The 125649-nt window shown below is 36.3% G+C and overlaps 2 protein-coding genes across 5 annotated transcripts; one reads left to right on the top strand and one right to left on the bottom strand.

Moving 5' to 3' along the window:
• Nucleotides 1-23092: 23092 nt before the first annotated feature.
• Nucleotides 23093-25641, bottom strand: Stlk (Ste20-like kinase). The gene has a single exon (XM_090407272.1). It carries the CDS (start codon nt 25225-25227, stop codon nt 23887-23889), a length of 1341 nt encoding a protein of 446 aa, XP_090263398.1. The 5' UTR covers nt 25228-25641; the 3' UTR covers nt 23093-23886.
• Nucleotides 25642-25715: 74 nt separating this feature from the next.
• LOC150097169 (Golgi apparatus membrane protein TVP23 homolog A-like) lies at nt 25716-121573 on the top strand. Of its 4 annotated transcripts, none has more exons than XM_090407084.1 (7): nt 25716-25773; nt 32909-33002; nt 55679-55913; nt 69609-69734; nt 85511-85636; nt 111979-112046; nt 121068-121573. In XM_090407084.1, the coding sequence occupies exons 2-7, from the start codon at nt 32938-32940 to the stop codon at nt 121108-121110; spliced, it is 663 nt and encodes a 220-aa protein (XP_090263210.1). In that variant the 5' UTR covers nt 25716-25773; nt 32909-32937; the 3' UTR covers nt 121111-121573. The 4 variants fall into 4 exon arrangements, with proteins under 4 accessions (XP_090263210.1, XP_090263212.1, XP_090263213.1 ...); XM_090407086.1 differs by having other exon boundaries at nt 111979-112059; XM_090407085.1 differs by lacking the exon at nt 25716-25773 and adding an exon at nt 26156-26253.
• Nucleotides 121574-125649: the final 4076 nt, after the last annotated feature.

The raw sequence follows: 125649 nt of genomic DNA, 5'->3' as shown, positions 1-125649 counted from the left end.
CGTTTTATTCCCCTCCCCCCCAGCAAACCCCAAATTTCTGGGAGAATAAACCCACTTGCCCGCGCCAGAGATCGACGAATTCGTGAACCAATCGAAAAAGATTACAAATTTTTTTTTTTTTTTTAAGCTAGCGACTAGAATCAAACTCACGACACTTTTTTTGGGGGGGGGGCGGTTAAGCGCTTTAGAATGCAACCATGATTTCCACTGAGCTACACAGGCTCTTTAACCTTGTGGATATTGCAATATTTCCAAGTTATGGGAATTTAATTATGGGGAGATAGAGGGAAGTGAAAGAATGCAAGAGAGAAAGATGATTTATAGAAGTCTGGGGGGAACTTTCTTATGCTGAACGTTAGAGATGGGAATTGTAGTGCAAGAATATTAGATCTGGTAATAACATCCGAGAATATAACCATAAAAGACGTAACTATTATGAAACGTTCATGCAAATCGAAGCAACCGCAGGGAAATGACGTCGAGTGTGCAGGTCATGAAACATTATAAATAACACCTGGTACTGAGCTCTGTTAATCAGTGTTGTTCTTGCTCCTCAGAAGGGAAAAGCAGTGGATTTAAGCGAGGTTGACAAACACCGAATTATGCTGGTCAGAGCATTTTCATGGCAAGTCTTGTTAAGGTACTCGTGGTCAGCCGTGACGAGTAGCTTCAAAAAGTAGTCCGAGGAGGGAAAAAACTATGAACCGCCTGCAAAGTGTCGACCAACCACGCTCATCAATGCTCGAGGTGAGAGGGGGGAGGGAAGCTATCCCGGATGGTACGAGCGAACATAAGGTATAATTTGTATACTGGTAACTGTGATGTGTCACAGAGAGTACATGGAACCCTGCTGAAAATGGGGCTGCATAGCTAGCTGCAATCAGCTCCGAGTACACATGCTAACCTCTATTCACCGTTGAAAGTGCCTCAGATGGGTACGCGAGCATCAAAACTGAACTTTGTATGAATGGAAGAAGGTAGTCAGGTCCGCTAAATCTCTTTTCTTGTTGGACCATATGGACGGCTGGATTCGTGTGCGTCTTTTACCTGGGAAAAAGTTCGTACCAAGATGCACTGTTGGACAAAAACAAGCCAGTGGAGGAAAACGTTTCCTGCACATAATTTCATGTGCAGGAAACTATGGCATCTACCCCTAACTAACCATCTCTTGCAGACCGGGTATATCCGTTCATGACAACATTATTTCCCTCTGGTTGTGCATTCTTCCAGCAGGACAATGCCCCAGGCTACTGCCTCAAAGTGTGTGCGAGAATAGTTTGTGGAACATGAGGAAGACTTCGTAGTATTGCCCTGGGCTTCAAATTCTCCAGACGTTGATCCAATCGAGCATCTGTGGTTTGTGTTGGAATAGGACTTTCGCTCTATGACAGCTCAACCATGTAACTTACAAGAGTTAAAAGATTTGCTGGTTACCTGTTGGTACTAGATACCAAAAGAAATCTTCAGAAATCTTGCAGAGGACCAAAGTGGAGGACCAACATCGTATTAGGTAGGTGGTCATAATGTTTTGTCTCTTGGGTGTACGTCTCATTCATGGCTCATACAAGAATAAAAAGGAAAATCATTTCCTTTTTATACTTGTAAACTTCATAGACAAACATTAATAGTAAAATAGACTGCATTGAATACTCACTGACTTTTTGATGTAGCACACTCTCATAGGATGCCACCATTGCAACAACTGTTGGGGAAATTTCTGTTTATTGCACCTTCCCTGATCAACTGTAAATAATATTACTGTGAAGTGTAAATGCCAGTAATAACAACAGCACATTCGTGATCTAGTAGGTATAGCCGGCAAAGGTTGGTCTATTGGTAGAGCCTCTGCTACTAATGGCTCAGTTAAGTAAGTTGGAGTGTGGTTAGTAGTTACAAGGGAACCAATCGTTCGATGCTGTTGGCACACTCTCCCTCGATGAGTCTTTGGACTCCCTGGAGGTGTCAAATAATAATAATCATAATAATAATAATAATAATAATAATTATTATTATTATTATAAAGCGTTGACAGAGTTCATTCGCCCAAAACTTGTTAGTATAAGTGAGACATGGTTGAAGGAGGATAACGTAATGACAGGAATAGAGATGGAAGGATGTGTAGTCTTTCGTGAAGACAGACAAAGCAAAAGAGAGGTGGAATGATATCGATGATGGCAGAGGAGTTGGCCCACCTGTGGACAAATTTAAATGTTTAGTAGAATGTTGCTGTAGATCTGGTAATATGAAAGGCAGTGAGAAAGAAATGTTTACACAAAGTGGTCTGACTAATAAGAAAAGTGTGATCATTATGTGCGATTTCCATTATGGTAATATAGACTGGAATGAAGAGAGCATTAGGAACAAAAGAGGATGAATTTCTCGAGTTTTTAAGGGATAACTATCTAATTCGATGTAACACAAGCCACATTTGAATCGATGGTCTTGGATTTGATTATCTCATTAGAAGATGTGGTAAATGAAGTGTTACATCGTGCATCAGTTAGTGAACGTGCTCAAGTCCCTTTTCACCAACTGCCACCCAAGTAATCACTTGGATGATACCAACCATATCACTACTTTTGTGAGCAAGGGTTATATGTGAAATTTTAGGGCAGGTGATTATGGCAAGCTCAGAAGGTGGCTTGCAGCGATATCATGAAATGAATACCTACATCGTAAAGAAATCAATGCTGTGTCTCTATTCAGGAAGTATCTGGCAGAGGCAATGACTGAGTGTGTTTCAAAGATCAGGAGGTTAAATAAGGCAGGTGTAGATTGAATGACTAAAAAGGTGAAAACCATGCAATCTGGAAGAAAAAGGCATTTTGGAGGCGGCATTAAATGAGTGAGGATAATCAACTGCATGCGAGGTACAAAGAGCAAGCAAGAAAGGTGACTCACTAAGTAAGGGTAGCAAAAGTGTGGGATGAGCAGAGTTAGCAAATGACACTAAAAGAAATCCTAGGGAGTTTTTTCAATTTGATCAGTAGAACGAAGAATGATAATGGGAGGATGTTCATTAGTGATAATGATAAACACACTGAGGATGATATAGATTTTTAATGAGTAGTTCATTAAAATGTCCCATCCTTGTGATTGTAATCATAATGCAGAACTTGAGACCAGTGGGATTAGGAGTGTTAGCAGGAGGTGTGTAGGTAATTGAGTAAACGTGATGTCACCAATGCCATGAGACTTGACGATATATCACTGCGTGTCTTGAGGGAATTTTGCAGGAAGGTAACAAGAGCTTTAACTTTCATTTTTAACATGAGTTTTAGATTAGTCTAGGTTCCAAAGGAGTAGAAATATGGCAAAATTAAATTGTTCTTCTTTATAAAGGAGGTGATAAGACTAAGGCTTCGAATTATAGGCTAATCTGCTTGTCTGCAGTTGTGGTCAAGGTGTTGGAGAAGCTGGTGAGGACAAGGATTCAGAATTGCATTGACAGCAGTAAAATTCTCTTTGATAGGCAGCATTGGTTTGCTAAAAGATTGTGTTTTAGCAATCTGCTTATTTATTATAACAAAGTGACGAATATTCTGGACAAGTGGGATTCATATACAGTAGTATATTTAGATTTTGCAAAGGCTTTCAATAGATTGCCACATGACAAACTAGTAAGTAGATTAAAATAGATGAGTAGATCAGTGGATTAGATTGGAGATTGGCTGTCTGATAGGTTTCAACAGATTATGTATGGGGAGTGATATCTCAGAAAAGAAAATTGGCATGTCCCCAGGAATTTGTTTGGGGTCATTGTTGTTTAATCTGTATTTAATGACATTGCAAAGTGCTTAAATGGTGATATATAGTTGTTTGCAGATGATGCAAAGTTGAGGAGTGTTATGAGAATTGGAGAAGATGTTTTAGTTTGCAAGAGGACCTAAATAGACTGTCCGAATAGGGAAGGGAAGTGTGTGTGTGTGTGTGTGTGTGTGTGTGTGTGTGTGTGTGTGTGTGTGTGTGTGTGTGTGTGTGTGTGTGTGTGTGTGTGTGTGTGTGTGTGTGTGTGTGTGTGTGTGTGTGTGTGTGTGTGTGTGTGTGTGATATCAGTTTAATGTTACACTTTGTAACGTTTTAAAATTTGGGAAGCAAAAATGTGATGCAGAGTATAGAATTGGTGGAGATATTTTGGAGGTGAGGAATATGAAGAACTTGGAGGTTGTCGTGGATAGAGACTTGAAATTTCGTGGACATTTTGCTATAATTGTGGGGATAGCACAGCAGATTATAGGAATGATGCAGAAACACTGATGTGTAGAAATCAATTTCATTATACAAGGCTTTAACCGGGCCACATATGGAGAACCGGGCCACAATGTGGAATATGAAGACAGATTGAAAGAATGCAAATTACAGTCTAGTGGATAGAAGGAAAAAGGGGAGACATGAGTTTTTTTTGGTTACAGAATATCTGAAGACAGGGAGAGATCATGAGGCCATCCTTGAAAGCTATATATGGGAGATGTGAGCAACTGCTTAATGAGTAGATTTTCTGTGTGGAGAGTGGTAGGCGATTTGAATGCATTGCCTGAGAGTCTAGTGAGTATACAGGGACAGTGAATGTATTTAAGTTCAGATATGATAAGATGTGCATCAGAAAGTGGGACCTCCCATGATGAGTCTCCTGACTTGATGGAGGTCTGCTGATAACAATAATAATATCATAGAGCAAGTCTGCCAAGTGCTTGTACGAAAAAACTATCATCGGTTGAAACGTTTGCCATTGACTTCTGAAATGCTGTTGCAAGCACCACTAGCACAAAAGTAGTACGCGGCCATGGAAACCGATATTCATAGAGAGCTGAAGAATACAAGTTTCCTTGGCAGCATACAAACCTATGATCAGCAGGGACGATGTAGAATATTGCGTGGAATGGCGTAAAACTCGCCACCATTGGACTCTGGTGTAGTGAAAATATGTTCTCTGGAGTGATGACTCATGCTTCACCATTTTGCAGTCCAATGGGAGTCTAGGTTTGACAGATACCAAGAGAATGCTAGCTTCCCAAATTTGTTTTTTCATGTTTCTGACTTATTTCCCCCCCACACACTCCTTGATAGTTCCAGTGATGTGGAATTATAACGCTGCAGCCTAATCACATTCTAGAAAATCATGCTTCCAACTATATGGCAACTTCAGTAGTAAAGGCCCTTTCCCACATTCGTCCCAATTACCCATCCACAGGGGAACTCTGTACAGAAATGGTTTGATATGATGGATGTTGATGAACTTCACTGACAGAGCCCTGATCTAGCTCCCTTCGAACACCAGTGGAAGAAATAAACGATTGCGAGATAGAATCGCCCAACATAAGTGACCAACCTCAATGCTCTTCTGAAAGAATTATCATAGGAACATACCAGTCTAGTGGAAACGTTCCTGGAAAACTGAAGGCTATTATATCAGTAAAGGATGGACCAACTCTGTATTAATGCATTTCTTATTAAATTAAGAGTTAGGATGACCATGCACCCAGATATTTTTCGCACTGAAAAATAAAAACCAATAATATTTTGTTGAAATTAATTTAGCTTTCTTTATATATTATATTTCCAAATCTCCTTGATATTATCATCATACTGTTTGTCGGTTTCTCCCTGTTGTCATTGGCTCTGATTCACAGCCACATTTGAACAGGAATTGGATGCCAGGAGTATAAATCATATTAGTTGTCATTAAATTTGTGACATTTTGAACTGTGAGGAAGCTTCTTTAATATATATGTAACATACATTGTAGAAAACTTTCTTTCTGCTTCTCTGAGCTAACAGCAACTGTATTAATATTTTTGTCTTCCACTTAGAATTTCATGGTTGTGATGAAATTTATAGAACATTTTCGACCTAGTTATGGAAGTCAATTATGTAGATTTCACTGAGATCTGCCAACACCTTTTATTCCTACTTTTTGGAGCCTCAGAGACAGTTAATCTCCAATGTAGCCAAACAGAGATAACTGATACAAAAATGTCACTAATTTTAAACATCTAGCCAAGTTTTGCAATCTCACCATCTCTAACCCTGATGCAATATATTATTGTCTGAAATAGCATTGATTCTATGGTTTATTTTCTCTAGTTTATGAGATGAAAAACCCAAATTTCAAGGAGACCAGAAATGGCTTGTCTGTGCCAGAGATGGACTAACTTAGTAACTATTTAGAGAAAGGCAATGAAACAGTTCTTCTAGTCAGTGACAAGAATCAAACTTTGAATGGTATTTTTTCAGGTGGCTTACAACTGGATGCAAATGCCATTTCAAAAGGACTACACAGGCCTTTCAATGTCATCTTCAGTTGAAATTACAGATCTCGTTCACCACTCTCACAGTCCAATAAAAGCTACTCTTGCTTCATTTTTGGGGATGAAATTAAAAAAAAAAAATCAGTTAACGAATTAGACCGTTTCAGTCCTATCTAACTTTTGGAGACTAATGGGACAGTTCAATCTCCACTGGTAGCCAATCAGAGATGGCTGGCACAAGAAATCACTAATCATAGAATGTCTGAAGAAATACAACTTACAAGTGCCGCCATCTCGCGGTCCCTAATCCTGTGTTTACTGTCTGAATGCAGTGGGTTCTACGGTCGATTTTCTTGAGTTTATGGGACAAAAAATCCGACTTTCTGGCAGGAAAAAAAGCTTCCCAGTGCCATATATCGTCTAACTCTGCAACCAGTTGATAACAGGCTTAGTAAAAGTTCCTATAGTCGGCGACTAGAATCTGACTCACGACGGTCTCTCTTCAGGTGATTTAGTGCCATGGGAGGCACTTGCCATCTCCACTGAGCTACACAGGCAGTCGAGGATGAAATATGTAAATTAATTGTTATAATAGACATTAATCCTAGAATACTAAGGTTTACCTAATTCAACCTCACACAAGTTGCAGGGTGTACAGCAAATGCTAATGAATGCCCATTTTGCAGTCATGCAACATACTGAGTGTCAAAGTTAATTGTAGTTCTGCAATGCAGACCTACTGCATAAATTAAAGATACCAAGAAATTATATACTTGGTTTAATCTTTATCCAAGAGTAAGCAAACATGTTTGCACCTGAACTATTTTCAGGTGCAAACAAACAGTAACTTAGCATCCCATAATGCAAAGCACACATCCTTATGGGTATGCATTATGTGAAGGGTCACTATTCAGACTAGTTTCAACCTTTATCGAGATCTCATCAGTGGGAGCCAGACCCAGAAATGATACCAAGGTTGAAGTAGGGCAGGAGTCATATTTTCATATATGAGTTGCCAAAAGTTGTCACACCTTATTATTAAAATATTCTGGATTAGAGATAGTTTGGAAGATTTTCCAACAACTATCTCTAATCCAACAAAATATGACTCCTGCTCTACTTCAATCTTGGTATCATCTCTGGGTCTGGCTCCCATTGACAAGACCTCAATAAAGGTCGAAACCACTCTGGATAGTGACCCTTCGCATAATGCATAGCATTATGGGATACTATATCAAGTGCAGTCATAAGCTTCTATATATGAGTTGTGCCAGTCCTGAAAATAGTTCAGGTGCAAACTTGTTTGCTTACACCTGGATAAAGGATTAAACCAAGAAGTATTTCTTGGTATCTTTAATTTATATGATATATATATACACAATGGGTATGTAATATCCCATCTAATCCCACAGCTAGGATTAGATGGTATATCAACACATAAAAAGTTAATAGTAAGTTACTGAGGCAAGGCCTACCTCTCTCACAAATAATGCTGTTCCCCCCCCCACCCCATCCAAATACTATCCCATGTCTGGATTTTTCCTTCGACCAGCTTCTCAAATACCTTGACCACCATTCCTGATATGCTGATCATTTGATATTTGTAGAAAGTTTTTCTACATGTAAGACGTATTTTCATGATTAGTCTGCTTACATTGGATAAAAATTAATACAATGTAATTTCTTGACAAGTATAATATACTTGACAAGAAATCGATTGAGAAATTAATTCTGATTTTGAGTATTTAATATTATGGTGATGTGCCATTTTACTCCTTGTATGTATATAGAAAAAATATATGACTTCTGCACTGATTTAACCTTGATATCATCCTGGGTCTAGCTCTCATCATTGAGCACAAAGTAAAAGTTAAAACTGGTCTGGGAAGTGTCCTTCCTATAATGTTTATGCACTATGGGATGCTGAGGCAATTGATACAAAGTCCACAGCCTGTATATATAAAAAGACTAGTCGTGAAGATACTTCACAAACTTTGTTTGCACATGCTTTGGTAAAGGATTAAAAACAAAATATAATTTCTTGTCAAATATAATTTGAAGTTAAACGGGTACATATGAATTGAAAGGAGATAAATTTTTTATGAGAGAGGACTTGAAAGTATTGTTAAAGGTAGTGAAAGAAACGAGTGACAGAGTTAGAATGGTGAGTCTGTTGCCATGGTATGACAGAGAGGAGTTTAGGAGGAGGGCCATAATCGCAAATGACATTATGCGCAGGTTATAAAGACGGTGTGGTGTGGAATTCGTGGACTTGTGGAATGAGTTTGATGGGCAAAAGGATTTATACAAGATGGATGGCCTGCATTTGAATGGATTTGATATGCGGAGACTGGAAAAAGTGTTGCTGAATGAAGTGAAAATGGATGTGCAGAACCAGGGAAACTAGAACTACCAAGGGGGGGGGGGGAGTGAATATGCAGCATCAGCGAGACAGTTGAGTGTAAGAATGTATATAATGTACCCGAGCCAGTACTAAGGACAAAAAATGGGAATGGGATATTAAGAATAACGCATCAAGATAGGGGTGGGACAAAGGGATCACTGCATTTCATGTATACTAATGCCAGGAGTATTAGGAACAAGAAGGAAGAATTTTTGGCCTTGATTGGCTCTTCCTGGCCACAGGTTATTGGCATTAGTGAAACATGGCTGATGGAAGATGATACAGTTAGTGGGATAGAATGTGTAGGTTATAGTATGTTTAGGAGGGACAGAGAGAATAAAATGGGGAAAGGGGTGTTATTGATGATAGCTGATGAACTGCAGCCAAGGAGAATTGAAGTTGTATTGCAGGATAGTGAAAAGAGCTCATTTGAAGCTATTTGGTGTGAGATTGAGACTGGCAGAATAAACTATACAGTTGAGTGCTGCTATAGACCAGGTGATGGAATAGATGGTGGAGATAGTATGCATAAAGAAATTGATGAAATGAGTGGAAGGAGGCTAATTATTATGGGGGATTTCAACTATGGTAACATTAATTGGAAGGAGGAGAGGACACATGTGAGGAAGGAAATGGATTTTATTCAATTATTAAGGGATAACTATCTGAGACAGCATGTAATTGAAAATATTAGGGGTGTGAGAGTGCTTGACCTGGTAATAGCATCTCAGAATTTGACTGTAATGAATATGACCATGTCGCCACCTATTGGTGACAGTGATCATAAGGTCTTGACCTGGGAGGTGGCTAAAGGTGTGGAATTTTCGATTAAGACAGGGTGTATGTGGAATTACCGTGCTGGCAAGTATGACAAGTTTAGGAGATTGCTTGGATCAGTGCCATGGCATGTGCAACTGCAAGGGCTGGATGTCAATAGAGCATGGGAAGTGGTCAAGGAGAATTTACAGGAGGTTATGACTGATTGTATACCTAGGGTCCGAATAGTAAAAAAAGTAGGGGTTAAATGGATGAATAACACCATTAAGCTTGAGCTGCAAAAAAAAAAAACAACTGTGGAGAGAATTTAAAGAAAGGGGTGACCTGCAGGCACATGAACGGTATAAGATGGAGGCCAGAAGGGTAACGAGTGTGGTAAAAAAAGCAAAAGCGGATTATGAAAGGAAACTAGCTATGCAAGTTAAAGAGAATCCCAAACAGTTCTTTCAATATGCTGCAAGCAAGAAAAAAACTGCACATGACAAAATGATTTTAAGGAATGACGATTGTAAGGAGGCAACTGAATCAGTTGATATAGTGGAGTTACTGAGCGAGCAATTTGCAAAAGTATATCATCCAGGTGGTGACATTGAAAAAAATGAAGAAACCATTAGTTTATACGGGAATTGTGATGAATGAAGTGGAGGTGAATAGTCTATTACAGAACCTTAATGTGAATACATCTGTGGGATTGGATGGTATAGCGGCATGGCTCTTGCGTGAAGCGGCTAAGGAATTATCAGTGCCCTTGACCATGTTGTTTAATCTGAGTCTCGGGTCTGGTTTAGTCCTGAAGGTGTGGAAAGAGGGGAAAATAGTTTCACTGCATAAAGGAGGATCCAAGACTACGGTTGCAAATTACCAACCGATCAGCATATCAGGAGTCATTGCAAGGTCTTGGAGAAAGTAGTCAAGGAAAAAATACAGGAATGGATTGATAAAAATGAGATACTATATGGGGGACAGCATGGCTTTGTGAAAGGTAGATCATGCCTCAGTAACTTGCTCATGTTTTATAACAAGGTGATGGCTAAACTGGATAAGGGTAATGGGTTTATAGCAATACTGCTGGAGCTGGCAAAGGCATTTGACAGGATACCACATGGAATTCTAATCCGTAAACTACAACATATGGGAATGGATATAGGATTGGTGAGATGGATAGGTGGGTGGTTGATGGAGAGATATCAGAGTAGTTTATTCAGGAGTAGAGTCCAAAAGATGGCCTGTGACTAGTGGTGTGCTGCAGGGTTCTGTTCTTAGACCACTGCTGTTTAATTTGTTCATTAATGATATAGGGAAGGATCTAAGAGGAATAGTTCATTTGTTCGCTGATGATGCAAAGTTGGGTAGGACGATAGTGAATGCAGATGATGTCAAAATCTTGCAGGACGACTTGGATAGATTGGAGTTCTGGGCTAAGGAGAATGAATGTCAATTTAATGTTACAAAATGTAAGGTTATGCATTTTGGGGTGAAAGGATTAGCAGCAGTATACTACATTGGTGGAACTGTACTCCAGGAGATTGATGAGGCCAGGGACTTGGGAGTGTTGGTGGATAGGGAGATGAAGTTTAGGGGGGCACATTGCAAAAGTAGCTGAATCAACTCATCAACTCACTTGGTTGTTGAAAAATACCTTGACGAGCAGAGACAAGCAAGTTATTGTACCTCTGTACCGAGCCTCAATAAGACCTCATCTCGACTACTGTGCCCAGATTTGGTCACCTAGGTTCCTTATTGATGGGGAGGAGGTGGAGAGGATCGAGATGCGAGTGACTAAGATAACAGTGGGTCTATGGAATGAACCATATGAGAACAGGTTGAAGATTTGTGGGTTGCAGAAATTAGTTGATAGGCGGAAGAGGGAAGATATGATTGAGACGTTCAAATTGCTAAAGGGTTTCTATAGGATTAATTCAGAGGATATTTTTGAGATCAGGACTGGTGGTGGGAGAACTAGGGGACATCTATGGAAGCTGGGCAAGAGTGTGGTTAGCAGGGGTGTTAGAGCTGGGTTCTTCCCTTTTAGAGTGGTTAATGAGTGGAATAAGCTGCCAGAGTCTGTTGTGGGTGCTATGATAGTGAGTGAGTTCAAGGCAAGGTATGATAGGTACTGTGAGAATGTCGTATAGTTGTGTGGACATGATGTTTACAGCTTCTCTCAATGAGTCTAAGAACTCCCTGGAGTCGCCGTAATAATAATAATAATAATATGGACAGTCAATAATTTGTTACCTGCTTTGGTACTTCCTTTATACAATGGAACTATTTTCCGCTCTTTTCACTCCATTGAAATCCATCAGCACCGAGACTTAAAATAAACAAACGGGTCAATGGCACTGTCACTTCTCTAGCATACGCTTGCAATACGAGTTGATACTCCCTTGACGAGTCTTGATGGACTTGTGTTTCTTAGAAAGGACTTCCCACGATGAGTCTTTTGACTCCATAGAGGCCTGAATAATAATAATAATAAATAATAATATACCATCTAATCCCATAGCTATATTCACATCAAGGTTCTGTAATATCCTATGCATCTCCGGTTCATCTACCTCCAATTCCAAGTTGGCTCCTGCCACTCTTGTTACTGAAATAACAATCCACCTGGATGACACATCCTTGCAAAACGATCAATCAGTAATTCAGGTATTTCATCTTCAGTTACATCCCTAACACCGACCTTCTTCACAATTATTTTATATTAATCATTTTTCTATTTTTTGCTTGACACATACCTAAAGAACTTTGAAATTTCTTCTGGCATGCACAGCTAATTTCTCTTGTACTCTGATTTGGCCTTCCTTCAGGTCACCCTTCTTATGTGCTTGCAGATCATCTTTCTCTTTACATTCCCTCCATAAACTCTTCCTTTTTGCTACTCCTGCTTAATGATGCTACTCATCCATTTAACTACCACTTGATTTATCCTCCTGATTCTAGGTATGCAGTTTGCTACTACCTCTTTCAAACACTTTCAGTCTCATTGGCAAAGTCTGAAGAAGATATTAATTGATTCAGTTAGGCAGGTAAGTGGTGAGGTTGTCTGCAAGGATAGAAAAATTAGAACACCATGGTGGGTGGACACAAGAAGTTGAAGCAGTTCTGGAAAAGAAGAAAGCATACCAAAAGTTTCTAGCAAATAAGTCAACAGATGCCCTAAAAGAATACAAAGAAATATGTAAGCAACCTAAGCTATGTGTAAAAGTAGCTAAACAAAAGTCATGGGAAGGCATTGGTAAGAATATAGAAAATAAATATCAAGAAGATGGCAAAATATTCTGGAGACTATTGAAGAAGCTTAGAAATGGAGGAATCACAGTGAATCAAAGATGATAAAAGTGACATGAAAATTGAAGATAAGGATATCCTAGATATCTGGAGTAATCACTTTGAACGACTGTTAAACCAAGCAGTGATGCAACCATACTAGAAACTTTTCAAGAGGAATTCAAAGAAAAGTATATAGCAATATTTGAAGTAGAAAAAAACCTTCAAAAACTTGAAATGTGGAAAGGCAGCTGGAATAGATGTTATTCGACCAGAAATGCTGAAGTATGGAGGTATAAAAGTTTTTGCAGTGGCTACACTGCATAATTCAGAAGACTTGGACAGAAGGTCGCATTCCCAATGAGTGCAGTAGAGCTCTCAGGGTACCCATCTATAAAAATGAAAATAAAACTGAACGTGAGAAGTACAGAGGAATTTCTCTACTAAGTGTTCCAGGTAAGATTTGTGCAAGCATACTTGAAAAGAGGTTGAGAAAGATTGTGGAAGAGAAACTTGGAGAAGAACATGCTGGTTCAGGCTAAATAGAAGTTGTGAAGATCAGATTTTCGTTTTAAGGCAAATAATTGAGAAATCATGGGAATATGACAAGGATCTGTAGTTAAGTTTTGTAGATATGGAAAAGGCATATGACAAGGTGCCCAGAGAACAGCTTTTCAAAAACACTTCAATTGTATGGGATGAATGGAACATTGTACAGAGCAATATAGTCTATATTTAATTTGTCTGTCAGTCAACGGTTAGATGGTGTGATGTAAAATCAGTAAGAAAAGGATGTACATTATCTCCACTCTTATTCATCATTTATATGGATCACATTATGAAAGAAAGTGGCATTAGGCCTGATATTAGAATTGCAGATGTCCAACTTAGCTCTTTGCTTTATGCAGATGATGCTGTACTCCTAAACACATCTAGTGCAAGTCTCTCTCTCTAAGCTGATTCTCTCCAGGATTCTCTCTAACTAAGCTGATTAACAGCTGTAACAAATTTGGCATGAAAATCAGCAATAAAAAGACCAAAACTATGAAAATAGGCAGGAACATAGAAAACTTCAGCTGTATTCTGAATGGAGATTCTACAGAAAAGTAAAATATTTCAGTTATATAGGCACAGCCTATATTCAGCTATATAGGCACAGTTTTTAGTGAAGATGGCCGGTTAAATCTGGAAATAGACAACAGAATATAGAAAGCTGGTGCAGTGGGTAGCCAGTTGAATAAATTTATATCGAATAAGAGAGAAATTATCCAAAACACCAAACTACCAGTGTACAAGACAGTGTTCAAAGTTTTAAGAGTTGCATCTGAGAGTTGGATTAGAAATAAAGCACTTAATCAAAGACTAAAGACAAAAGATATGAGGGTTCTGAGAACAATTAGGAAAGGGAACCGATGGCATCAATGGAAGCATCATATTAAAAATGAAGATATTCGAAAGGAACTTGATGCTATTAGTATTCAAGAATGTGTAAGCAGAGCTAATAGAAGGAGGCATGGCGACTTAAATAGAATGGGTGAGAAAAGGTTAGAACAGGTGTTTGATGCCAAGATGGCAGGAAAGAGACTGTCTAGGTGGATTGCTTCAGTCAGAAATGCCTTAGAAAAACAAAATGTTAGATATGACAATATTGGAGTGCTTACAAGTAATAGACTAATTTGGAAGAAAATTGTTGATAGGAGATGAATAATAATGTAAACTTAATCATGTAGTGCTGTTATAGTGACCTGAACACCTCTTGGGAGTGCATATCAGGAAATTGATAATGATGATTATGAAGACAAATTGAGAATTTGTACACTGCAAGCATTAGCACACATGAGAAAGAGGGGTTATATAATTATTATTACGGGCAACTCCAAGGAGTCCTTGACTCATCGAGGGAGGCTCTAAACAACTAGTCAACATCCACAGAGTATCTATCATACTTTGCCTTGAACTCATTCACAGTCATGGCACCCACAACAGACTCTGGCAACTTTTTCCACTCATTCAACAATCTCCAAGTAAAAAACCTAGTTCGAACACCTTTGCTTACCACACTCTTGCCCAGTTTCCATGGATGGCCCCTAGTCCTCCCACCACCAGTCCTGTTCTGAAAAATATCCTCTGAAATAATCTTATAGAAACCCTTCAGTAATCTGAATGTCTCAATCATATCACCCCTTTTCCGCCTATCAACCAATTTCTGCAACCCACATATCTTCAACCTGTTCTCATAAGGTTCATTCCATAGACCTGCTATCATCTTGGTCACTTGCCTCTGGATCTTCTCCACCTCCTCCCCATCAAGAAGAAGAAATCCTGGCACCCAGATCTGGGTACAGTAGTCAAGATGGGGTCTTATCAAGGCTCAATACAGAGGAACAATAACTTGCTTGTCTCTGCTCCTCAAAGCATTCTTCAGTAACCAAGTGATTTGATGAGCTGATTTAGCCACTTTTGCAATGTGCCTACTAAACTTCAACTCCCTATCCACCAACACTCCCAAATCCCTGGCCTCGTCAATCTCCTGGAGGACAGTTCCACCAATGTGATATACTGCTGCTAATCTTTTCATCCCAAAATGCATAACCTTACACTTGGCCACATTAAATTGATATCCATTCTTCTTAGCCGTCCTCCAATCTATCCAAATCATCCTGCAAAATTTTGACATCTGCATTCACTATTGCTCTACCCAACTTTGCATCATCAGCAAACAAATGAACAGTTCCTCTCAGATCCTTTCCTATATCGTTAATGCACAAATTAAATAGTAGTGGTCCAAGAACAGAACCCTGCGGCACACCACTAGTCACAGGTTGTCTTTTGGACTCTACCCCTGAATAAACTACCCTGATATCTCTCCATCAGCCACCCTCCTATCCATCTCACCAACCCTATATCCCTCCCCATATGCTGCAGTTTACTGATTAGAATTCCATGTGGTATCCTGTCAAAGGCCTTAGCAAGGTCCAGCAGTATCACTGTATATCCATTACCTTTATCCAGTTCAGCCGTCACTGTGTTATAAATAAAACATAAACAAGTTAGTGAGGCATGATCTACCCTATCACAAAACCATGCTGTTCCCCATGTAGTATCCCATTTTCATCTATCCATTCCTGTATTTTTCTCTTGTCTACTTTCTCCAAAACCTTGACGATGACTCCTGATATGCTGATCAGTCAGTAATTTGCAACAGCAGTCTTGGAACCTCCTTTATGCAGTGAAACTATTTTCCCCTCTTTCCAGCCCCTCGGGACTAACCCAGACTCAAGACTCAAATTAAACAAAATGGTCAAGGGAACTGACAATTCTTTAGCCGCTTCACGTAAGACCTGAGCTCGTATATCATCCAATCCCATAGATGTAATTCACATTAAGGTTTTGTAATATACTATTCACCTCAATTCCCATATAAGCTATTGGTTCCTTCATTCCTGCAATATCACCACCTGGATGATATACTCTTGCAAAGTGCTCACTCAGTAATTCCACTATATCAACTGTTTCAGTTACCTCCCTACCATCGGCATTCCTGAAAATCATTCTGCCGTATACATTTTTTCTTTTACTTGCAGCATATCGAAAAAACTGTTTCGGATTCTCTTTAGCTTGCATGGCTAATTTCCTTTCATAATCAGCTTTTGCTTTTCTTACCACACTTGTCACCTTTCTGGCCAGTGCTTTATACTGTTCATGGGCTTAAATTCGCTCCACAGTTTTCATTTTTTGCAGCTCAAGCTTAATGGTGTTATTCATCCATTTAACCTCTACTTGATTTACTATCAGGACTCTAGGTATACAGTCAGCCATTACCTCCTTCAAATCCTCCTTTACTGCTTCCCATGCACTATCAACCTCCAGCCCTTGCAGTTGTACATGCCATGGCACTGAACCAAGCAATCTCCTAAGTTTGTCCTACTTACCAGCCCAGTAATTCCACATGTACTCTTTCTTAATTGAAAATTCCACACATTTAGCTACCTCCTAGGTCAAGACATTATGATCACTCTCACTAATTGGTGGCAACATGGTCATATTCATTACAGTCAAATTCTCAGATGCAATTACCAAGCACTCTTGAACCCTAGTATATTCCATTACATGCTGTCTCAGGTAGTTATCCCTTAATAACTGAGACTTCCAAACTTCCAAAAGGGTCATACAGGATTTCAGTGAATGGAATTTTTCATTTTATGGTGGGGAAAGGACAAGAGAGCACACTTGAAAGCTGAAAATGAATACCTTTAAGAAGGGGGGGGGGATCTAGATTTTTCTCTCATATAGTTGTGCATGATTGAAATGAATTGCCATTCGATGTTGTGTGTGTGTGTGCAAAGCAGTGTGAATGAATTCAAGAACAAGTATGACAGCTAGTACATGAAGTATGTGGCCTCCCGTGATAAGTCCCTCACTCCCTGGAAGCCTATCTTAATAATAATAATTGTCCTTTATGACATCCATTGTTCTTTCCAAAAGCATGATAACTATGCTTGGATGATATCAGGGTTCCTTGTCTCATGCCTCCTGTTGTTCGGAACCATCTTCCTATTTTTCCAGAGTTTCTCACAGCAGTCTCTGCATTGTCATTGATGTTCTTCAAGAGACATATCAGGTTCCAGTCCACTCCTTACGATTTGAGTATAGCCCATGCCACTTTCTGATTTATAATGTTGAATGCTTTCTGAAAGTCAACAAAACATGTATAAATATTTTTATTTGGAAGATTGGAAGAACAGAGGAACGTTGTGCCCTTTGATTGGAAAAGACCTGGGTTTGATTCTTGTCGTGATGAAGGGAATACTTATGCAAGCTTTTTTTCAATTGAAGGTGAGTTAGCCAATCTCATTACGGAGGTAGCAGGATTTTTTCTCCCAGAAACTCGGGTTTTTCATCCTACCTACAAACAAATCGTCCTTCAGAACACACAATTTACAGACAAAAAATACTGTTGTTGTTGATGATGGGCAGTAGTAGTGTCGTAGTAGGAGAATTAAGTAGTAGTGGAGAGGGTGAGATGTATTTAGCGAAGTAGAGTGCCCTCCTGCAATGAACTCTTGACTCCCTGGAGGTGTCATGTAATATTAATAATTTGTATGTAGAGCATTTTCCACAATACAATCAATCTTAACATTAATATTTGGTGCACAGTACTTATGTCTCTTCTAAATCCTGCATGTTTATCTTCCAGATTTTATTCTAGTGGTTTCTTTATTCTTTCCATTAATAATCACCATAAGTACTTTTCCCACAACTCGTTAGAGCTATTGTTCTATAATTTTTAGAGTCCATTTTGCGTTTTTTTTTTTTTTTTTTTTTTTTTGTATGGGTATTAGGATTAATCTTGTCCATTTGTTTGGTGTTTTGTCTTCCTTCCATGTCATGTTACACAACTGGTACAGTTGGTCTTATCACCTAGCCACCATGTTTCAACATCTCTCCAGTAATCTCATCATTCTCAGGACACCAGGGCTTTTATGGTTTTTCAGATGTTTTACTGCCTTTACAATCTCATCCCTCAGTATATCTATTTCTCCCACTGTGTTTGGTATTATATATTTGATGATATTTCCTTCAATTCATCAATTAATTTTGGACCTCAACATCTCCCTGTGTCTTATATAACTTTGAAGAGTATCTTGTCCACCTCTCTCTTCTATTTCTTCTGTGTTCATCAATATTTCATCATTTTCATTATTTATGGTTCTCTGCTATGGACTCCATTTCTTATTTATGTTTCTGATTAGTTCTATATTCACCATAGTACTTATTGATATCCTCACACTATTCCTCTAGTTATTTTGATTTGCCTCTCCTAACTGCGTTCTTCATTGCATTTTGCTCTCTACTGTTCTTCCATTAATTAATGTTGTACAAGAACACAACACTTAAGTGTGAAATTTTGAATTTCATGTTTGGTCTCTAGAGCAAGGTTTTTGGATTATCTAAGCCTTATCTCATTGACAAAAACACAAATGAAATTTATGTTTCTGTCACTGAAAGTTGCTTACTGGTATTATAGATTCCCAACTTTTTTGGGTGGATAACAAAAAACTAAGCTAATGACACATCTTATTTAATCAAAACAAATATGTAGCCCAGAAACAATATAAACAATATGAAGAATTCCATAGTGCACCTTTTCATTTTTGTTGCAGGATGTTTTCTTTAAAATCTTTTTTTTTATCTTTCAGTATGTAAGTTCTATGAAGTATCCCCCCCCCCCAATTGTTCTGTTTCATTAACATTAAACATTTCATAAGATATAATTTTTTTTCTACAATTTCAGAAAATAGTTTCAAAAATTCTGTTGCTAAGGCAGCTGCATAGCATATAATTGGCTGATTTCATGTTATGTTGTAAAGCTTATCTCTAAAATGTATAAACCACTCAGAGTTTTCTTGGAAAGTAGTGCACGACTTGCATATTCACTGCTTTTAAGTGGTGATACCACAAATAAGTTTAAAAAAGTGATGATGAGTGACTTGCACATCTGACAAGTTCCTCTCACTGATGTATACCAATCAGTGAGCCGCAGTTCATTTATATTTGGAATATGTTTGTTATCCAACTGTATGAAATTTGTACTATTTCTTACTGTAGCTGGTTCCAGATAGTAAGTCACAATCCCCTCTCCCCCATCCTCTTCCTGGAAGCACTGTGAGATCTTGGTATAATGGCAGTTATGCCACTGATTAGTTTGAACTGAAGACCTTATGTGTTCATTACTTAAATGCTCATTAGTCAAGAGCTCACCGTAATAACAGTAATTCAAACTGAATGAAATATATGCTCCTGAAAACAACATAAAAATGATGTCTATACACAGAGTAAAATAAACATTAATGGAATGTTCGTTTTATATTGTTTATGCTGAGATTACTTCAGAAGTCTTCAAAGTATGATTAACCAGTCACTGTTATGCTATCAGCAAAGAATAATGAATGCTATATGAATTTTTTTAATATCATATCATATATTTATCATTTCAAATACTTCTGGTTAAGTTACTGCAATCACTAAATCCCATTAGGTATAATGTTAATTGTAATTTATAATTAGTGCAATATTAATAACGTCTATATAATTATTGTGAAATATTTACATATATTTATGTCTTTGCTACAAAATAATTCAATCATTAGCAGCTATTAACCACGCTGGCATTATATTCCATTTTCACCATTATGGAAGTCAGTGAAATCAATTTTTACCTTGCATGCAGATTTGATGCATAATTTTCAGGATTATCTGAATGTGATAAGCCTTAGCAAAAAATGTAGCTGCTGTTCAACTCCCAAATTATCTTGTACACTGCAGTGAAATTTCATTCTTTATGCATCAGGCTTCTGGGCTGTTAATTATGAGAATATATGAAAGGAATACAGAGCTTAGAGAAAAGGAGGTAATGCTATTAGAGATGTGTAAGCAAATGAAGGAATCACAAAATGGAAGTATGGGTTGGGGGGGGGGACTGTGTGTGAATGTGAATATGTGAATTGTGTCGTACATATCACAATAGCCACATGCTTCATGCTCATAATCACGATGACTAAGTGAATGAGCTCAAAAGTGGGACATTTTGGTGTCCTGCTAGCTTTTCTGGAAGAAAAAAAAATCTAGTTGTCAAATCTAATTTCCATTTCTCATGCTCAGAATTTATAACATTTTAAAGAACCACCCATGTTTACTGATGATCTTCGTAGTCTGACAAGTACAATAATTAATTAGTTATTCACATATGATATTACTGTAAGCCTGGTGTTGAGTGGGTAACCTTGGCCAACCAGCAGATTCACAATAATGAGAACTGTTAATTGTTACACATATTTATGTATTACATTATTAATATATTTATTATCATTATTCAGGATCTACATGGAGTCATAAGACTCACCATTGTTTAAGATGGAAAGCACATTTTAAACAATACAAAGTCTATCACTATTCCTTAAACTAATTCACTGTTTGTACTCTCACTACCTTATATCAGGCCAACCACCTTCCTCTTACTTACTACTTCCTTTTGTAACTTCCAGGGATGGTCCCTACTCTTTCCTCTTGGGCTACCAAACAAAATAACTCCCTAGTATCAACCCTGTAACTACCTCTTAATAGTTTGTCTCCATTTTATTACTATATTCTTCTATCGACCAAACTCTGCATGTCCTCAGTCTACCATCATAGCAAAGAATGTACAGTCTGATATCATTTTTGTTATCCACCTTTACACCCTCTTCAAGGTTGATTTATCCTTTTAAATTCCAGCAACCAAATCTGAGCACAATAATCCAGATGCAGTCTGATCAGGACTTTATACGATGGAACCACAACTCTTTTATCACTACTGGTCAATGTCCTTCTCAGTATTGCAGCAATACTTTGGGTTACCTTCACCACCTTTATGATGCCCCCCCCCCCTAAACTTCAAGTTTCTATCAATCATCACCCCAATCCCTTTCCTCCTCCACTTCCTCTAGTACAATTACTCCAACAAAGTATGCAGCTTCACATTGATGGATGCCAAACTTCAAGAACTAACATTCAGCTGCATTAAACTGACATCCTCATTCATTTGCCTATGTTATTCAAATCCTCCCAAAGGGCTATACTACATCAGTACTATTATCAATAACTCTCCCCAGCTTTGGATCATCTGTAAACTGAATATCTCCCTGCAATCCATTGACAATCAATGATCTAAAGGTTAAACAAGAAGGGTCCCAACACTAAACCCTGAGGAATCCCACTCGTTATCTTCTGCTTCCTTGATACCGTGCTGTGTACAAAACTAAAATATCTATCAGACAGCCAATTCAATTCACTAATCTGATATCTAAACTCATATGATATAACTTAAATATCAGTTTATCATGCGACATCCTGTCAAATGTCTTTGTAAAATTTAAAAAAAAAAAAAAAAATGGCAGTATATGCCTTTTCTCTCATCAATTGCTCTTTACTTAGATTACTAAATTCTGATCCTTTTAAGTTTCCTCATTTCCCTGAAATACAGATGTTGATGTAAAGCCTAATAAAATGCAGCAACCACTTTCAAATCTCTGCTTGTCAATGTCCTTACTATTGCAGCTATTTTCTACATTCTTTTAGTTACTTTCCTTTATTCTCAAAGATCCCTCTTCCTCTACTTATTGCACACAGTCCATTAATACAGGATAGTGTTTTAATTTGACTCCCAAAGTTTAAAACCTTAAACCTAGGTATATTAAACTGTAATTTCTCAGTTATACATTCACCTATCCAGCCTATTCAAATCCTGATGAAGTACTACTACATCAGCAACCTTCCTTATAGCATTTTTCAACTTCATCTGAAAAATAATTGAACAGCTCCCTTTCATCTACTCAATAACATATACGTTAAATAATAGCAGCAAAATGGCAAAGTCTTTTGAAACTCTACTTGTCACCCATATTCAACAACCAGTCTTCCATTGCTAACCAATTATCCAATTCATATGTCTCAATCTGAATTCCAACTGTTTTGTGGTAGCCTCTCAAATGCATGTGGAAAATCTGGAAAAGGAACAATAATGAAGTGAATAGCTGACTTCATAATATACTATAAGATTATACTATATTACACTGTATACATAAGGTGATAACACATTCCAGTTTTAAGGGCCTGTGTCCTGCTTTTCTTAGAAAAGCAGGTGGGACATCAAAATATCCCATTTTTGAGTTCACTCACTCAGTCATCATCATATGGTTGTCAGCATGAGGCATGCATGCATGCACATGGCTATACTGATATGCATAACATTATTCAAATATGTAGTAATATATTAATGCTTGTTGATGACTAATGATGTTTTTTCTGGATTTTTTTTCCTTCATTGCATGCTGTTTTTTAAACTTCAATGAATTAATACACTGTATTATATTTTTATTATAAAAATGAATAGACAAAAATGGAAGTGCACTTTTAATGCTGAGTTGCAGAAAAATTAGTTTTTCTGCAACTCAGAAAAACTAATTTAATTTCCATTTTTCAAGCTTGGAATTTCATCAATTATTAAAGGACTGCCCACAATTATTGAAGATCTTGTCTAATAAGTACAATAATTAACACATGTTTATATATTATACTATTAATATATTTGAGTTGTTTTAAAATGAAATGTTTTGAATTAAATGGTCATATTATGTATACAGTATTTCATGTTGAAATTGCACTTGCGGGTAGTCATTTCTGAACTAGCTTTTTTTCTTTGTTTTATGAAAACAGCTGTCCAAAACTATTCAAATGAAATTTTAGCATATTCACAGTTTTTGAGCATATGACTCAAAAGTCTCTCTGTCAACCCCTTTCCATTTTTAAATTCTCTTTACATTACTAACCCAAGTACACATTACTATTAACATTTATTGTAAAATGTAATTTATTTATTTTTAAATCTAATTACATTAAAGGCAAACAAATGAAACAGTTCAAAATTGATGTGAAAATTTGCATTTCACGGGTAGAAAAAGAATGGAGGCCAGACTACTAATATAAGATGACTAGCTTCATCTATTAATATATGAAAAGCAATTCAGGTAACAGCCATCTTTATCTCTGACTTAGTGGATCAATCATTTAAAAAAATAATAATGGCCCACTGCTTCATCTGCAGTAGTCATTTAACATTCAATTGAATTATCTGATATACAAAGTTCAGTGTCACAATTTAACCAAATATGGAAATATACAAATTTGTGGTTATTAATCACAGTATATAAAACAGGCTACTAACTTGTAACAATTACATCTGTTATAGATTTGCACAACTACATGGATTTTCCAAAAAAAAAAAAAAAAAAGAAAGAAAACTACTTTTTCAGATAGCTGTCTACACAAAATGGGAGCACTGTAATTATGACAGAAAATCAATAAAGCTCTACAGAATATAATGGGATTACTAGTACTAATATTACCCAGTCTACATGTATATATGTAATTCACATAATAATGGCATGGCCTTCATTTTGGGTTAATGCTTGAAAAATTATGTTGAATCTATGTAATAAATTATTCATCTTCTACGGCATAAAAATGCAATTATGCATGGAAATATCCAGAGAAATGCAGGTGCATGTGTACACAAGAAATATTTGGCTATAAATTCTCTAAACAAATTAAAACAGCACAAAACATGACACTGATAAAAATATAGGACTAGAAATTCCATGGATCATCCAATCCCAAATCTTCTAGCTGAGTTGAAGTGACTTCAGTCTCTCTGTCATCTTTAATAAGAGAAGGCATTTCTGACAGTGGTGTAACAGCTGCTAATAAATCTAACAATGTGACACTTGTTTTTTTGCACTGCTTAATAAAGCTATGATTTATCAACTGAGAGGCACTTGGCCTTAGAAGTGGATCCCTTTTCAGACAGAGTTCAGTAAATATATGAAAAGATTCACTAAAAATGCGAGTACAGTATGTGTCCATTATCTGTACTTCTTGATTTGGTGATTGTCCTGATGAATTAGTGTTCTCTGCATCATAAAAAAATGAATGGGCATCCAGTGGTCGAGGATGATAACCTTGCAATTTTTCTAACAGCATCTGTGTTGGAGGCATGTCAGCAAATGGGACTACTCCATTAGCAAGCTCACATGCAGTAATGCCAAGACTATAGATATCTGACTTTGAGTTATAGCCCATAAGATTTTGTTCTAAAAGTTCAGGACTCAACCAATTAAGATTAGCTATAGAATCATGAGGAAATGTATGTATAACAGGCTGCCAACGACCATTATGAATTACATTACATGAATATCTCAGTCCAGAAAGCATGGCTCTTCCCGAACCAGAAATTAAGATATGGCTTGCTTTCATACTTCGGTGAATGAAGCCTCTTTTATGTATATAGTCTAATGCACAAAGGACATCTTTCAGTATGAGAGCGATGGCAGGTTCTGGAAAACCTTCTGGAAAATGTGAAGTCATAACATCTTTAGATGAACCATATGTCATTAATGGCATTATAGCCCAAACTTCATTGTCACACACAAAGGAACAAAAGTATGGCAACAAGTTTTCATGTCTTAATTGTCGTATCACTAGAATTTCTTGCTGAACATATGTAATATCCTCAGGGCAACTGTCTAAGTTGGTTCTTCTTACAGCTACATGATGTCCAGATGGTATATGTCTAGCAAGTGATATTCTTGCCGATTCTTTCATGCCTTTCCCAATTACAGATATCAGTTCATACTGACTAGAATCTGCTTCATACTTGATCATGGCGGAATCTTTGGGAAGCAGTGGTATTGCCTCAGACACATAAGAGGCTTCAGAAAGGGGTTGATAAGATGATTCGTCATGAGCAACTTGTTCTCCAACTGAATCCGTCTCCTGAACACTCCTTGAACAGCCACAATCAGGCAAACATGACATTGAACTTCCTCTTTGGGAAGTGGCTCTTAATGCTAGCTGTCCAGAGTAGGATGACGAATGCTTAGGAACTACAACCAGTGAAGGATAATTGGAACGAAAACACTCTGATCCCATTCAGAATGAACACCGCATACGGTCAATATACTCGTATACTTGGTCGGAACAAATCAGTAATGGCACATCCTTCTCGAAAATTTATAAAAATCAACTCCAAATCAATTGGCATATAACGTTTGCTATATAAACTTTTTAAGCTGTGTATTGCGCAATTTGAAAATTAATATATAAATACTGTTTCCAAAAAAATAATAATGATAAAATTAGCAAATGATTGTTCTCTGCATAGCTTCAGTTATGAGATTCATTTATACTTATTAAAATCAACTTTTTTGATGCATTCCGACTACTGTTCTGCTTCCAGCAGATATTAAAACTAGACAGAATATTATAAATTTGAAATTACTTGTACACAGCATAAAATAAATCATTTACTAGTCTTACTGCTTCCAGCAGTTACCCAGAATCCTACTGTCGCCATATTGACATACCCGGTGTGAGGCGACACCATCGGCAAATATTAAAAAACAATCTTTAAAAACAATTTTCAACACGTTTCTTACGTGGTGTAATTCAACTTATAAAAAGATTATACGAAGGAGGGTATGTAGCGCAGATTTCTTTAATCTGTGGTGTGTAGACAGTTGGAGGTCAGACTATTTTTTAACATGCGTTGTTGTAGTTAATCAACACAAACTATTGACGTGTTTGTGTCATTTAACACGGGAAGTTATTTCCATGTTACTAAATATCCTAAAAGGATTTATCATGGTTATAAACGTGGCATATATTCATAGAGGATCGTACATGTTTGTTTTTCGATCTGTTATATAAACTGTTTTAATATTCTCGAGAATGCAGAAATTTATAAAACAATATCCTTGTCAGGCAAAATTTAAAACTACTAGCTTTTATGATAAAAATCTCAAAAATAAAGAGGAAACGTATCTATAAAGTAAATTATGGACATTATAAATTCTTCTGCCAGTCTATCCCCCCCCCCCCCCGTCATTGCCTTTAAGAAAGTTGGATTGTAATTTAGTTTTGGCGTTTCGATTATATGACAACGCTGTTCTTTGACATGTAAGTGGGTAAATAACTTGTGAATTACTGGTTGATTGTCGACGAGGAAGATTGATGTGTGAAGAGTAATACAAGTTATATATGATTATTATTTATTTATTTTTGGTGATTTCACGATTAGATAAGTTGTTTGGTCTGTATTGATCTAGAGCAGATTTAGTTTGCCTACAGCAAACTTGCTCATCTAATTAAGAGTCTCACGGTTTCCAACATAACGAGGCATAATAATATTCGATTTAATGGCATAACGCAAGAATCATCAGTTTCTTACTGTGCTAATTTACTGCTAGCGACTTCAATTGGCATCAATGCAAAACTGTCACAGACTTGTATAAATTATTGGAAAGCAATACAGACGTAAGGCATGTGTTTATGATATCTGTATAGACCCATGAGAATACAGAGGTTTCAAAAATAAATAAATTCATATTGCACAAAGGAACATTTTGCATCCTATGAGAACTGAATCATTGTATTGACTTGGAAAAAATGTTTGAGATTCTTTATGCACGCACACACAGATTTGAAGAAACTATGTCACACGGTAGTTTTATTTCCACTCTATCCTAGGAATGTGGTCTGTAAGCCAATTTTTCCATGTTTTGTTGAAAGTTGATATATTTTCTGCTTTTCCTTTCTTAATTTTGCATTGTGACCACTAATAATTCAAACTACATGAACAAGAAATAATAGAAATGAGGATGGGGGTGAATCCTGTCCTTAGCAGATGGAAAAAGAATCAAACTTTTGAACCAGAGAGAAGGAATAATAATAATAATAATCAAACTTCATTTTAAATTGATTTCTTAAGTTTCCATTATCAGGAATGGTTTTATGTGAAATGTCTGAATTGAAAATCTCCCAACAAATTCTTGTTGGGAAGAATCTGTCAAGAAAAGGGCAAGTCTGCTAAGTGATGATTCTTTTCTTACACAGATTCATTCTAATTGCCACATGATAGATTGTTTTTATTTCCACCTTTTCTAGAGGTCCTCTAGTAGACACTTATAATAACATGAGCAGTAGCAGCTACTCATATTGTTATAAGCAACATCCATTCACAGTCCAGCTGCAAGCCCACTGAATCTGCTTCATCTTCTCTCATTCCATCTACTTCTATTCTGTGGAAGAGTCTTTCCTAGCCAACATTTCCTAAAGGACTACATCAAAATATTCAAAAAAGAATATCAGTAAGTTTCTTCTCTTTTAACCCCTGTCCATACATGGCAGTAATATATCTGTTGTATATTCTGTTCTGTCATGTATGCAACCTGACCTGAAATTTAATGACAGATTTCTTCATTGCAGTGATGTTATACTTGAATAGATATTGAGACATCATGAATGTCCCACTGCCTGTTATAGCTTTCACTAGAAGTTTTCATTTCATCTTATTTCCCCCTCTTCTCAGCAACTATTTTATCTGCAGAAATCTCACAAGCGCTGCCTTGCATTTCTAAATTTATTATGTATAAGTATACACATGTATTATATTATTTAAGCTTTTTAAATCTTAAAATTGAAAAATCTAGCAATTAGTTTTAGAATTGTGAATAGTTATAGAAAGACAGGAAGAAGATGGATATTGAGGATATGATTATGGCAGGGCAGTGTGGAATGAAGGTGGGACTGAGAAGAATATGAATGAAATTAGGAACAGGGAAATAGGAAGAGAGAAGTATAGTATAGGAGCTAGAGTATAGGGAGTAATAGCAGGATGGCCTCATAGAGAGTAGGATTGTTATTTAGTATATTAATGTAAGATAATATCAAAAATAAGGTAGCTAAGTTTGTTGTTGAGTCAGTATCTCCAAAGATAATTGATGCATTCAAAAATTGTTATGTTGTTGGATATAGAATTGGAAAGACATAGAATTTTCCAAATGAATAGAAAGATGAAAAGAGGAGGGGTAGTGATGGTGGTGGTACTATTAATGATAGCAGAAGAATTGTGCCCACAAAGAGTGGAAGTTGAAAGTTATAGCACATGTGAAGTTTTTGAATCCACTTCAGGCAAAGTTAAAATTAATAAAATAGTGTAGGCTCATAGGATATTTTTATAGGTCAGGGAATGTAGAGGGCACTATTATGCAATGTTTAGGCAAATTAGTTGGCTTCAGAAGGTGATCCTAATCTGATAGAACAGAGTTCTTTCCTTGCAGTAATGTTACACTTAAATAGATATTGGAACACTGTGAATGCCTCTTTATGTGTTAAAAGTTTTCACTAGATGCTCTAATTTCTTCTTATTTTCTCCTCTTCTCAGCAACTATTTATCTGCAGAAATATCACAATTGCCAGAAAAGGACAAGTCTACTATATTGTACAAAAAGAAACATGGACTACCTACATTATTATACAGCAGTGAATTTTGGGCAATAAATAAACAAGATAAAGAATCTTTATAAAGATAAAGAAAAAAAACAGATGAAACAAGAATCATGAGAACTGCAAAATATACTCTATTAGACAAAAAAAAAAAAAAAAAAAAAAAAAAAGGAACAAAGGTATTCTAAAAGAACTAAAATTAGAATCAGTAGAAGAAAAACTAAACAAATATAAACAAAATTGGTGAACATGTAAATTGAATGGCCGACATCTGCTATCCTAGTCAATTAATAAAATATAAGTAAATTGGGAAGAGAAGGCCATTAGATTAAAAATGAGACCAGAACAGATCATAAGGTGTATATCCATATTTAACAATATGACTATGATGATGATGATGATGATGATAAGGGGAGACAGTGGGAATAGGAATGTCAATTTGGAAGGAGAAGCTAGTGTATAGAAACAAGGAGAGTGAATTGGCTGAATTTCTGGAGAAGAACCATCTTAACACGTTCATTGCCAATCACGTGATGCGAGTTCTCACCAAACGGCTGATCGCACGTTATCGTGTGGACGTCACTATCAAGTAAAAAAAAAATTGGCCACCACACGAATTCCAATTTTTAGCTTGGCAATGAACGTGTTAAGCAGCATATGATGTGAGCTTTTAGTTTGTTGAATTTGGTGATCTCACTGGATATGGTAACACCTAATTAGTACTGCCAGCAATACTAATTAGGTATTAGTACTGCTGGCAGAAGGTGAAAATAATCATGAGATACTGGCTTGGGAAGTATTTAAACAACAGGAAAAGATTATTGTTAAAAGATTATTATAAAAAAGATGTGTAATTATAAGGTGGATGATTATTGGGTTGATGAGCTGTGCAGAAAAAATAATTTACTTGGCTAATTTGATTATACATTTTATGGTCACTACCATTCACATTATCAGGTCTATAAAACAATATTTGAGTAAGTATTTCATTCTATTCACCTCTGTCTTGCACTATATTGCCTCAAAATCACAGACATTTTCCCTCATGCATCTCTTCCTTGTATGGACTTAATTCTTTCTCTATAATCAGTAACACTCCACTCTCTTTTTACCCTTTCTGTCTTCACTAAACACATCATACTCTTCCATCCTCTATTCCTGTCAGGATGTCATCCTCATCCAATCATGTCCCACTTATTCAAAATGATGTATTGGAAGAAATAAATTAAAACACTGTTTATTTTTAAAGTAAAACCTTAATTTCAACATTCTAAAATGTTATTTTTCTTGCTTTCCTGTTAGCAAAATCGTCAATGATATTATTGAAGTCTATTTCATAATAATGTAGGTAATTCTTAATCAATTTTATTTAGAAAAACTCCTCTCACAACTAGCAACACCAGAAATTGCACAAAAAATTTGCAGTAATATTACAATATATGGAAATGAGTTCAAAAGAGTGTATTTTAGAATTAACTGTGAAAGTTCAAAAAGGTTCAAAGTGCTGTCTGGGGCAGACTGCCCCCTCTGCCTCTCCCTAGCTACGCCTCTGCACTTATTCCAACAATTTTTATGTGAACAGACTGAATCAATGCAACCATTTCATTTGCCTTGTTTCTTACACTTCTACATTTGTATAACCACTCATTCCTGAATGTATATGAAGGTTCATTCATAACCACCATTTCAATCTCTCCTTCCTTACTCTCCTGCTCTTTCAGATCACTTCTTACTTGATCAGATTCATTCTCTGCACTCATTTCTCTACCTTGCAGCAGCAGCAGTCTCTCCAAATGACTCGCATCAAAACCATTCAAATGCATTTATACAGTTCATTTCATCCTCCTTAAAATTCATTCCACACATTAAGAAACTGCACTCCTTTCTCCTCGCACATTTCAGCTAACATATCATTCACAATCTTTGCTCTGCTCCTCATTTCAAGTACAAGACAGTTAGGCGTGATTAGATTCGTGAGGAGAAGGTGATGATCATAGTAAGAAAGGAAAGAAAAAGTTTCCTTACTTTTCCTTTCCTAGTAAGAAAAGGAATGTTTTCTTTCATAGTAAGAAAACAAAGTAAAAAAAAGTAAGGAAAGAAAATGTTTCTGTACTTTTTCTTTCCTTTCTTATTATGATCATCACCTGCTCATGAATCTGATTGCTCCCACCTGTCTTATACTTGAAATGAGGTGGATAGCAAAGATTGAGAATGATGAGTTAGTGGAAATATGTGAGGAGAAAGGAGTGCAGTTTGTTAATGTGTGGAATGAATTTGAAGGACAAATTGAACTGCATAAAAGTGATGGACGGAATTTGAATGGTTTGGATGTGTCATTTTTGGCCAGTCAAGCCGAAGATAACTCAATTCAATTCTTTTCCTATATGGAAAGCAAGAGGAAGAATAATTGGCAACGAATGTGTTGGCATTATTTAATGAGTACTTCATCAGTGTATGTCACACTGGTGTAAATGATGCCATGCACTATGTAGGAAGCAGGCAAGGAGAATTAGAGATGAAAGAATTAGAAGTATATCAGGAGTTGATTGGGTTGATGTTAATAAGGCTGTTGGAATAGATGGTATATTACCATTTATTTTTAAAGAATGTGCAAAACAGTTCACTATGCCCTTCACCTGATTATTTGATGAAAATCTTGCAGTAGGAAATATTCCTAAGGAGTGGAAAGAAGACAATATAGTACCATTCTCTAAGCATGACTCTGGGACAGAAGTTTCTAGTTATGGACTAGTATGTATAGCTGCAGTTGTACTCATAGTATTGGTGAGGTTGGTTAGGAATAAGATACAGAATTGAGTTGTATATATAGGATTCTTTATAATTGTCAACATGATCTTATAAACAACTTATTTTAACAATCTACTTGCATTTTATGATAAAGTATTTAATGTGTTGAATAAGGAAGATTTGTATACAATGATATTCATGGACGTTTGCAAATGTGCTTATAGATTATCATATGGCAGGTTGGTGTGGCAGAGGATGGGATTAGATAACATCTTGGTTAGATAAATTGAAGGTTGGCTCTATGAATGATACCAGAAAGTTGTGTATGATGAAGCGATGTCCCAGAAGAGGATGATGGTGGGTGGAATGCTCGACTTAGGATTCTGTTCTTGGGTGGTCTCTGTTGTTTTAACTTATTTATTATCTGTCTGCTGATGCCAAGTTGAGAATTATAAGGAGTATTTTTAATGTTAATTCCCTTCAGGAAGATTTGAATAGACTTTTATTTTAGACAAATGAATCGGGTTGTAGTTTTATTAAGTTTAAAGTATTGCACTTTGGAATGCAGAGATATAAGACTATATACTGTATTGATAGAACCATGCTGCTTCAGGAAAGTGGATGAGATTCGAGATCTAGGCATATTAGTTATAAGGAGTTTTAACAATTAGGGATAAGGAGATGTTGTGGCACTATATAATGCATTGGTCAGATCACACTTGGATTGTTTTGCTGAGATTTAATCACTAGTTTTCATTGTGATGTGGAAACACAGAAAAGGTCAGATGACTAAGGCAATATCAGGTCTCTGGAGTGGTGGTTATGGGGAGAGGTTTATTATTATTATGTAACCCTCCAAGGAGTTCAAAGACTCATTGAAGGAGGGCACCCACTCTATAACTCTCCTTCTCCATCACTCAATCCATCAATTACAGTGAACTGCATCATCTATGCCTACTGCACACCACCATCATTAGTATTTTCAGACATTCACAAACATCCATGCCCATGGTGGGATTCAAACCTGTAGCCTTTTGGCTGGAGAGCAGATATACTAACCACTCAGCCAATCAGCCGGCAAATGAAATGAATGTAAATTGCAGAGCTTGGTGGATGAGATGATACAATAGTGACATTTAAGTTAGTGATGAGATTCTATCAGGGATAGTGACATTTAAGTTGTAGAATACTCTTCTTCGAGTCTTATTAAAAATCCTCGATTCTTCAAGTCATTTGGACTGATTATATTGCACCATTCGTACACATAGATTCATTAGAGTTACCATTATATATTCTAAAGTTTTTGTTATAGGCCTTTTCTATACATACCACCATAAGTATTTTGCAACCTTTTTCAAAATCAAAGAGCTGAATCCCATGCAACAGGCTCACTTTCCTTTCATGAAAAAGAAAAAAATATATATATATTTTTAAACCTTTTATCCATATTTCTCAAAATTGCAGCATATTGTTATTAAATATTGAATTTTTTCATGTGAGAGTTTTGTGAGTAAAGTGAAACAATAAATGGAACAGACTTTTTTCTATTTTTAACTGTATATGCTATTTTTATTGACAGATTTAAACAGTTAATATGATTCATTAGAAATGGCGAGGGCAGATGATGTTGCTCTTCATTTTACTGATGTTTCTGAATTGAAGCAACGTTTCAGGTATGACAACTTGTCACATTTATTATTTAATCCACCAGACATTTTTGATATACCAATATGTAGGAAATTTTGGATTTTGAATGATGCACCATGCTTGTAATTATCAGAATCCAAATGAATGCTTTTTTAAAATATCAGTTATATCCACAAAAGCCTTGGAAGCCTTAGTATGTTAAGTGGTGGATGGACTATGATTAGATAATCTGGAAACCTCATTCTATAGAGTTTCCAGATTATCTTGGTGACTTGATAAACTTCCAAATATGGAAGTTTATCAAACACCATCCTACCTACTGGTGGCTCAGTCCCTTTGAGCCACCAGTAAGTAGGATGGTGGTCTTGATCTCATCTTTATTGTTTTATGTAACCGAAAACAAAAAAAAAAGAAAACAATCTGACTGGCTTTATTTATTGATAAAATATTATAGAAGGAGAAAGTCATGAATCTGGATGCATTTGCTCAAGAATGGCATCATTACCTCCTGAAGGAGGTAATTACCATGAAGATACTTCATGCTTAAACTTGGCTTAATAATCTGTTACACCTTTTCAGTACTTGTATAGGGAGATATGATTTCTACATTACTTTAACCTCGCTATCTCTTCTGGTTCCCACTGATGACATTTAACAATGTTCACCTTTGGGTTTACTTCCTGGGGAGCAGAGTATTTCTGCTCAGTGACAGGCCTTTGCCTGTCACAGTGTGAAGCCACTGGTGAGTTTCCTGATCTGAATCATTCCAGGATTCAGATCAGGAGTGATGAATTTAGTAGTTTTCCTTTAGGGGTCACTCAGTGAAATTTAGATTGTTTTTTTTAGATAACTCAAAGTTTTTGGAGAGGTTTCCCTTCACTTTAACAGTTACTCAGTAAAGATCAAAACCAGTCTGGGTAGTGGTTCTTCCCATAAGGCATAGCATTATATACACCCAAAAGGATGTATGCTTTGCATTAATACATACCAAGGCTATTAATATGACGTCATTAGCTTCTATATATAAATAGCCTAGTTGTGAAGATACTTTACATGTGAACTTTGCTTACACTTGGAATAAGGATTAAACAAGAATGTCATTTCTTAGCATCTTTAATTTTAAGATTGCCTCCTATGGAGTCAATCAGCTGCTGTCCTCATTATCCTAATATGACTGTGTAAAAAAATCTCTATTAATTTCTATTTTTAGAATAATTTTTGAAATTTAGTCTAATAAAACGATGTAGAAAATAATTGCTCAGAATTGATCGGAAACAAAAATTGTTCAAGAACGATCAAAAATTTAAGCTTTGTATTTCAGTATTATCCAAATGTTATATTAACATCAATGGATACTTGGCCTCTATATAATTATTGATGTTTAAACATGTAAAGGCTGAATCCCTGATTATGTAAAATTGTATAAGCAAATACTTTTACACTTACATTTTGGAAAATTATGGAGACAACTACCGTGTTTGAGTAAAACTTTAGTTTAATATAAACCAAAATCCACACTCGACATTTCGACCTTTATATCAAGGTCATCTTCTGGAGCATATATACTATATACAGAGAAACAAGCTGCACTACAATCTACTTTTATACTTGTTTTCAGTATCTGAATCATTCCAGTCTTCTTGGTCTTCAGGAGCATTATGCCAGTAATTCCAAAATTTTGTTAAAGGTAGAATTAAACATTTGTAAAGATACATTGCATTTGACAAAGCATGTACTCTCTGGCTGTAGGACATTTTGGAAATTGGTTAGAAGCTATTCTCCATCAGATTATTGGCTATCTCTAGCTAGTATGCCTAAGTTTATAGAGATATGGCAGACAACTACTACCACCATTTATTTTAACCATGCTACCGGCATGGTTAAAATAAATTTTAACCATGCTACTTTGCATCAATGATAACCTTGACGTCTATAGACGTCAAGGTTATCATTGATGCAAAGTGCATATTAAAATTGTAACACCATTGATATGACATTGAAATATATGATGGATACGAAGTGTATGAGGATGAGTATTTTATCCATAATGTACGGGTAGGTGGTTAATCATTATTATTATTTTCCTGACCCTCATGGAACTGCCAGACTCATCATGGGAGGTCAGCTGAACACAAAGTTTCTTATACACTCTTTCAAATCATCCACAGCATGCACGTTCACCACCCTCTCAGGCAATGCATTCCATGCTCCTACCTCTCCATGTAAAATACTTCTTACCCTTTTATTTACTACCTCCTTTTGCAACTTCCAGGGATGGCCACTTGTTCCTTTCTCTCATTCTACCATATGAAAAGTGTCAGTGTTAATACGATAATCCTTCAACAGCTTAAATGTTCAATTATATCCCCCTTTGCATTCTATTCACCAAATTTTGCAATCTGCATGCCATCAGCCTATCCTCATAACTAGTGTTGTAAATTCCTGACATCATTTTTATTATCCATATCTGCACCCTCTCCAAGGTTACTTCATCCCGTTCAAATCCCAGTGACCAGATCTGAGCACAGAAATCCAGTTGTGGTCTGATTAAAGCTTTATACAATGGGACAGCACACTTTTATCTCTTGTGGTCAGTGTTCTCCTCAACATTGCTGCAATTCTCTGAGATGTCTTCACAACCTTTGCAATATGTCCCTGGAACTTTAAATCTAAAAGATCCCTTGCATTCTCCACTTCTTCCAGGATAACTTCACTAAGTGAGTATGAAGTATCCCTTCTGTGGATCCCAAATTTTAAAACCGTACATTTAGTTACATTAAACTGACATCTCTTTGCCTTTGCACACCCTTTCAGCTTATTCAAATCCTCTTAAAGAGCAAAAAACATCAGCATTATTACTAATAATCCTGCCAAGCTTTGCATCATCTGCAAACAACTGAACATCTGCCTATAGTCCTGTGATAATATCATTCACATAAAGACATAAACAGCAATGGTCCCAGGACTCCACTTGTAACCTTCCTGCATCCTGATACTACTCCCCCATATACAACTCTCTGATATCTATCAGAGAGCCAATCACCAATCCAATCCACTAACCTGATATGCAAACTCATATGATGCAACTTAAAAATAAAGTTGTCATGTGGCACCCTGTCATATGCCTTGGAAAAATCCAAAAAAATGACAGTGTATGCCTTATCTTCATCCATTGTTCCTGTTACTCTATTGTAAAAGATAACCAGATTACTAAAACAAGAGTGCCCTTTAACAAAACCATGCTGGCTTGGATAAATAATAATATTACCCTCATCTGCCCAATTCTGTATATGAGTTCTTACCAATTTCCCAATTCTGTATATGAGTTCTTACCAAATCTCCGAAAGGATGGTGGTAGAATGGAGGCATTCTACCACCACCCTTACCCAAATTGCTTTATCTTCTTCACCCGAGGTATCAATAATAATTTTCTTAAGTATCTCCCATGCACTAACAACCCCTATTCCTTAAATTTTTTCATCTATTGCACTGCTGCAAGTTGGTTTCTAAGTCTATGATAGTCACCTGCCTTATAATTTCACATAACTTCCTTCTGTTTTGATACCTCCCCATGCCTATTCACCCTCCAAGTCAGGACTACATAGTAACTCTCACCAGCAGGAGAAAAGTATGCCATTTCAGTCGCAATCAAATCCTCTGATGCTATAACCAAATCCAAAACTCTTGATCTTCATGTTCCCTCCACTATATGCCTAAGACCAGGGGTCGGGAACCTTTTTGAACCAAAGCGCCATTCCACCAAAAAATTAATTAAAAGAAAATTTTGGGAGCTATGCAACTTCAATTCGATTTTTCCTGTGACTCAAAGTTGCAGTTATTTCAAACTTAGGTAAATTTGTTTTTAATTCAGTACTTCCAGATATCAAATACCACTTTTATGTTTGCATATAAATTTTTTATATGTTCAATAAATAAAACAACATTGAGTTTGATTTAAGTTTTTAATCACAAAACATATTTAAGTAAGTATAATATTGCAAGAAAGTCAGAATTTGTATTGCAAAAAGAATTAGTCCAAACAAAAATACAATATTATGTATTTTAATAGATATTTGATTGTTTTAATTTAAAATTCACTAATGAGACTTTTGATTTTGCATCTTCTCAGCCAATTTACTTAAATCTGGATTGTATGTCGTGCACTTTAATAATAATTCGGCTTCAAACTTTCATCAGTCAATTTGTTCTTATACTTATTTTTAATGTAATTTATTGAAGAGAAAAATTATTCGCAATTGTACGTTGAACCGAAAAGAGTCAAAACCCCAAAAGCAAGTCACCTGGCATTTGAATAATTAGTTGGGAAAGAATTCCAACATCTAAATATAATTTCCTGTGGTTTTTCTTCCATAGTCTCCTCATTTTCTTCAATTTGGGCTACCATTTCCTGAAGTTTTTGTACCCAAATACTTTTATTCTTAATTTCCAGAAGCTCTATTTATAGTTCTGCAATTGATATTCCAGTAAAAGCTTCAATATCTATTAATTTTAAATTGCAATTTAACGGATGTAATATAAATTTTATCATCTTCTGATGTCTTTTAAAATCCTGAAATCTGCTTGTAAATGAATCTAAAATTACAGTAATCATTTCAGCGAATATTTTGCAATCAACTTTTTCTTGATTTAAATTCAATCTATAATTTTTTAGATTTTCGAAATATAAAAATTTTTCTTCAGTAACATCTTCGAAAAATATTCTTAGTTTCTGTTCAAATGTAAGGACTTCCGCTAGTAATTTTAAGGCTGTGTTTTCCTTCCCTTGCAACTTCAAATTTAGCTTATTAAAATATTCTGTCATATCAAGCAAAAAAACAAAAATTTTGTATCCATTCGGGATTACTGAGAAGTTCCACAATGATTTACGTTATAATTTTTAGTGGTGAAGAAAACTGTTACTTCTTTTAAGCACTGAAAAAAACATTTTAATGCTTTTCCTCTTGATAACCATCGTACAGATGTAAATGTCACTAAATCTTTATGTTGACTACCTAGTTCCTCTAAAAAATGTGTCAAAAAGTCTGTGATTCAGTGCCCGAAATCGGACGAAATTGATCATTGGCACAACATCCATCAGTTGAAAGTTTATTTTTTCACTTGGTTAGAGTATAATAAATTTAGTTTAATCCTTTATCCAAGTGTGAGCAAACAAAGTTTGTGCTGAAAGTATCTTCAGGACTGGGGTAAGGTGGTACAACACCAGGGCAACTCATTGCAAAGGTGGAGCAAGCTACCAACACTCCTGTCTCAGTATCTCGTATAATGCAAAACACATCTCCTTGCGGATATGTCTAATGTTATGCATTAAGGGAAGGGCCACTACCCAGACTAGTTTCGACCTTTGTTGATGTCTCTTCAGTGGGAGCCAGGCCCAAGTTGAGATACCAGGCAGAAGCATTAGCAGGTCATCTCCACCTATAGGAGTTGCCAAATGGTGTGCCACCCTTTTTTAATAAATTACTCTGGATTTAGAGAAAGATATTGAAAGTTTATATTTCACTTGGTTAGAGTATAATAAATTTAGTTTAATCCTTTATCCAAGTGTGAGCAAATACCCCAGTCCTGAAGATACTTTCAGGCACAAACTTTGTTTGCTCACACTTGGATAAAGGATTAAACTAAATTTATTATTTATATAAATAAATTGATTCAAAATGCAATGAAATAAAATAACTCCATGTGAAATATAAGTGGAGAATAATTTAACAAACTCCTTATTTTCCGCAATCATAGAAGGCGTGCCATCGATCACAATGCATACTATATTATTAATATTTATATTTTTATTCTGTAAACTTGTTAGAGGGTTTTCTGAAATATCTGGACCTGTAGTGTGTCCTTTAAGTGTTAGCAGATCAAGAAGTTCTTCTCGAATACCGGAAGATGTGATATTTTTAAACATCACGCAACATTGTGCCATATCGGAAATATTATTTGATTCATCAACTGCAATAGATATAAAATCGGCAGAATTAATATCCATAATTTGCATATTTGAAACTTCTGCAGAATTTGTTACAATCCATTCCTTGACAGTTCTAGCTGAAAGAGGTAAATCTTTAATTTTTTTACCTATCTCGTCCTTATTTTTTATATCCTTAAATAGAATTTCAGACATTATATACATGCAGTTTTTTAGAAATTCACCATCGGTAAAAGGTTTTCCCACTTTTGCTATTTCAAGGGATAACAAAAAAACTTGCTTCAGTAGTATTCGACAAAGATTTCGTCCAAGTTGACAAATTTCTTTGCTGAAGCAATGTTTTCTTTTGTAATTATTCAATAGCTTTTTTTTCTATTATCACCCTCAGGATTTTTACTGAAGTCTAAATGTTTTTCTCGAAAATGTCATTCGACATTACTTGATTTGTTATTTTGAAGTCATAGATGGCAAATTATACATTGAGGATTTTCATTTACTTCTATAAACAAATTTCTCTATCCACATTTTATTGAATCCTCTGTTTTCTTTGATTATTTTTCTTTTTCTTGAACTCATATTAGGAGGGTTATTATCACAAATTTACATGCAAGTAAAAACACAAATTCAACATAATAACAAAATAAAAATTAATTTGTGCATAACATTACCTGACACTAAATTAAACACCAGTTTAGTACCACAATAAATAAGTTAACTAACAGAATATTTATTTTGACAGTTAAAATCCATATGTATCTAAAAACCGTGGCATTTGACAGGACAGCTGATCAGTTAGTTCAAATTTTCGCTGTGGCGCTAGTTACCTTAGGCAGGGTTAACATTTAGCGGTATTTCAAATGTGACGTAGTTGTCAGTTGTTCATGTCATAAAATTCATGCATAACACGCCACATGCATAGTATCTAGTGCCACGAACAGGCCGTATCAAAAAAACAATATTTAGTTGTTTGTATTAATTATGTATCTTTTAATTCAACATAAAAGAGCTGCACTTTGTTCAGCCAAGAGCCGCATGCAGCTCCGGAACCGCCAGTTCCCAACCCCTGTCTAAGACAGTTGTCCCTCAAGAAATCCAAAAAATTCAGTTCCCTTATTACTACATGCTGTCTCCTCTTCCCAGTTTATATCGCTATAGTTGAAGTCTTCCATAATGATCACCCGCTTTGAATTTGCCAAGTTAATTTGCCTAAACATTTTCTGCTCATCACCATCTATATTCCCTGGTTTGTAGCAACATCCCAATAAATATCTTTTCCTATAAGCAGCCATCTCACCATACTCTCAGAGCCATTAGTGTTATTTCCATTGAGATTCTCCACCATGACAACACACAGTTCATCTGTTATCACGAGTAACATGATAAGAGATGAACACTACACCACTACATTTACCTTCCCTATCCTGCTGAAATATGCTATACCTTTTGATTTCTATCCCTGTTAGAACATCCTTCTCAGTTTATCCCTAATGCTCCTAGCATTTGCATACAGACAAATCAGTGTATTGTCAGCCTTCTTATAGCCATTATTAATCCCCTCATACTCCACCTGGCTCTGTAATATAGCGTACACCCTACCTTATTTCTCAAGACACTGTCCCCACATGAGGATAGTGGCTTGAGAAATCCCTGCAACATTCCACGTGTGCAATTCTAGTTTCCATGTCCTGACACACTCACTTGAAAACAACAGTCAGTCTCTCCAAATGCCTGCACCTTTCTGCATTCAAATGCAATCCATCTCTTGCATACAGCTCCCTCTATCCTCAAACATACTCCACTCATTCACATATTCCAGACCCCTTTTCCTGCACATTCTCACCCTTATCATCATCTCAATTGTCATCTTATTCATCATTGCTGCCCCTTTCCTCCATTCCACTTTATCATACCAGGGCAACACACCCTGTCTTTCCTCTGACACATTACCGCTGCAACTTCAACCTCAAATCTCGTGCTACACGATTCATGCTACTTCTCATGTCATATGGCTCAACCATTACTATTATTTCCTTCACACTCTTGCTCCTCTTCATTGCCACACTCTCTGTCATTCTACTGGGCAAAGACTCCTCTGGCACTCTACTCTGCACATCCCGAATCATTAAATCTCCATACATGACACTCCGAATAGATTTTCATCATTTTCTCTCACTGGCATCCTTGACTCTTATGGCTTGCAATCTTTCTCTCCTAACATAACTAGTATTATTATATGAAATCATCTAATCTAAGTTATATTGTCAGTTTTTCTGAGTTGCTGGATTAAATCTCTGTAAAGATGAATTGACTTGAGAAGTAGCTAAAAAAAAAGACCTCAAAAAAAATTTTCTAATTGGTGATTAGAATTGATTTGGTTTTAAACTACAAATATACTGAAAGCTTTCTGTTATCATAGATACATACTCACTATGCATTTCTTCATTTTATTTACATCATTATCTACAAAAGGGGTAATTACTTATTTCTTAGAAGATTATGGAGTTGTCCATTATCTAGCAACCACTTGATTGCACTAGGCAATGTCTCCATGTCTTCACCATTCCACATATCCAGTTAATATCCATAATTAGCTTATATAAGGGTTGTTATTGGATTAACGCATCCGGTAGTAGTCAGCTCTGCCCAGAGCATAGCTGACTACTATTGGGTGCTTCCCCAGGTGGTGGATCAGGGATGGCCTTTAGATATGGAGGCTAGCTGTGACATAAGCAGAGCAATCTGGCGAATAAGCATCCATGGACTAACAGCAGCTAAGCTATCAGGCTATGAAGGAGCAGAAGTGACAACTCTGTTAAAACCTCACAAAGCCCAATGACAACTTGGTGGCATGGCGAGTAGTGCCGCCATTAAATGAGCACCTAGTGGGGCCAATACCCCTGACCGTGGGAATCAGCATTGTCAGTACTGACACAAGGTTGAAGCCAAATGATGATGGAAAAGCTTGTGATTAGAGATTTGCAGGTGGCAATATGATTATATTGTGTATGTCTGCAGTAGTGGGATCCAGAGGTGGTGATACTAAGGTGGAAGTAATGGAGAAGTCATATTTACCTATACGAGTTGCCAAAGGGTGTCACACCCTATTATTAAAATTCTCTGGATTAGAGATAAGTTTATAGAAGTTTTTTTACTTGGCTATGCTACTAATTATATAGTGGGTTTTATCCTTTATCCAAGTGTAAGCAAACAAAGTTTGCGCCTGAAGTACTTTTAGGACTGTGACAACTCATGGTAAAGGTGGTATAGGTTCTCATCACTTGCCTTGGTATTTCTCATAATACAAAGCACATCTCCTTGCAGACATGTATAATGCTATGCATTAAGGGAGCCAGACCTCTGGGTCTGGCTCCCACTGATGAGACCTCAATAAAGTTCGAAACCGGTCTGGGTAGTGACCCTTCCCTTAATGCATAGCATTATACATGTCTGCAAGGAGATGTGCTTTGTATTATGGGATATACTAAAGCAAGTGATGAGAACTTATACCACTTTTACCTCGAGTTGTCCCAGTCCTGAAAGTACTTCAGGTGCAAACTTTGTTTGCTTATACTTGGGGGCCTGGTTAGCCGAGTGGTTAGTGTTATCCGCTCTCCAGCCAAAAGAATGTGGGTTCGAATCCCGCCGTGGGCATGGATGTTTGTGGGTGTCTGTGAAAACTAGTGTGGTGGTTGGCAGTAGATAGCGCTGGTTTGGATGATGAAGGTGGTTGCGGTTAGTTGAGTGGTGGAGATGGAGAGTTGTGGAGTAGGTGCCCTCCCTCGATGAGTCTTTGGAGGTATTACATAACTCCCTGGAGGTGTTATGTAATAATAATAATAATATAGGATAAAACCCACTATATAATTAGTAGCATTGCCAAGCGAAAAATCCTTTATAAACTTCTCTCTAATACAGAAACACATAACATTACCAAGAAAAAATAAAAAAAGCAAAGGAAAATTGGATGAAAAATTTATATACCGAGATTTAACTGCTTCAGAAGAAACATGACCATTTCAACCTGTATAAGAAAATCAACGAAATTTCCAGAAAACTCAGAAAAAAGCAAACAGTGTCTCTAAGAGATGAAAGTGGAAAAATAGTTCTAGAAGAAGAGAATAAAGCACAGATTTGGGTAAAACACATAACAGAACTCTTCAATGATACTAGACAGAAGCCTATAAATATAAAAGATAACATTCAAGGACCAATAATTCTGAAATGTGAAATAGAGAATGCTATAAGATCAGATAAAACCGGAAAAGCCAGTGGACCAGATGGTGTGCAAACAGAATTTTTAAAATTAATAGAACCAGACAACTTCAGACTTCTTGAAAAACTATTCAATGAAATATATGAAAGTGATGAACTTCCACCAGATTGGCTTAAATCTGCATTTATCACTATCCCATAGAAACCCAAAGCGAATTCCTGTGGTGACTTCCAATTTATTAGTCTAATGAGCCAAACATTAAAAAGATTTTTGAAAGTAATCAGAATCGCATCTGCAGAAAAAGTGAAGACATTCTGAGTGAAATGCAGTTTGGCTTTTGGAATGGTTTTGGTACTAGAGAGACCCTTTTCCATGCCCAAATATTGATACAAAAATGCATAGAAAAACAGAAATCTGTCTTTACGTGTTTCATAGGTTTCACAAAAGCATTCAACAAGTCAGACAACACTAACTTAATGGAAGTCCTTCAACAAATAGGGCTAGACAAAAAAGACATAAGACCAATAAGAAATATGTACTGGAATCAATCAGCTACCATTCATTTAGACAGCATTACCACCAGTGATATTAACATCAAAAGAGGAGTGAAACAAGGATGCATGTTCTCACCACTCTTGTTCAACATATACTCAGAAGTAATCTTTAAAAAGGCATTGGAAGAATGTCCAGAGGGAATCACAATAAAGGGAAAGATTGTTAACAATCTACGATATGCAGATGGCACCATGCTAATTACAGATAACATCACAGATCTCCAAAACTCATTGACAGAGTATACATAGAAAGCTAAAGAATAGGAATAAATATCAATGAAACTGACACACAGTGGGAAAAATATTGATCAAGTGTCAAGGTATAAATATCTTGGTTGCTGGCTTTATGAAATCTTGTTGGAGGCTTAATGGATTTTTTACAACACTCAAAAAGAATTAAATTAGAATTTAATACTTCCTATATTTCGTCCTAGTCATCTACGGGGATTACAAAAACAATTAATGTAACATATACACAAATAACAAACAATACTAAGCCCAACCACGTGGGTGACACTAAAGTCCTATCTAGTTAGAGTGCCCTCTAAGGGCAGTAGTAGTTGGCCTGGAATGTAAGGTGGGAACTCTGGTGATGAGTGTTTCCCAAATCTTCGGAAGCTTAATGCAACCGTATTTATTGAGATTTGGTTGGTTTTTGAGAGCTGCTGCTGCTTCTAAGAAAAGTCTCTCTTTCTTGAATTTGCTGTGGTGGAGCATGGTGGTTTTCTTCCATGATACCCTGTGGGTGGTGTCCAAAACATGGTCAGCCAAGCCTGAATGGCCATAGTTGTGTTCGAAGATGTAAGACTTGTGTTCCTCTAGACGGATGGATGCTGATCTGCCTGTCTGTCCAAAGTACACCAGCTTACAGGAACAGGGTACTTTGTAAACTCCAGGCAGAGAGAGAGAGGAGGGAGCTGATCTTTTGTAGAACGGATAAGGGTAGCAAGTTTGCAGTGGGGCTTATATGCTGTGTGTAGGTTGTACTGTTTTAGTATCTTGGCTATTTTTTCAGATGTGCCACGGATGTAGGGTATGGTGATGGCATTTTTAAAATCTTGTTGACGAGAAGGACGGGGAATGGGGGAGGAATTGATTATTTTTTGATACTGTGATCGCTGTAGCCATTGGAGAAGAAAGTGCTGTGTATGTGGTTAAGCTCAGTAGTGAGGGCAGTTCCACTGGAACAAAGATTGTGGGCTCTCTTGGTAAGAGTTTTAATAATGCCATATTATTGAGATGGGTGGTGGTGGTGGGAGAGTTTGTGAATGTATCTGCCTGTGTGTGTGGGTTTTCTGTATACGGTGAAGGTAAGTGTATCATTAGGCAGGCGTGTGACTAAGGTGTCTAGGAAGGGTAAACAATTGTTCTTTTCCTTTTCCATAGTGAACTGGATTCTTGGATGTAGACTATTGAGATGACTGAGGAAGGAGTCTAACGTGCCTGGGCCATGAGGCCAAATAGAGAGCACATCATCTACATATCTTAGCCAGATAGAAGGTTTGAGTGGGGCTGAGTCTATGGCTCGTTTTTCGAAATCTTCCATATAGAAATTGGCAAGGGGGGGGGTGAGAGGGTGGTACCCATGGCAGTTCCCTCTATCTGCTTGTAGATTTTGTTGTTCCAAGAGAAATACCCAGAGTTAATGGCAAAGGAAAAGAGATCTAAGAAGTCAGAGGGAAAAACGTTTTCTAAGAGAGATAAGGTGTCAATTAAGGGAATATTGGTAAACAAAGAGGAGATATCAAAGCTTACCAATATGTCTGTCTTATTCAAGGTTAAATTTTCTGTGAGGGCTTTAAAGTGGGTCGAGTTTTTTATATAGGAAGGGGACCTTCCGGTGAGGGGGATCAGAGAGTTGGCCAGCTGTTTAGATAGTCTATAGCAAGGTGCATTGGTGGCATCTACTATAGACCTGAGTGGGGAATTGGGTTTATGGATTTTTGGTATACCGTATATTCAGGGGGGACGGGAGCAGAAAGGTTTAAGTTTTTTCGTGACGTCAGGGGGCCAGGAAGATACTTTTTTGAGTAAGATTTTTAGTTTCTTAGCTTGTGTTTTTGTGGGGTCGTGTTCTAGCGGGATGTAGGTAGCGCGATCGCGGAGGATAATATTCATTTTACGATTGTATTCACTAGTATTAAGAATGACTGTGGCATTACCCTTATCCGCTCTGGTGATGATGATACTTTTTTCTTTACGTAGTTTCAGGAGAGCCGTGCGTTGGGCATATGATAAATTACTTTTTGGCGGCAAAGAATGTGCGAGGATGTTGGCTACGTCAAGTCTGATGTTGTTAGATGTTGATATTGTCAGATCAGCATCCATCCGTCTAGAGGAACACAAGTCTTACATCTTCAAACACAACTATGGCCATTCAGGCTTGGCTGACCATGTTTTGGACATCACCCACAGGGTATCATGGAAGAAAACCACCATGCTCCACCACAGCAAATTCAAGAAAGAGAGACTTTTCTTAGAAGCAGCAGCAGCTCTCAAAAACCAACCAAATCTCAATAAATACGGTTGCATTAAGCTTTCGAAGATTTAGGAAACACTCATCACCAGAGTTCCCACCTTACATTCCAGGCCAACTACTACTGCCCTTAGAGGGCGCTCTGCCTAGATAGGACTTTAGTGTCACCCACGTGGTTGGGCTTAGTATTGTTTGTTATTTGTGTATATGTTACATTAATTGTTTTTGTAATCCCCGTAGATGTCCTAGTGACTAGGACGAAATATAGGAAGTATTAAATTCTAATTTAATTCTTTTTGAGTGTTGTAAAAAATCCATTAAGCCTCCAACAAGATGTCCTCACAGCACTTAAGCCTCTACACACGTGGCTTTATGAAAGGTGGGATCTTGAAATAGATATAAAGACAAGGATTGAAGTTGCACAGCAGTCCTTCATGAAAATGAGAACATTATTCTGCAATAAAGATCTGAACATAGAAGTCAGATGCCGAATGTTGAAATGCTATGTGTGATCCATTCTGCTGTGGAGTTGAAACCTGGACATTGAAGGCAACAACCATCAAGAAAATTGAAGCCTTTGAGATGTGGCTATATAGAAGAATGCTAAAATATCATGGACAGAAAAAAAATACCATTGATTGGTATTTTCCAAAAAATTAGCTAACATTCTAAAACCACATAATATCAGAGTAGCATTCAAGCTAATCAACACTATTCAGAAATTTTTAAGATCACCGAAAGATCCTCATCCATTCTACAAGTACTCTGGAGTATATAATATACCTTGCTCATGTGGTATTAGTTATGTAGGTCAGACCTCTAGAAGCTTTGAAACGAGAAAGAAAGAACATATAGGATATGTCAGAAACAACAGACAAGACATTTCAGGCCTTTCTTGCCACTTTGCCTCTACTAACCATCACATTGAGTGGGATAAGAGCCTTATGCCCTATATAGAAGATAACTACCATTCAAGAACTTTCAAGGAAGCAGCTAGAGTCACCCGTAAAACTGAAAACCTAAACAAGAATCAAGGTCTAACCTTACCAGAAATTTGGAAAGCTTTAATCAGATCATTAAACTTCAAAGAAATGAACTTTCATGACAATTACATCATGAGCCATAACGAATAAATCACGTTTTCGAGACATGCGCATTGTCTCGTTCAATACTAATTTTTTCGTATGAATTAGAACCAGTTATAACCTAGTCTGTTACCTTCACATAGCTTACTAGTTTGTATTCCCTGAAGATGCCAATAGAAAAATTGGCGAAACATGTAGGACGATAAAATAAAGCTACTTGACAAACATTATATAAAAAATGTGTAATAGTCTTAAGTATAGGTTGTTAGTTTTAGGCAATAATGATCAAGGAAAGGAAGGAATAGCAATAGTATTCAATACCAAACATGAAGAAATACTTCTTGATTTGAAGGCAGTTTCAAGTAGAGTTATGTGGACAAACTTTAAAATGGGGACATGGACAATGAAACTTATTTGTGCCTATGGTTCTACAGAAGATTCTTCCAAGGAACAAGAAGAGGAATTTTTTATCATTAGAACAGGCACAGCTGACATAAAGAAATGGAAGGCAAGATTGTACTGTTTCATAAAGGAAGGTGACAGATTTCAAGCATCGAATTATAGGACAATCTGTGCCTGATGTTGTGGTTAAAGTGAGAATATCTTTGATGGACAGCATGAATTTGCTAAAGGGAGGTCATGTTTTAGCATTCTACTTATTACAATAAGGTGACAGTAGCATTTGATGTGGGAAATGGATACACAGGAGTATGTATTTAGACTTTGCAAAGACTTTTGATAGATTACCTCATGATATATTGATAGTCAAATTAGAGTTGATGGGATTGGATATTAGACTAGTGCATTGGATTGGAGATTGGCTGTCTGATAGGTATCAACAAGTTGTGTATGGGGAAGCAACATCCCAGAAGAGGAAAGTTTTTTAGTTGTGGTGCTGTTTTTTAGTTGTCTGTTTTAAGGTCATTGCCATTTAACCTGTATGGTAATGATATTAGTGAAGATTTGAATCTGGATATACAGCTGTTTGCAGATGATGCAAAGTTGGAATGAACTATGAGTAGTAGAGTAGATGTTGTGGCCTTACAAATCATTTCATTCAAGAATGCTTGAATAGACTGGGTGAATGGGTACAAGAGTGGGAATGCAAGTTCAATGTTGTGAAATGTAAAGTTTTAAAATTTGGAAAAGAAAGATGGGATTTAGAAATAAGGTTGAGAAAATAAGAGATCTTGGTTAGGCAGATAAGGATCTTTCCAAAATTGTGAGGACAACACAACGAATTCTGGTAATGATGCAGAGGATGCTGATATGTTGAGATAAGCATATTAGACCACATATGGACTACTGTGCACAGATTTGGCCACCTGGTTTTCAAAAGGATAAAGAGATAGATGTAGTAGAGGGTCCAGAGACAATTGACCTAAATAATTTCTGATCTCTGGAATGTTGAATAGTAAGAAAGGTTGAGACATTGCAATTTGCAGAGTCTAGTGGATAGGAGGAAGAGGGGGTGATATGATAGAGACATACAAGTTGGTAAGGAGTTATTAGTAAGAGGTTTTTCATAAAATGTTGGGAGATTGAGGGAGAACAAGAAGTCATCTCTGGAAGCTGTATAAGGAGAGTGTGAGTAAGGGAGTGAGAAGCAGTTTTTTTGCATGGAGAGTTATGAATGATTGGAATGCGTTGCCTGAGAGCATAGTGTCTGCAGAGAATTTGAATATCTTTAAGGCTTGGTATGATGAGCTGTGTATGTGTGTGTGTGTGTAAATATGACAAAAGGGACATCCTAGAGTAGTCTGACTCCATGGGGTCGTAGGATAGTAATAATAATCTACTGATGGGAATAGAATATGGTTGTAGCATTTTTTCAAAAAGAAAACAATAATAGAATAAGTGCAATATTACTGATGATTTTTGAAGAGTTGTGTCCTCACAGTGTGGAACTTGAAAGCAGTAATGATAATGGTTTGTGGTGGCCAGAGAATTCAGAGGAATCAGTGATTCACAAATATTCAGATGGATGATATTGGCAGGCAACTGGAGAGTGACAATAATGGGTGACTTTAACTATAGCAGTATTGACTGGTAGCAGGATATTGTGTGTGTGCGTGCAGAAATTGAATTCCTTGAGCTATACTTAGGGACAAATATTTTATGTAGCATGTCATGGAGCAGCACATTGGAAATGAGTGTTAGACTTAATAATATTGTCTCATACAATGATAAGAGAGGATGTCACCACGATGCTACAAATCGGGGAGAGAGTGATCGTGTGGTTTTGACATGAGGGAGTAGCTAGGCAGGTACAAGCTTTACAGAACAAGAGATGTGGAATTACAGAGCATGGGACTATGATAAATTAAGGAAATAGATTGGTGATGTGCAGTGTCTTGATCAGTTGAAAAGGAGAAAAATCAGTAGTGCCTGAAACTTTGTCTGGAATCATTTACTTATGGCAATGTTAGATTGTATTCTTAAGCTTTCAAGAATAAAATGGATGAATCATGGAATTGTGCAGGCGCGTCTGAGAAAGACAATGTTATGGAGAAGATATAAAGTACAGGGTAGTCCTCAGCATGAGGTGTATAAAGTGCAGGCTAGGAAGGTGATAATTATAGTAAGGGTGATAAATTGCCCATTGTTTAACTAGCAATTATTTATTCATATGGAGTTTCCTCTCTTTTCCCTCCTGTCCCTATTGAGGTGAGTTGAGCCCCCCTCATGAGGGTTAAGTATTTATGACTGTAGATCCATGTGTGTTCACTGGGCCGGTTTGCCTGTTCTGGGGGATGAAAAACCAGAGTTTCCAGGTGAAAAAATCCCCTACCTCTGTATGAGACCAGCTAACTCACCTTTAGTTGAAAGAGACCAGATAAAGGTTCCTCACATCATGGACAGGAATCAAATCCATTTCTTTCTGACCAAAGGAGTTTGTCTATACCGATTGAGCTACGGAGACTCTACTAGCAACATTATAGTTGCTAGTAGAAGAAAGGGTGAATATGGAAGATTGACTTTAGTTGCTGGAGATGGAACATGAGTCATATTTGATGTAGATGTAGTGAAAATTCACTGAGTATTTTGTTAGTATATTTCATGTGGTATGTTTCAGTTTATCTATCTGTCATCACTATATCATTTCATTTCATAAATCTATTGTACATTAGTAGTACTTTTGGTGAATTAAGCCTCTGAATAAGTAATTTGGGCAGAGAATTTCATCTATTATCTAAAAATGTTTACAAATTTCCGAGCCACAATTCATAGGGCGAAGAGCAGAAATGTTATTTAACCAACCAGTCTAGCAAGGATAACTGTATAGATAACTGTGTTTTTTTTTTCTGCTGCATTTGCTGTTAACTGAAAATTGCATCTTCAGTAAATTTATTTGTTGAAGAAATAAGATACAAATCTATGTTTTTAAAATTGGATTAGATACAATTCTTCCAAGCCTATATATAGGTCTCCAGCAGAGGACCCTTTATGTTCTAGGACAGCATTTCTCAACCTTTCTAACCCCAGGGATCAGTAAAATGCCTAAAACAATTCTACGGACCACTAAGTTATGTAATAGTTTTTTAAATGTATGAGGGATTACAACATTTACATATTACATATACAACATTTTACATATACATAAACATTTACAAATACATATGGAAACATAATTAAGTTGGAAGTAAACGATTAAAAGTGTATCATCAATGAACGAAGTTTTAATTTTTATTAAACAAATAAAGGTATCAGTTTCCGATTTGCTGTGGGCAAATGAATGGGTATGTCAGCGCTGTCTCACTGTAACCCCCATTCATCTGCCCACACTCATTAAGCTCACCCCCACAACAACATTTTTAGTGCTGTTGGTACCATGGGCAAATGAATGGGGAATGTCAGTGCTGTCCTGCTGGTACCTGCATTCAACTTCCCACAACGATGTTTATCTTTATTCTCCATTCATCTACCCACAGCAACTTTTATATGTTATCCTCATTCATCTGCCCATACTCATGAAGCTAGCCCCACAACAACTTTTATCTTCATGCACTCTCTGATTTGACCTGCAACATGTAAACTGTTCCATTTGCTAATTGCATTGTGAGATGAGGGAAAAATGTTGTTCTTATCTTACTCCATTCATCATAATACTTAATACGAACTTGACATCCATGGATTCCATCATGGATGATGACATCCCTTGTTCTGTCCACACCATCCCCTGCATATACCCAAAAATTTCACTCAGAACATCACAAAGCCATTAATGCTCCCCATCCACACACACACACACACACACACACACACACACACACACACACACACACACACACTCTCTCTCTCTCTCTCTCTCTCTCTCTCTCTCTCTCTCTCTCTTCTGGCCGATACGAATCACCTTATTTCCCTGAGGAGTTTTCCATGACCAGCAAAAAAAAAAAAATGTAAGATATCCTGTTATGCGAGGTCATTCCCGATATCTATAAACAGTCCAACCCACGATGTCAATCGCAAAGTGCCATTCACATGGTCGGGCACATTTTCCCGCCAGCGACTGTATGCCGTATATACTGTACACGTGTACTAATCGTATTATGATGGTGGTTTTAATTATTTCTGTCCTGTTTTATCCAGAGGCACAACAGTGGTCATCGTAAATCTGGCAGATTCATTAATCATGTGGTGGTTTTATTTATATCCATCCTGTGTGCTGCTTGTATTCGTTACGTTGTGATGTGTGTTTCTGTACAATCCATGACTGTATGGATGTTGTTGTCTGCATTTGACGGATTCAGTGTGCTCGGCCACATGTTCTTGCAAGCGACCATACGAGATACGGAACTTCGCTAAATGGGACGCGGGCAGCTATCCTCCTCATCAGCAGAGTTGAGCCTCACCGTGACGTAACTTTCATTTCATCCCCGATTTTGTCTGATTTTGGAAATGGATTAATTTCAAAACTAGTAACAAGAATAATCAGAAACTGTAGTCCAAATAAATAATATGATATAATTATGTTACTGCTTACTTCTAATGAGATGGTTCAGCTTCTCGGCCTTTGCAGAGTTGCTGGATATCTTGCTCAATATTGGTCAGCTTCGAAGATCGGCACACACACGAAGACAATTTCTGTATTTTGTTTTATTTGAAGGAGTGATGAAAATCCTTTCTCATGAAGATAGGTTCTAGAAAACTGCATGACGATTTTCAGTGCTGCTTCAGATAATTCGTGAAATTCACTTCTCACTGAAGGCGAGATCCAGAATCGAGCCAAACCAAGATCACGGAATTGTATTTTAAGCCCACTGTTACTTGAAAGCTCAATTAACTCGATAACGAAAGGTCATTCTCATGACTATAAGCCTGAAATAGATCTCAAACCCACAGAAATTTCTTATAAAAGTTATTCGGAAAATATGTTTCAGAGTTTTGAGGTGGTCACAAACCCCGTGGCGTAGCTAAAGCTGTTGCCGCCTGGGGCGATCACTGAGTTTTCTGCCCCTCTCAATACACACCAAAAATATTACAAAAAGTCAAAACGACTTATAGGGAAATAAATTAAAACATTATGTTTATTTTTGAAGTAAAACTTTAATTTCAACATTCTAAAGTGTTATTTTTCTTGCTTTTCTGTTAGCAAAATTGTCGATGACATTGGCGAAGTCTATTTCATAGTAATGTAGGTAATTCTTAATCAAATTTTATTTAGAAAACTCCTCTAACAACTAGCAACACTTACAGCAGTTATGAGGAAAATTCGTAGTAGTATTACAATATTTGGAAATGAGTTCTCGAGACTGTATTTTAGAATTAATTGCAAAAGTTCAAAGTGCCACCCCGGGCAGACTGCCCTCTCCGCACTCCCCTAGCTACACCACTGCACAAACCCTTTCCAGAAAAGGGTTTGTGCAGTGGATCCAGAAACTCAGAATCAACAAAAAGATAATTTTCCACTAAAAAAGATTCCAGTGTTGGAAAAGGTGCAAATTATCTGTCTTTTACATAACTAATACACAACTCCAGTTTTTTTTTTTTTTTTCCTCAAATGTCTTTATTTTGTCATAATCATCAAAAACAGTTAAAGAATTTCCCTGAAGGGAGAGATTTAGTTCATTTAATTTCGAAAAAAAGTCTGAAAGATAGGATAGTGTTGATAACCATGCTTTGTCAACAAGGAGTGATGCAAAATTAGAATTACGTTCATTTACAAATAGTAAAACTCCGTGCCTTAATTGAAATAAGCTTGTTAGTACTTTGCCCCTGGAAAGCCAGCGAATTTGAGAATGAAGCAAAAGTTGTATATATTCACTGTCCATTACATTGCAGAATACCGAAAATAACCTGTTATTTAGCGGTTGAGCCTTAATAAAATTAACTAGCTTTACAGTCTTGTATAGCACAGTTTTAAATTCTGGTGGCATTCCTTTGGAGGCCAACCTTTCCCTATGTATGAAACAATATACCCGATTCATATCTGAAACCACTTCCTTGACCATAGAAACAACCCCGCTATGCCTGCCTGTAAGGGCACGAGCTCCATCCGAACAGAAGCCCATGCATTTTTCCCACTGGATCCCTTTGTGTATTATATAATTATTGAGTGTGTGAAATATTTCTTCCCCAGTTGTTTGGGATGACAAACTTCTACAAAACAGAATATCATCATGAATGTTGTTATCATGTGCATATCTTATGTAACATATTAACTGCACATCATCTGTAACATCAGTAGTCTCGTCTATTTGTAACACGTAATAAGGGCTCTTCTTAACTCTTTCAGTTAGCTGAGATTCCACATCACCTACCATATCATTAATTCTGTGACCTACACTGTCATTGAAAAAGGAGTCGAATCAACATCTTTTAGTAACTTGTTGCCAAACATAGTTTTTACAACATCTTTTATAGCTGGAAGTAGTAAATTTTCCCCGATAGAATGAGGTTTCCCTGTTTTCGCTATGTGCAAACTTAAGAGATAGATGTTTCCAATGCCCTTGCTGTTAATCAAACCCATGGCCAAAACTACATCTTTCCCATGATTTAATGTCACTAAGCGTTGCTGAAACTCGTTCGACAACACTTCATAACACAAAACACATTGAGGTTTCTTTGCACTTTCATCTCCACACCAAGTAAACCCAAATTCCAAATATGAACTGTTCTATTTCCTACTGTATTTTTTCTTTGAACTGCTTGTTTCTTCTACTTTAATAGTATCAGATTTACTTGCTGTTACAATGTGTATCACAATTAGGATTAGCATCACCTGTTTTATTTGCTCTTCTTTTCAAAGTCCTAGTTCTAAGCCACTTTTCCATTATCAAAAATGTTTCTGAAAAATATATAAATACTGGGGTTAACTCACGACACACTTTGTCCAAGTATCATTTAGCGCTTGAAGGTATACTGAGCCTTAGTTGAAGGAGGAAAACCTTCAATAATAAAAATCAATAAGCAACAAGCAATTGGTTGAAATGTGGATAACACGTTCACTTCAAATCTGATAAAACAGCAAGGGAAGGTGGAAGCAATGGAAAAATACATTGCAATGTAGTTGTATCTGGAGATACAATATAGTTGTATCACCAGATACAACTATATTGTTGTTCACTTCACCCCTCTTATTATTCGTCATTCTTCCGTCACAAATTACTGTAGTGCCAGAATGATGAGTAATGAAAAACGGGTGAAGTGAGCAATGATATAGTTTTATTGCTTCCGCCTTTGAACATTCTGATGCTATTTGTTGTTGTTTTTTTGTCTCCATTTGATTTCAATAATTTTTACTTATTTAATTTTAATTTGTTTGGATAATTAAAAAATATATTTATTTAATTAATTTAAGCCTGCCTGCAGACCACCTGTCCCATCATCACAGACCACAGGTTGAGAAACACTGTTGTAGGACATGAGAAACAGATTGTGGCAATCTTTATTAGAATACAAAATAGTAAAATTTTTGTGTAGATATAGAGGGAGAAAAAATATATGTGAGGTTATGTTTAGTTGAACTATTCTGGAGTTTATGTAATGAGCTATTAAATATTGTAGAAAGCTAACTTGTGGTTAGATATCTCCATTCCTGTCTTGATATTACTGGAACTTAACTAAGATAGATATTTGTTCCTCATAAACAGCATTGAAAAACAAGAACTGTAACTTGAAAACATATTTTCTAATAATGGATCATTAGCCTTCACCAGGCATCATTAGCATTCTCCATTAGGATCTATTCATAGATCATTAGGATAAGGCTTTTAAAGAGAGGATATCCTGGATATATTTCCCTAGATATCTTAATATTCATATTGAATCTTTCAAGAGTAGTATGATGAATAATTTTTTCAGTTTGTTCTTGTCATCCATGTTTTTATTATTGTTCTTGAGATTTTAATAATACATGACATGTTATTTTTAATAATATGTTAAAATGTAATATAGTAAAATGTACACAATTATTGAATTCAATTTTAGACATCCATTGGCTGTATTTTTCCATCTGGCATTTCGAGTAGCAGCCATTTTGGTGTATATGTTTTGTGGATGGTTCAGCAATAGTTTCATCTCTTGCTTTGTTTCTATTATCTTGCTGCTATCACTGGATTTCTGGACTGTTAAGAATATTACTGGTAGACTTTTGGTTGGACTAAGATGGTGGAATTATATAGATGATGATGGAACAAGTCATTGGGTATTTGAATCTCATAAAGTAAGTGTACAAAATATAACATTTGCTTATTTTTCATTTAAAGTGCATGTTGCTCTTGTATAATCAAATTTATGTAATGTTTAGCAGTGTTGACATTCTTTTTATATCATCCATCTTATTTACTAAGAATTAAATAGCATTTAATATAGCATTTTTGAAGAAATACTAATAAATGAAACATCTCGGTAATTTTCACTGAATTTATATTGCATATACTACGTACCTTGTAATAATGAACTTCATGAAAATACATTATCAGCCAGAACTCTGTAACTAGGCTGTGATGATTGTTTACATTACATCAGCCAAGGCTCTGATTGCTATGCAAATAGAAACCTGTTTCCAGGAGCAAAAATTCAGACATTTCTACATTAGATGCTAATCTCTCTCTCTTAAGTCAGTGCTTATAAATTTCTCAACTTCCATTGCTGACTGCACTGTTTAGGAGAATGCCTGATGGAAGATATTCCAGCTATCACATGATTGCATGTCAGTATGGGTATCTAGATCTCTCTCTTAAAGAAAGTGTATTCTATAAAGCTTCTGGACATAGCTTTATGAGTGTTTAAGTTTATGCTTCTGAACTGTAATTAAAATACAGTTATAATTTTAATAACAATATTTGATTTTATTTATAAAGAACACTGAGCTTTATTAATGTAGTCAAGTACCGTTAAACTTCATTTTCTGAATAGGAAATAAACTATTTTTGTTGTTTGTGGAGAATGCTTGACTTTCTTGAGGTAACCAAAAGCATACTTTTAGTGCTTATCACACCATACTAGGATCCTATGACTTGGTCAACAAGAAGAATAAGGTGGCTGACTTTTAGCATATCAACAAATATTTTTTTTATTGTTTTTGGTTCAATATTTTTGGAGGAAATGATGATTGGGGAGGTTGGTGCTTGATATCTCTCATTTACCTGAACTCTTTCAAATTATTGTGTAGAAGAACTCTTTGATCATTTCTGATTCTGATAAGAGGAAATTGGTATCTTCATTTTTATATGTAAACTTGCACTACCCAGACATTGATGAGATGAATGAAGTTGGGTGTAGTTATAGTAGAATTTAAATATGTTATCTATTTAACCTAAATAGATATCATTCTAAATATTAAATATTTAGCATTTTATCTAAAAGTGTTTGAGTAAATATAGCTAAATATAATTGGTATATTTTGTTTCAGTATCTGCTGTTTATCAATCTTGGCATAATATTCCTAGTCACTAACCAGAAAATGCACTAATTAAGTGATCACCACACTCACAAACCACAATAACTATCATATGTTGCCTTGGAAACATTTGGTGTGGGCGCAATCTCCACCGAGTCTAACAACACATTTTTCCACTCATGAAAAAATCTTTTCACTTTCTTACATCACATGACCTTTGTACAGTTTCCAGGGATGGCCTCTCCTTCTCCAATCAATTATTGTTCTTCCTATGGCTCTACAGCTGAAACCAAGCCCTGGCTTGATTTGTTGCCTCCAACCCTGTCTGTCCAGGACTCCTCCAGTTTAGACATTGCAATATGATGTTGCTATCTGGACTAATGGTATCTATCCATCTTGTTTGTGGTTTTCCTCTTGGTCTTTTACTGGCAATTTTATTATATATAATCTTAAGAATACTGATATATTCATGTGAGAAACATGTTATAGTAGATACAACTATGCATTATATCAGCTCATAGTTGTATCTGATTCTCCAGAGACCATTATCATTAACTTGGCCAGACTTTTTTTTTCTTTAAGGATTTTCCTTTCAAAAGCAGAAATTAAATTTTCTCCCCCCCCCACCATAAATATCCAGGTTTCACATCTGTGGGGGATGAATGGGATGAATTATTGAATTTATTGAATAATTTTTTTTTCTTTATTCAATTCTGCACTTCTACCATGTCATTTGGTTTGCTAAGCGAGCAAAGATTGGTTGATTGGTTGAGCCTCGCTACTAATGGCTCACGCAAAAAGTTAAGCAAGTTTGAGCACGGTTAGTAGTTGGAAGGGCATCAATTGCTCATGCTGTTGGCACACTCTCCCTCGATGAGTCTTTGGACTCCCTGGAGGCGTCATGTAATAATAATATTACTTCTATATATTCAAATTGTTCCAATTTACCCTGTGCAATAATTTCCTTTTATCTATCTGATAACCTCCTTTCACAACTTTTATGTCTCAATCATATTCACCTCTTCTCCTCATATCTACCAAGCTCTTCAGACCACATTCCCTTAATTTTTCCACATACTTAACATCTCAGAGTCCAAGACAGTCTTAGTTACCTCTGCTGTCTCTCTCTCTCTCTCTAATGTTTCCTTGTTATCCACATAACTAGGTAACCAGATCTGTGCATAATTTTCTGAGTAATCTTCACAACTTTTGTGATGTGTTCCCTGAACTTCAATTCCTTATCCTTCAATATCATGACTTCCCTTCTTGTATCAGTGTTCCTCCAGTATGGTAAATTTCATTCCATCTTTTCTGGTCAAAGTGCATAACTTGTATATCAACATTGAAGTGACACCTCAGTTCTTCAGCCTAAAGTACCAACATATTCAAATCTTCTTGCATTAACACATCAGAACCATGTAATGGCTCTTCGTGATCTAGTACCATCAGTAAACAATTAAATATCGCCTCACAGTATATCATTTATATATAAATTAAGCTGCACATTTTCTAAGAAGTCGCCCTCGCTCTACCACAGAGCATGGAGACAGATTTTTGGTTATAACACTAAACGTAATTGATGCACCATGGCTTGTCAGCTTGCAAGCTGACTCTCCATTCAAGCACAGGTACGTGGATATCTCACCAAACTGTGACAAGTAGGCCTGTATGCTCAAAGGCATGCAGTCTGCATCCCTTTATCCAGATTTATTCATTGTATAGCATGTTTTCAGTGATGTTGTATTCATAAAAATTGAACAAGGTGCCAATGGGCTAATGTACTCTATATAGATGTTTTAGTCTTTCCTACGTTCTAGATAACGCTTGATCTGGTATGAAAATGGCACTGTTTACCATCGTGAGAATGTTCTTGAATGAATGTTCAGTGCTGGGGTCATGGTGTAGGGAGGCATTATGTTTAATGGATGCACAAAGCTACAAGTTCTGGAAAAAAGGAACTATGACTGGTGAATAATATTTCAATGAAGTTCTTCAACATCTTGTTTGATTGTTCCATAGTGCTGTAGGAGAAGAATTAATTTTTATTAATGACAGTACCACATCATATCGTATACAAGCAGTGGAGATACTTCTGGAGACCGAGGATATTAATTGAATCAAGTGGCCAACATGCTCCTAGATCTCAACTCCACAGAACATGTTTGGGACACAATAGGGAGATGCATTGACGCTCAAAATTCCCTTCCAGAAAACAAACAAGGCCTTATCCTTGCTCTGAAGGAGGAGTGGGCCAGTCTGCCTCAAGAACTCCTGAATTGCTTGGTGCTAAGCATGGTATGATGTGAGCTGCTTAACAGTTTGAGGTGGACATATTCCACACTGAAATCTCTCCACATAGTTTTCTGTAAGGACTGTACATTAATTCTTTAAGTATGTCCTTAAGAAATTTGTAACGTTTGCCTAAAACATGTTGCAATTTAATTTCTACAAAATTTATAACACATTTTTTGTGTAATATAATTTGTTAGTATGGTAGCAATAAATTTATATCCACATTTGGCTATAGTTATGAAAATGTTTTCATATATAGGTAAAAATGAAGTTCATCCTTAGCTTTTGGACACCAGTGTACCTTAAAGAATGTATAAGGCACTGTCATTGCAAGATTTTGTAACTGGTTTGCTGACAGCTTGCTTTGAAATTGACCTGTTGCTTTTTATGAGTAATTTGATCATCTGTTTATCCTTTTCACTTTTGAAAGGAAATGCTGATTACAGTAATAACATCTTTTGATGATCCACTCATATGGCACTTTTGGCACTTTTCAGTTATGACCAGTACCCATTTATATGATGCCACATTCGCTCATATAATGGTTTTAGCCATATGATGCTGCCTTAAATGAACTGATATGTAGCATTCATGAAGTCCGTTTATTTATGACATTGTTGTTTGATATTTCTCTCTCTGTCTGTTCTGTCTCTGAATGTTTATAACTATTATTTTATTTCATTGTTGTTAATAATGATTAACAGATAAAATTCAAAATAAAGATGCTATTTGCTATAGTGATAATTGACAATATGAGAAATAATATAAAAAGAAAATAAAAAATGATTGAAATGATAAAATTTTATGATTGAATACTCAGGGTATCCAGTTTATAGAATTTTTCTAAGAGAGAAAGAAAAAGCAGTAAATGCATTCATGCACAGTCAAAAGTAAAGAATATAATTCCATATCTCAGATATAATGTCATAGAATAGGATTCTAAGTTCAGTTTTAGAGCATCTTACAGCATACCTCCATTAGTAAAAACTAGTGATTACAGGGTTAGTTTTGCTATGTTTTTTCCTTTAGACTTTGTGTGAAAGGTATGTTGTTTCTCAGTTCATTCATATATTAAGGAAAACAGTGATCATCAACTGAAACTTCATCTGCTTATTGATAGGCAACTGGAAACCTATTTCAGATTTTTATGTGATAAAAAGTTTGCACTAGATAGTTTCCTTTCTTCTCACTTTCATTTCCTCCACACCTTTGATACTCAAATCATATTATCTGGCATTACAAGTGAATTAAGTCATCAGTAAAATTCATTAATTTCAGAGAAAGCATATGAAATTATTCTTTCTTTCTAAAAAAGATTGTTCTCTTCATAACTTTTCCGAGTTAATTCTCAATTGTTTTTCCCCCCTCCCCCACCAATATGCACATCAGCTATTCTCTCTCACTCTCTTGGTATTACTCATCTGTATAATATAATATTGAGACAGACCTCAAGCATAATGTCACAAGAGTAGGATGCTACAAACAACTAGCTGTGAGCAGTTCACTTATAGCAGACATGTACAAGAACTTGTGACAACTGTAACAAAGTTTCTAACTTAATGACTGGTCTTTTACTACAGAAGCATCTATAAATATTTCAGATTCTGGCATGGGGCAAGCAAAACGTGCTGATTTTTCAAACCTTGTGAACTGAATTTTATTTGTAATTTAGAACTCCCAGTTAGGAAGCATGGCGAAGCTTAATGACCTCTCTAATGTTCTACTAATAACTATATATATATATATATATAATATAATGCTCTATATTATATAAATCATAAAATATCATTTTGACATTACAGTTTAGTTACAGTAATATAACAATCTTTATATATTTTTTGTGCTATTCTAAAATAATAATCAAAATAATTATGAAGTTTGTTTAAAGACAAATGATGTCAAGATTTTGGAACGGATTTAGTCATCTTTATACACTCATGAGCCAAAACATTATGATCATCCTGCTTGTTTATGGCCAGTCAGACTTCATGGTTGACCAGAAATTGATTTCGGTATCCTGGTACGAGGATTGGCTCATGGATATCACTAGGTTCTCTCATCCCCATCGAACACACCTACACCACTAATTCTTACATGTGGATTGTTTTGAACCAGGTACTGCCCTACATTGTGACAGTGTGATCTGGACTTCTCCAGTATGACAATGCCCTGTGTCACAAGGCTGACATTGTGAAAGCATACTTCAAAGAGCAGACATAAGCATTTTATGTACTCCTCTGGATGCCTAATTCTTCTGATTTGAATCCCATTGAACATTTGTTGATCACATGGAATACAGCATCCACCAGTTGATGCCAGTGTCTCTCTTGGTCACTGACCTCTAGGACGTTATTCTGTCTGGTTGATCCAGAATATCTCATGACACCTTCTGTAATCTGGAGTCATTGCCAAGATGGGTGCAAGCATTTATCTCAGCCAAAGGAGGCCGATCACTCTACTAGGTAGATGGTCATAACGTTTTGCTCATGAGTGTATATGTTTATTTACATTACAGGTGAAATATTACTCAATTCCTTTATTAAACTTCATTCTAAAACTTTTTCTGTGTACCTATTTCTGGTTTAAAGTTTAATGAGCAAAATTATTTGAAACTATTTTAAGGCATTTAATGTATGACTGAAAGTGAGAAACAGCTGACTCAGAAATCATTAATATCACTCTTTCAGAGTGACATTCATTCCAAGACATTTGATCAGGTCTTCCACAGAGACTTACTAATCATACGACCATCTTATAGTTTGCCTTCTGTTATTTGAATATGAATTACTAGTTCTTTCTATCATTACACATGGTATGACTTTCCTCAGATTTTCCCATCATTGCTGGAGTGCCCAAGGGTTTATTGGAAGCTTGATCATCATCATCAAATTCCTGATATGTATCCTGAAGAGATCTGCAGGATACTACATGATAAGTTTATCTTGTTAACTTCCTATCAACAGTTTTTCCTTCAAATTAGTCTTATCTGTCAGGATGCCAATGTTGTCAGATTGTATATTTTGGTCTTCTAAGACATTCCAAAGTGCATTAATCCACTTTAGAGCTAGGTCTTGTTTCTGCTATCATGGCAGAAAAAAAGGCTTAGACACCTGTTACCAAACATTTGAAAACAATCTGTGTAGGGTAAAGGAAATCCCAAAGAGTTATTTTGTTATGTGGCAAGTAAGAGGAAGAATGACTATGGAAGATTAACCTTAATGAGTGATGATGGTTACAAGGAGACAGAAGTGGATAAAATAGTTGAGTTACTGAGTGACCAGTTTGCAAGGGTATATCATCGTAGTGAGGTTACTGCTTTAACCTATATGACAGACACTAATGTGGGAATAGAGGTGGATGAATTGGAGGTTCTTTAGATATTGCAGAATCTCAATGTAAATACAGCTGTGGGATTAGATGGGATATCAGCTAGGTTTTTGGGAGAATATGCAAGGGAACTCGCAGTACCTTTGACTAGGCTCTTTAATTTAAGTCTCAGCTCTGGTAGAGTTTCAAGGGAGTGGAAAGAGGACAAAATAATTCCCTTGCATAAGGGAGGTTCTAAAACTGCAATAGCAAATTATAGACCACTTAGTATCTCAGCATGGTGGTAAAAGTACTAGAAAAATTGGTAAAAAAAGAAGAGAATTCAAGAATGGGTGGATGAAAATATGATACTGTATGAGGGTCAACATGGCTTTGTGAAGATTAGATGCCTTAGTAATTTACTAACTTTTTATAATAGAGTAACAGCTGATTTAAAGGAAATTACTACATGATGATTTTGTTGGATTTTGCAAAGGCATCTGACAGAATACCGCATGGAACTTTGTTACACAAATTAGAACAAATGGGGATGGATATGACACTGGTTATGTGGATAAGAAGATGGCTGCTGCACAGAGACCAGAAAGTATATAAAGGTGCAGATTCAAGTCAAAAACAAGTGACTAGTGGTGTGCTGCAAGGTTCAGTACAGTTTCAGTTCAGTATTGGGACCACTACTGTTTATTTTTTTACATAAATGATATAGGAAATATTCAGTTATTTGCTGATAATGCAAAATTAGGCAAAGTAATAGTTAATCAAGGCTATGTAGAGAGCTTGCAGGATGATTTAAATAGGCTGTCAGTATGGGCAGAAGATAATGCATATCGGTTTAATATGGAGAAATATAGAGTTATTATTTTGGGATAAATAGATTGGAAGCTATGTACCACATTGGTGGAACTGTACTCCAGGAAATAGATGAAGTTAGAGATTGGTAGTAAACAGGGAGTTAAAGTTTAGAGGATATATTGCTAAGTTTGCGGAAGTAGCACATATGATTACTCTGCTATTGAAGAACACACAAGTAGAGATAAAGGTTATTCCACTTTATAAGCCTCTGATACATCCACATATGGATTACTGTGCTCAGGTCTGTTTTCTTGAGGTTTTTGGGGGGATGAGAAAGCAGTGGAAAAGATTCAGAGGCAAGTGATCAAGATGGTAAGTGGTGTGTGGAATGTTCCCTGTGAGGATGGATTTGAGAGTGTTTGGATTGCAGAAGTTGGTTGATAGGAGGAAAAAAAAGGAATATGATTGAAACATTTATGTTACTTTACTTAAATTATTTTATAGGATTCATGCATGGGATATGTTTCAGCACTTGGTTTAGAAGGGCTGGAACAAGAGGTCATTCCTGGAAGTTGAGTAAAGGTGTGTGTGGACTAGATATTTTTACTTGGAGAATTGTATTTGAGTGGAATGGGTTGCCAGAGTGAGTTGCGAGTGTTTTGTCTGTTAATAGGTTCAAGGAGAGGTATGATAGATGTGCGGATAGTTTAGGTCTCCCACTCTGAGTTTTCAGACTCTATGGAGGTGCTCGTAATAATAATAATAATATATATTCATTATTAATGATTCTGCCATCGATGAATACTGTTCACTTCCCTAACTTTTTTTTCTTTCACATTTCTCATATCTGTGGTCTAGTCTTTGATCGTCAGTTTTATTTGTAATCTGACTCTCAGATCCATAAATTAAAATTAGTTTGAACACTGTCTTGTATATAGTTTGTCTAGTGTTTTGAATAATTTCTCCTTTTTTAATGTAAATTTTTTCAGTTGACTTTCCACCATATCTGAGATTTGTTTATTCTGTTGTTTATTTCCATATTTAATTTGCCATATTCACTAGAAATTGTGTGTAAAAGCTGAAATATTTTATTTATTTATTGGAGGCCTGAAGTGGCTTGAAAAAGTTCCATGTTTGGTTTCTAGAACAGGGTCGTACTATGTAAAAATAAATACAGAAAAAAAAAAAAAATTTACAAATACGTATATTTACAAATACATATACATATAATTGATAAAAATGAAAAAAAAAAAAAAAAACATAGCCCAATCATGGTACACATGCACTAATAATCTTTTGTGGGTGGGAACCACACATAAAAACAGCTGATGTTTTCTTATTCTTGCTTATTTTCATATTATATTTGTTATTATTATTTATTTTATTTATTTATTTATCTTATGGCTATTACATCGCAAGAAAAAAAAACATATACTGTGTCGATGACAATTATAACAATATATATATAATTAAAATATATATATATATAGCACAAACATTAAATATGCAAAGAACACCAGTAGAAATTACAAATATGAAAATTAAGGTTCTTCTATCAGTCAGATATTACAAGTTTATATCTAAGTTATTAATGCAGTCAATAGTCGCAAGTGTTGGAGCTAGGAAATCTTGTACCTCTCCTTCGTATGCTCTCAGTGAGCATTCTTGGTGAATATGGTGAATGGTCTGCTTCTCACTTCCACAGTCACATTGTGTGGAACGAATTTTCTGGCACTTGTAAAAAAAGTCTGCACATTGACCATGGTTAGTCCTTATTCCGATTTAGAGTAATAGTAATCCAAGTTTTACCTGGAAGGTCATATTCAGGTGGTTGTTCAATGTGGTGTTAGATTGTGATAGAGTGGAAATTTATGTATTCCTATCTCATCACAGTCTAACAAGCTTTTCCAAACAAAAGAATGAGATAAATACAATAAATTGCCTCTAAGTGTAGAATAAGTATTATGTATATATTAATCAAGTGAGTTCTTTAATGAAAGGGTAAATAAGTATGTATTTTGTGCCGTTCATGAATGTGATTAAATTAATATTGAAAGTGTAAAACATTAGCAGAGCATTATAAAACATGTATAAAAGAGTTATGGAATGTAAGCACAAATTCAACAGTTGGGGGGGAGTCGAGTCCAAAGGTTACAGAGTCGTAAAGCGAGGGAGCGGCTCGCCCCAAGTAAACAACGTGACGTCAGCGTACGTGTGATAACGGGGGAGAGATATGGACACTATGACGTAGTAGCACGTGTGAATCGGCTGGACACCGAAAAGGGTGAGAATCGCCGAGAAGGAAAGAGGGAAATATAAGGGTCATGCGACCCTGTAACAAGGCTTTTTGTCCTTGGATTCTCCTGTGTGTTCGTCCCTCGTGATGGCGTGGGGTGTGAGTGCCCTCGATGTCGGATGGCTCCCGATAGGCAGCTACGGTCTTGGCAGCCGTATTCTCCGTGAAAAGAAACAAGTCTGGCTGTCCACAGAAGGCCAGTTTCCTGTGAACCTATGAAGCACTAAAGAACCGAAAGGGGAAGATAAGTAAACTTTGTTTGTGTTTAACAGAATATGTGCCATGTTAATATGTTATGGAAAAGGAACATTAATGATATAGGATAAGATTGTATTGCTATCAGTTTAGAGGGATATTGAATTTAATCTTACTATCTTTCGTTGTGTTTAAGTTCGCTTTTATATTGAATGAGATTAAGGATATGTTAGAGTAAAGAATTGGCATAATACAAAGAGATTGTGAAAGATATGAATGTCATCTTGTGTAGTCTGACAGAGCTACAGAGTTTTAGATTGATTGTGATAATAGTACATGATTAATGCATTAGCGGAGGTTAATATAATTCTTACTTTAGGAAGCTGCTGTATAATAATTTATAAGTGTAACAGTAGTGTTTGAATTTTATATACCTTGTCTGAAACTCCCTTAAGATGGGACTTAATTTAGTGTTATTATGTGTATCAACTTTTGAGTATAATAAACCTTGCTTTTGACTCTAACAAAGACTTTCTGTGATTTCTGGAATCCGATGCACCGCTTATAAAATATTAATGCGAACCTATGCGGGATATTAGAAAAGAGTAAATTTTGGTCACGTCTGCAGAGCTGATAGGTATCATTAAGTACTGTCCTGAGATTACCTCTTGGTTGTTAATATTAATAATCTAATAGCGCTAAGTGGCGCAGCGAAACAAATAAATTTCTTGGCGTTTTACGAGAGGTAAGAACAGAACCCTGCGGCACACCACTAGTCACAGGCAGTCTTTTGGACTCTACTCCTGAATAAACTACTCTTTGATATCTCTCCATCAACCACCCACCTATCCATTTCACCAACCCTATATCCATTCCCATATGTTGTAGTTTACGGATTAGAATTCCATGTGGTATCCTGTCAAATGCCTTTGCCAGGTCCAGCAATATCACTGTAAACCCATTACCCTTATCCAGTTCATCCGTCACCGTGTTATAAATTAGCAAGTTACTGAGGCATGATCTACCCTTCACAAAGCCATGCTGTCCACTGTACAGTATCTCATTTTCATCAATCCATTGCTGTATTTTTCCCTTGACTACTTTCTCCTGATATGCTGATGGGTTGGTAATTTGCAACAGTAGTCTTGGATCCTCCTTTATGCAGTGGAACTATTTTCCCCCTCTTTCCACACCTTCGGGACTAAACCAGACCCGAGACTCAGATTAAAAAAAATGGTCAAGGGCACTGATAATTCTTTAGCCGCTTCACGCAAGACCCGTGCCACTATACCATCCAATCCCACAGATGTAATCACATTAAGGTTCTGTAATAGACTATTCATCTCCACTTCATTCATCACAATTCCTGTATAAACTAATGTTTCCTTCATTTTTTCAATGTCACCACCTGGATGATATACTTTTGCAAAGTGCTCACTCAGTAACTCCACTATATCAACTGATTCAGTGACCTTCTTACCATCGTCATTCCTTAAAATCATTTTGCCGTGTACAGTTTTTTCTTGCTTGCAGCATATTGAAAGAACTGTTTGGGATTCTCTTTAGCTTGCATAGCTAGTTTCCTTTCATAATCCGCTTTTGTTTTTTTACCACACTCGTTACCCTTCTGGCCTGCACTTTATACCGTTCGTGTGCCTGCAGGTCACCTCTTTCTTTAAATTCCCTCCACAGTTGTTTCTTTTTTCGCAGCTCAAGCTTAATGGTGATATTCATTCATTTAACCCCTACTTGGTTTAATATTCGGACCCTAGGTATACAATCAGCCATAACCTCCTGTAAATGCTCCTTGACCACTTCCCATGCTCTATCGACATCCAGCCCTTGCAGTTGTACTTGCCATGGCACAGATCCAAGCAATCCCCCCCTAAACTTGTCATACTTGCCAGCACGGTAATTCCACATGTACCCTGTCTTAATCGAAAATTCCACACCTTTAGCCACCTCCCAGGTCAAGACCTTATGATCACCCTCACCAATAGGTGGCAACATGGTCATATTCATTTATGCATGTAGAACAGCGCTTCCCAAACTGTGGGCCGTGGCCCCCTTGGGGGCCATAGGTTTTGTTGAGGGGGGGGGGCTGTGAAATAATGAAAACAAATTTTAAATGTTTTAAGACTAAGTAGATTTTTTTATTTTAAAAGAAACGTATTTACTTTTATTATTTATTATTTCTTTTTTGTTATTTTTTATATTTTAATGGAAAAATTTACACATTGGTGTTGGTTTACAAACTTTGCTTCATGCGTATTTCGGCACTTAATGAATATTAGTAAATATTGCTTATTCATATGTTTCAGTGGTTAATTGTATTTACTTCAAATGCTCTCCAGGGAAGCTCCAAATCTTCCTGTCCCTTTCATCACGTGTTCATAATCAGGGACTGTTGATATTGACTCTATACACATATCCAAACTCGTTTTATATTATCACTGTTCATCCGAGCTAGTTTTCTGTTACCAATAAAAGTTTCGCATTAACTTCACACATGAAAAAAAGCTTAAACAAGTTCATGTGGGGAGATAGTAACTCTCTTGCAGTGGTAATCAACACGCCCTCCCTAACAGGCCCTCCCTAACTATACTGCAGAGGCAATAAAAACAAGTACTTTTATTATGCCAGTGAATGAGGTATGAGGAGTCTGTGTAATATATTTCTCAACAAATAGTGCAATTAGAGACAACTGGGATAAAAACACACTAATTAATGAATCACAATCACATGTCCCCTCATACAGAAACTATGCTGTATAGACTGAAACAAAACCATATTAATCTAACTAAAAACTATTGTTATTAATTAGATGTGTGTGAGTTCGATTTCCCAAGACAGCAATAAAATTCAATATATATATATATAATGAATGTTATGGCAGTTTCACATATGGAATTCGGTTGAAGAAAGTTAGCATTTCAACTCAATTGTCAGCTATGCTTTTATCTTTCAGTTGCGCAATCTTTTGTTAATACCGCACCAATCATATGCACTTTTTAATAACCTGCCTTTGCTGTCTATTTCACGTTAGGCTTAATTACCTTAAAGGGAGAAAAGTCACAAAAGAGAAAAATGTTCCTGGTCCGGGGATTGATTCTCTTATTCAGGTAATATTCACTAATTTCATGTTATCAGTCTGTGGTGTGCCAGTATCGGTAAGTGGTGATATTATTTAATCTATTCTACGTTAAAAAAATTTAACCCTGAGATGGATAAGTGGCTGATAAAAAATAAAAAAAAAATCTCTCCAACAATCAGAAGAAGCAGAAACAGACTTAAAAAAAAAAAGGACAGTATTTCATATTTTACCAGAGCAGCCTGTATCGTCTATCGTCTTCAGAACCAAACGGTAAGAGGCAAAAAATGTAATATTTGCATTTGATTTTTGCAATATTCGCTGTGTATGTTTTGTATTGAATATAAATACAATAAATATTATAATAATATACCTCTCTATTACGATTTTTTTTCGAGGGGGGCCGTGAAATATTTTAATTTTTGCAAAGGGGGCCCTGACATCCAGACGTTTGGGAAGCACTGGTGTAGAACATAAAAGACAAAGGATTGTGTTTCATTGATTTTAGTACTTTTCTTTACAGGATGATGATATTCATTTAATAATCAGTTCAGAGTCACAGATGTTTTGGATTGCTCTCATATTTTGTCCTGTAGTATGGGTGTTTCTACTATTTTTCACAGTCCTTAGATTAAACTTCAGGTGGCTTGTAAGTAGTTTTCTTCATTATTTTAATTAATTTGCTATATTTTGCTGTCCTGAATGTTTTTCTTCCCTAATGCATTTTTCTGAACCTTTCAATTAGAATAAATTGATATGTGATAGAAACTGATAATTCACAATTAAGTTTTTATAATAATTTTTGGATCACTGAAAGAAGACCTCCACATAGGCTGTAAGAGATGTGATCAAATGTTTAACCTAGTACCCAGTTACTAGGTTACTAACTTGGATATTGAATAAATAAGAATGGGTGGGCAGTTTGTTGTTTAGTTGACCAATAAAATTGTTTCTGTATTGGCTTAAACCACAGAAAATGATCAAATGTCATGCTGGCTGGAACATTGCCTGGTTAAACAAGACCTCAGCTGTTTTCATTAGAAAAAAACCAGAGAAAACTGATAAGTCAACTATGGGAACACACTCTCATGTGCTGTGAACATAAGAAGCATCAATGAAAAGAGGTAGAGCAAGCAGAGAAATTACAGAAATACTGTGTTGAGATGAAGAAGATAAAACAGGGAAGATTATTCAGAATTATAACTATAAGATGTTATATTTGAGCAATTCGTGATCAGAGAAATTAAATAGTAGCCATAGTATTCAACACTGAAACTTGTGGATCAACTTCTTGAAATAGCAGCCAATTTCAAATAGAATGGGGACCAATTTCAAAATGGAAAATTGGACATTGAAACTTATTTGTTGATATTGAAACTTATTGTTATAGTATCACAGATAGTGCTACTATAACAAAGGAAGTTTTTGATCATTGGAGGTGGTAGCTGACATAAAGAAAAAGTAAAAGTTGGTTTTTGTTGGAGACCTAAACAGCAGAGTATGATATAAATCCCATCTGTGTAGAAATGTTTAAAAATTTAGAGGAAAGAGCAAAGTCAATAATCAGTATCTCCTGGATTTATGTTCAGGACATGGATTAGTCCTAACTAACACCATGTTTCAATATAAACTTTAAAGATGATATTGAAACATGGTGTTAGTTATGAAATGAAATGAAAAACCCAATAAATAAATCTGTAAGCACAGCCAAATTTGCAACTATCGCAACATTCAACATTAGTTGAATGTTGCTATAGGCCAGGAAATGTGGAGAGTTATGATGAAGAAATGTATAGGCAACTTGGGTTAGTGATCAAGGCAGTATAGATTTGGAATGAAGAGATAGCATTTGGGAATATCCTGTCCTATCCTATCCTTCTCATCCATCTAGGATGGTTGAGTCCCCTCCTAATGAGGGGTTACTGACATATTAATGCGGCCAGATCGCCACTCCTCTACTGCATCCCCTAAGGGCAATATTCATGACTGTATCTGTGTGTGTTCATGGGGCCAGTTTGCCTGCTTGCAGGATGAAGAATCCCTGATAAACTGGGGGGGGGGACCTGCTGTCCACACCCAAGACCAGCTAACTTAACCATGGCTGAGGAAGATCTTTAAGCTCCTCATGTCGTTGACGGGAATCGAACCTAGGACACTCCTTCCCCAGGCATATGGTTGCAAAACGCATAGCCACTAGGCTAACTGTGCGGACTATTTGGGAATAAGGAAATGAATTTTTTGAGTTCTTGAGAGACAGCTATTTTAGACAATATGTAAAGGAGGGCATATGATGATTGAATATTTTTGAGCTGATAATTTCATCAGAGGATGCAATTGTGAGAGTTTTGCACTTCCCTCCATTTGGTGAGAGTGATCACCTTGAGGCTAGTCATATGTGGAATTACAAGGCTGATGATTATGACAAGCTTAGGAGACAGCTTGGAGCTATAGCATGAAACGAGGAGTTTTGCAGAAAAGAAATAAACACTGCTTAGGCAATAACAGATACCTAACAGCATCAGTGTTTAAATGTATTTCTGAAAGTAAGAATGCTGAACGAATGAGGAGATTAAGCATTAAATCTGGAAGAAGGCACTTTGGAAGCAGCACAAGATGAATAATGGTAATAATCAGTTGCACAAAAAGTATAAAGAGCAGGCCAGGAGAGTGACTCAGTTGATGAGGATAGCAAAAGTGCAGTATGAGCAGAAATCAGCAAATCAGGACAAGAAAAAACTCTCAGGAGTTTTTTTCTTCAATATGTGTGAAGCAGAAAGAATGACTATGGCAAGATGATGTTAATGGATGAAAGTAATCGATTTGTAACTGCTGCAGAGGATGTAGTCTAGGTATTGAGTGAGCAGTTCATCAGGGTATTTCATCTTCAGTGTGAAATTGGAAACTTAATTGTAGAGAATAAAATGAGAAAAGACTTACTTGTGAGCAAGCAAGCAAGAGGTTATATGAGGAGTTAAGTAAGCTAGATGTCAATAACGTAGTTCCATTCCCTTTAAGTGGCATCTCCTATCTAGGAGGTTGACTACCATGATGTGACTCATGGTAGTCAATAGTTATATATTGTGAGTTTTAAAAGAGGTATACCGTGAGTAGACATCTCGATACAAAATTAATAATGGAAAAAACTCGCGTACAAAGATTATTTAATAGCATAATTTTTACCTGCGTCACAGGCATCTTCAGTACATTAAGCTCAAATTAAACAATAACTGACAACTCCAAAAAGCACTACCTAAGTAGCTGGTGTAAGATAACTAAAAAGGTCAATAAATTTCCTAAAAATAGTATAAAAATGGTATAAAAATAAATAAATAAAAATAAAAAAATAAATAAAAAATAAAAAATCAATACAATAAAAAAGTTAGGAAAGATTAACTGATTTGTAAAGTACTATCTCCCATAAAGGGGATAGACGTAAGCCTTTGGATCTGTTTAAGTCAGGAGAATGAAGTAGAGTTTCACATGTTTCTTTATAAAGGCGTTCCATGAGAAACTAACTTTTGTGAAGAACTCTTGTCTTTCTCCATTGAACTCTGTGTCTAGTGAAGATGGCATGTTCTGCAAGTCCAGACTTTTCAGGTTTAAAGTATTCAATATAAGATTGGTGTTCTTCTAGCCGAATAGAGGCAGATCTTCCTGTTTGTCCGAAATAAGATAATCCACAAGACCACGGAATCTGGTAGACACCTGGATGATTAAGATGTGGCAGCTTGTCCTTAGGAGAAGTGAGAACGGTGAAGATTTTTCTAAATGGTCGAAAGGCAACAAAAATATTCAGTGGTTTTAAAACTTTTGCTATACGTTCACTGATGCCTTGTACATAAGGGATAGTAATGTGCGTTATTTCTGTGTCTGAAGAGGAAGACATATTAAAACTACTCAAAGTTCTTTTAATGAAGCAATTCTTATAACCATTAGATAGAAAGGAAGAATTTATATATTGTAGTTCTTTCTGTAAAAGATCATCTGAAGAACAAAAGGAGTGGGCCCGATGAACCAGTGTTTTAATAGTTCCTGCCTTTTGACTGGGATGGTGATGAGATTCCGCATGGATATAATGGCCTGTATGAATCTTCTTTCTATAAACTGAGAAATGTAGGTTACCATCTGGTTGGCGAAGAATTAGAAGATCTGAAAAGGCTAACTGCTTATTTGATTCCACTTCTAGGGTAAACTTGATCCTAGGATGAAATGCGTTTAACTTAGTGAGAAATTGTTGAAGTTCATCCGAAGAGCCATTCCATACAACAAAAATGTCATCGACGTATCTGAACCAATGAGTAGGTCTGGGAGAAATGTTGTCAAAGATACGTTGTTCAAAATGTTCCATAAAGAAATTGAAGATAGCTATTCGGCTCTATTATATCTCTATTGCTAGAAGAACACCAATCTTATATCGAATACTTTGAACCTGAAAAGTCTGGACTTGCAGAACATGCCATCTTCACTAGACACAAAGTTCATTGGAGAAAGACAAGAGTTCTTCACAAAAGTCATGGAACGCCTTTATAAATAAACATGTGAAACTCTACTTCATTCTCCTAACTTAAACAGATCCGACGGCTTACGTCTATCCTCTTTATGGGAGATAGTACTTTACAAATCAGCTGATCTTTCCTAACTTTTTATTGTATTGATTTTTTATTTTTTATTTTTTTAAAATGTTTATTTATTTATTTATTTATTTTTATGAAATTTATTGACCTTTTTAGTTATCTTACACCAGCTACTTAGGTAGCCCTTTTAGGAATTGTCAGTTATTGTTTAATTTGAGCTTAATGTACTGAAGATGCCTGTGACACACAGGCGAAAATTATACTATTAAATAATCTTTGTACGTGAGTTCTTTCTGTTATTAATTTTGTATCGATGGTTAACTATGGACATTACAACATGTGGTGAAGACCTTATCTTTTCCACATATTGTCAAAGTATTCATGGTATAAATCCGTGTGTGCACAAGGGTTTGCCTGTTCTGGGACATGAAAAACCCAAGTTTCCAGGTGAAAAAACCCCCTACTTCCATATAAAGGTTTATTTGTAAACCTCGATTTATACATTCATCCTGTGGGCAGGCTAAGGTTTATTCTATTTTTATAGATTATATATATATATATATATATATATATATATATATATTTCGGATCTGTATAATATATATTATATATATATATATATATATATATACATACATACATAATTTCTTATTTTTTACATTGTCCAGAAGTCCTGCTCTAGACACCAAACATTTCACTTTTTAAAGCCACTTCAGGCCTCCAATAAGTGGGACGGTGGTCTCACACTGGGCAAATGAATTTCATCTGCCTAGTATGATTAATAATTAATTACTAATTAATACTAATTGAACTATTTAATTTGTACACATACCAGCCACTGAATTAGAAACTTTTATTAATACCCTATTGGACCGGACCTCCTTTAGCCCAAATTACAGCACATATGCAGTTTGACATAAATTCCTCAAAGTATTGGATTGCAGCTACTTCTACAACATACCAGGCATTCACCAGACGGTCCCATGAATTCTTCATAATGGGTTCAGGTTTTCAACAGAAAAAAGTGTCTGTGTACATTGCTATTGAAAATGCACTCCTCACCCACATCCTGAATTAAGAATGGGACAAACTGTTATTCCGGTAGTGAAGCCAAGTTCTTGGGACTCAAAACTTGACAGAAAACTTGCATTCCTTGCACATATTCATCACTAAGAGAAAAGTGCAAGAGAGAGAGAGAACACTGAATCTCCTGACCTTCCATCAATATCAGGGGATCTGTTCTGTACTGACAGAACATGTTTGACACTAGCTGGAAAACTTTGTTCAGTTTACAAGGTAGCTGGGTTCATTGCTTCATGGGGTTCTTGTCAAACACTTGGTACAGAACAAGGTGTGTGACTCGTCACATGACTTTTTTTTCCAGTGTCCAGTCATGGAATCTGGTTTTCATATAGGCATGCAACTGCCAACACCGATCCTCTTTAATTCCTTAACATAGTTCGGCGAGGTATGGGTCAGGAACAGCCTTCATTAAATGCTTTGGTCAATTGCTGCACACAGGAAGTTCTATTTACTGTACAAGCCTTCTCAGATGAAGGCAATCTTGTTCTTAACATAATGTCTTATGACCACAGTTATGCCTCTTAGACAATCAATGTGTGTTATTTTTCCACTGATAAAATACCTAGGATATCTCACTTTTGAGAAACCAGTCAGCTCTGCTGTTTTCAAAATTGTGGCTCCAGCCAGATGAGCACTACAATAAGCCCTTTATCGAACTCTGATATCAGATTTGGCTCTTTACTTTGTGTGAATGGTGTGCTACTCCTATATACATCCAATGCGAGTCTTCAGGATTCTCTAACTAAATTGCATAACAGCTGTAACAAATTTGGCATGAAAATCGGCAATAAAAAGACCAAAACAGAAAACCTCATGTGCATTCTCAATGGAGAACATATAGAACAAGTAAAATACTTAGCTGTTTAGGCACAGTTTTTAGTGAAGATGGAAAATTAAATTTGGAAATAGACAACAAAATAAGCAAAGTTGGTATTGTGATGACCCAGTTAAATGAATTTATTTGGAATAAAAGAGAAATCAGCCAATAATATGAAACTAGCAGTATACAAGACAGAATTCAAACCAACTTTAAGTTATGGATCTGAGAATTGGGTTAGAAATAAAGCACTTAATCAAAAACTAGACAGCACAGATATGAGGGTTGTGAGAAAAATTAGGAGAGTGAACCGATGTCATCAATGGCAGAATCATATTAAAAACGAAGATATTAGAAAGGAACTTGACATTGTTAGCATTCAAGAATGTGTGAGTAGGGCTAATTTAAGGTGGCATGGTTAAACATAATGGGAGAGGAAAACTTAGTGAAACAGGTGATTGATGGCAAGAAAGAGATGCCGAGAAAGACCAAGATTCAGGTGAATTAGTTCAGTCAGAGAAGTGCCTTAGAAGCATGAAATGTTAGATACAACAGCATTAGAGTTCTGAGAAGTAACAAACTAATATGGAGGAAATTACATAGATAATAATGTAAACTTAATCATGTAGTTGCATGCTGTCATAGTAGCCTGAATACATGTCAGGAAATTGATCGTATGATAATACTTGAGAAGAGGCTAAGAAAAATTGTGGAAAACATTCTCGTGAAAGAGCAAGTTGGGTGCAGTCCAAATATGACTTGTCAAGAGCAGATTTTTGACAACCCATGCATGCATATATATATATATATATATGTGTGTGTGTGTAGAAAGTATTTTACCTTGGGTATAAAAATATTTTAAAGATACCAAGCTATTTTAAACCTGGTTTTACTCCATTTCCCATGTTTTACTATATATATATATATATATATATATATATATATATAGCAAGGCGTTTCAAGTCACTCTGTTTTAGTGAAATAGGGTACATTTCAAACAAATGTCTTAATAACATGGTTATATATATATATATATTATAAGCATTTAAATTGTGAATAAATTTAAAAGACATGAATTTATGCATAATGATAGGTCTTGGAAACGCAAGGACAGCACAAGAAAGAATTGAATCTGTTCTCCATTATATTCTTAATATATTCTCCAACTATTTGAAGAGGATCCAAAATTATGAGTTAGGAATGCATCTTATCCATACATACCCATTGAACATATCCAAACAACAGTTCACAGAACATTGTGTGCAAAGGCAAACAGATGGAATTCGTTCTCTTGCTGTCAAAATCTGTCATTATGTATAGATCCATTTCTTTTATATTTATTCACAATTTAAATATACCTATTTTGTATAAAATATACATATTTAAATTGTATGTTTTGACTATTTAAATGTATGTCTAATAATCTAATGTCTAATATATCTAATAATCATGTCATTAAGACGTTTGTTTCAAATGTACACTATTTTGCCAAAATATGCATTGACTTTTGGGACATCCTGTATATGCACACCTGCAAATAAAAAATCTACCCAACCATAAAATATTCTCTCACATTTGAGATGGTTAACGGAAAATCTCTGTAAAAATTCTTGATGATGTATTCAAAAGAATGTCCAGTTAACTGAAGATTTTTCTATTATAGGCTCAAGAAGCCATTTTCTCATTCATTTCATTTCATGTATAGTGAAACCATGTTAAGGAAGTATCATGCTCTACTGGGGTAACATACCCATATAAATTTCATGTATATAGGTATGTTACTTTGATTCTTTCTATACTTACTGATAACAACAGTGCAACTTTTATTTTGCAACAGGCATTATGTGGCTCTGTTGGTCCCTTTACACTTTGCTGTAACCAGAGAATACCATTTTTATTTCATAAAAAAATTTTATGAAGCTGAAGAAAAAATGTGTTATATAAGAATGTTATTAATATTGCTATGTATAATTATGATGTATAGTCAGAATTTCCAAAACTATGGCCAGAAAGTTGTAGAACTGATTGAGAAGCTTGAAGGTTATTTTACTGTTGTACGTTTATAGTCAAAAAGCTTACAAAAGTTTATTGACAGGTTTATAGTCAAAAAGCAAACAGTTTCAGACATTCACAAAAATAAAATAATAATAATAATAAAAAACTGAAGTAGTTTGCATTAAAATAGTGTTCTCGTTAAAATAGATGTTGTTCTCAGACTACTTCTACAGTTGATAGTAGAAAGTGGCCAAAAAAAGTGGTTTGTAAAATAACCTTCAGCAGTGCTTAAGTGTGTTGTTAATTTCAATATGTCCAGTACATTGTAAGTTCGTTATTAATGTTTTTAAAATGCATTCAGTTTAATGAACTATCAGCAATAGCAGACATCCCCTTAGTCTGTTAAATCAAGGACCTATTGTAGTTATATATTTCTGTATGTATTTATCTATTTTCAGTATAATTTCAGAAAAGCTCATGGTATGTCTGTGCTGCATGCTAGGTTTATACATACATACATCATCTGACCAGATTATCAAAAAAAAAAAAAAGTTTGAAGATATCTATCTTTGAATTTTGGGCCTTTAACATTCATCACTTTCACCCTTCTAGGCATACTCACTAACAATCTGATAACATGAGCCAAATATTTTGGACTGTTCTTCCTTGCTGACTTGTTTAGCAAAATATTTTGATCTCCTTCAGCTGTTTTTATATATATATGCACTGAGGTTGATTTACTCGGTTGTTAAACATATTTTTTAAAAGAATTGAATGACATAAACCGAGAGTGAAGGAAAAAGGTTTAATGGTATCACATGTCTAGTTCCGGCTTTTTACAGCCGCCTTCTTCAGGTGTTTTCATAAAAGAAAAGATAAAACATTAAACATTGAAGATAAAAACTGTGAACAGTACAGGAAAGTCACTATACATATTTAATGTGAAACCATTGTAATTAACGTACTCAAAGCTGTTCCCTCGTTGTCCACATTGTTGGGTGAGTGCGTGCGTATAACATCTTGTGAGCGCCAGTATGTGATCACAGCAGAATGACAGTCTGGGAGGTTGTAGCTTAAATCATTATTTAAATGTACCGGGTTGAGGCTGATTTCTCTAGATTCTACTATTTTTCTCTCCAATTCATCATGGCAAAGGAAAATGTTGTTAGATCTATCCCAAAGGATTGTATGACTGTGGTTTTGATCATCAGAATCGGCAGAAAAAAGGATATGGCTGGATAAAGCACTGGCATGTGTTCGCTTGTAAGTGATGTCCCTCCTTTGCCCCCCCCATATACAATTATATAGACTTATCTGTCTGGCCAAAGTAAGGAATGTCGCAGTCACACCATATCTTGTATTATTATTATTATTATTATGGGCAGCTCCAAGGAGTCGACAGACTCATCGAGGGAGGCCCAACATCATGTCAAGAACAACTATTCAACATTCACACAGTATCTATCGTACTTCACCTTGAACTCATTTACAGTCATGGCACCCACAACAGACTCTGGCAGCTTATTCCACTCATTTACCACTCTCCAAGTAAAAAACCTAGCTCTAACATCCTTGCTAACCACACTCTTACCAAGCTTCCATGGATGGCCCCTAGTCCTCCCACTACCAGTCCTATTCTCAGAAATATCTTCTGAATTAATCTTATAGAAACCCTTCAGTAATTTGAATGTCTCAATCATATCACCCGTTTTCCGCCTATCAAACAATTTCTGCAGCCCACAAATCTTCAACCTGTTCTCATAAGGTTCATTCCATAGAGCTGCTATTATCTTGGTCACTCTTCTCTGGATCCTCTCCACCTCCTCCCCATCAAAAAGAAACCCTGGTGCCCATATCTGGGCACAGTAGTCTAGATGGGGTCTTATCAAGGCTCTATACAGAGGAACAATAACCTATTTGTCTCTTCTCGTTAAAGTGTTTTTCAGCAACCAAGTGATTTGATGAGCTGATTTTGCCACTTTTGCGATGTGTCCCCTAAACTTCAACTCCCTATCCACCAACACTCACAAATCCCTGGCCTCGTCAATCTCCTGGAGTACAGTTCCACCAATGTGATATACTGCTGCTAATCTTTTCACTCCAAAATGCAAAACCTTACATTTTTCCACATTAAATTGACATCCATTCTCCTTAGCCCAGACCTCCAAACTATCCAAATCATCCTGCAAAATTTTGACAACATCTGCATTCACTATTGCTCTACCCAACTTTGCATTATCTGCAAACAGATGCACAGTTCCTCTCAGATCCTTTCCTATATCGTTAATGAACAAATTAAACAGTAGTGGTCCAAGAACAGAACTCGACACACCACTAGTCACAGGCCGTCTTTTGGACCCTACTCCTGAATAAACCACTCTCTGATATCTCTCCATCAACCACTCTCCTATCCATCTCACCAACCCTATATCCATTCTCATATGCTGCAGTTTACTGATTAGAATTCCATGTGGTATCCTATCAAAGACTTTAACAAGGTCCAGTAGAATCACTGTAAACCCGTTATTACACTTGTCCAGTTCAGCCGTCACTGTGTTATAGAACGTGAGCAAGTTACTGAGGCATGATCTACCCTTCATAAAACCATGCTGTCACCCATATAGTATCCCATTTTCCTCTTGACTATTTTCTCCAATACCTTGACAACAATTCCTGATATGGGACTAACCCTTGGGACTAACCCAGACCCGAGACTCAAATTAAACAAAATGGTTAAAGGCAATGACAATTCTTTAGCCACTTCTCGTAAGACACGAGTTGGTATACCATCCAATCCTGCAGATGAATTGGCATTGAGATTTTGTAATAGACTATTCACCTCCACTTCCTTCACCACAATTCCCGTGTAAGCTGCTGGTTCTTCCATTTCTGCAATGTCACTACCTGGATCATATATTCTTGCAAAGTGCCCACTCGGTAATTCTACTATATCAACTGACTCGGTTACCTTCCTACCATCGGCATTCTTTAAAATCAATCTGCCCTATACAATTTTTCTTTTACTTGCAACATATCGAAAAAACTGTTAGGGATTCTCTTTAGCCTGCATGGCTAATGTTCTTTCATAATCCGCTTTTGCTTTTCTTACCACACTTGTTACCCTTCTGGCCTGGGCTTTATACCATTCATGTGCCTGCAGGTTACCTTTCTCCTTAAATTCCCTCCACAGTTGTTTCTTTTTTGCAGCTCAAGCTTAATGGTGTTATTCCATTAAATCCATCCATTTAATCCCTATTTGATTTATTATTCGGACTACTCTAGGTATATAGTCAGCCATTGCCTCATGCAAACACTTCTTAACTGCCTCCCATGCACTATCAACATCTTTTACATGCCATGGCACTGAACCAATCAAACTCCTAACCTTTAGCCACCTCCCAAGTCAAAACCCTATGATCATTCTCACCGATTGGTGGCAATGTGGTCATATTTGTTACAGCCAAATCCTCAGATGTAATTACTAGGTCAAGCACTCTCTGACCCCTAGTATTTTCCATTACATGCTGTCACAGATAGTTATCCCTTAATAACTGCATAAAATCCAATTCCTTCCTCCCATGTGTCCTCTCCAATCAATGTTACCATAGTTGAAATCTCCCATAATAATTACCCTCCTTCCACTCATTTCTTCTATTTGTTTGTGCATACTATCTCCACCATCTATTCCATCACCTGGTCTATAGCAGCACCCAATTGTATATTTTGTTCTGCTAGCCTCAATCTCACACCAAATGGCCTCAAATGTGCTCTTTTCTCTATCCTGCAATTCAACTTCTATTCTCCTTGGCTGCAGCTCATCAGCTATCATCAATAATACTCCTCCCCCATTTTATTCTCCCTGTCACTCCTGAACACACTATACCCCTCACATTCAATACCACTAGCTATATCATCTTCAGTCAGCCATGTTTCACTAATGCCAATAACCTGTGGTCTGAAAGTGCTAATCTAGCCCAAAAATTCTTCCTTCTTGTTCCTAATACTCCTAGCATTAGTATACATGAATTACAGAAGCCCGTTAATCCCATCCCTACCTTGATGCCTTATACTAACCATTCCATTCTGATTTGTTGTCCTTATTTGCTCGGGCATATTATACTCATTCATACACTCAACGGCCTCCCTATGGTCTGCATATCTACTCCCCCCCCCTTAATAAATCTAGTTTCCCTGATTCTGCACATCCACTTCATTCAACAACACTTTTTCAAGTTTCCTTACACCGAATCCATTCAAATGCAAGCCATCCATCTTATATAGATCCTTTCGCCTATCGAACTGGCTCCACACACCCACAAATTCCACACCACTCATCCTGCATAACCCACGCATAAAGTCATTAGCAATTATGGCCCTCCTTTAAACTCTTCACTGTCATACCACAGCAACAGACTAACCATCCTAACTCTCTCACGCTTCTCCTTTGCTACCTCAAATAATTCCTTCAGGTCCTCTATCATATCCATTTTATCTCCTTTCAAGTCATTCGTACTTGCCACCACTATCATTTCTTTCAACTTTTGCTTTTGCTCCCTAATAGACTCACTTATGTCCTTAATGGTCGCACCACTTTGGTACGATTTTGTCAAATTCTCAACTATCACACCTCGTACTAACGAATCTCCATACAGCACTCGCTCCTTCATTTTGTTTTCATTCACAATCATACTTTTATTTTTCTTATCATACCTTTTTTTATTGGCTGGTATGCTCGGTAGACATTTGTGCATACGCTCCAGCTGCCACTTTGCCCTAGTATCACTCCGCTGAACCGTGCGTTCTCACTCATTGCATCTATCTCATCTTTTTTATTATCTGTTAAACTATTCATTTGTTCTGTATTATTACCTTCATTCTCACTTTCAACGCCACCCTCACAGCTCTCTGGTTGCAACCTCGCAATTTCCTATCATATCGCTATTTTCTACATTCTGACATTCAACAAAAATATCACACTCACGACCTGAAACACACTTTAATTCCTCATTTTTCTTACATTTTCTGCACACATTCACTCCACTATCATCATCTAACTAGACTCCAACCGCTCTCCGCAAAGCATACATCTTGCAGATGGTACATTGAATAATCTCCTTTATGTTACAATTTTTGAACAAAGATGGCGAACCATTATTACTGGCCGCCATTATTTTCCTTCTTTCCGCAGGCATGTGCACGCTTCTATTGTATCTTATCAAATTAATAATTGAAATAACACCAAAAACACTCAAACACTCTATTTCCTAAGATACGAAAAGCAAACAAAACTACGTAATATTTAAGCAAAATTGTCAATGATAACTTAAAATAACAGTTATCTTATCAGCAGCTCTCAACAAATGCTACACACCACGAGTCCCTCTAGCGGCGAATATCAAGTATACACCGGGATATTTTCGGTTGTGATGGCTCGGCTTTGGATGGCTCACTAGAGAGCGGATCTTAGTACGGAGTGAATAAAGTTCTAATGTTATATTTTTTTGAGAACCTTGGCTAATTTTTGAGAGACTGAGCTTATGTATGGTATAGATATATTGCCTTTAACATTATTCATTTCTTCAGTATGGCGACTAGGAGGATTGAAAAGGTATTTTTTAGTAATTTTTTGAGAATAACCATTCAGTCTGAAAAGTAGATCTAAGAAAATTGATTTCTTTATGAAGTTCATCTGTATATATATATTACCAGTATGTAGACTAGTCAAAGAGCTTCAGCATTTAAAAAACACTTTCCTTCAAAATGGCTATAATGACTACATTTTCTCAACACTGCTCAACTGACATGAGACCAGAGAAATTTCTAATGATAAAGTAAACAGAGGATTGATTGTGCTTTCATATATTAGCTCTATTTCCATAAAACTAGTAAAAATACATAAGGAATATAAACTCAGAGTAGCAGTTATCCTTTTTATCAAGATGATATCACTGATATCTCTGATCCACAAAAACCTCAACATAGCCCACTTCACTAACTGAGTGTTTATTGGCTGTGGTGCGATTGCTAGTCATCTGACTATGGACAAACAGAAAAATCAATTGATCAACGTATTGAAGAACACGTTAGAGATGCTGAATACCATAGCCTAAGCCTCAGCTTTGTCGTCACATGTGCTCTCTTCAACTGACTCACAAGACACTTTGCAAATGAGACATGGAGTGTTATGGGATAAATCAGAACTATTACACCTTTGCTATGATACAATGAAGAGAAAAAGCTCAGTTTTTGGGAATGGCATTAGGTTCTAAATATTAACCCAACGTATCAACTTGTCTGAATACATCCCTAGCAATTAAAAGTATTTAAAAATAGCACCAGTCTCTTCTATTTACTAAAGTAAAGAGCCAGAAGGCTTCACTTTAGTGATGCAAAAATTATAAAAATCAAGTGGATGTTAAATCCAGTATTATTTCAAAGCCGAATATAGAAACTATAAGTCTCTTCGATAACTGCATGGAGTTGTCACCTTTGTTAGACCTTACTGTTTTGTCTAATAGTTTACTAGTTTGCATGTTTACGTATGAAGAAATCCTGTACAGTTAGGATAAAATGTTGTGTTGTCAATTAAAATAAATGTTATCATCTTATTCCCATGTTGTGCCTTATAAACTCTTAGTTACACACACAAACATATATATATATATATATAAAAATCAGCTAATGCCTTTTATTCACTAGGCGAGGCCTTTAAACCCTATCTAGCTTTTGGAGACTGAGTTGGCAGTTCAGTCTCCCCTGGTAGCAAATCAGAGATAACTGGCCCATGTCTGTCACTAATTAGTAGCATCGAATAAGAGATGAGCAAACAAGTGCTACCATTTCTTGGTACCTAACCCTAAACAGAATGTTACTGTCTGAAATAATGTAGGTTTTACGGGACAAAAACCCGAGTTTCCGGGGGAGAAACCTGCTTTCCCTTGCCAGAGATCAACTAACTCAGGAACTGGTTGAAGATAGACTTAGAAAAAGTTCCTCCAGTTGCCAGCTAGACCTGAACTTAAGTCTACCTTTGGGTGACCTAGCGTAGTCTATTCCAGTCTATTCCTGGACAATGTTCCCTCAAAAAAATTAGGAGGCTGGAAGTTATAAGATACTGTAATAGTCATAAGGAAGATTACTTTACTATTTCCAATTAAAAGTAAGGCTATGTTATAAATTGACCAATTATGTTTGATCAGCTCGTATTTTCAGAATTCTAAGGTACTCCTAACTACATCATTCTAGTTATATCTTGGTTTTTCTCCATGGAAAAAAAAATCTCCTCTAGAAGAAGATTTTTTTTTTTAATTTTCTTTTTCTGTAATCTTTGATTCAAATACCTGGTTTGCAAACCTTTTCTTATTCTGTTTGTGACAACTCTACCACCTTGACTTAGCTCCACTTCCACTTTTCTGAATATTAATGAAATCTAGTGTCCATGTGGTTAGCCTAGTGGTTGTGTGCTTCACAACCATATGCCTGGGGAAGGAGTGTCCTAGGTTAGATTCCTGTCGGTGATGTGAGGAGCTAAAGGATCTTCCTCAGCCATAGTCAAGTTAGCCTTGGGCATGGACAGTAGGGTTTTTTTCCCAGTTTATTCTGGGGTTTTTCATCTCGCAAAGCAGGCAAACCAGCCTTGAGAACTCAACACCATGGACATAGGATACACTGAGGCATAGGGCTGACCACCTTATCCTGTGAACTGTTTGAGGTCCAATGATTAATAAACCTTCGACACCGCAAGGTAAAAGAGGGTAAAAGGAAAATGAGATGAGATATATAGACTGGAATTTTTTTTAAAAAATGTATTTTCACTGTGGGAAATGCAATAATTTTTAATGAAGCTGAGAAATGCTCCAGAAAATACACACAGTATTTTCTGGAGCACTAAAAATACTGTGTGTATTTTTAGTGCTCCAGAAAATTATATTTTTGTGAATTTCTTTTCCTTCCTAGATTATTGCAAGTGTAGGTCTTATTCTAAATGCAGCCAACTTGTATGGATATGTGCGCTGTAAAATTGGGAATATAAACAGCAAAGAGGTTACATACCGAATTTTGGGACAGCAGATGTGGAGAAATGTAAGTAATTATTGTGTTTCCAGTTTGAATTCATATACTATAAAATTACAATTTAAGCATGTATGTTATACATGCTCACTCTAGTAAACAGCATTATAATAAACTGGCATGCTATTAAAAATACTAAAAACGGAGATATATTTGCATGAAATAGAGACAGTTTTCTTGACTAAAGATATGTTACTCCCAGTATCTAGGAGTTTTTTCAGTTTTAGATGCCTGTGTTCAGAATGTAACAACGAACTTGCGCATACACTATCTTCTTTCATTTCGTGTTGTGCTAAGAAACTTGGTTTCTTAGAAACCTGATTACTGCTTATGCTAGGGCAGTTAATCCTATCTACATATGCTATATCTGAAATTGTGTGTGTGGCTGGTTTACCTGTTTTGTATGATATGATGATAAACCCTGAGTTTCTAGGAGGAAAAACTCTGCTACCTTCATATGAGACTGGCTAACTCACTTTCGTTTGAAAATCCCTGATAAGGTCCTTTTCTATCCTTAGACAGAATTCAAATAAAAGGTCTTTCCAATCAAAGAGCATCATCAGAACTGATTCAGCTACAGAGACTTGTCTACAAACAGACCTCTGCTTTAATTGTGTAATATGAAATCTTCAGAATTAAAGATTGCAAAATCAAATGGAAGTATGCTTGTTTTTGTTTTTGTAAGTCAGACATTCATATCTGATTTATAACATTCCCATTCATTTATTCATGCATTTATAACACTGATTTTTTTTATTTTTTATTCAGAATGATGAACTTAGATAATTTACATAACATAATTTGCTTTTATATATATATATATCAGTGGCAAATATTCTGAGTGTGCTAGGTGTGCAGTGAACATCCATGGAATATCAGTATCACCGATATTATATTTTTGCTTTATACTAGTCTTTCATGAAGAGGACACTTTTTGATGTGTAAGCATTGCATCTCATTCATGTTAATAGCCCTTGTGTGCATTCAAAATACATACATCTTTGAGATTTTTGATCTGAGGTATAGATGGCACAAGTGGGTCAATTCTTAGCATTCCAGTGGTTTTAAACTACATGGAACACTAGACAGGATGAGTGTTGAGACGATAGCACCTAGAAATCAGTGGCTGTTGATTGGTTATTGTGTCAACCAATCCAACTGAACAGTGTCATTTGTCATCAGTTGCTGTTTTTGTTTTCTGAGTTTCATCTGTTTTGTGTGCGTGAAGTGTGAACTAATATGGTAGGCAAGTTTTTATATATAACATAGATATGTTTTTAATATATAATTTTCCATAAATTTATAACTTTTTTGCCCTACAGTCATATTTCTGCAGAACTTCTGCAGATTATATGACTGTAGTCAAAGGAGGTAAGCCTCCTCCTCTTCAAAAAATTTACTGAGCAAGCACAATGATGCAAAAACTGAGTACATGGGACACTTTTCTCTTTCACAATACAATGCAGTAGAATGGTTAACAGAATGTGAAGTGCAGTCAAGACTTTTTTTGTTAGCCTTGTTTATTATTCTTCAGAGAGAAAGGTGTTCGGAATAAGCATGGGTATTTCGACCTCAATCATTTGACAGCAGTGCTGCAAAAACATGAGTGCTCCTAATCACATGCTCAGTCGTTTTTAAATCTTAAGATGTTTGGAAAACAAAGAATTGACACTCTCATTGACAAACAAAGAAAAATTTAAGTTACCCATCATAATGAACAGGTAAAGAAAAATAGAGACATTTTTAAAAATATTAATTGATGCTATATGCTATTTAGCTAAACAAGAGCTTCCTTTGAGAGGTCATGATGGGTCTGAAGATTCAGCTTGTCATTGTCTGAGCAATTCATAGGCTTTTGGGTCCTGTTCCTGCTCTGCAGATGAAGTAGGTCTTTCCATCTTAGTCTTGGATGTCTGCAGTCTCTTCTTCCTGTAGGTTTATATTTATATGCTGGTTTGGGAATCCTATTGTTATTCATCCTTTCTATGTGGTGTAGCCAATTTTGTTGTTATTCTGCTATTTCTTGTACAGTGTTCTTTGTGTCTAATCGTTCTCTTATTTCTGTGTTTTTCTTTTTATCTAATCGAGTGAGTTCCAAGATCTTGGTCTTAGAAACTTCATCTGTGCTGCTTCCAATCTTTGTCTGTTTCTTTGTTTTAGAATCCAGGTTTCACATCCAAATGTGAGAGATGGTTTAGAGGTCAGCTAATTGAGGAAATTCTATAGAATTTTTGAATGTGCTCAGTAAGTATGATCCTCTTTTCAACATTCATTTAAAGGATTCAACTGTATTTCAAGGTTTGTCCAAGTTCAAAATGATATCATTAGCGCTATATCTGATGTGGTTAAAGATGTTATGTGTCATGTTAGTTACGCCTCTTTTTTGGTAGAATTTTATTTCTAAAATTAGCATTTGTTAAATGTCTGGATAATATCGAATATCTCAAATGCAATTCAAACTGATTTCATGTTATATATATATATTCATTTTGCTTTTCATTAATTGAGCACTTTCATTGAAAAATGAAAGTGCTCAATGACTGTATTATAAACAACTGTTACACATATTTTCTGGAACTGAAAATTTAAAAGCAGATGTTAGGACAAATGTGTTTAGTTAGCTTCTATGTTTACTGCTACAATAAATCTGTTCTGTTTGCATGCATGCTACATAGTCTGCGGGAGCAGAGTGTTTTTTCATTAAGGGTGTTATTCGAGTTGTCTCTAATTACAGAAAGTAAATATAATTGAGCACTTTATAGTATTATAAACAACTGTTTCTAAATATAGTGCACAAATATTAATGTCTGTTTACTATTTTGTTTAATGTCAAAGTGACTTGTTTTCCTGCTTGTGCAGTATATAACATCTGTTGAGGCTGGAACATTTTTTAACATTATAAGGACGGTTTTATTCTAGTCTTCAGAAACAACAGATGTAGTAAAATTTATCCATTCCTGAATAAAAATGAATACTTCTGTGTATTATAAGAAGTTGTTGATCTACAACAAAATACTGTGAGATATCTATTACTGATAAGACAGGAGAGCCACTGACAATAAATAAAAAATAATAATAAAAATAAATAAAACTAATGAATGTAGGATTCCCAAAAGTGTGGATAATTCCGATAATGATCAGATATTATGTATCCTATTATTATGTAAAATGTATACTGAGTCTCAGTAAACAAAAGAGACTGATTTTAAGTCATATATCATCATCATCATCAAATTCCTGCCATGTACCCTCAAGGGGTGTACAGGATATGATAGTACTACATGAAAAAAATTACATCATTACTAACTTCCTATCTACAATTTCCCTCCAAATCCGTCTGTTACTTGTCAAGACTCCAACCTTATCAGATCTTATATTTCTATCGTCTAAGGCACTTTGTACCATATCAATCCACCTATATCTTGGTCTTCCTCTGGGTCGTTTTGCTGCCATCCTGGCAGAGAACACTTGTTTTGCTAATCTTCCTTCGCCCATTCTGTTTAAGTGACCATACCACCTGAGATTAGCTCTGCTAACGCATTCCTGGATGTTGACAATGTCAAGTTCTTTCCTAATATCCTTGTTTTTAATGTGATATTGTCATTGATGCCATCTGTTCACGCCTATAATCTTTCTCAGGACTCTCATATCTGCGGTCTCTAGTCTTTGGTCAAGTGTTTTACTTTTGACCCAGCTCTCAGATACATAAGTTAAAACGGTTTGAACATTGTCTTGTATACAGCTAATTTAGTGTTGCGACTAATTTCTCTTTTATTCCATATAAATTTATTCAATTGACTTCCTACCATACCAGCTTTGTTGATTGTCTATTTCTATATTTAATTTACCATCTCCAGTAAAAATCGTGCCTAAATAGCTGAAATGTTTCACTTGTTCCACAGGTTCTCCATTCACAACACAGTTGACATTTTCAATTATTCTGCCAATTTTCATTGTCTTTGTCTTTTTATTGCTGACCTTCATACCATATCTATTACAACAGCTATTCAATTTAGTCAGAGAATCTTGCAGACTTGTAGCAGATTTATTTAGAAGTATAACATCATCCACATAAAGCAAAGAGCTGACATTAACATCTCCAATTTTGATATCATGTTTAATACCACTTTCCTTCATAATGTGATCCATATAGATAATGAATAACAGAGGGGATAATGTACATCCTTGTCTCACACCAGATTTAACATTAAACCATCTTCCTGTACTTCCCTCAATTCTAACTGCTGACTTACAACTCAAATAAAGACTAAGTATTGCTTGATATAATGCCCCATTGACACCATATAACTGTAGGGTATTGAATAGCTTCTCTCTTGGCACCTTGTCATATGCCTTTTCCAAATCGACAAAACTTAAATACAGATCTCTGTTATATTCCCATGCTTTCTCGACTATTTGTCGTAAAGTGAAGATCTGATCCTGACAGCCTCTGTTTGGCCTGAATCCAGCTTGTTCTTCACCAAGCTTTTCTTCCACAATTCTTCTCAATCGTTTCTCAAGTATACTTGCATAAATCTTGCCAGGAACACTCACTGGGAAATACCTGTGTAATTCTCACATTCAGTTTGAGAATGTGAGAATGTATTCTCTTTTTATATATGGATACTATGAGAGCTCTACTCCAATCCAATGTTTGGAATTCATACTCGCATTTGTTTTTCAAACACGCTACTGTCTTTTTATACTTGTTCTGTTATTACAATTTTATGTCTCTGTAATTTTTTACATACTTCTTTGATTGTGATACCTGAGGATGTTGATCTATTCAACGAAACTAGTAAACTAGTAGTATCTTTTTAAATATATCTTGTCATCTTTTTATCTCTCAGTAACAGTCATTAAAGCTTTTCCATATATATATATATTCTTAGAAAACAAAGCAAAATATGTGCAAATACACATTTTATGCACAACAAATTTTATGAGATGATTTGATAATCCATCAAACGACATGTACTCCTGCATGCTTAAATGAACCATCTGATCAACATTATTAGTACATTGGATTAACCTCTTCCTATAGTTTTTAACTGAACTACTAAGTGTATGTAGTGGCTGTTTATTTATCATCTGGAAACACACTCACAAAGACCTGGAAGTTTTTTATACTTTCTGAATAATTAACATCTGAAAATAAAATTCACAGATGTAGAAAAGAATGAAAATTATCATTCCTACACATCCTTATCAATTGGCATACATTGGCAAAACCATTTCTGGAGGATTATCATTAGAAGTCTATCGAAAAGAAACCCACGCAGGCAGGTACCTAGAAGCAAGCCTCATTCCATCACCCTCAACAAAAGTTAGGTATAATCAAAACCTTGAAAAATAGAGCTTTAAACATACTTCTTCTTCTGCAGCTTCTCCCACTTAAGTGGGGTCACTGTTGATAATGAGTCTCCTTCCTGTCTTGGGCTGTCACCACATCCAAGTTCTTCATCCTCAAGTCCTCTTCTACCAGCTCCCTCCATCTCTTCTCTGGCCGCCCACGCTTCCGCCTTCCTTGCACATCCATCTGCATGACCCTTCTTCCCACATATTTGTCCTCCCTCCTCATCACATGACCAAACCATCTCGATCTTGCCTCCTGTATTTTTGCTCCTAACTTCGTAACTTTCACTGTTCCCCTGACATAGTCATTTCTCAGACGATCCTTTCTGGATGTGCGGTGTGTGGTCACACCGCACATCCACCTAAGCATTCTCATCTCTGCTACTTCCATCCTGCTGATGTTATTTTTCCTCAGGGCACAGTTTCTATAACATACATCATAGCTGACCTCACTACTGTCCTAGAGATTTTGCCTTTCTGATCGATTGGCACCCTCTTATCGCATAACACTCCAGCCATCTCCCTCCAGTTCCTCCAACCCGCTTGTGTCCTGTATCCCACTTCCTTCTCAGCTCCTCCATCTTTTTCCACTGTTGAACCTAAGTATCTAAAGTCTCTCACCTTCCTGATGACATTTCCTTCCAGCTCCAGATCTGTCTCCTGTCTGCCGCCCACTGTGCAACACATATACTCTGTCTTACTTCTGCTCAGTCTCATACCTCTCTCTTCCAGTACTTTTCTCCATCTTTCCAGTTTAGTTCCAGCTTCTTCTCTTGAATCTGCACACAGCAAGATGTCATCTGCATACAACATCGTCCAAGGCGCATCTTCTCTCACCTCCTCTGTTACCACCTCCATCACAATATTAAACAGAAATGGACTTAACGCTGACCCTTGATGCAAGCTGTTAAAATGTTAGTGTGTTTTCTCTCCTCTATATTTATTTTATTTCTTATCTTTATTATTTATCTTTATTCCTTATTTTTATCTTATTCACTCATTTGTTTTTTATTACTAACTTATTCACTTGTCCTTATTTATCTTCTTACTTACTCAAACCTTGCTCATCTAAAATCCTACTCGCTGCACTATCGTTATATCTTCTTTTACTTTCTTTATACTCTCGTTATATATAATTTTTGACAAAAATAATATTTTTGTTAAACTTCAGAATGAAGAAAATAGGGATATGACAAGAAACGGCGAGGTTGTACCAGAGAATTGTGAGAGTGTGAATGTAGAAAGTGTGAATGATAGTATTAATGGTTTTACTGAGAATAAAAAAGATGAGATGGACACAATGAGTGAGATCGCATTGTTGAATGGTGTGATACAAAGGGCAAAACAGCAGCTAGAGCGTATGAGGAAAAGTCGACTGAATGAACCAGCCAATAATAAAAAGTATGACAGGAAAAATAGACGTATGAGTGTGAATATGAACAAAATGAAGGATAGAGTGCTATATGGAGACTCGTTAGTACGAGGTGTGATAGTAGAGGATTTGACAAAATCGTACCAACCTGGTGCGACCATAAAGGATGTAACTGAGTCTATTAGAGAGCAAAAGGAAAGGGTGAAAGAAATGATTGTGGCAGGTACGAATGATTTGAAAGGAGACAAAATGGAAATGATAGAAGACCTGAATGAATTGTTTGAGGTAGCAAAAGAAAAGAGTGAGAGAGTTAGAATGATTAGTTTTTTGCCACGGTATGACAGTGAAATGTTTAAAAGGAGGGCCATAATTGCGAATGACTTTATGCGTGGGTTATGTATGACGAGTGGTGTGGAGTGAGTTCGATGGGCGAAAGGATCTATATAAGATGGATGGCTTGCATTTGAATGGTTACAGTGTAAGAAGACCTGAGAAAGTGTTGCTGAATGTGGTGGATGTGCAAATTCAGGGAAACTAGATTTATTAAGGAGGGGGGCTAGTAGATATACAGTCCTTAGGGAGGCAGTTGAATGTAAGAATGAATATAATATGCCCGAGCAAATAAGGACAACAAATCAAAGTGGGATAGTTAATATAAGGCATCAAGGTAGGGTTGGGGCTAATGGGGGTCTTAAATTCATGTACACTAATGCTAGGAGTATTAGGAACAAGAAGGAAGAGTTTTTGGCCATGCTTGGCACTTCCAGACCACAGGTTATTGGTATTAGTGAAACATGGCTGACTGTAGATGATATAGCTAGTGGAATTGAATGTGATGGGTATAGTGTGTTCAGGAATGACAGGGAGAATAAAATGGGGGGGGGAGGATAGCTGATGAGCTGCAGCCAAGGAGAATAGAAGTTGAATTGCAGGATAGAGAAAAGAGCACATTTGAGGCCATTTGGTGTGAGATTGTGGCTAGCAGAACTAAATATATAATTGGGTGCTGCTATAGACCAGGTGATGGAAAAGATGGTGGTGACAGTATGCACAAGCAAATAGAAGAAATGAGTGGAAGGAGGGTGATTATTATGGGAGATTTCAACTATGGTCGTATTGATTGGAGTGAGGAGAGGACACACGGGAGGAAGGAATTGGATTTTATGAGGTTATAAAGGATAACTATCTGCTACAGCATGTAATGGAAAATACTAGGGGTCAGAGAGTGCTTGACCTAGTAATTACATCTGAGGATTTGGCTGTAACAAATATGACCACATTGCCACCAATCGGTGAGAGCGATCATAGGGTCTTGACTTGGGAGGTGGCTAAAGGTGTAGAATTTTCAATTAAGACAGGGTTCATGTGGAATTATCGGGCTGGAAAGTATGAAAAGCTTACGAGTTTGATTGGTTCAGTGCCATGGCATGTACAACTGCAAGGACGAGATATAATAAAATTAGTTTAATCCTTTATCCAAGTGTGAGCAAACAAAGTTTGTGCCTGAAAGTATCTTCAGGACTGGGGTAAGGTGGTACAACACCAGGACAACTCGTTGCAAAGGTGGAACAAGCTACCAACACTTCTATCTCAGTATCTCCTATAATGCAAAACACATCTCCTTGCGGATATGTCTAATGTTATGCATTAAGGGAAGGGCCACTACCCAGACTAGTTTCTACCTTTATTGAGGTAGAATGGGAGTTCATGCCTTTCATCACTGGCCTCTTTAGATTTAAAAAAAGTTGTGCTGAGAGTCAGCTTGATAGTGAGAGAGGAGGAGAAAGATAGAGTGGATAGTATTAGATAGTTAAAGAGGCTTCAGTCGATCTACTTGGCCTGACTTAAATGCCAGCACCAAGCAGATCTCCGTCATTATCTCCCTCCATCCATTCTTTTCAGCTTTTCCCGGTCAGTCACCTCTTCAGATGACTGCCCGAGGAAAGTGGGGAAAAACAAATGAAAGAAGCAACACATGAAAAAGGAACTGGTAAATAACATTAAAAGTTACATATAACAATTTGTAAGACAGAACCAAAGAAATGAGAGACTAGGTGAATTCTGAAATTTCAACCTGAATGATCAGAAGAGCAGGGGAAGAGCCTTGCCTGGGTGATGCAGCCCACAAGGAGCTGCACCGCCTCGATGTAGGCCTTCGCAGCCCAGGTTCTCAGGATACCCCTTCCTGTGTGGAAAAGACATAGACTTTTTTCACAAAAAAAAATTCTAATCTGAAAGAGAGAAAAGGAAAAATTCCCCCCCCCCTGAATCTGGCAGCTGTATGTGAGGAATCGACTGACTTGTCAGCCTGTTAGGCAGGGCTTAAATTCTCCTGCTTTCTATTTTTATGGATACTAAGGATGTGATCATATAACTTTTCTCCGCGGGAGTAGTTTAGCATTCCTAGGCCTCTGTACAATGCTGCCCCCCCAGTCATCCTTTGCATCAATAAATTCTTCGATTTGTTCTGGAGTGATTTCGTATATGTCTTCGATAAACATATCGTTCCACTCTGCGCTTACCACTTTAGGCCCGTTTTTCCCTGTGAGGATAAGTAGAATATCCCCAAATGTTTCTATTCCATTTTGTAAAACCTTCGCATCCTCAGGGAAGTCTTTTAGCAGATGCAGTATTGGTGCATTGGCTTTTGCATAAGGGTATTTTGTGGGTTCTGCTGTTACCTTTCCAGGTTCAGCTATGCCTGGACTCCCTGGTTTTGGTTTTTTCACATTCCCTTCTTCAGGGCTGCCTGGTTTTTTTTGTATTAGCAGGTCATCTCTACCTATAGGAGTTGCCAAATGGTGTGCCACCCTTTTTTAATAAATTACTCTGGATTTAGAGAAAGATGTTGAAAGTTTATTTTTCCACTTCGTTAGAGTATAATAAAATTACTTTAATCCTTTATCCAAGTGTGAGCAAACAAAGTTTGCACCTGAAAGTATCTTCAGGACTGGGGTAAGGTGGTACAACACCAGCTTGCTCTATAGGAGATAGAGCAAGCTGGTGGAGCAAGCTACCAACACTCCTATCTCAGTATCTCCTATAATGCAAAACACATCTCCTTGCGGATATGTCTAATACTTCTGCCTGGTATCTCCACTTGGGCCTGGCTCCCACTGAAGAGACCTCAATAAAGGTCGAAACTAGTCTGGGTAGTGGCCCTTCCATTAATGCATAACATTAGACATATCCACAAGGAGATGTGTTTTGCATTATACGAGATACTGAGATAGGAGTGTTGGTATCTTGCTCCACCTTTGCAACGAGTTGCCCTGGTGTCGTACCACCTTATCCCAGTCCTGAAGATACTTTCAGGCGCAAACTTTGTTTGCTCACACTTGGATAAAGGAATAAACTAATTTTATTATACTCTAACCAAGTGAAAAATAAACTTTCAGCAAGGACTAGATGTCGATATTGCATGGGAGGTAGTTAAGAAGTGTTTGCATGAAGCAATGGCTGACTGTATACCTAGAGTCCAAATAATAAATCAACTAGGGGTTAAATGGATGAATAACACCATTAAGCTTGAGCTGCAAAAAAAGAAACAACTATGGAGGGAATTTAAGGAGAAAGGTAACTGGCAGGCCCACGAACGGTATAAAGCGCAGGCCAGAAGGGTAACGAGTGTGGTAAGAAAAGCAAAAAAGGATTACGAAAGAACATTGACCATGCAGGCTAAAGAGAATCCTAAACAGTTTTTTAGATATGTAGCAAGTAAAAGGAAAAATGTACATGGCAGAATGATTTTAAAGAATGCCGATGGTAGGGAGGTAACTGAATCAGTTGATATAGTTGAGTTACTGAGTGAGCACTTTGCAAGAATATATCATCCAGATGGTGACATTGCAGAAACGAATGTACCAGTAGATTATACGGGAATTGTGGTGAATGAAGTGGAGGTGAGTAGTCTATTGCATAACCTCAATGTCAATGCATCTGTGGGATTGGATGGTATACCAGCTCATGTCGTACGAGAAGCAGCTAAAGAATTGTCAGTACCCTTGACCATTTTGTTTAATTTGAGTCTCGGGTCTGGGTTAGTCCTGAGGGGGTGGAAAGAGGGGAAAATAGTTCCACTGCGTAAAGGTGGTTCCAAGACTGCTGTTGTAAATTACCGACCGATTAGCATATCAGGAATCATTGTCAAGGTCTTAGAGAAATTAGTCAAGAAAAGAATACAGGATTGGATAGATGAAAATGGGTTTTTGTATGGGGGACAACATGGTTTTGTGAAGGGTAGATCATGCCTCAGTAATTTGCTCACGTTTTATAACACAGTGACGGCTGAACTGGATAAGGGTAATGGGTTTACAGTAATACTACTGGACCTTGCCAAGGCTTTTGATAGGATACCACATAGAACCCTAATCAGTAAACTGGAGCAGATGGGGATAGATATAGGGTTGGTGAGATGGATAGGGGGGTGGTTGAAGGAGAGATACCAGAGGGTATCTCTCCTTCAGGAGTGGAGTTTAAAAGACGGCTTGTGACTAGTGGAGTGCCACAGGGCTCTTTTCTTGGACCACTGCTTTTCAATTTGTTCATCAATGATATAGGAAAGGATTGGAGAGGAAGTGTTCACTTGTTTGCTGATGATGCAAAGTTGGGTAGAGCAATTATGAGTGCACAGGATGTCAAAATTTTACAGGATGATTTGGATAGTTTGGAGGACTGGGCTAGGAAAAATGGATGTCAATTTAATGTGCCAAAGTGTAAGGTTATGCACTTTGGGGTGAAAACAATAGCAACAGTATATCGCATTGGTGGAACCATACTCCAGGAGATTGATGAGGCCAGGGATTTGGGAGTGTTGGTGGATAGGGAATTGAAGTTTAGGGGGCACATTGCAAAAGTGACTAAAACAGCTCACCAAATCACTTGGCTTCTGAAAAATACTTTAACATGCAGAGACAAACAAGTTGTTGTTCCTCTGTATCGAGCCTTGATAAGACCCCATCTGGACTACTGTGCCCAGTTGTGGGCACCAGGGTTTCTTCGTGATGGGGAGGAAGTGGAGAGGATCCAGAGATGAGTGACCAAGATGATAGCAGGTCTGTGGAATGAACCTTATGAGAATAGGTTGAAGATTTGTGGGTTGCAGAAATTGGTTGATAGACGAAGGAGTTGTGATGTGATTGAGACATTCAAATTACTGAAGGGTTTCTATAAGATTGATCCAGAAGATATTTTTGAAAATATGACTGGTTGTGGGAGGACTAGGGGCCATGAATGGAAGCTGGGCAAGAGCGTGGTTGACAAGGGTGTTGGAGCTAGGTTTTTTACTTGGAGAGTAGTGAATGAGTGGAATAAGCTTCCAGAGCCTGTTGTGGGTGCAATGACCGTGAATGAGTTCAAGGCAAGGTATGATAGATACTGTGTGAATGTCGAATAGTTGTTCTTGACATGATGTTAGGGCCTCCCTCGATGAGTCTGTCGACTCCTTGGAGTTGTCCGGAACAATAATAATAATAATATACTAATATACTCCCCTAAGAATGCCTTGCTTAACTCCACCTAAGAATGCTTCCTTTTTGGACACTGGCAAATTTATTTTTTATTGCTGTGCCAGCCAGAGTCCTGTAATATGAGCTTATTCAAAATTCAGAGAATATTCCTAGATTAATTGGCACTCATTCTAATATACACTAAATAGATACTGGTTCTAATTTCAGTCGTGGCCAATGATCTATTTTACCATAACACTCTCATTAAATTCCCTCCCGCTATGGTTCCAAATTTTTGCAAGTGGTAATTTGAATTCTCTAATCAAGCACGAATCAGGCATATACAACAAAATATGTTTATTGGAACAAATTACACTTTACAGCTATAATTGGAATATGATACTAAGCTTTTCAAAGACTATGAAACATTAAATCTAGCTAATTATGCTACTCAAAACCAAATTCTTATTTCATGCTACATTAAAATACATCTCGCAACCCATTACTATTCTGATAAAATTCATCTACAAAATTTCAAACTCACATATAATCTCATTCACATGCAGCTAAAGTTTCATTCTTGACATTCCTTTGTTTATCAGAATTATACTATCTCAAATTACAAATCCTTATTATAGTCCACTATGAATTGTCCACTTAATATGATCTAACACTAAATTTTGTCTCAATCAAACATACAATAAAGGTCTTTACGTTACCCAATCTTTTTCTTCCGAAGGTCTGTTAACGGCCACGTGTTGTTTCGGGTCCTCCTTCGATCGGTTGCTTCCGCAATAGGCTTACGACTACGCCATCCGTTTTACATTCTTCCCAGACTCGAACTTCTCACTGCTTCTACTTGAGTGGGACATCCCTCTCGCTCATCCCTACTCTGTCCGCTAGTCAGGAATCCTTGAAGTGAAATCGGGAACAACCAGAAAAAAAGCCTTGCAATATCGCGCACATTCGCTTATATTTCTTCCCTTCTTTACCATACGACCCTTCGTCGTCATGCCCCTAAGGTGATCCTCCAAGTCCTAGCTGCCGTTAGGTGCTGTATTCCAGGAATCCCGCTTGCGTCATATTCCCGTACGTTGTAGCTGGCTGCATTACGGCCGATACGTGCGTATGTAACTCGACCTTTGCACTCGTACTCTTAACTTCTTTGGCGACTTATTATGTTTAAGACAGCTTAATGGGACAAGATTATACTACAATTTCCTTATTAAAATTCATTAATCCTATAATCCTTCAGTTTAACTTTCAACCACAAGATTTTTCTAGTGCGTTTTACATGTTATCACATAAATTTCTTTACAACAAAATTCAGAACTGTGTGCTGTCAACCATGTATTATCTGAGTTAGCCAAATTCTTATGTTAGATTCTGAATGAATAATTTCCAAAAAAATCGTTTATTCAGGATCTAACAAAGCCAACTGTTACTTGAAAACTTTCTGTCTGTCCTAGACAGGTCCGAACACTTGTCTTCACATTTCTGTACATTTCCCGCACCAACCTGACATATTTCTCCGGCACCTTCTTCTCCCTCAGACACCTCCAGACTTACCTTGGCACTCTATCGTATGCTTTCTCCAGATCAATAAATGCCAGATGTAGCTCCCTTTGTTTCTCTCAATACTTTTTCATCATCTGCCGTAACCCAAAGATAGCATCTGTTGTTGATCTACCAGGCATGAAGCCAAATTATTCCTTTGCAATCTCCACCTCCTTCCTCAATCTACCATCAAGAACCCTTTCTAGGATTTTCATTGTGTGGGACATCAACTTTATTCCTCTGTAATTTTTACAGTCTCGTGCATCCCCTTTATCCTTGTAGATGGGGACAAGAGTACTCTCCCTCCATTCCTCGGATATATTTTCCTGTTGGCAAACTTGCATGAACAGGTCCCACAGCAGGTCAATTCCCTCTTCCCCCAGTGTCTTTCATGCCTCCACTGTAATTCTGTCGGGGCCCACCGATTTTCCATTCCTCATCCTCTTCATGGCCTCCGTCACTTCCACTCTACTGATGTTCTGCACCATCCCCTCAGAAGGCTGCCCATCTTCTCTGTGAGTCCTTGCATTTTCCTCATTCAAAAGTCCCTCAAAGTATATTTTCCATCTGTTTCTTATGTCCACATCCCTCCATAATACTCTTCCTTCAGTGTCTTTGATCTGCTTCACATGTAAGATGTCCTTTGCTGCTTTATTTCTACATTTCGCTAGTTGGTAAATTTTTCTCTTTCCTTCCTTTTTTTCTAATTGATCATACAGATCTTGATATGCCATGGCCTTTGCCTGTGCCACAACTCTCTTGGCTTCTTGCTTTCTCTCTCTGTACACTTCTCTGTCCTCCTCCACTCTTGACTCATCCCACTTCTGCTTTGCCTTCCTCTTAGCTGTCACTGCCACTTGTACATTATTATTCCACCACCAACCCTCCTTCTGCTCTCTAATCTTTCCAGATATCTCACCAAGCACCTCGATTGCACAGCTCAGGATTACTTTTGCATTATGTTTCCACCAATCGTGTACACTTTCCAGTCCATCCGAAATCCTCTCTAACACCCTCTCCCTAAAATGATTCCTCACACTCTCCTCTTTGAAGCGAAACCACTTAATTGTCTTCATCCCATGGCATCCAGAAGTTCTTATCTTCGATCTTATTTTAAAGTCTGCGCACAGCAGTCGGTGTTGCTGTGCTACTTGATCTGTTGGAATTACTTTACAATTTGTCACAACCTTAAGATGTTTTCTTCTAGTCAAAATGTAGTCAATTTGTGAACTGTTGTTACCACTCCTAAATGTTATCAAATATTCTTCCCTCTTGTAGAAAAACGCGTTCACAATTGCCAGATCAAATGCTACTGCAAAGTCCACAACCCTCTCTCCTTCCTGGTTCATCGTTCCCACTCCGTGGCCACCATGCATCCTTTCACAGTCTCTATTCTGTCTTCCTATGTGTCCATTCAAGTCTCCTCCAACAATCACCAGAGCTTTAAACATACTAAAAAATGATATCAAATGAAAAGAAGAATTTCAAATCCTATTTCGTCAGTTCTTCCAAAATGGATACCTCAAAAAAAAGATACTAAAGAAACTTTTGTTTTCTGAAGAACCATCCCATGATAACCTAGAAATTAATTACAAAGGCGCTTATCTGTTCCATACGTTGGCAACACATCAAGAAAAATAGCCATAATATTAAAGGTAGTCAACATCAGAACAGCCTTCAAACCAGTCAAACCCTTACAAAGCTTTCTATGCTCTCCTAAAGATAAAGTTCTTGTATTACATCCAGGTGTAATACAAGATACCGTGCTCTTGTGGAAAGATATATGTAGGTCAGACTGGGAGAAGGTTTGAAATCCACAGCAAAGAACATATAGGTGATGATTAAGACAAACGGACTCATAATGCACATCCTCAAAGAACATCACATGGTAAATTGGCAAGCATCCCCCATGCCCTACTTAGAAAAGAATTACTTCAACAAATTGTTCAAGGAGTCCTCCAAGGTCATTCACTCAAAAGACACACTAAATAGAAATGAAGGAATGATTCTTCATGACATCTAGAAGTCATTAATTAATGTGTAACATTAAAGACCTCTCCTATACCAGTAATCACATACAGAGTTTACACAACAATAGAGAGACTGTATTTAACATGCCTAATGATACCCATGATTAAACTATCATTCCAGTCTTTTCACCTTATAGAAAACATTTAATTTTTGTCTTTTTTTTTATTTTTTTATTTATGTTAAGCAACCTCCCAAGAATGTTGTTAGCAATATAGGCAGTAAAACACATAGAGAAAATACATCTAGTATAAATAAGCTATTGTATATAAGTTAAAAACCTGGTAATTATCAATCAAAAAGTGGTATACAGAGGAACAGAATCTAGGCAAAACCTAGTAACTATGCTGCAAGTTTGAGTGCGATCCCTACTGTTTAATTTGTACATAAATGGTATAGGAAATAACCTGAAAGGAAATATTCAGTTGTTTGCTGGTGATACAAAATTAGTAAACAGCTGAATATTTTCTTTATCTATGACTCCTCAAAGGACAAGACAACAACAACAACTGCATGTTTTGTTTTATTGGCCTTGATCTCGCATTAGACTGCTTCAAATGAACAGCCACTGTCTCACCTACGTCCTGTTCATCTGCTGTGATCATCTGCTATGACTCAGGAATTTCTTTTCTGACCATAGTGAATCAAGGTGATGTAGAGATTGCAGGATGATTTAAATAGGCTGTCAGTATTGGTCAAAAGAGAATGGGTGTCAGTTTAATGTGGAGAAATGTAAAGTTATGAATTTTGGAATAAATATGTTACAAGCTGTGTACCACATTGATGTTACTGTACTCCAAGAAATAGATGAGTAAGTAAGGGAGGGTTCCTGCAGATGAATTGCAGCCAAAAAGAACATGACATAGGTGAGACATTGGCTGTTCATTTGAAGTCTAATGTGAGATCAAGGCCAATAAAACAAAACATGCAGTCATTGTTGTCTTGTCCTTTGAGGAGGCATAGATATTTCCATGTGCTATTTGAACTACTTTGGCTATGTCAATGATTTTGTTTGTATGGAGTTGTTGTTCAGGATTAAGGTCTATTGCTTGCAAGGCTGCTGTAATTGCTGTACAAGTAAAAATGGGAGTGGATGTCAATTCAGTATTAGGGCAGTTATTGCAGTTTCTTTATGTCCTCATACCATCCGTATTAGAGGAGTGATCCTCATTCCTCTAAGATAGCAAGACTCCGAACAGGAGTCTTGCTATTGTGGTGTAGGTCTTTCATTAATTTTGTGGAATTTGGTGTTGTATCCCTGATTTTAGTGGAATTAGTTTAGATTTTGCTAGTGTGTTAGCATCAGCAAGAGTTATCATATCAGTTTCTTGGTTGAGTTTTCTGGCCTCTTTTGCTAATTTATCAACTGCTTCATTATAATCAATGTCTATTTGAGCAGGAATCCATTGTAAAATGCAACTTTTTCCCAAACACTTTAGTTGGTTTAAGAGTTTATGGATATATTGGGTGACTAGGTATTGCCATTTTTGATTGTCTCCATAGCTGATCTTGAGTCACTGTAAATTATAATTCCCTCTGATTGTTGAGATGGTGATAATTTTAAGTAGGCTTCAAGTGCTTTATTTATTGTATAGAGTTCGCTTCTAAAATTGGAAGCAATTCTCCCAGATCCAACTTTTATTGAAAGTTTTTCACCTTTCAGGAGTAGAAGGAGAACACCAGCAGCCCCATTAATCATATTGGTGTCTGACGATTCATCGGTATAACAAGTAATTTGTTTGGAGGATGAAAAGAGGTTGATAGTATTTAAGCCATTTTCTTTGAGCATTTCTTTTGATTCTTTTTCGTACAGGTTTGGTAAGGTTTAGATTTATGGAGGTATTTGAAGGTAAAGGTTTGGAAAATGGAGGTTCTTTGCTTATGTGGGCATTTAGATAATCAAGACCTATTTCCTTCCTGATAGTGTCATCATATTGTAAAGTTGATGATCTTTGAAATCTGCATTTCTGATTTCAATGTTCGTAAGTTTTTAGGGAGATTATGATTGCTTTGTTAGCTTCTGATATTATTAATGAATTTTATGGTGGCAAATTTCTCTCTGTCCTCCAGCAAGTCAAGCCCACATTCCTGTTAGGCTCTGATGTTATTAGTGGATGAGACTGCACCAATGATAATCTTGGACGCTTTTGCTTGTACTTTGTCTAATTTTTTCTTTATCAATGGAGACGAAGATGGTTAGATAGGTGCTGCATATTCCATTATTAAAACATACTGTTAGTTGCTGCTTTAGGCCAGGTTCTAGGGATGATGTGCAGGTGAAGTGATTATTATGAAGGACTTCAACTATGGAAATATAGATTGGAAAGAAGAGAGATCACATGGCAGGGCAAGATGAAAATGGAATTTATACACCTACTGAGAGATAATTACTTGAGGCAGCATGTGATGGAGGGGACTCAAGATACAAGTGTATTTGGACCTGATTATAGGATCAGAAGAGCTATCCATAACTGAGGTGACCACATTCTTTCCCATTGGAGAAAGTAACCATGTGGTCTTGGCATGGAAGATTGTAAAAAATGAGGAATATTCTGTCATGAGGAATAGTATATGGCTTCCCTCGATGGGTTCTTGACTTTCTGGTGATTTCTCTTAATAAAAATCATAATGTGTGTGTGTGTGTGTGAGAGAGAGAGAGAATCCCATACACAAGAAGTTGGGCAGCCTATAGTAAATTAGTATATGGATATGCAATAAGGAACTTGTGCATGTTTAGTTTGAAGAGTTGTAGATTGTATGCCCTGGGAAACACGTTAGATGGAAAACCGTTCTAGAAAGTAGCAGTAGAACAGAATATAGGAGAAGAAGAAGTTTGTTCTCTGGGTTTGGGAATTGAATTGGGAAGAAGTGTTGAATAGTTGCTGCTGATTTCAATGAATTTAACAGATAGTGCAGGAATAACTGTACAATGTGTGCAAATTCAGCCCTTGGTTGCACACATTGTACAGTTATTTGTAATCTATTTCCATTTTCTGTTCTCTATTACTTTTCTTTTACTATCCATCTCAATATTATCACTTGGAAAATAATTTTAGGATATATATATATATATATATATGACCATTTTACTAATTGGAGGAATCGTAAGAATCTGTGTATAACAGCGACAGTGTTAGGTAATTGTGTTAATAATGGGAATAGTTACTATTATGGAAATGGTTATAGAGAGTGATTCTCTGTTTGTCTGGTTTGGATCTATCAAGCATGTGTAAAGATGCTTGCATAGGTAAGGAACTAGATAAGAAAGAGATCTGCAAATTGTTGAACTGCATCATGTAGACCACAGACACAAGTATACAAAAAAGCATACAGGTAACTTATTATTTTTGTACACGAATGCTAGGATTATCAGAAACAAAGGAAAACAAAGGCAACAAAGTTTGTTGCCTTTGGTTAATATATTGAGGCCTCATATCGTAGTCATTAGTGCAACCTGGCTATCAGAAGCAGACATACTAACTGGTATTGAGTACAAAGGGTACAGCATTTTAGGAAGGATAGACAGGAGGGGACTTGTTACTAATGATATCAGATGACTTGAATTTTATGATATCAGATGATTTGAGTTAGAGTTGAGACCTATGACTGCAATACTAGTAATAGTTTTTCATGTGGCAGTGAGGTGGAGTCTAACAAGATCAAATACATAGTGGAGTGTTGTTTCAGACCTGGTGGATCAGGTGCTAGGGATGAAGAAATGTATCACCTAACAAAGACAATGGGTGCAAAAAGAGTAATCATAATTGGGGGCTTTAATTATCCGAGCATTGATTGAGTAGGTGTGAAATTGCATGAGAAGAATGAAACTGAATTTATTGAGCTGTAGCAAGAACACTTCCTCAAGCAGCATGTGACAGAAAGACCTAATGGTTAAAGAGTGTTGGATCAGATTATAGCATCAGATGGGGGTGTGTTCATTTAAAGATGTCACTATTTTGCTTCTGTTTGGTGATAATAATCAATTGATACTCACTTGGGAAGTGGCTAAGTTTATGGATGCTCCATTTAGAAAAGGTTACATGCTGAACTACAAAGCAGGAAATTATGTTGATGTAGTATTTCTCTAATTATTCTGCATATTCTGTTGATTTTGTGTTCCAGTACTTGCTGTTCACAAAACACTTATTTTGAGGGTGGAGAAATCATGCTTAACTAGGCAAAGCCCCAGCCAGCATGGTGTTCCATCATGTGGTACTATCATTTTATTTTGGTTCATGCAGATATGAATACAATTTGGTTTGTTAAATCTGACCAAATTGCCAACTCATCCTTGCTTATTCAGTATCCAGATGGATGGCTAATAACGACGCACTGTGAGAAGATGATTGGACAATATTACTATTACTATTATTACGGGCAACTCCAGGGAGTCATTAGACTCATCGAGGGAGGCCCCAAATCATATTCATCACAACTATTCTACATTCATACAGTATCTATCATACCTCGCCTTAAACTCATTCACTGTCACAGCATCCACCACAGACTCAAGGAGCACATTCCACTCATTCACTACTCTAAAAGTAAAGAACCCAGCTCTAACACCTTTACTAACCACACTGTTGCCTAGTTTCCATGGATATCCCGTAGTCCTCCCACAACCAGCCCTGTTCTCAAAAATATCTTCTGAATTAATTTTATAGAAACCCTTCAGTAATTTGAATGTCTCAATCATATCTCCCCTCCTCCACCTATCAACCAATTTTTGCAACCCACAAATCCTCAACCTGTTCTCATAAGGTTCATTCCACAGACCTGCTATCATCTTGGTCACTCGCCTCTGGATCCTCTCCACTTCCTCCCGATCAAGAAGAAACCTAGGTGACCAAATCTGAGCAGAGTAGTCGAGATTGGGTCTTATCAAGGCTCGATACAGAGGAACAATAACCTGCTTGTCTCTGCTTGTGAACATATTCTTCAGCAACCAAGTGATTTGATGAGCTGATTTGGCCACTTTTGCAATGTGTCCCCTAAATTTCAATTCCTTATCCACCAACACTCCTAAATCTCATGCCTCATCAATTTCCTGGAGCACGGTTCCACCAATGCAGTAAACTGCCGCCAATCTTTTCACCCCAAAATGCATAACCTTACATTTTGCCACATTAAATTGACATCCATTCTCCTTAGCCCAGACCTCCAATCTATCCAAATCATCCTGCAAAATTTTGACGTCATCTGCATTCACTATTGCCCTACCCAACTTCGCATCATCCGCAAACAAATGAACTGTTCCTCTCAGATCCTTTCCTATATCATTTATGAACAAATTAAACAGCAGTGGTCCAAGAACAGATCCTTGTGGCACACCACTAGTCACAGGCCGTCTTGTGGACTCTACTCCTGAGTAAACCACTCTCTAATATCTCTCTGTCAACCACCCTCCTATCCATCTCACCAACCCTATGTCCATCCCCATATGCTGCAATTTACTGATTAGAATTCCATGTGGTATCCTGTCAAAGGCCTTAGCAAGGTCCAGTAGAATCACTGTAAATCCATTACCCTTAACCAGTTCAACCGTCACTGTGTTATAATACGTGAGCAAGTTACTGAGGCATGACCTACCCTTCACAAAACCATGCTGTCCCCGATACATTATCCCATTTTTCTTCTATCCAATCTTGTATTTTCCTCTTGACTATTATCTCTAAGACCTTGATAATGATTCCTGTTATGCTGATTGGCCTGTAATTTTCAACAGCAGCCTTGGAACTACCTTTGTGCAGCAGAACTATTTTCCCCTCTTTCCACCCCCTTGGGACTGACCCAGTCCTGAGGCTCAAATTAAACAAAATGGTCAAGGGCACTGACAATTCTTTGGCCGCTTCACGTATGACACGAGCTGGTATACCATCCAATCCCACAGATGTATTGACATTGAGGTTCTGTAATAGACTAGTTACCTCTACTTCATTCATCACAATTCCAGTATAAGCTGTTGGTTCTTCCATTCCTGCAAAGTCACCACCTGGATGATATACTCTTGCAAAGTGCTCGCTCAGTAATTCCACAATATCGACTGATTCGGTTACCTCCCTACCCTCAGCATTTTTTAAGATCATTCTACCATGAGCATTTTTCCTTTTACTTACAACATATTGAAAAAACTGTTTGGGATTCTCTTTAGCCTGCGTGGCCAATTTCCTTTTGTAATCTGCTTTTGCTTTTCTTACCACCCTTGTTACCATCCTGGCTTGAGCTTTATACTGTTCCTGCGCCTGATGGTCACTCTTCTCCTTAAATTCCCTCCACAATTGTTTCTTTTTTTTGCAGCTCAAGCTTAATAGTGTTATTCATCCATTTAACCCCTACTTGATTTATTATTCGGACTCTTGGTATACAGTCAACCATTGCCTCCTGCAAACACTTCTTAACCACCTCCCATGCACTATCAACATCCAGCCCTGACAGTTTTACATGCCATGGCATTGAGCCAAGCACACACCTAAGCTTGTCATACTTACCAGCCCGGTAATTCCACATGTACCCTGTCTTAATTGTAAATTCGACTCCTTTAGCCACTTCCCAAGTCATGACCTTATGGTCACTCTCACCAATTGGTGGCAACATGGTCATGTTCGTTACAGCCACATTCTCAGTTGCAATTACTAGGTCCAGCACTCTCTTCCCCCTGGTATTTTCCACTACATGTTGCCGTAGATAGTTGTCCCTTAATAACCGCATAAAATCCAATTCTTTCCTCCCATGTGCCATCTCCTCTTTCCAGTCAATGTTACCATAATTGAAATCACCCATAATAATTACCCTCCATCCACTCCTTTCTTCTATTTGCTTATGCATACTATCCCCACCATCTATTCCATCACCAGGTCTATAGCAGCACCCAATTGTATATTTTGTTCTGCTAGATGCTATCTCACACCAAACAGCCTCTAATGTGCTTTTTTCCCCATCCTACAGTTCAACATCTATACTCCTTGGCTGAAGCTCATCACCTATCATCAATAACACTCCTCCTCCCCTTTTTATTCACCCTGTCACTCCTGAACACGCTGTACCCGTCGCATTCAATCCCACTAGCTTTATCATCTTCTGTCAGCCATGTTTCACTAATACCAACAACCTATGGCCTGGAAGTGCCAACCATGGCCAAAAACTCTTCCTTCTTGTTCCTAATACTCCTGGCATTAGTGTACATGAATCGCAGAAGCCCATTGTCCCATCCCTACTCTGATGCCTTATACTAACTATCCCATTCTGATTTGTTGTCTGTCGTACTCGCTCGGGCATAATATACTCATTCATACACTTAACTGCCTCCCTAAAGTCTGCATATCTACTTCCCCCCCCCTCTTAATAAATCTAGTTTCCCTGAGTCTGTACATCCACTTCCACATCATTCGTCAACACTTTTTCAAGTCTCCGTACACCAACTCCATTCAAATGTAACCCATCCATCTTATATAAGTCCTTTCGCCCATCGAACTCATTCCACTTCTTCTTCTTCTTCTACGCGTTATTCCCGCTTCCTATGCAGGGTCCACTTGTTACTTTTAGATGCGACTTCTTGTTTGTACTACTTCCAACCGACCCATCGCCTGGTCTGCCGCAGGGGGGGGGATATATTTTTGGCTTTAGAGGCATATGTTCACGGGTCCGGTTTGCCTGTTTGCGGGAAGAAAAACGCCAGATAAACTGGCAGAAAAAACCCTACTGACCGCGCTTAAGACCGGCTAACGTGGCTATGCTTAAGGAAGATCCTCAAATTCCTCACATCTACAACGGGAATCGAACCTGGGACACTCCTTCCCCAGGCATATGGTTGCGAAGCGCATAGCCACTAGGCTAGGCTAACCGCGCGGTCATCGAACTCATTCCATACATCCACAAATTCCACACCACTCTCCATGCATAACTCACGCATAAAGTCATTGGCAATTATGGCCCTCCTTCTAAACACTTCGCTGTCATACCGCGGTAAGATACTCACCATCCTAACTCTCTCACTCTTCTCTTTTGCTACCTCAAATAACTCCCTCACATCCTCTGTCATTTCCATTTTGTCCGCTTTCAAATCATTCGTTCCTGCCACGATTATCATCTCTTTCACCCTCTGTTTTTGCAGTCGAATAGATTCGCTGACGTCCTTTATGTTCGCACCCGGCTGGTACGACTTCGTTAAACTCTCAATTATTACACCTCTTAATAGCGAATCCCCATACAGCACTCGCTCCTTCATTTTATTGACGTTTACAAACATTCTATTATTTGCCGTCACACACTTCCGCCGGTTATTTGTCAGTACGTTCAACACACATTTTTCCATACGCTCCAGTTGTCTTTTAGCTCTGTGTATTGCACCGTTCAAACGGGCAATTTCGCTACTCGCATTTATCTCACCATTTTCATTATCGATCAAATCATCCATTCTTTCTGTATTTCTACCTTCATTTACACTTTCAGCGACGCTCTCACACCTATCTGGCACTACCACGCAATTCTCTAGCACACCACCATTTTCTACATTCTGACTATCGTTAACGATATCACTCTCGACACACGAAACACGCTTGAAATCCTCGTTCTCTTTACACTTTCTGCACATATTCACTCCACTATCACTTTCTAACCAGACTCCCACCGCTCTTCGCAAGGCATACATCTCACAGACAGCACATTGCATAAATTCGTTTACATCAAAACTCTTAAACAAATATGGCGACCTTGCGGCCATTTTTTTCTTTATCGGTGCCATGTGTATGCTATCTTATCTTAAAAATAATAATTAAAATAACAGAAAACAGCAAAAATTTCACAGACACACCAAGAAACAAAAAGCAAACAATACTACTTAAAATTCTAGTAAAATATCTAATGTTAACACAAAGTACTACTAATCTTTTCAGGAGCTCTCGACAAGCCGACGATCTAATCAGTGCGACACCAAGCGAACTAATATGTCCGAAGTCCAGTTTATTCTGCTCATTCTTTAAATAATTCTTTGCTCCTTAATCAGCCCCTGTTCTGACACTTACTTGTTAATTAAGAGCAATCATTAAAATCCTGTGTTTTTCCTTTGGTGTTTTCCAAGTCAATTGTGGCTAAATGTATACTAATTGTAAATGGTGTCAATTTTTTTTTAAGTTTCCTTCTTTGTAGCCATAGTAAATGTGTCCACTCTCCCCAGTCATATTAGTTGTTCAATGATAAGAGTACTTGCAGTTTGTTGAAATATTCAACTGTAAGTATACAGGACTGCAAAGAATATCTGCATGCTCTGTTTTTAGGTGCATTTTGCTAACAGCATCAATCTTTAGATTTGTTTCTCTGTTATTCTTCTAGCTAGAGCCAAGAATTATTTTTTGACTTGCTAGAAGTTTTTTGAAATTTGGTGTTTGGCTATTATCAGAGCAGGTGTCTGATATATGCCAAGTGGATAGCATATCCACTCTCCAACCAACAGGCTGTAAGTTTGATTCTCATTTTGGCAGGACGTATGTGAAAGTTTTTTGGATATAGATGATTTTCATCCCTTAGTGTTACACCACCACCCTGTTTATTGGAGGGATTTTTCCTTTTTTTATTTAATGAAGTAAGTTCATTTTCTTGTTCACTGATTGGTTTAATTAAATACTGCAGACATTTTTAAATGTCATGTATCAAAATAAAATTTTTACTGTAAAACAAAACAATTGCTTTGTAAAGTAATAACTGAGTTATAAATATTTTTGAATTTTCATTGAATGAGTTATTGAATGAGGCTGAAATGACTTCTGTTCTCTGAAAAATACTTTGGTGGCTATCATTTGGGAAAATAACTGTCCTAGGAATAAGTTTTTTGAATTATCCAGAATCATACTTAGCATGTACATAGTTCAAGAAGTTTCTTTTTTGATAAAACCAAGTTTCACTGTGCAAAAATTTCATGAGAGAGAGAAAACGAATAGATACATACTTGTGCTTAGCAATAATGGGTAAGTTATATAGTGGATTATATGTAAGTTATACATATTATATGTATATGAGTTATTATATTATATGAGTATATAATGAGTTATAATGGATAATGTTATATAGTGGGGAAAAAAAGTAAATAAATGAAATTTAAGAGAGCACATTAAATGATTTTTATTGCTTGGTTTTATGAATATGATGTAAAAACAGCTTCTTCCATGGGTGATATATAATATGGTATGGCATATACACACAACAAAAAAAAAAAAAAACAGTACCGAACTTACTCCATAATATATATATTGTTGTAGTTATTCTTTTTTGCACCATGCTGTATACATCACCCTTAATATATTAGTAGTCTAAGTTAAGGGGGATAGTAAATCCCGTATTATTTTACAGCTGGAGATACGGCTTTTATTAGATTAGTAGTCTATTATAATTCCATAAAATGCAACTATAACACACTAAAAGCACTGCGCATTAAATTGTTAATTTTAATTATAAATAATTTGATAAGTTCAAGCAAGTTTTCATAATTTAATTTTTCGCTTGTAGGTGGGGGGATCACTTACATGTGGAATTTTTAAAATAGAAATGCTGTTTTGAAATTAAAATAAAAATGATCAACTTTTTGTATTTCTGAAATTTTGCAGATGCTGACTGCTTTGTGGAGGAAATCAGATGGATTGCAAACAAAACAGAACCAGCCATTTTATACAGTGTAATTGTTACATGTGTGTGTCTGTATATATATGTGTGTGTGTGTGTGTGTGTGTGTGTGTGTGTGTGTGTGTGTGTGTGTGTGTGTGTGTGTATGTATTGGGAGGAGAGTGTATATGTGCATGTATATATGCATATGTACATCTAGAATTTGAGATGAAATTTCACTGATAGAGAAGTACTTCACAGCTATTGTTTCTCTATCATTTACTGATAATCTGGACATCAGTGCCTTCTAATAATGAAGTTCTAGCATATTTATGAAGTGGATTATCATTCACCAGATATGTTTCTAGATATATCACAATCAGTACTATTTAAAAAATATATATATTTATATATTTTTCATGTGATCTTCATGAGAGAAAATGAGAGAGAGATATGTTAGTATGCTGAAAGAGACCAATGTTGCTTTCTTAATTTTAAGACCTATCAGAAAGTTAAAAAATATATATTGAAGGATCAGCATGGGCTCAGACAAAGGAATGATAGCTGGGTTTATCTGCATTGAAATTCCTTTAAGTACAGTCCATCAGATTTGGCTTTTCCATTATTGGTGTTCAACAGTCCCAGCATATCCTCAGACTAGACTGCAGTTATTATAAAAGAAGGAAAACTAAGAATAACTCCAGTGCTTGCATGTTTTATAGTAATTATAACAGTGCTTCTTGATGTAAAAATATTCTTGTGCAAAATTAACATTTCTGAGTCTGAAAAAAAAGTAGCCCCCCCCCCCCAAGTATTTTTAAGTTTAATCTTATCAGACTTGATAGGTTTATGTATGAATTTTATCAAGCCAATTTTTTGTTTGAGTTGTAGTGCAACCATTAATTCTAAGAAGTTACATGAAAATTCTATCTAATGAAATTAACTACTATAGAATACATTTGACATAAATTCTATGGAATAATGGTCTATAAAAAATTGCAAGCACTGTATGACACTACTAAGGACTCATAAATCATACCCACGACTCCTTCCAGCAACTGCTTTTATGAAGGAGCACTTTATAAGAATACAGGGTATGGCTCAAAAGTTTTGAGACAATTAAAATAAAACAACAATAAATATACCATGCTGATTTTATGTTAAACTTCAAAGTAGACGCCTCCTTTACTAATGCACTTGTTTGCACATTCAAGAAATTTGCTGATACCTTCCAGAAATGCCCTTATTGGAAGGCCGCTCATTCCCTTGTAGTGGCACTCTGAATCTCATTTGGTGTTTGGAAATTATGACCTTTTAACAAAACTTTCAATTTCTTCAGGAAAAGAAAATAATCAGCTGAATCAGGTTTGGCAGTTAGGGTGGATGGTGAAAGGCATGACTTTCCTGCTTGCGAAAAACTACTTCACAACCACAGCATTGTGTGAAGGTGCGTTGCCTTGAAGTAGGAACCAGTCATTGGATTGGTGCTGTCTTACTCAACTCATTCTTTGTATGAGGAGGAGGAGGAGGAGGGGGGGTCTGAAAAGTTCTGATAAACACCTAGAACAAAAATATTAAAGCAATATATATATATAACAACAAGAAAGAACATATGAGAATATAAGGCTGTGAAAGCAATTGTACACATTAGCATGACTCAATGCTTCACTGCTGTATGTATTTTGTATCATTTTGAGTGTTTCCAGAGCACTTTTACTGGCCTTTACACAAACTTTATTGCTACTCTCTGCTCCTCAATTGCATCAGTTAATGCATAAGAACCTACACTGACAAAAAATGCATGTTAACAACTGCTGATACTTGGTCATGTGATAGTCAAAGGCTCACTACAAATATTTCAAACAGATTCTACATGCAGCATCCTTGTGGTAATATTAGTCTCAAAACTTTTCAGCAGCACATGAAAGCAGAAATTTACTGACAGTCATAAGTTAACATGCTCAAGAAAAAAAAATGAGTGGTGTCTCCTATGGTCAAAGATTCATTGTGGAAGGCCTGCATTATGAATTACGAATGATAACCACTGTGAATGATTATTTACTTTACACACACATACACACTTGAATGATTCACTTGGACACATTCAGTTAACCACGCTACCGGCCAAGACGTCTATAGATGCCAAGATTATCATGGATGCGAAGTGCACATTAAAATTGTAACCATTGATATTACATTGAAATATATGATGGATACAAAGTATATGAGGATGAGTATTTCATCCATAATGGCCGGTAAGATGGTTAAAAAGAAACTATTTTAAAACAATACAGTTATGAACTGTTTGTACGTTTCAATAATTTCCTTAATTCAACTATCTAGAAGGTATCTCATAATTATTAAGCTGAGATGAACTTACTCTCTTCAGACAGTAATCATCGTCCCTAATACAAATAGATAATCTTATCAAGAAAGCATTTTATATCTCTTAACCTGGAAAAACACACATTAGCAGCAGCAGTAAATGAAATATCATAACAGTAAAAGCACATTTATGCTGAGGACTAAGCACCAGCTTTAATCATTCATAGTTTGTGGTGCACTCTTTCACAATGTTCCAGTGTTGGCAGGAATAGTAAGGGATTACTACTACCTAATCATTGCACAGTTTTCAAATATATTTTTCACTTTGAAAGAATATCTGCACATACTATAAGCAGGCACTGTCATTTATTCACTGTCTACAGAAATATTTTACACATATATAAAATGTGTTCTATTTTAATAGTGTTAAAAGTAGATTACTGTATTTTAAATATTCACATTAAATAGTTTTGACTTATATAAAATTTTCCTATTCTAAAACAGTGCTGTGCCATATGTTTGTTAGTGCACAAAAGTGCGCTAACAAACATATGGCACAGCACTGTTTTAGAAAAGGAAAAAAGTGCAGGTTTTTAATATATGTGTTTGTGTTATATATTCCAAATAAAATAATTTTTGGATGTTGAATTACAAAGTACTTCATTTAAAGGCAACTGCATATTTAAGATCACTTGATTTACTTATAGTGATATTTGAAATTTAGGTAAAAAGGTTTAATTCTCTGATGGACCAATCCTAACTGTTAATCACTCACAAGAGATAGAGAGAGAGAATAAAAGTCATAACATTATGATATTGAAAGTGGTGCTACCTGAAATTTCCTTTGTGTATCTGAACCCTATGAATTCTTTACCAGGTGACAAGGCTTATTGTGTATTTAAGAATTATAAGAAGTGATAGTCGTTACATAAAGAGCAGAACAAAATGCAAATGTGTAATGATAATGTAAGCATTAATAAAATTGATTTAACACTAAAAGAAAATAATTCAAAAGGCGAAAAGGAATACCAAGGTAGCAGTACACAGGAGACTATGAAGCATAATTGCCTTTTCACAAGTGGTAGATTCAGTTGGTGGATGTATCAGTCGAAAAAAACCTACTTTAAGTTATCTTCCTTAATGAATTGCTACTTATTTGTTCTTTTCTTAAAAATTTTCTGTAATGAATGCTGTTGCATTAAATCCTGTTATTGCTACATGTTTCTTTTTAAATCTAAGAAACAGTTGTTTTCAATTTTTAAATCATTATATTATAAATCATTACTGACAAATAAATTGAAAGCATATCTTACCATTATGTAGAGGTTTAGGTGAGACTTCTTTCAACAGTAATATGACTTTCTTTCTTCTGATTCCCATATACCTTGAATGCTTTTTACCTGAATTTCAGTTATTAAAAATTGTATGACCTTATATTGATGCTGTTAAAATAAAAAGTATACTTTGTGTTTCAAAATCTAAGCATGTAATTAAGAGTATGTGAATAATTTTTTGTCACTTCTGAGAGGGTTTACTGAGTTATATAATTTTTTCCCATTACAGTTGAAGTACAAGAAATAGGGAGAGAATTTTCATTGTAAATTGTTTTTTATGTTTTAACTTTTTTGGTAATTTTAAAATGAGTTAAGAAATGTATGTTAATTTGTGCTCACAGACCAATTTTAATTTTTGAAACTATTTTTTGGTTAGCTGTGATATACAAAGGCCCAATGTAGTGTTTTTCTTTGTACATGCAATGTTAGCAAAGTTTGCTAACATTGCTGGTAATTCATCTGAACTTGCGTGCTAAATCAAATGAACTTGCATGCTAAATCAAACTATCACTGATTTATATTTCAATACTGTATGTGGATAAAATTTGTACAGTTTGTTAAAAATAAGAAGAAAAAGAAATCTGTAAATTAATCTGAAGTGCGTGTGAACTTCTAGATTCATACCTCAGAATGTGAGGTTATCATCATGCTATGTTATGTAACAGTTGACATTTTGTTTGATCACTCTAAAGAGCAGAGTTTTACTTTGAAATTCTTTCGACATGAACACATGTAATCTCTGCATTATATTCTGCTAAATGATATCTGGTTCTTGGATCTGACTTAAGAAAATGTTTCAGAGCCAATGGCTGCCACATTTCAAATAAGATTATGGAATATTTCTGAAATAATTTTATTAAAACACTGTAGATTATCACCAAATGTATAATCCCATTCACATAATAAACTGATATTTGTGATATATCTTTCTAAATTAATTTTAGTATCTTATTTGAGAGTTATACCACCTTATCTTTATAAATCAAGGAATTAGTGTTAGACTTAACACATTTAGTGTAATATATACATTTAACATTCACTAAAACCAGCTGCTCAGATCTTCCTGGATAACTCAGCTGATAATCTTCTTGTTACTACAAAGGCTATGGGTTCGTATTCCATGTAAGGTTCGTTGTTTGTCAAAGCCTGTCATGGATAAACTTGTGTAGTTCCTATAGTTCATAAGGCTTATCTTTTAAAAAAAAAATCGCACTTGCAATAATGAAACACCAAATCTGTTTGGAATATGATTTGTTATGTTACTGAGAAAATAAATACCTTCTGAGGCATACAGGAAACCTTAAAATTTTTAGTCTAGACAAACATCCATATGAGTGCTATGCTTAGAAGTAAGGTATACAAAGTCAGTGCAGAAATGTAATATGTGAACAGTATTTTTTTATTTAATCTTTTGATCTGTTGTAACATTTATCCAGTTTAAAGTTTTTTTGCAAAGAAGCCCTTGTTCACTGCCACCACAAGTAACATATATGGCAGCAATTACCTTTACATGCATGGAGAAACTTGTCTCTTGCTCAGTATATAATGTGCCAGTGTTTATCCCCTCCCCTATCATTAAATTTGGAATATGATTTTTTACATAATTACCTCACATATTCATCATTGAACATGTCATATAAACAAGACCCAGTTTTGTCCTTTCAGCAGAAAATGAGTGTCCATCCCTTCAGTCAAGTTATTTGGCTGCTATACATGTACCTCTGTTTATTAAAAACACCTGTATTGTCTAACTACATTATGCTTATTTATCGTTATAAGAAGTTTTTTTTTTTTTCCAGTTATAAAATAAATTATACTAGGCCAGAAATTGTTTCAATCAATCCTTTACCCAAGCCAAACAAACAAAGGTTATACATGAAGACACTTCATGTGCAAACTTTGTTTACTTATGCTTGTGTAAAAGATTAAAACAAGAATATAGTTTCTTGTCTAGTATAATTTATTATATTTACACTAAACAAAATGCATTATCCTATTTTCATTTGGGGTTGCCTTTCACGGTTTTTTCTCTCCAACTTTTCCTGTGCGATTAATGAAATCCTCATTAAATCTGATTTGCCTCATCATGCATCATTCTCTTCTTTGACCTTCCCCTTGATCTTTATTTTTCAGTTGCTATCGCAAATGCTTTATTCTCAGCATAAAAAACAGTCATCTTCCTAATTGTCCATAAGAAAGGAAACACTAAAAGAAAGGAAAGTAGAACAGATGTTCTACTTTCCTTTCTTTTAGTGTTAAACGGTGATCAGCATACTTTATTTCTGTTTTTTCTTTGATAAGTGCAACTCTCAGATTTCCTTTAACACAATTCGCTCTTACTATAGCAAACACTACTATAAGAAATTCACTTATTCCATCAATCTACTGAAGAGTCCCAACAAAAGCCTCATAGATACAGTGCTATACCAATAAATAAATTAAATTAAAAATTAAAAAAAAAAAAAAACATGATGGCAAAGCAAACTTTCCACTCATTCATTATCTTTTATTTTCTTCCCTTGTTATGTCAGTCATTTAGCTCAACATTCTCACCACTGTCATGTATGTGTCTTTTTCTGTGATTTCATTTTCCAGCCTCCAGATATATATATATAAGAATAAGCCTAATTACAACTTTAACTTTTTAGGCCTTTCTGTAACATATTACTCCACTCACTTGTCTTTCTGCATGCTGTTTTTATTCTTTTAATTATTCTCTTAGATATCTCTGCACAATGAACCTAGAATATTTAAAGTATACCTTTGTTTTCCATGGTTATTCATCCACTTGTATACATCCCATTATATCTAATGTCCACCTTCGTGTATGTGAAGTTAGACATATATGATGGCTTGTTCCACGAGTCTTGTTTCAGACAGTCTCTTTATTCCTCCCTGTCTTTGTTAGCTATTATTTTCATCTGCAAATAACATGTATTATGATACGTGTTCTATATTTTACTTATCATTTCATCTAGAATAATAGTGAGAAGAACTTAGTGCTGAATGCTAATTGAGCTCTTTATCTTGATGTTATCACTTGCACCACCTGTATTTCTAACTTGAGTGATTACATAAATATCTTGAATAAGCCTTATATATTCATATTATTTTTGGAAAATTTTCCATACTAGTCCTCTAAATTAATATTAATTTTTATGGCTATTTGCCTATTTTTCTTTAGGAGTACCCTTGTATAATGTCACTAAGTTTTAAAAGAGGTAAACCGTGAGTAGACATAACTATACAAATAAATAACGGAAAAACTCACGTAGAAATATTATTTAATAGTATAATTTTCGCCTGTGTGTCACAGGCATCTTCAGTACAATTAGGCACAAAAATTAAACACTAACTGACAATTCCAAAAAGTGCCACCTAAGTGGCTGGTGTAAGATAACTAAAAAGGTCAATAACTTTCCTAAAAAAAAAAAAAAAAATTTAATACAATAAAAAGTTAGGAAAGATTAGCTGATTTGTAAAGTACTATCTCCCATTCAATTCTAACTTCTACATTTTTTCTATCTCCATATTTCCAGCCCCCTCCACCCTTTCCTTTTTTTTTTTGTCATACTTCAGCAGTGATACATAAATGATTATTGTTATATGCCTGAAGCTGCTCTCCAAAAGAACATTCTACAAATGTCCAAAATTATTCCTTTTTTATATTTTTCAAGTATCTACATCTCTAAAATTTCAATAATGCCTTAAAAAATTGAGTAAAAAGCCAATGATATTATACAAGAGGTACTCCTAAAGAAAAATAGGCAAAACAGCCAAAAACATTATCCTTATATATTAATCTAGGATACCTTTTCACTACATGCTCCATCAATTAATTCTCTTGACCATATCATTTACCTTCTTTGAAGTGACAAACTATCCAGGTTTTCTTATTTTCACTTCAACCTTTAATTTCAAATCAGTAATCTCTTAATACTTTTATGGTGTTGTCTCATCAACGTAATCTCTCAGTGGTGTAGAACCACAACTTTTACACCATTGCATCCCTTGAGGGTACATGGCAGGAATTTGATGATGATGATGATGCATATGATAGTCTTTCATCCATCAATATGTTATCGAAAAAGCTCTATCAACTACTCCACTCTTTCAAAGCCCTTCTAGTAAGTAGGTAATTAGGTTCCTGCTTTCTTGTTTTTCATTTTACAGTTCTTAAAGCATATTCTGTATCTTCTACTATTTGTATAATTATTATGTTTATTAGAATATACATTGCTATATTATGTTGCAGGTTTCCCCCTAATTTGAGTGTGTTTATTCATTATACGTTTTACTGTTGTCCTTATTCGTTCTTTCTCGTGATTTTGCTAATCTGTAGACTGCTATCCTTTAGTTTGGATTTTCTTTCCATTTATTTCTTCCTTATCTCTTTCATCAGCACATTTATTTCTCTGAAAATGGCCCTGTCTTCGACCCAAGATGTTGCTATAATTTTGGATATTACTCTTTGGCACTCCTTCACTATTGCAAAGCTGCATTCTTCATGTACTTTTTTCTCTACTTTTCTTTCTTTCTTTTCCAACATTGACCACTGAGATCTGTTTTAATGATTGTATCTTCATTTTGAGATATACTCTGTAATATATTTTGCTGCATACATGCATTGATAACACTTAAAGCATCATTTCCTAGCTAGATCTTAATTATCACTATCACTGAGCTTTTTCACCTCAGCCTTGTTCCTCTTGTTCACATCTGCTGCAATTCCAGCATCATTCTGTATTAGTTGACTTGCCACAGTATATATTAGCAGCTCATATTTATCAACATTTTCTCTGGACTATTTTCTTCTGACTTCTCTCTTGCATGCTTCAGTGTCATTGACTCTGTTCTAGGTTGTTACTTTAATTTAAATTAAAATTAAATTATGTTACACCTCCAGGGAGGGCATCTACTCTATAGCTCTGTCTCCACCACTCACTCAATCCACGAACAACAAACTACAACAACACCATCGCCATCTACCACTCGCCACTACTACCACTAATATTTTCACAGAGAATCAAAAACATCCATGCCCGCAGTGGGATTCAAACCCGCAGCCTTTTGGCTGGACAGCGGATATGCTAACCACTCGGCCAAACAGGCCGGCATTTATGCACTATCATCTTTATCTCTCCTGTTCCAGGACAGCTAAAAGCCCTTGGTTATTTCACATATACCTTTAAGATATTGCTGTACATCACTTATGGGAGGGACATTCTAACAGGTTGCTGAATTGTGATTGGTTTCATCACTTTGATGGGACTTTTTTTCACAGTTGATACTAGCCCTCTTCTAGGCTTGGGACAAGCAGTGTGGCTGAATTAGTCAACCACCATTAGATAATATTTTTCTAATATGCCAAAATATTAATTATTATTGAATGAATTAAGTGTAAGCTGTGTTTCTTTTTCTACATATTTTCACAGACAATCAAAAGACAACCATGATTTTGAAATGCCTCTCACATAATGGCTGAAGAAAGTGCTGCAATCTATAATTGGAGGCCTTCTGAATCACATACAAACAGTTGATGCAGAACACATCAGATGCATCCATCCAAAAAGTGTGCAGCAATTACCTTGTCATATTTGCTAGCCTCGATACTTCAAATGGTCAATTTTTTTTAATCATTTCTGAACAGTAAAACAGAATAAAAATTTGTTGATATTTTGTGCATAGAATTAGAATGAAAAAAAAAAAGTCAATGAAGAGAAGAAAGAATTTTGTGTGAATAATCTGAACTTGTAAATATTAAGATTGTAATTTTGTGGAGTATGAAAAGAACAAATATACAGTAAATTAAAGCCTAATAACATTCCATTAAATTCATTTTCATCTTCCAGAATGATAAGTTTCTGTATTAATTTGCTAATGCTGTATTCATAAGAACAGTATTTGTAAAATAAAGGAATCTTTAGAAATCTGAAAATAATTTGGTTTCTGTCTTCTTCACACTATTTAACATATTCAGCTTTTACAACAGTAAATGGCACTCTAACATATGTTGACTTGCTGTACGAAATGTCCCAACTGAAACCTTTAGGTATAGTGCTATGCAAAAAAAAATAAATAATAAAAATAAAATCATTGCAGCAAACTATAACAAAATATTCCAGTGGTCGCTACAAGTTTGTATAGTGAGAGTTGACTACATAACATATTTTTGTCATAGATATAAGACTAGATTACACATACAAGGATACAAATTAAACTTTATTTGTGAAATATTTCAACCTGAAATTTAAATTTACAGGACATAATCATAGTAGAATGGCTAGTAATACAAGGTAGAACATAAGGGATTATTTAAAACTGGCATAAGCTGCATAATGATATAAAGCTGTAGTAATAAATATATCACAGCAGCCACTAGGTGCTGAGTGTTACACATCAGTCATCGTGTAGGCTGCAAAAAGATGAATAAATGTTATATTATATTTAATGTGTGGCAGTATTGTCTTAAATTTGTAAATTGAGCATACTGTGAAATATTTGAGTATGGAATGTAGCGTTTTGTTAAATTTCTAAGGCAGTACTATACTATTTTAAATTCATTGTTTCTTGTTAGTGCTCAATCTGAATTTGATCAATATAAGTCTCAGCTTTGGCAGGGATCCAGGGAAGTGTTGGAAGAGGGTAAGATAATTCCATTGCATGAAGGTTGCTCCAAGACAGGTAGCAAACTACTACAGACTAATTAATATATCAGGAGTGGTTAAAGTATTGAAAAAGTTGGTTAAAGGTAAAATCCAACATTGGCACTCTGGGCAGCATGGTTTTGGGTAGGTATTAAATCTATTATTGCAACTTATTCACATTTTCTAATAAAGTGACAGCTGAATTGGATAAAGGTGGCTACACCATGATACTGCTCGACTTTGCCAAGGCATTTGACAGAATACCTCATGGAAAACTATTATATTACAAAAACTGGACCAAATGGGAATGGATATGAGGTTAGTAGCATGGACAGATACCAGAGTAGTACGTGGGGGAGTAGAGTCTAGGAGAATGGTGGTGACTAGTGGAGTACCTCAGGGTTTGGTAATAGGGCCACTACTGTTTAATTGGTACATCAATGACATAGGAAAAGATTTAAGAGGGGATATTCAGTTATCTGCTGATACAAAATTGGGGTGAGCAATAAATGTTGAAGAAGGTTATGTAGATATCCTGCAGGATGATTTAAATATATTTATTGTTGGCATTATGGGCAAAGGATATAAAGGATCATCACTTTGGGTTGAAAAGGTTGCATATGGTGTATCATATTGATGGTATTGGATTGTAGGAAATTGATGAGGCTAGGGACTTGGGGATAATGGTGGACAAAGAGTTGAAATTCAGAGGGCGTATTGCAGAAGTTGGTAAAATAGTTCAGAGGATTACTTGGATATTGAAAAACACTAACAATTAAAGATAAAGTTATTATTCCTCTTCTTGAGGCTATGATTTGGCCACTTCTTGAGTACTGTGCACAGATTTAGTCACCCAGGTTTCTAGGAGACTAGGAGGTCGTAGAGAGACCAGAGACAAGTTACCAAGATGGTGACATGTCTGTGGAATATACACTATGAGAATAGGTTGACAGTTTTTTGGTCACAAAATTTAGTTAATAGGCAGAAAAGAGTGAAACTTTTAAGACATTAAAGGAGATTTATAAAATTGATGCACAAAAATTTTTTGTGCATCAATTTTATGCTACATGCAAAAAATTTGCAGACCAAATTTTTTGCATGTAGAGTGATGAGTGAATGGAATGGATTGCCAGAATTGGTTGTGAGTTCCCTGACAGTGGATGGATTCAAAGAAAGGTATGATAGGATTTGTGTCAGGGGTGGCTCGTGCATAGATACTGTGGAACTGGAGCACTCCCAATATTTCTCAATACATAAATATATTTATTAATTTATTTATATTTGCTTGTAATATTTAATTTTATCATCAACAATTCTCTTATTTTGTATAAAAATAATAAAAATTCATCTTGTAGCACTTAGGAGGGCGAAGGACGATAGCAGCACTGTGTTTACCACAGCGTCATATTGCTACGCGCGCAAGTATATGCACGTCATAGTGAATTGCCAGCTATTAGCGTAATGCGGCACTGTCCGTCGCGCAGTTCCACTGTTGTTTATATGCTGTTTGCGTCAGTAGTAGAGTGTTCGTGGTGCTTATCGTGCTTACTCCGTCTCTTTAAATATTCGCAAACTCTGTCCTCGAAGAACGGCCACACCAAGTTGATTGGGACCGCATAACCAATTTATATATATGCAAGGATGAATTTGAAAGACGAATTATAGAATCCAAAGAAATAGTTCTGGACCCTTCACACTTGAACAACAATCTAAGCTACAATTTGCCTGATTCCCATAGCGCAGTAATCCAATACTGGCGCTCTAAAATTAGCTGTCACACACATTAAGTCTTATGTTATTTCTTACTCCCTGAAGAAGTCGGAATACCGATGAAACTAGTGATTTATTAAAGGTTTTTGTTATATATATATATATATATATATATAGACAAAGATGTCTGAGCGCAAGTGAGAAAAAAAAAAGTTATTGCTCCACCTTTGCCACGAGTTGCCTTGGTGTTGCACTACTTACTGGATAAGATAGTACAACACTATATTTAGTCCTGAAGATATTTTCAGGCGCAAACTTTGTTTGCTCTCACTGGGATAAAGGATTAAACTAAATCTATTATAGTCTAACCTAGTGATAAATAAATTTTCAACATCTTTCTCTAAATCCAGAGTAATTTTTAAAAAAGGTGATAAACCTTTTGGCAACTCCCATAGGCACAGATGACTTGCTACTGCTTCTGCCTGGTATCTCCAGCTCTGGGCCTGGCTCCCACTGAAGAGACCTCAATAAAGGTCGAAACTAGTCTGGGTAGATGGCCAATCCCTTTAATGCATAACAGTATACATATCCACATAGGAAATGTGTTTTGCATTATGGGAGATACTGGGTTAGAAGTGCCTGGTAGCTTGCTCCACCTTTGCCACGAGTTGCCTTGGTGTTGCACTACTTACTGGATAAGATAGTACAACACTATATTTAGTCCTGAAGATATTTTCAGGCGCAAACTTTGTTTGCTCTCACTGGGATAAAGGATTAAACTAAATCTATTATAGAGAAATCAGTTAATTTGTTACTTGATTTGGGACACATTTGCAGTGTTCACGCATGTTCTAATCATACTCCCATTCATTTTTAAAACTTGACAGTCACAACTGCATAAGTGTAGTTAAATAGTTAAAGAGCACTATTAATAATAATAATAATAATAATTATATATATATATATATATATATATATTGCTTCTTCTTTTTTAAAAAAATTTTTAGCACTACACAGTGGTACAGTGTACCGACACCTTTATTAACAATGACACATTAAATAAGGAGATGTGCAATTTAATTCAATTGCAGAGTGATTAAAGCAGACAACTACCTTCCTGTCATTTGTAGTCCTAAACATATCTGGAATGAAACAGTGTGAGGTCAACGGTTTTTTTTTTTTTTTCCCTTTCTGCGTAGTTTAAAACCCAAGTTTTCAGAGAGGAAATGTGTTCCAAAAATCGACTAACTCGTAAACCAGCCAAAGACGAGAAAGTTCTAATTAGCAAAGTGGACAGTCTAAGAGATGTGTAAGAAACACCATTTCCATAGAATTACACAGTTACAATAATAATAGTAATAGTAATTTCTTCAACTAGTGTTGTCTAATGCTTAGACTAACTTGTGAGATTTTTAAACTTCTGTGGTGGGATCATCACATGAATATGTATATTTACTGGTTATCGAGAAATGGAATGGTTTTCCATTTCGTCTCTGGAGTGAGGACAAAACGTTTCATGATAGCAAAATTCTTGGGATATAATAGCAAAATATTATTATTATTATTATTATTCGTAACACCTCCAAGGAGTCCGAAGATTCATCCCGGGAGGACACCTAATATACAACTGTCTCCACCACTACACTGAACCTCTACTACC

Source organism: Typopeltis vanoorti, chromosome 17 (genome assembly GCF_054136105.1).
Source record: "Typopeltis vanoorti isolate ZY-2024b chromosome 17, IOZ_Tvanoo_1.0, whole genome shotgun sequence".
Taxonomy (NCBI): Eukaryota; Metazoa; Arthropoda; class Arachnida; order Uropygi; family Thelyphonidae; genus Typopeltis; species Typopeltis vanoorti.
The sequence above is the reverse complement of the archived record's forward strand: the minus strand, read 5'-3'. Positions and strand labels throughout refer to the sequence as shown.

What these genes read in the sequence shown, in the direction of transcription:
- LOC150097169 (XM_090407084.1), top strand. Translation starts at nt 32,938, where the DNA reads ATGGCGAGGGCAGATGATGTTGCTCTTCATTTTACTGATGTTTCTGAA. An exon ending in GGGTATTTGAATCTCATAAA is followed by an intron (nt 55,914 to 69,608) that starts GTAAGTGTACAA and finishes TTTTCTTTACAG; the next exon opens with GATGATGATATTCATTTAAT. An exon ending in GATTAAACTTCAGGTGGCTT is followed by an intron (nt 69,735 to 85,510) that starts GTAAGTAGTTTT and finishes TTTCCTTCCTAG; the next exon opens with ATTATTGCAAGTGTAGGTCT.
- Stlk (XM_090407272.1), bottom strand. Translation starts at nt 25,227, where the DNA reads ATGGGATCAGAGTGTTTTCGTTCCAATTATCCTTCACTGGTTGTAGTT.